The sequence below is a fragment of the Amphiprion ocellaris genome, chromosome 4, assembly GCF_022539595.1.
Source record: "Amphiprion ocellaris isolate individual 3 ecotype Okinawa chromosome 4, ASM2253959v1, whole genome shotgun sequence".
In the NCBI taxonomy this organism is placed as follows: Eukaryota; Metazoa; Chordata; class Actinopteri; family Pomacentridae; genus Amphiprion; species Amphiprion ocellaris.
This window is the reverse complement of record NC_072769.1, coordinates 17,206,302-17,350,480: the sequence shown is the minus strand read 5'-3', so window position 1 is coordinate 17,350,480 and position 144,179 is coordinate 17,206,302. Positions and strand designations below refer to the sequence as shown.

The 144,179-nt window shown below is 38.6% G+C and overlaps 5 protein-coding genes and 1 long non-coding RNA gene across 13 annotated transcripts; 3 read left to right on the top strand and 3 right to left on the bottom strand.

The window, feature by feature from the left end:
- The first annotated feature begins 44,456 nt into the window (after nucleotides 1–44,456).
- On the top strand, nucleotides 44,457–52,842 carry adra1d (adrenoceptor alpha 1D). The gene is made up of 2 exons (XM_023282361.3): nucleotides 44,457–45,414; nucleotides 51,359–52,842. The coding sequence occupies exons 1-2, from the start codon at nucleotides 44,457–44,459 to the stop codon at nucleotides 51,907–51,909; spliced, it is 1,509 nt and encodes a 502-aa protein (XP_023138129.1). The 3' UTR covers nucleotides 51,910–52,842.
- Nucleotides 51,425–58,926, bottom strand: LOC111576609 (5-hydroxytryptamine receptor 4). The gene is made up of 3 exons (XM_035953780.2): nucleotides 55,884–58,926; nucleotides 54,256–54,341; nucleotides 51,425–51,562 (listed from the first exon to the last, which is right to left on the bottom strand). Exon 1 carries the CDS (start codon nucleotides 58,924–58,926, stop codon nucleotides 57,850–57,852), a length of 1,077 nt encoding a protein of 358 aa, XP_035809673.1. The 3' UTR covers nucleotides 51,425–51,562; nucleotides 54,256–54,341; nucleotides 55,884–57,849.
- A 6,160-nt stretch (nucleotides 58,927–65,086) lies between these two features.
- On the bottom strand, nucleotides 65,087–80,277 carry LOC111576607 (mucin-2-like). Of its 7 annotated transcripts, none has more exons than XM_055010166.1 (21): nucleotides 80,119–80,277; nucleotides 77,306–77,352; nucleotides 76,965–77,003; nucleotides 74,491–74,850; nucleotides 73,249–73,395; nucleotides 72,874–73,080; nucleotides 72,619–72,681; nucleotides 72,241–72,534; nucleotides 71,590–71,841; nucleotides 70,999–71,192; nucleotides 70,379–70,443; nucleotides 69,900–70,048; nucleotides 69,736–69,807; nucleotides 68,773–69,528; nucleotides 68,258–68,454; nucleotides 67,769–67,833; nucleotides 67,532–67,677; nucleotides 66,737–67,425; nucleotides 66,585–66,649; nucleotides 66,349–66,491; nucleotides 65,087–66,082 (listed from the first exon to the last, which is right to left on the bottom strand). In XM_055010166.1, exons 2-21 carry the CDS (start codon nucleotides 77,337–77,339, stop codon nucleotides 65,979–65,981), a joined length of 4,041 nt encoding a protein of 1,346 aa, XP_054866141.1. In that variant the 5' UTR covers nucleotides 77,340–77,352; nucleotides 80,119–80,277; the 3' UTR covers nucleotides 65,087–65,978. The 7 variants fall into 7 exon arrangements, with proteins under 7 accessions (XP_054866141.1, XP_054866143.1, XP_054866142.1 ...); XM_055010168.1 differs by having other exon boundaries at nucleotides 68,773–69,507; XM_055010167.1 differs by having other exon boundaries at nucleotides 72,619–72,678.
- Nucleotides 80,278–89,961: 9,684 nt separating this feature from the next.
- mettl14 (methyltransferase 14, N6-adenosine-methyltransferase subun) lies at nucleotides 89,962–98,745 on the bottom strand. Its single transcript, XM_023282363.3, has 11 exons — nucleotides 98,394–98,745; nucleotides 97,780–97,868; nucleotides 96,927–97,014; nucleotides 95,943–96,020; nucleotides 93,505–93,592; nucleotides 93,331–93,421; nucleotides 93,060–93,201; nucleotides 92,344–92,436; nucleotides 91,007–91,123; nucleotides 90,578–90,788; nucleotides 89,962–90,480 (listed from the first exon to the last, which is right to left on the bottom strand). Exons 1-11 carry the CDS (start codon nucleotides 98,457–98,459, stop codon nucleotides 90,173–90,175), a joined length of 1,371 nt encoding a protein of 456 aa, XP_023138131.1. The 5' UTR covers nucleotides 98,460–98,745; the 3' UTR covers nucleotides 89,962–90,172.
- Nucleotides 98,746–100,473: 1,728 nt separating this feature from the next.
- Nucleotides 100,474–127,343, top strand: prss12 (serine protease 12). Its single transcript, XM_023282356.3, has 13 exons — nucleotides 100,474–101,067; nucleotides 102,928–103,066; nucleotides 104,874–105,046; nucleotides 106,039–106,189; nucleotides 106,765–106,943; nucleotides 108,154–108,295; nucleotides 108,413–108,633; nucleotides 112,461–112,602; nucleotides 116,918–117,126; nucleotides 117,713–117,791; nucleotides 119,232–119,354; nucleotides 123,595–123,890; nucleotides 125,966–127,343. Exons 1-13 carry the CDS (start codon nucleotides 100,740–100,742, stop codon nucleotides 126,286–126,288), a joined length of 2,505 nt encoding a protein of 834 aa, XP_023138124.2. The 5' UTR covers nucleotides 100,474–100,739; the 3' UTR covers nucleotides 126,289–127,343.
- A 2,305-nt stretch (nucleotides 127,344–129,648) lies between these two features.
- LOC111576613 (uncharacterized) lies at nucleotides 129,649–133,924 on the top strand. Of its 2 annotated transcripts, none has more exons than XR_004848373.2 (8): nucleotides 129,649–129,803; nucleotides 130,155–130,212; nucleotides 130,311–130,376; nucleotides 131,072–131,140; nucleotides 131,246–131,982; nucleotides 132,063–132,218; nucleotides 132,307–132,399; nucleotides 133,328–133,924. It is a non-coding gene; the product is annotated as an uncharacterized LOC111576613 (long non-coding RNA). The 2 variants fall into 2 exon arrangements; XR_002746843.3 differs by having other exon boundaries at nucleotides 131,057–131,140.
- Nucleotides 133,925–144,179: the final 10,255 nt, after the last annotated feature.

Below are 144,179 nucleotides of genomic sequence, written 5' to 3'. Positions count from 1 at the left end.
ATTAGTTATTATTATTAGGGAGGTTTGCTCTTCAGTAGGAGGAATGTAGTACTAAAGGTTGTAAATCAGCTGAAAGTGGTGTGACTCTGATGGGGTTGATGCTGATCTGTTGGTCCACCGCTTCATTCTAGACTGAAAAAGCTCAAAAACTTTACTAGGTGGACCTCCATGACATTTAGCACACATTCATGGTGCCCAGAGGATGAATCTTTGGTGAGCCCCTGACATTTCCTTTTGTGCCACAATGACATTTATGGCTTTAAGTGAAATTTCTCAACAAATAAAAAGTAGATTGCCAATAAATCTGATACATACAGCCTCGCCCCCCCTAAGAATGAAGTGAAACAGCTGCTGACAACTTATCTTTAACTTGTCCTATTGCGCCTTTAAAGGCAGCCTTGGCTGTACCTTGCATTTCACACTAACTGCTGTATGTTGGTTCTAAGTGAGCAGATGCCATTTACTTCGACTGCAAAGTTACACTGCCTTTAAAGACACATGCTTGCTCTTGCTATACACCACAAAACACTTATTATGTGGTCTTTCAGGACTAAACATTTTTCTTTATTTTGACTCCACTGACTCCACCAGCTGGGCACCTGAGCTGAGATCAACCTAATGCTTTAGACTGACGTTGGCAAGAGTGTAATTGCACTCAGGCAGAGCTTCACGACAGGCACTTAGCAGAGATAGATGATACTCGCAGAGTTGTTATTTACTATTTTGCAAGCAATTTGGTTTGTCTTGATCAAGATACTGTGAGTAAACGTAGAAATGCTATGGGATTGTTCTGTTCTGCCGTTTCCAGTTGTGGTTTAAATAGCCCCAAACTGCAAAATCTGAAAGCACATTTAAAGTAGAAATACAATTTTGGGCTTTTGTTGATAACTAGCTCCTTTTGAAACAAAAAACATTTAAGAGTTTGCAGACCTGGATCAAATAAAAAACTGTGCGAGTGCCCATAAGAGGGAATGTGTGAAATTTTTTTTATCAATTTTATCAGCCATTTCAACTGTCTTGGCTAGTCACATGTTCTGTAGAAAGAACGGGTAATAGCAGCTAAAATTGCACCTATTTTCTGCCAACTATTACACAATTAGACATATTAGGCTGTAATGGTAATTGGTGCTGAGAGCAGTTCAGGGTAACACTAAGAAGAGTGCCAGGAGACATCAGCAAGGGCAGTTTTTAATCTACATGTAGGTCATGTTACAGTCATCTGATCATACAAAACTGCTGACAAGGACATGAACAGTCAGAACGTATGATAGGTGCAGTAATAGCAGAGATGACTTATCTAGAGGGGTGAATCAAAGGGCAAGGTGTTTCTAACATGTTGGTCTTTTAAATTAAAATGATTCTTTTTGTAACAGTAAAGCTTCCTCTGCGTTAATTTGTCTTCTGCTCTTCTGTGAAAAATATCCATTTTTAAAAAAAATTTTTTTTTTATTTTAAGGATCTCAGTTTTAATATTCAAGTAGTGACAAATTGATCCTTAGATGCATGAGTGATTGGACCCAGCACTCTTCCATAAGTGGGTCTAAAATGACCCATATAAGAATCAATGTGTTTTTATGCCATTTTTGTCATTTTGGTTAGGAATCTGATGTATTACTGTTTGTATTATATTTCTGTCCACACAAGAATGATTTCATATTTGAATATGTTTATTTTTCACTTCATAACAGATTTTGAACATTTTGATAATTAAAAAATAAGAATATTACATAGAACAGCAATAGAAGAATGTCAACATCCATTTTGTTGACATTTTTCCACTCTTTTCCTCTAATTGTTGCTACTCTCTGTCCCTCCAAGTTGGTGCATGATATTATCAGCGATGAAGAGCTTGAGGTAGTAATACGAATATTACAATTTCTTTCAAAGCATAAAAGGTAGCTTAAAAATTTAAATGGAATGATGTCAAAAACAGGCTTTTTGAAGAATAGCTGAAAACTTAAATCATAAAAACTTTTCTTTACAAAGATATTACCTGTGAGCGCCATTTTGCAGTCTTATTATGATCTAAGAAATGATCATCTTTGGTGCTGAAATGCAGATTTTTGTAAAGTGAAATGGTTAAATTGTTCGACTTAATTATTATCCTGTTAGGCTTCCGTAGGCTTGTAAATGCAGCCATGAAGAAGAATGTGGCCAGAAGTTGTTGTGTTTTTGTTGCAGTAATGAGCGGGTTATGGAGCAATATGGTAGTTTTACCGTTGTCATTATCATCGTCATCATAATCTTCATTCTTGTGCTGATGTTGCTTAATAAAACGCGTAAAACGATATCTTGTCCCTCGTTCATGAAGTGGTTATGGCCACAAGAAACTGAAGAGAATTAAGGATCGAAGCTACAGAACTTAAGATAACCACTACATTACCAGAAAATGACCTCACTGGGTAATTTTTGACCCACTTATACATCTAAGGGTTAAAGGGTTAATTCAAAAACAGATGTGTTGTGGTGAAAACTGTTTCTGCAGATGTGTTTTTTACCCTTATTGAAATCTAAAACCACATGTCATCTCTAAACTCAACCAATCATCATTTTAGGTGATTAATCTGACTCCAACCCCTAACTATTTATCTCCGCTATACCTACCTATAACCACAGTGCTCTTTTTTTTTGTTTTTCCCATGCATCCACCCTGGCAGGCAAAAAACCTGAAATTGTGGGAGCAAGTTTTCAAAATGTCATTTTCTTCACTTGAAACACAAGTTTGTTTGCATATTGAGTTTGTCCCCAGTTCTTTAATCTTTTGAATGAATAGAGTGGCTGGTTTGAACATTTTACGTGTTCTGCTTGCAAAATCATATTATTTATTTGTTGCTGTGAGATCTGCTTAAAACAAGTTTGGCAAGCTGCATGAAGGTGCTGATAAGGAGTAACCTTGACCGAACCTAAGCTCTAACTGTGCGGGAGCACTACAGGAAACACTTTAATGGTTGGGAAGCACTTTTCAAATGGAGGAGAGAATTCACTGGAGTTTTCAAGTAAGGTGTTTGATTGGAGTCACTCGCTGCTTTTTCCCTCTGCTGTGAAATCAGCGATGAAGTAAGTTTTACCTGAGTTGAGCAGGTTCTTCTGCAGCTGCTGATATTCTGCTTTCTCTGATTTAAATGCTTTTGACTTGAATTGCTGTAAGGTACAAAAAAAAAAAAGATTTTTCACATTGCCCATCCAAAAAAAGTCACACAGTCTAGTATTTTGTTGGACTGCCTTTAGTTTTGAGTATAGCACACATTTACTGTGGCATCATTTTAATAAGCTTCTGCAAAGTCACAGCATTTGCTTCTGTCCAGAGGTGAATTAATTTTCTGTCAAGATCTTACATTGATGATGGGAGAGTCGGAAAGCTGCGCAAAGTCTTCTCCAGCACATTCAAAGATTCTCAGTGGGGCTGAGGTCTGGACTCTGGAGGACAATCCATGCGTGAAAATGATGTCTCATGCTCGCTCATTCACAATGTGAGCCCAATGAATCCTGGCATTGTCATTGTCATTCTTACTCGAGGATGATGGTTCTCCACTATCCTTCAGGTTTTAATAAAGCGTTGGACGGTTCTTAACCTGATTTTAGTAGTTTCAGAAATCTCCTTAGTTATTTTCTTTGCTTGATGCAGGCCAATAATTTGATGCTTCTGAGACAGATTAACATCCTTTCTATGATCACAGGATATGTCTTCTGACATGGTTGTTTAAGAAATGAGAAGCTCCTCACAGCATCATTGAGAGTTAAATAAGTTGTTGCAGCTGAAACATATCAATCACTACAGTAATTATCCAATGGAAGGCTCTTACCTATTTGCTTAGTTAAATCCAAGAGGCGACTTTCTTTTGGACACACAGTATATTTCTAAAAATACCCTAAAGTAAGCCAAAAAATCTAATCGAGTTATGTAAGCGATTAAATAAATGTCATCCAGTACTCCCAGTCCTGCAAACTCACTACAGCACCGTAGCTGAACGTTTGCAGCATTTAATGAATACGGAGCATGCAGTAACCAAATATAGTATTTACAGCATGTGGGCTGTTTTCTGGGTTGGTCACCCAGAGTGCCATCATACTTACCTAATTATGCAACAACAGCCTTTTGTGGGATGAAATGAAAAATGAGAGCGTTCTGTTATAGTTCCTCTCATAAAACAGAATATATCAGCAGCCTGAGAAGGAGGCCACCCATTGCAGCTAAGATGAAAAAGCCACACACCGGCTGTTATTACCTCCCATTCACAGCCTTCACCTCTTCCTCAGCACACATCCAACTCCCTTTCATCCACCTTCTTCTTGCTACCAGCCGGACCCCATCATCAGTCAGGTGTAGGCGCCTTGAATGTCGGCCTCCATCCTGGCATATACAATGATGCATGGTCCTGCTTTTACAGTCAGGTCGCACTCAGCCTTACATAACTCACGTCTGTGAAAATGCTTCTCTCTATCTCCCTCCGTCTGGCTACACATCTTCCGGAGGGCAGAAATAGCCTCAAGAGCCACTGAATACAGCAGAGGAATCTTGATTTACAGTCTCTCCGGTGCAGCAGCTGGACTCCATTCTGTCATATGAATGCTGGCAGTAATGATGGAGATGGCGAGCAAGTGCCTGGTTTGCTGGGAGTACTGCCTGAATTGTACGTTAAGAATTCTTCAAAACCTAAAAAGTTGAGGACGCTTGTAGCAAATCTTGTCATAAAAAAATAAATGGGTAATAGATACAGCAATGTGCATGCGGAAAGAGGTATATGAAGTGAAATAAATAGCACAGATTCAATATATTATGATGCATCAATAAAGTAAAGTTAAATGAGATCAGAAAATGAATACAGGGGGTCCTTGATTTAGGTCGGAATTCTGTTCCTACGGCGCCACCATAAGTCGGAACTCACATACTGTGCATAAGTACCTATGTCACTCACCCACACTAACACAGTGGTAAAATTATAATCTAGGACCTAAAAACACTGAAACACTGTACAGTAAAAATAAAAAAGTGAAATTAGAACAATTCTTTACCTTTACCTTTTCCTTCCTGTTTTCCGAGCGTTTTAATTTCACTTCCATGGAGATGAGTTTCCTTTTCTTTGAAACACTTCCATCAGAAGAGTCTGACTTAAGCTTGGAAGCCATAATTAAGGGCAAAAAGTTTCCAGAAAAACAACACAAAAAAAGAAAGTGAATGTAGCACAATCCAATGTGGCATACAACAGGCAAATGTAAACAATGCCGTCTTCCTCTTATAGCGCATTGTGACGACGTATATGTCCGCTCCGCACGTCAACTAGTTCCCACGCGAAATTTGTTCTAACATCGCAAACACCATATGTTGGAATGATGGAGCAAGACTTTCTTAATAAATTTATGGGAGATGGCAACGTAACCACAAAACGTCGTAGGTCGGGGACGTCGTAAACCGAGGACCTGGTGTCTAAAGAAAACAAAGAGTCCCATAAACATACACCTAAAGCTAAATTCCACTCAATTTCTGGATAAAACACACCAGCTATTGTTATGTGGGACAATGTTTTTCCAGCATTACCACTGTTTCATTTACAATAGCGGCAAAACATCTTTTTGTTTCATTTTAATGAATGTTGATTTATAGCCAGGTGCAATTGCTAAAAGCACACACTTTGTCTTCTGTGTCACACTAATCACTGATTTGATTTCATGCATGGAGAACAGAGCCAGTCATCAAAAGCTCAGCGAGAAATGCTTTGGAATGATCCCATTTGATATGATCCAGATGTTTAAAACTAGCTTTGTATATTTGTGTTAACAAGCATGATATGGACAAAAACATTTCTAACCACACGCTTGTGAAGCTAATTATTGTGAGGCAGTGCTTTGGCTTTCATCTGACCCTCACCAGCCCCGAGTCGAGGTGTCATCCACTTGAACTCGAACTCCAAGAGGATCAAAGCATCACTTTAAACCAATCAACCAGAAAACCAGATGATGATCTTTAGCAGTATAGAAAATGCATCAGTAAATTGATTTTTGAAAGTAGAGTTTTTGTGGTTTTTCATTCGTCCTTCCTTGAGGGAGTTGATCCAGTTCATAATGAAGGTGTACTTTCAGCACTGACTAACTGAAGCTGCTGTTCTCTTCTCACACAAGGCCATAATACAGACTTTAAAAAGAGCACATTGCATCTATCAGTAGCTCCATGGAATACTGTGAAGAACAGAGGAAGAAGAAAAACAGAACATTTAATAATTTACACCTTAACAAAAACTGCCTAACAGCAGTGAGTAGTGAGTAGTCTGATACTGAAGTGAAGCAAGAGGATGAACTTCTGAATCCACCTCACAGTTTGGAGATTTATCACAGAAATCAACATACTGACTCAATCTGAAGTAACCGTTCAGTTCTTTAGGACTCCAAACTCCTGATAGACTTTCAAGGTTTTATTTCCTTGCCCCAAAACGTATTTGCATCGTTCTTTGCTTATCTTATCTACTCATGAATTGTCTTCTGCTGCAAATAAATGAAAGTTGCCATACGCCTCAATTTAAATGACTTACCCTAAAAAGAATTCAGCTGATATAAGTTTAGGCATTCACATACCTTTCTGCTTCACTGTCAGCCAAATCCTAACTTCATTTCTGGAGAAAACCTTAGATTTTTCCCTTTTCTTCTTTGGCAGAAAATCCAATTTACATCCACTCTATGCTGATGTAATTTAGGTGTCCCCCAACAGTCAGATTTGTTATACCAGTATGGAAATCTAAAGCCCAACAAAGCTCCTTTGAATAAGATGTACGATATTACTTATTGACACAGCCTATGCCCATTTCACAAAAGATAGTGCTTTGCAAAAACACTCTGTTATAGAACAAAGCATCACTAGTGATCTGATGATGTTTTCTCTGTAAAAATGTAAGTGATGACCAGACACATTCTTCTTGATGTTCATAATCAGCACATTTTAGAAGAAAAAATAACATGCAAGGCACAGAATATGCTTACATACATTAAAAATAATTCATATGTTCACCATCATTAAATGCACAGTTGCCAGCTAAAAAAAAAAATCTAACTCGATGACTTCGATTAACTAAGTTGGAAACATTATTTTCATGAGTTGGGTTGACTGAATACTGTTAGTATTTGCATCAAATAAATGTGTGTAAATAAAACTCAAATATCTGCATTAGCTGATTTAAAACTAAATTCATGTTAGATTGATCTAATTAAACTGACTAATTGAATTCATTTTTAAATGAGTTAAGAGTTCCAAGTCTCCTGCACTGAATCAGCATCAGACAATTTCAAATAGTTAAGACTGATAATTAAAAATACCTTTGATTTTCGAGTAAAAAGGTGATTTTTCCAACTCAGTACAGATTGTTGGTTGAACATAATTTCATTAGAAGTGGCTGACACAAACCGGTGTGTTGATATTTTTTGTAACGCTCAAACACTAACACGTACACAAATACAGGCTGTATGCAAATACATACGTGTGTACACTTGAAGGTGCACAGATGTCAATCATAGTTATACTAATATTTAACATGCAGTACAGCAAAAAACTCTGGATGCAGTCTGGGAATGTGACCACCCCCTCGAATTCTCATATTGCAGACTATCAAGTGCAAGCCCCAGACGAGGTCCCAGGGGCTTCCACAGCAAATAAAGAATAGTTTAATTTCACGGTTATTGCATTTTCTGAATGTAGGGGGCTGCAAAGGAAGCACATTACTGTGAGTCCTCCAGGACAAATCACAAGTGTCCTGCTCATGGTCAGCATCATGAGCACAATCACCTTCGCAGAAAAATAAGATACAATTTATTTGTTAAATTGTTTTGCAAGCCCTCTACTAGCTTGGGCTGTTGTGTATCCTAGAGCCACTACTTAACTGATCGCCAGTTTTCTGTCGTGATTTTATCCACAGCAAAATGTACCATGAGAACCTCTGGTAATGCTTTTTTTCCCCTTCTTTTTAAAGAAAACTTGTTTTTACTTTGTCTCCTTAATGTGGCTTATGAAACAGTTCAATCCTATTGCAAAATCAGAGTTCAACTGATTGTATCTTATGCTGCTTACATTTAAACATTTTATAGCATGTTTGACAGTCATAAAAACCGTAAACCGTAAATTGTATTGTAAGACAATGTTTTAACAGCAGCTTATTGATGGTGCAGATGCACATTAAGATCATTAAATCAATGAGACATAGGTACAATGCAGATGCTTTGTCTTTTTGTACTCAACAGAAGTAAATGTGTTTCCATTTTCAGCGCCTGATAGCATGACACTTCTCATGTTTTTGCTTTGTGTTTTGTTTTATGTGACACTGCTGCCCTAACACTACCATTTCCAATGAGATGCAACAACTACTGAGAGTACAACAAATGATAATTAATTTCTTAACAGGATACATTTTTAGCAACTGGGGAAGAGGGCAGGAAATTCTCTTGATTTAAGATAAAATTCATTAAAGCTTACCTGAAGTAATGATCTTACTCTCTCTCTCTCTTTTCCCCTGTGGCATGTTTCACTGTAACTTTTCCTTGGCATTGATTTTCATCAGGTGGACTGTTTCCAGGAATAAACTCAAGGTATTTTTTGTAGCAATTAAAAATAAAAAACAAAAAAACCCCTGAGCCGAGGATTTGCCGTCACATTAGAGTTTAGTTTCTCTCTTGTGTATCCTGGCTCGTGTTTGATCATATTTTGCTACTTTTCTCTCATTTTTAGGAAAATTATAGCCATCTGAAACCCCTCGAGCTTGGCCGAGTCAAGTGCTGTGTGTTTGTGCACTTCGGTCCAGAGGCTTTTGGTAGGATCGGAACACAACAGTGCTCGGTTGCTGAGGTGATGTGCTGTAATCTGATAGGACCTAATGGTCTGCTCTACGTGCAACTGCAGTATTTACTGTCATTAATTTATTATTAACTAATTCCAGGACTCGAGATTGCTTCACAAAGTGTAGCCTCATCCAAATATTTGCATAGGATGGAAATCATAATGTATGGAATGTAATGGAAGGCGATGGTTTTTTATGCCTAGACACTTCTGAGATATGTAGCTGAGAAATGAGACAGCGAAAGAAGGCAGAAATAGAGGCCTTATTTGGCATTAAAACATTTTCTGGAATGAAAATGCCTGATCATTTGTTTTAAATCACTTGCTGCTGCCTCTACCTGGTGGGATGATGACTAAGAGCGAAAGAAAAACTCTGGAGAGCAAAGCAAATATGTCTCTTCTATACACACCCACTGAACCACTTGTTTAACTTGCTAACACTCAGCACTTTCCACTTTTAACATCAACATTTCTCCAGCCGTTTTTTCAGTTTCAGAGTAAGAGTGTATTTGGGTAAAACACTGTTGCAACTTTGATGTAACTTTCATCCCCAGTTTCCGTCAAATTTGTATTAATTATCAACTATTTTTTGCTTCAGAAACCACTGACTATAGTAGGGGACTGTAATAACTTTTCTGTGCAGGAAATTTTGTTCACCATCATGGTATGATGGACGATGCATTCCTGTATTTTTCTTTTAATGCAAAAGCTGCGATGAGAATACAGGATGAAACTCACTTACTGGTAAGAGAAATGGTAAGAAAAAACAAAAAACAGGTGAGACTTGAAACATGCTGCAAGAGCAAGCACAACTATCCATCCATCCATTATCTTTACACCACTTAATCCTCATTAGGGTTACAGGGGGCTGGAGTCTATCCCAGCTGACTTAGGGTGAAGACAGGAGACACCTGGACAGGTCACCAGTTTATCACAGGGTTACATGTAGAGACAAACAATCACACTCACATTCAGACCTGCAGACAATTTAGAGTTACCAATTAACCTCAGCATGTTTTTAGACTGTGGGAGGAATCCAGAGAACCTGGAGAAAACCCACACATGCACAGGGAGAACATGCAAACTCCATGCAGAAAGATCCCAGGAAGACGGGAACGCAAACCGGGGATCTTCTGGCTGCAAGGCGAAAGTGCTAACCATCAAGCAGCCCTAAGCTTCATAATTCTCATCATAAAAAATATTTCACGAAGACTTTTTAAAAAAAAATCTTTTCCTTTATCACTATATTTGCACTCAGGCTTTATTTTGATGCTGCTCATGTTCTCAAAGTATAACCTCCAAAGAAAATACCTTCTCTTTTCAATTAGGTGCAAAGTGGTGGGTCTCATCGTTTCACAGGTCAGAGTTCAGCCACGCTTAACTTTATGGGAGGCAAGTGAGGTGGGATCTATTTACGACAACGGGAAACAAATGCATCCCGTCACCTTCATCATTGAAATGAATGGGGTGTGAACTCCAGTGCGACACCACGATAAGGACAATTCAATACTGCATTAAGCACATTTATTTGGACTAAACAGCAAATTCTGCAGAAAAAAGAAGTGCTTGAGCCTGCAGATTTCTTATTGCTCTGCTCCTGATGCAAAACCAGACAAGAACTGATCAGACCTGTTGGGCTTGCGCTGAAAATTTGATTAGAAATTTGTGACTGCAGCCTTTCATGAGACTTATAATTTATCCCAGTGAGAATTTAGCTTAGGTTGTAAGCTATGAATTTTTTTTTTTTTTTTAGCATTTAACTGAATTTGGGATATTGTTTTAATCAACAAACAAAACAAAAAAAAAAAGATTTATAACAAATTGTGGTTTGTATTGAAACTGCACCAGCAAGTAAGTTACAAATGCTCATGGTCTATTCTATTCTATTCTATTCTATTCTAGGTAATCCAGCTAGTGATTATGTTGCACCTACAGAGACAGGGAACCAATTTAGGAAATGGTGTTACAGAGCCAGTCAAGAGGTTAAAGGTCGGTGTAAAGCAAAACTAATTGGAGCTTTTTGTGGAAATTATCAGTCCATGGTTCATGTTTTACATCCTGCGCACGTCGCAGGCAGACAATCACATGTCAAGGTGAGCATCTTTAAAATCTTAGATTAAATTTCCTCATTAGAGTGAGAGTAACATTCCCATAACTAAACAATACGCTAAAGATTCGGCTATTTATGAGTTACATCCATTTACTGAATGTTTTCTATTATGGGTTTTAATAATGTCATATATGAAATGACAAAAAATGTTGCCCTGCTGACAGGGGCACTAGCTCAAAATAAATCATTATATGTGTTGTTTTAGAAGGTAATGACAAACTACCTTATTGTTGAATTCTGAAGATTTGTTGGAAAAAGAAAGGAGTGCACAATCGAAGACAAAAATGAGTGAACTTGAAGCAAGTGCAGTCACATTATCTATGAAACTGACATGTGTTTACACAGTCACAGCCTAAAGTGAGATAAAGTACACAGCAAAAATTAAATTAAGGGGCACCTTGCTGAGCTAAATATGATTGTTTAGCTTCATTTATCTTTTTTAGGAACAATATCAATTCCAATTTAAATTTTAATTAGCTTAGAATTTCAACTAAATTATCCAAGCTCTAGAAAAGCTGCTGGTATGAAGACTGAATGCATCAAGCAATAAATATTTGGACATTAAAGAGGCATGTTTGTGCTTTGCAATATGATTATTTTTAGTTTGTTGCAGACGGACTGACAAACACTTACCAGGATACTGCCTTGATTTGCAACACTTTCCTTAACCTTCTGCTCTGAGGCTCAAACTTTGGGATTTTGCTTAAGTTTCCTTACACTTTTTGTGTATCAGCGGAAGGAGGAAACTTCCCCCAATGACATCTGAGGAATTTTCCCACAGCTGAAGAAGAAGAGAGCAGCCAAGAGATTAATCTCTTTTACATGTTTGGAGTGGAACCGAGTCCCAGTGCTGCTAGCACCTCCCCTGTCCTCGAGGTCACTGCTGCTCTCCCCCTTTTGTTGTGAGTTTTGTTATGACGGCACTGATCTGTATATTGTATATAAAAACAGCATCCACTAACAATTTGTAGCACTTCAGCTACAGGATCGCAACAGGAAAGCATAACGAGTGAACAATATTCTCAAAGTGTAGCCTTAGGGATGCAAAAAGTACCTCTACTCTGCACTCTCTCACCAAACCTGAATACTGTTACTTTTCCTAAATATAATGCAAGTGTAAGTAAGATTTCTTTTGTTTAAAATAGCTGAAATACAATTGTAAAAGGTTTTAAAAACATTCAGATAGAAGGTATAAATGATGCTGTCCAGACTTAATGGTTTTTGTAAATACCATATGAAGTAAATTATCTTTGATCTTATTTTCACTATACCCTATTTAAAATTAATAATCATGATTGATTCTATTTTTTTTTACTGTTGTCTGTGTGTCTGCTTCGGTGGGTGAAAGCCAGACAACTTTATCCAGATAAATGAGGCCGTACTAATAACAGTCCTGTTAAAGCTCCGACTTGGCTCCTGTATGACACGTGAGGGGTTTGGATGGTGAGCTGAACTTCTTGTGTTTTTCTTGGACCTGGCTGCTTGTCTGTTCAGGGCCTGGTGAGAGCTGCAGCTTAGATTGCCTTGGTTGTGAAGGAAAAACTCCATTCATTATGTCTCGCTTGTATACCATGTCTGTACAAAGGAAAAAACAGTGCATAGGGATTTGAAGTAAGCTCCTGCTGGGACTTTATGAAGTACACTGAGAAGGTGTTTCATGCTTCACGCTAACTACGTAGGGATCAGGTGCCTCACTGGTTTACTTTGTATGTTCAGTCCTGTGCCAGATACTGAAACTGAGTAAACACAGCCCCTACACACAAATAATTCATGTCATCATATTCTTTGTTTGTGGTTGTCTACCAATATTGTATAATGTCTAGCTGTGCAATGTATATAATGCATGGGTTCCTCTGTGTTTAATATGTTTCCCATTGCAGAGTAGAGTCTAATAAATGAGGTCTACACATACCTATTAGAGATTAGGGGGCTTCCAGAGCCTCAGCACAGATGGCAATTTATTTAGATGGAAAATGGGAAGTTGTTAAGAAAACAACTGTTTATATATCTGCCTTTTTTTTGTATTTTTTTTAAAAGGTTGGTGCTAATCTCAGACAAAAAACAATGCAGTTCTGTCAGATCCATTGCACCATTTAAAACAGCACAACTGCTGTGAGGACACAAGGACGTGTCTGGCACTAATCATGCACTGGCAGAGACCCTGGAACAGGCACTGAGAGCTGGAAACAGACCCTCCCCCACATGCTGCTGTTTCTCCAGGGAAACATCCAGAGTCACCTGAAGCTGAGGAGCATCGCTCATGTTGGCAAACAAACATCTCTCTTCGGTTAGTCTGAGCTCTCAGACAGCATTTATCTGCGATGATGGAAATCAGGATGAAGCCATTCTGTTTGCTGAGCTGCTGCCTCTCAGGAGAGCCGTCCAAGACTTCAGCTCACTCACTACTGTGGACCTCATCTGAACCCTTTCCTCTTCTGCATTTCACTAATCTCACTTCTGGCAGTGCATCTTAACACTCACATGTGGCTCACACACAAACTGAGGTGAACCTGTATCATAAATCACACACAGTCTGCAAATATGACAAATATACTAATTAGAGCACGATACAGCAGACCAGCAGCGAGGATTAGAAAAGACTTGTGTCACAATCCACCCAAAAGACAGAAAGACTCTAAAAAGCACTGTGGAGTGTATTTGTGTGTGTAAGTGCATAAGAGTGCATAAATACTGCTAATTCTATATTTTTGCAATGCGGTTTGTGTGTCTGTAGGGCAAAATATAAAAAAATACAGCAAGTGAAAGATACTGCAAACTTTACTTATATACTGTGGGATTTTTTTTAAATCAGAAGTTACAACTGGTAAATAACAGGAAAAAGGAAAGATTACAATGGAGGAAGAAAAGATATGTGATAAGGTGCACAAATGACAAAATAGCAGATTATGAACTGAAGATAAAAGAAAAACTAACAAACAAGGAAGAAGCAAATGTGTTTTAACGTACATTCCTGTGTGATGTGAGAGATGAGCTCTAGTTTTGTGGCACGTCTAAGGAGAAGGCACTGAAACAACATCATTTGCTGGTCTTCTCTGTAATAGCGCTGATCTGTCAACACAATTTGAACAAACCTAGCAGTTTTGAGCCGATGACACAGTTTGTTGCTTTGTTTCCTGTGCAGGTGCTCATTCCTGGAAATGAGTACACGCCGGAGGACACCTTGTGCTTCTTTCACAGCTTCTGCATTAATATCCACATAGAAATCATTACATAAGCAGAGACACTGAATATTGCTTATTCCAAGGGTTGATGAAGTAACATTTCATTACTGTTGCTTAAAAGCAATGGACATGAAAACACACAGTCAGATTGTGTTGGCGAGGAAGCAATAAAGGGAGTTTAGTAGACATATTCAAACATAATGAGATGGCCGCAGTTCTGGAAAGAGGAATGCAGGAACTGATAATGCGCAGACACACAGAGAGGATGACAAATTGTGACACCTCAAAACAAGCTGTTCCTGGGCAGCACAAAACACACATCCATCTTATTTTTATTGATTGTCTGTGAAAGTTAGAGCAGAAATCTGTAACGTTGTGAAGCAAATTCAGAGAAAAATGTTGGCTTATGCTGTTTTTAAAAAATAAAACTATAATCACTATGTGAAACATAACTTTAAGGATCATTGTAGCAAAGAATACATTTTCTAATCACACTAATATGGTATAAAGAGCTTCCTCAAACAGGACAAATCAGCCAGCTCAAGTGCTTTGATATGCCAGAGGGATATAGAGAGAAGTTTTAGAGAAGAGAAACAGTTTTACAAGACAGATTAGTATTGTGTTTCTTTTTCTTCATTGTAATGGATGTGAGTCTGAAGCGCACTCTGCTCCTGCAGCAGAGCAAGTTCACAGAATATCAATCAGCACCCTCACATCATTTATTTAAACATCACCTGCAGCAGCAGCAGGCACACTTTGGCAGAAATATTCACTGGATGACTACACAGTGTATTGTGGCATCACAGCAACAATATCAACAGACTTCACAGCATCTACCGAGGGGTTAAAACGGTCACGCACCGTCAGCGAGGAAAATGAAATGACTCCTGCTGAAATTGCTCTTGAATACAAACACATTTTTAATGACATTCACTGTCAAATCATTACAGAGCCTCATTTAACCCCTCAACACTCATCTTGTTTTTCCAAAAAAAAAACAAAACTCAAAGCCTAGAGATATTTTGTTTGTTGAACTCTTCTAGTGACACATCTGGTGACTGATGGAAATGCTGTTGTGACTCTTGTTACTCTGAATGATAAAGCAAACACTTTACTGGGTGATTGGTAAATGTAATACATTATAAAAGAGAGAGAGGAGAATCTATCCAGCAGGTCTTTTTCTCTCCCAGAAGAAGAGGAATGACGATTTAGTTATAGCATGATGCAAAACTTTTCCTATTGGCTCATTGTAGTTAGTTTCTGTAAGTTTAAATCTTCTGGTTTTCCATACCATGTAAGTCTATAAGGGCAAAAAGCTGGAGAACAAACATGAGCAGAATCTTGGCATTTTAACTGACTACACAATGTGTTGCATCGTCTTTTATAGCTATGCAAACTTCTCCTAAACAATCCTCTTCCATTCTGGAAAGCCACAACCCGTCGTCTTCAGACCCAATCAGAATGTGTATGATGTGATCGTATCAAAAGTTTAACCACCTCCTCTTTTTTAATTTCTGTTGGTTAGAATTATTTCTGCTTAGCCCAGTGACTTTGGTTTCAACTCACGAGTGCAGACGGAGAGGGCATGCACTTCCGGCTTTGTTGCCTTATATGGGCTCCATGGGCTTTCGTTGGGCTGCCGCTTTCACAGGATTATTTAGTGTATACATAAATGCAGTTGACACGGTTTTCTAGTCTTACCTGATTTACACATCCTATTCACCTATTTTTAACATTTGTTCAATCTTAAAATGCCACAACACCTAGAACCTAGATTATATTCCATAAATTGCCCAAGATCCTCGAGTTGAAACTGCAGCTGAGGAGGCCCCAAGTTCCTATTTCTGACCCCAGTTGTGTAACGGACACCTCACAAAACTGAAACATTTAAGCATTTAGTTTCTCTGAAAATGACTGAACATAGAAGCAACTGATCACTGAGACGATTACTAGATGACAACATATAAATCAAAGATAACCTGAGAGCTTACGATTGATTTTGTTTTCACATTCATGAAGTATGCGTCCCCACAGACGACAGGGAAGGCAAGAAGCAACCAGTCTGAAAATGATTTACAGCATTTGAATTGATTATTCGAAACGGGCGGATGTCATTGGAAATGCAGCGTCTAGATATTTCTCTGGGCTTGGGAGTGTTAATGGATTAAGTCCCACCAGCATGGTTAAACTATGTAGCAAAGTCATTTAATGCTACTGAGTGCTGGTGGAATACATTCTCACATAGACTGAATCCACAAGACTGTTTTATGTTGCATGTTAGAAAGTACAGGCACTCATTTCCTGACCCGTTTTGTGTAGAAAACACATTAATCACACACCATGTTTTCTTTATTTAATCTTACAATCCCATGGGCTGGAGGCAGACTTGTATTTCATTTCTGTTGTTATTTTGTTCTTTGCTACATGTGACACACATACATATACATATATATATATATATATATATAAATATATATATATATATATATATATATATATATATATATATATATATATATATTAAAAAAACAACACATCGAACAGACCTTATGCTCTAAAATCCTGTCAGTGTGTTGCTTGTTACAGAGAGACACAAAACCACCACAAAGACATAAAACGACACAAAGTTACGACAGATGCAAAAAAATACAAAAGGTGTCTCGTATGCAAGAAGGGATATCAACATCTAGTCCTACATAGCAGACAGATTCCTCTATTACGGAGACTGCAAATAAATTATTTCCTATTTTTCCAGCTCACTTTTATTCTTTCTAGTTCTTTCAGTTCTTCTCAACTAACTTTTTCTCACACACATACACACCAGTAAAACCAGATTTCATTTTGGGTCAATTATTAACCATATTAAAATGAATAATACATGATGATGAAACAACTCTAGAATCCTTAAATTAAACAAAAAGCACAAAATTAAAGAGATTTATCTTGGCCAGACAGCATTGCTAGTGTTTTTTTCATTATGTAACTTTATATCTGCTGAACATTCTTCCTCCTTGTTGCCCTTGCAGTGATTCCTTTGCCTTTTAACGAATCATGACCTTTAGGGGAACCAAACATCCTCATAGAATATTAGTGTTATTTTTCCAAACAGTTTTGTTGTAGGTGGAATGACACATTGCTCTGTTTTGTTGGTTTTTTTAAACCAAGAACCAGTAGATAAATATAAATGGTGAAAATATAGTCTATACATACATACATACATACATACATACATATGTGGGTTTAATATATATATTTTATTTAATTTTTGGGGGGGGTTGCTCATTTTCTTCTATATTTGGGTGTATATATTATAATTATTATTATTTAGATTTTTTTTGTTTTATTTTTTGCATTTTTTTTCTAGATTTGGGTATTATAGGGTTAAATAAAAGCTAAAAAACTTTAACTTTTACAACCTATAGTAGTGTTTGAACAGATGCCATACTTCTTTTCTGTTCTGTTCTGTTCTGTGCTCTGTCCAGGAAACTTGTATTCTTGACTCCAGTAAATCTCTAGTAAATCCCTGTCTCGATGGCATTCTGGGCTTCATGTCGACCCGGGATCAGAAACAAAACAAGAAATGGAGTGATCTGGTTCCAAATGATGAGCTGCTTCCCCGCATTGGTACTGTGTTTTCTGCCAAACGGCACTTATGTCAACATCCAAGTCTCAATTCCCAAAAGGGAAATTCAAAGCTGATGGTGCTGCTTTATATATGACAACCAAACTCATATAGATGCTTAACACCAGGCAATTTTTTTGAGCAACAAACACATATGTCACTGTCAAACAACGTCACCTCCATTCCTCTGTCTCTCCATCTCACACTTATTTTCCACTTTGTCAGACTACTCATCTTCTTTAATCTTGTCAGAGAAACGCTGAATCTGAACCGGCTTCGGTGTTTTTCAAAAAGCACGTGTGTGTTTATTACCTCCACAAATCACCGCTTTGTGCAAACTCTTGTCCCTTTCATTTCATGTAGCTCAGCACAGTCTCCTCACACTCAATTACTGCTCCGTTCTGCAGCAATCACAGTCTGCCAAATGTTTTTTTTTTTTTTTTTGAAGCAGCATCTCATTATTCCATGGGAGTACTGAGGAAATTGAAAGTTTATTGTTTCAGTGTGGCTTTTTTCTGGCTTTTGAGGATACCTGATTATACAAAGTGCTGTTTCATTACTGTTTCCAGTGCAGAAATGAAATGGAGTCTTGGTGGAGATATTTCGCTTCTGCATGTCCATTAGGGCTGGAGCTGTGCCATGTGGAATGTCAATGAATGTCCAGCGCTATTTTTAGTTACACTTTGTCCGATTTGTCTTTACTACCTCGATATAACGCTGATGAATTGTAAAAGCATGCACATAGACACACATGCACAGAACTCTCTGCAGATAAGAGACATAATGCTGCATTGTCATTTACCTGTCAGGACTTATGAAGCGGATGGAGTCGTGGATATGAAAGAATCCAATAGGGAATTCCTCCTGTCCTGACCCTCCTGTCTTGTAGCTTTTCTTCATTACGTCTTTAATCTTATTCCACTGCCAGAGCAAGAGCCGACTCAAGAGGTATATCTTCTCCTACAGTGAGATGCTGACTGAATTTAGCTGAAGCAAGAGAACACTGGTTTCTTAAACCAAAGAGACAAATGCTCCTTTCACCCTCTGTGTAATTCTCCACAGTGGAAGATGTAGGGATATTATAAAGTGGAATTTGCATTAACATGGCGCCGGCCGTTTGTTCTCACAGTGACGGCTGGAAAAAAGACTCCTCGTGTCGACTCTGCTTTGAGATTTTCAAACCAGCTTACATGACAGAACGTTAGAACACATGCAAACATAGATAACCACTGAGATCAGCCACCACACGCGGCTATAAAAGAAAGAAAAACAGCGCTGTTGAGTTCCTCTGCACAAAACTGAGGTTATGTGAACCGACCTGTGTGAACAACCACAAAGGCTTCCTTTCTCCCTCTGTAGGCTGAGGTTGCACTGGCTAATTAGTGTGTTTGTTATTGTATGTGTTACTCAGAAGATAAAAGCAAGCTGCTGGAAGGAACAAAAAGAGAGAAGTGGTGATTTCCCATAAGTGGGAAGTCTTCATTATTAATCGGTTATCTCAGTGCCACAGCTAACCGAGAAGAATTAGTGTGTGATTTTATACGAAATGCCTCCCTGTGGATCAATCTGCACTGTTAATGGAACTACATTGTTCAAATTAACAATTCTAAACTGCTCGAGTCCACAGTTTAACATTTAATAACAAATAAATGATTCATATTATTTGAAAAAAAGTATATTAAAGGATATGGCCCCATGGCATTTTTTGTTGTTTTTGTCAATAAACTGAATGACAAGAAGCAATACTAACAATGAATTCATCATACTAACAAGTATCAACACTCTAGCTAAAACCTTATTTATTTTGGTGTGTTTTGGAGCTCCACTGTATTGCAAAAACACTCCAGTGGGAAATTGCGTCTTACTGGATGTTTTATTTTGTCGCGAAGATGAAAGAACATAATTAGCTTTATAGATATTGGCAGTTTTTCTTTTTGCATATTTGATTTCAAGTGAATATAAAACATGGGCTTCTATGTTTCCTTACAGTTTTTAAAAGAGAAAAGTTTGGGGTCACCCAGACAATTCCATGTTTTCATGTTTGCAAATGGAAATTATTTTACTGATCAAAATTGACCCGTTTTAAAGTTTGAAAATGTGGGGAAAAAATATATATATTTTCACAGCAAAACTTCTGATGTCCACATTTTCAGTATTTTTGGGAAATCTTTGAACATTTTTTGGTGGAATAAAAGAGAAAAAATGTTTCTTAAGAATTGGGTTAGGGTTTTGGCAGATTTTTTTGTGAATATTCTTAAAGAAAACATTAGAAGTTTTACTGATAAATATATATATATAATCACTTTAGATATTTTTAGGATATGTTCCTCTGTACCTCTATGTAGATATTCCATTAAAAATCAGATGTTTCCAGCTAGAATAGTCATTTACCACATTAACAATATCTAGACTGTATTTCTGATTAGTTTAATGTTATTTTCATTTAAAACAAAATGCTTTTCTTTTAAAAATAAGGACATTTCTAAGTGACCCTAAACTATCACTGAGTTTTATTCAGATTGTTACTATGTGGATAAGCGTGGTGAGTTACAATCATGACAATTGTTTTGGATTTTTACAAAGAAAGTGTGTTTTAACATCTGTTTTCAGAGCACAGACCCCAGTTCGAAGAAATGCATGAGCTCTAACTTGACTGCAGATAGCTTAACTGCCATGCCTTCTCGCACCTGTCACTCTTCAGCCATGAGAGTAGCAGAGCGAAAATATTCTTGAGTAATTACCACAAATCACTAGAACCAAACAGGCAATCAGACAGCACCGAGGAGCAATTTAATCATCACATGAAAACATACACCTGCCGACTCACGGGTTTGAGAAGCTACGGTTAGATTCTAGGCTACTCTCAAAGTTCAGATTATTAAAGGAGTGTTTTCAGACCACACAGCATACATACTAGTTTGGAACTAACCAATCCCTCTTTGTGGACTTCGGGAATAATCACACAAATCCATCATCAGCAGAGTTTCTGGAGGAGCAGGAGAGCTGAAGGATGGTTTCCCATCTCCCTTTCCCCTAACTATTAATTATTAAATCATTATAAGCTATTTGTGTCTCATGACTTTGACATCTTCACTAAATTTAGGACAGTTGGTAGATGACTTTTTATGGTTCTGTTGTTTCATAGCCAAGACATAAAGTTTCATGTATCTTCCTCAAATGCATCTCACCCCTCATAAAAAAAAGACCCCAAAACCTACTAAGTATGTTGATGTTGCTGTGTATTGACTCAGTCTGGCCATAGACCTAGTTGTGCCTGTAACACATGTTGGTGTTAGAATCAGCATTACCAAGACAAATCATAAGATTTGGCCAAAAAAAAAAGAACTCCTCTGTACAGATTTTGAACACCTCTAACTACATTCAGGCTTTAAGCACCTGCTCTAACTCTTAATATAGTTACTGCCATCCTTTAACCGTGCAGAGGAATAAATCTGAGAAGGGTTATGTGCCGAGACTCCCCTACATCACACACCAAAGAGCTTCTGTTGTAGACTCAGCTACACACTGGGACTCTGTCAAAAGGGTCAGAGCTCTTCCAGATGTCTTTCCAGCTGAGAAATGAACCCCACACTGGCTGCCCAAGATTTTACTTATTACCTTTAAAGCTCTTTATTGCCTGGACCCTGAATATATATCAGACGTGCTGTCATTTTATCAACTAGTGCACAGCCTGAGCTCCTCAAGTTCCACGCTGTTCCCATCTAATGCTTGAAGACTAAATGGAGATGGATGTTTGCTGTTGCATCACCTTGGATGTGGATCTTGCTGGAAAGTAGCATCTTTAGAGAGTTTGAGGATGTTTCTGTGGAGATCTATGGTAAAGAGAGTTTTGTTGACACATAAGTCAATTTCTTTTTCATACTTGTTTTTTACTTCACCAAGGAGGCGGAGCCTTAGCGAAGTTATGTGACGATCGGCGTATGTTTGTCTGCTTTTCTGTCTGATAGCAACATTACTCAAAAACGGACTAAGTGATTTGGATGAAATTTTCAGGGAAGGTCAGAAATGACACAAGGACCAATTGATTAGATTTTGGCAGTGATGCAGCTTATAGTCTGGATCCACGGATTTGTTAAAGATTTCTGTATTATTGCGAGATAACGGCACAGCGTCACTGTAATGTATGATCGCAATCATGTGATCGTCAGCTGCCTACTGGGTGGTTCATGTTTTGAAAACATGATTTTCATATGTGTGACTAAAATCAAGTTGTTGAAGTCTGACATGCAGTCTTTTGTCAATATTCAAATATATTTGAACTTGAGCATCTACGATAGATTCTATTTACAATAGAATTTATTGTAAATAGACTTCACCTATCTTCATCCATTCATACTTACTGATGACAGATCAAAAGATGATGGACAAACAGATATATGATATGGATACCTTTCCATCTATACATGATAGAGATGGAACAGCAAATACTGTAAATGTCCACACAGATGTGTTCATCGATCATTTATAATGGATGGGAAGAGATAGAAAGATACATCCATATCCATATACAGTATATCTATCCATCTATGTATTGATCTTGTGATACAGCTTAGATGACGAGTGGATAGATGTGTGAATATCTATCAGTCACAGACCAACTCAAGAACAGTATCCATCAATTGTCTATACAGTACATCACTTTATCCTGCGGAGGGTTGCAGAGGGGCTGGAGTCTATCAGCTGACTTAGGGTTAAAGCCACATCCTGAACAGGTCACTAGTCTATCACAGGACCAACACCCAGAGACCCACAGTATATGCTGTATGTAGAATTAAATTGAAATACCTGCAGTTGCATCAGACTTTCCCAGCAAGTTTAACAACTAATCATCCATCTTCCACCTGAACTGTAAACTGTTACTTCCGCTACTTCCAGTGGTACAAGTTGTACAAGAATAGTGGGTTTCCAGAAACAAACAAAAAGATGTGTATCTTGCTTGTATGTAAATACATTCTTCTAATTATTCTGAATATTTTTTAAATGATTTAACTAAAATCAAAATGTGCTCTCCTCTAACATTATTTTGGACTGTTGCGCTTGAACCTCACATTGTTTTAAATTAAGTTTTAAATTCACCCATTCTTTATTATAGATGATATATGATCCTTGGTGTTTCTATTTATGGTCTTTAATCATCCATTGTCTTACATTTAATTCTTCATTTACATTTATGCCTGCCTGTTTATTCATACATGACTGTGTATTTCACTGTGTGTGTGATGTGTTTCTTTTTAGATGCTGTACAAATGAAGTTAAATACCTAATATAATTATAAATGCAGAGTCGGACAGAGGTTGCTGTTTAGTCTCCCCTGTACCTCCCCTGACCTCTCTCATACATACACAACAGAGACATGTCTCCTACAGTTTTAGTTCCTCGAGTCTTGTTTCTTTTTTTCTTTGTTTTTTCTCTTTTTTAAAAATATGCTTGGGAAGTGGGTTCTAGCTAAATTTGAAAGTGTACTCAATCTTCAATACGTTCTTCATTTCTGCCATGTAAAACATCTGTTCTCATTAGTTTACCAGTTGAATTGGCAGAATAGTTTCAGTATGATCAATTAAATCAATATCTTATGAGTTATGTCTGACATTACATAGCATGTGTGTGATTACATAACATTTGTTTTTACAAAGCTGAGATGAATAACACCCCTATACCAGGCAAAGCGCTGACTTTAATGTAATCTTAGCAACATCTTCCACGTACATGACTACATACGTTTGGTTTGCATTCAGACCAAGTGTCATTGTATCTAATTGATTTTTCAATTCTGATTATCCATTCCAGTTTCTAATGACTCTCACTTCCAGTTCTTTGAGGAGCTGTCCATTAGGGTTACCTCAACAGCAAAATCCTGACTTTACATGAATGCATGAGTGATGATAATCTAATAACATAATATACACTATATCAGTATAACAGTCACAAGACACATTATTTCAATACCATAGTACATTTTCCTGATTATACACGTGCTTTTACTTCAAGTACATTTTTCAGTGCAGGACCTTTACAGTATGGTATTAATACTTTCACTAAAGGATCTGAGTGCTTCGTCCATCCCTCATATGAAGTGTGTCATATACTTCATAGTCAATGGTATACTTTTACATACATGAGGCAATGCTTGGACTACTGCCCACTTACATTTGTTCCTTAATTACACAGAAAAGTGCTGATCTTTACTCTTTCCGATCTCAAGATCGTTTGTTGCTTTCAGTTCCATATGCCCATACTGAACTGGGTAAAAAGGCTTTTGTTCTCTCTACGCTGCACCTTTTACATGGAATATGTCACCGAAGGAAACTAAGTTAATCTCACTGACCACTTTTAAATCCAAACTGCGAGTTCTTGAGGTTGAGGTTTAATTGTGTTTTAATTGTAATTTGTAGCTGTGTTTTGGATTTGCTGCTGCCTATCGTGGGCCAGGACTCCCTTGAAAAAGAGGTTGTTAATTTCAATGGGATTTCTCCCAGTTAAATAAAGGTCAATGAATAAATAAATACATAAACATATTTGTTATGTTTTATGAGCAGTAAGGTTTGCACAATGAAAGCCTAAGAGGCACATCCTCTTTAACGAAGGTGGTGACATTGACTAGCAGGTTTGCTGTGGGAGTTGAGTCTCTCGTGGTGTGAGAAAAATATCAATATGTTGCCAGTCACTCATAGAAAAGTGTTGCTACGAGGGCAATAAAGTTGACTTTAGTCAGCTGTAATGTGCCTCGATAAGCTGATAGTTATTGAGAGTCTGTGTGCTGTGTTTGCTGTCACTGAAAAGAAATAAAGAGTCCCTGTGTTGTGTGAAACACTGCTTAGGTAAATCTTACCAGCAGAAGCACAGAGCAGGATAAAGTGATTGTAACCATAGCTACCGTGGTCTCATTTCTGATTTCTTGAACATTATTAAGGTTTACAGTAGTTTGGCTACTTTGCTGTAAAGAGTGTCCATCCCTCAATTTGTGGAATAGCATTTGCTAAATTAAGGTGATGTCATAGTCTGGTGGTGCTTTCCTCTCACTCATTATGTTTCTTCTGTTCTCTCCTTCCTTTCTTGTGGTCTCCTTGTTTTTGTCTCCATACGGGCGGCTCTCTCCTGGCTGCCAATCCGCCTGCACACCTGCTCCTCCTTGAATTATCAAGAACCACCTGGCAGACGTAAACCTCAATTCTTCGCTCTTGGATAGAACATTGCTCCAGTTACTTGTTGCTCCCAGTGTTTGCTTGCATGTTTCTTCTGTTCCTGCCGCCTTGTGAAAACCAGCCTGCTCACCCAGCTGTGCCATTCCTCTGCCAAACTACTGGCCTCTACGCCAGGTTCCACGCTGACATTTCCTCGCCAGCCTCCACCTGCCACCTCATCTAATGGCCTCCAACCTCCCCGAACCCGCTCCACCGTCCTCCACAATGCTGTGTTCAAACGCTGCCAGTGCTCCTCCGGATTACTGCATTTGAATCCACTTAAACTGCTGCACTTATAGGCGACTAAAAGACAATTACATTTTGTACTTTTCACCTGCTAAACAACTCAGCAACTGCTCAGTAAGATAATATTACAAGACAAGTTATTTATTAAGACAAACACACTAATAAACAGGAAGATACACAGGCATTCAGCTCACAGGAGCAATGGCACAGACGTAAAGGCGCTTGCAGTATAATGTTTACTGACCAGCACAAGTGAATTTTTCTCTTTTTTTGGAACAGATATACACGTTTGCAGTTAAAATGACTGCATTGTAATGTGTATTTTGGAACTTTTTCTAACTTGGAGCCACTTCTCAATGCCTAATCTTAACCATCGAGATTCCTATGTAAGGCTTTGCCCCATTGATTGTTTCTTTCAGATCAGCCTGGATAGATGTGCACAAATCATACTCTGTGCTCTTTAAATGAGGCAGAAACAAATTGAGGGATCTCTGCAGTTACACTTTCGTGTCTATAATGAAAGCAGAAAACCTCCCATCATCATGCGTCACCTGTCGTCATTGATACAAACATCTTTTCTGTGTCCAACTTCGGTTGCACTGTCGGAGTCTCAGAAATGACAAGCTGTCGTGTCTGTCCTGTCTTTGCTTAAAGACAAAGGCTTTATTTAGAAATATATACACCATCTTTTTTTTTTTTTATAGTTTTTAAGTTAGCATCATTTTGGACTTAAACTATAAGTATGTGTCTCAAATAGGACATAAATGTAAGCAAGATTAAAAGATCCAGCGAATAACATTGTTCGGCTCGTTACAATGCAATGTTGTGCTTTGGAACACTCCAGAGGTCACTCAAGGGTCATTCCGTTTCAAACCAACAGGGGCTTTTTGCTCAGCCATCTTTGATTTGCTTGAAACTATATTTCATCATAAGCTATGAATATTTAAAATGGCTTCATTGAAATTCTAGATTAATTTACCAAGTACTAGTGGGCTAATTTTTTTATTTTTTTTTTAATTGTCTGTTGACTCACATCATATTTAGGGTGAAGGCAGGGGACACTCTGGACAGGTCACCAGTCTATCACAGGGTTACACAGAGAGACAAACAATCACACTCACATTCACACCTAACGACAATTTAGAGTGACCAATTAACCTCAGCATGTTTTTGGACTGTGGGAGGAAGCTGAAGTACCCACACATGCACAGGAAGAACATGCAAACTCCATGCAGAAAGATACTGGGAAGGCGGGGACGCGAAACAGGGATCTTCTAGCTGCAAGGCCAAAGTGCTAACCACCAAGCCACTGTGCAGCCAGTTATGAGCCAACCAGGTATGAAAAGTTATTCCACAAAAATAAATATATCAGTAAATGTTCTAATTCAAGCAGAATAGAGGTTGGGAGTTTCAAAACTGTTCCACTCCAAGAAGATATATGCACTTTTTTACTCGACCAAGGAACGCCGTGGAGTTGTATGATGATTGGTGTTGGTTTGTCTGTCCGTCTGTTTCTCTGTCTGTCCGTTTGCAACACTGCTCAAAAACTAACGGATTTGGATGAAATTTTCAGGGAAGGTCAGACATAACACAAGGACCAAGTGATTAGATTTTGGCAGTGATGCGGCTTATAGTCTGGATCGACGGATTCGTTCAGGATTTCCGTATCATTGTCAGATAGACAGTACAAGTGAACACTACGTCAGCAGCCTGATGACGATCAACTCATTGAGATCCTACGACAAATCGACCGCTGTGGACCATGAATTGTTTAAAGATTTCATCCGTCGGAAATCGTACAACAACTGAGCAGCCTTGGCAGAGTACTGCGCTTTCCTTGTTCATTTTCCAACCCTTATTTGTAGGTTGGAGAAAGACACTGAACTGTTATCTTACCTATTATACTTACTGAATTCATTTAATGATTAGGTGAGATGGTTAAAGTTACAAAAGAATCTGTTTTGATCCAATCAAACAGTTTCCACTCTGTTGATAAAGATTTAGTTATAATTAAAGGGTGATCAGATGAGAAAGTGGATTATCTTGATGTTGTGTAAAACATCCTGAGAAAAATACCACAGTCCAGACGTCAGTGATTTTTGCGGTGGGGATGGTCAAGTCTGCGAAGTGCTGTCTAAAGGTCTCTCAGCTGATTTGGAGGTTAAGGTTATGCTTTGACTGGGCTACTCAAAGACAGCCAGAGATTTAACTTAACACTGCATTTTGCATAAATATGGGTTGTTAGTTTTGCAGTTCTTCTCACAAGAGTTTGTTACACAAAAGCTACATGACGATGTAGAAGGCTGAGACTTAAGGAGATTTGCTTGGTGTGAATTCTTGAATCTCATCAACATTTCCGTAAGCTACAGAGACACGCTGACACTGTGAGCTTAACATTCATGTAGCTCCACACGACTCCATGGTTACCGTTTCCTTAATTCCACATGCACAGTTTGAACCAGATTGAATACATACATATAATTGCATGCACACATATGCAGATTCTTACTGTTAGCGGCTGCAGCTTACATCTGATTGGCATGCTGTTACACAACACCTGACTACAATGGAAACTGAAAGGGTTAACAAATCCCTCTTTGTGCTTTGTTACTGTAGATCTTCGGCTGAAAAAGTCTTTCCAATTCACCAGTGCTGCAACTTTTATGCTTCTAGACAACAAGACTTTATGCAGACCCTCTTGGGATTTGCTGTCCTGTTAATTGAAGAGCATCAGAGTCTAACTTTCCGTATACTCACTCAACAAAGATAACACTGTCTAACAGAACTATAAAGTCATTAAAATAGTTTAGATCATTACAGTGCTGATTTTTCTAGGTTTTGGGAAACAAACGTTTAGAAAGTGTGTCTCTAGGTGCTCTGCTGAAGCAGTAATAAGCTTTTTTCGTCATGTTCGTTTTTCTTCTTGCTCTCCTGAACATCACTCTCAGTTGGTTGTTGCCAAAATGCCTTGCCTCAATTTTCTGTCAAATTGCAGAAATTGATTTTGACCTCTCTTTCCCCTGCTCTCTGTCCCCTATTTTTCTATAACTGTTTACTGTTTTTGTTACAGTCATTTTTCAGGAAAGGCCTGCCAGTTTTCGTCAGAACAGAATCTAGTTTGTCGGTGAACAGATGTGATAGACACAACAGCAAATGATGCAGAACCTTGAACGTGCTGCTGATAGCGGTATACAAACAGTACGAATGTTATTACAGAAAACTGGTTCACTTACGACGCCAGCACCTTTGTCATTCATAGTTTAAAATTACAGCGCATACACCAGCTGCTGCAGCAACTGTTTCATTAAGTACACATCAGTTGTCTAAGCTGCCTTAATTAGAGGTTAAAGTTGCAGAAAATATAGAATCGCTGTCATGTTGGTTCTTTAACTGCCTGTTGTTGCAGAAAGAAAAAAAATGCTGTAAAGATCAACATCGGACCCATCATTATCCAGAATCATGTGAGAAATGTCAAGTTGCTATTTCAGTCTTGCTGATGACATAACCATGGCGACCGGACAATGGGCAAGTGCAGATTTTAAATGTTACATGTAAATCAGCGCTGACACCTGAGTAAAGCAGGGGTAAAACATTTTCCAATCAGTTTAACATTGTTTCAGCGTAGGTGTGTTTCCAGCGCTTCCAAAAACAGCAGCTTGGCTGGAAGACAAGTGATAAGAAGTGAATAATGACAGTGTGTAAAACTGAAGAATGCTGTACATGGGAACATGTAATGTTCAAAACTAAACAGAGGTGGAGGCTAAACAGCAAATTTGTGCAACCTTAGCTGTTTATTGCATGTCCAATTGCTGTGTACGCAATAGTGAATTAACAAGGAACTGGTGACAAAAACAGTCCTCTAAACTATTGTACAGCTGATATACACCCGCACAAGTGAAAATAAAACACTGTAATAGTACGTACTGCAAACACTTGCAGCAATATGTTGTTTGTATACTCCACTCAAAGTTACAACTGTCAAGTGGGCACAAATATTTTACTTGTTTCTCTCTGCTCTGTGCCCCCTACAGTATCAAACATTCTGTGCAGCTTCCCTCCAGAGGCAAAAAAAGGAGTGGATGTTGTTGAGCGAGTGCAACAAAGTTAGCAGCTCACAGTGCACCTGCTCTGTTGATTTTTGCATAAAGTACAGGAAATGCTTAAGTGCTGAGTGTTATTCTTTTTAAAGATCCTCTGAGCTGGAGCACATTATCATTCTCCAGAAGACAAGGTTTGCTTCTGGACTCTGAACTACATGTACCTTGTAAAAGTCTTGCTTAAGTGATTTTTCACAGTTTGGTTTCACAAAAAATAGCTAAGATAATATAATAGCTTTGTCAGTCCACAGCACAAAATGTATTGTTGTTACAAAAAAGCATGAAAGTCGTTTTTTACAGGCTATTCTTGGGGAGGGACTCGTCACCATAGCAGCTTAGAAAACAAACAGAGGTTTGTCTTAGTTTACTCACGTGTCATTTTGGTAAGTAGTAGTTTTGTCATGTGAAAAAAAGAAAGAAAACAGCGACTGCAAACAACTAAAAACACTGGCATACAACAAAAGTAAACAGCAAGTAAAAACACCACACAATAATGGCCCCAAACAGAACTCAAACTCTCCCGGCTGAAAGTCTTAAGGTTTATGGACCTCCACAAATGTAGCCTTTTATGCCAACTTTGTTGCTTTTCTAATCTTTAACGTGATAAAAACTAGTGAGTCATGACATGGACAAAGAGAATTAAAGACAGACAAAACACAGGCATGTTGCATGTGAAACTGACTTCACATGAAGAGCTTTTGCTCTGTAGATCAACATACAGATGTGAACAAAAGTTTACATACACTTGTAAAGACCATGTATATCATCTTCCCAATGACTCCTATATCTCATTACTTTTTTTATGGACTAATTTAAACACATTCACTTTGCAACAACAAAATTGTGTTTTTTCACGGATTTAATATAGATCTTCTGGAAATATGACAAAATCTACTAAGTCAAAAATATACATACAGCAATGCTAAAATTTTGTTAAAAGTCCTTTGGGTGCTCTGATAGTTGTCTACAAGCTTCTTGTATCTTTGACCACTCCTCTTGACAGAATTGGTGCAATTCAACTAAATATGTCGGCTTTCTGACACAAACTATTACAGACCACAGATTCTTGATGGGGTTTAAGTCAGGACTTTGGGTGTGTTCTTCTTGAATGTGGCAGCCCGAGTGACCTTCCTTACTTGTTCAAGTCATTGGTTTGCTTTTTCCAATCTGTACTGAGCTTCTCAGACTTTCCCATTGTAGTCTTTGTGCCTGAGTCCAATGAGTGTATCCAAATTGGCTCAGAGGAGTCAGCAACTGTAGTCAAATGTAATCACTAACAAGAATGTAAGAGGCCATGCCACTAAGAACATCACCAAACTTGAATTTTCTGTTTTCTGAATCTGAAAATTTAAAATTCAAATTGCTTTATCTATATTTTTGACCCAGCAGATTTTGCTTAGGTTTTTTTTCTTTTTCTAATAAATGTATTATTAAAAAAGTCACAAAAAAAACTGAACGCATGATTGTTTTTTCTGACAAAGACTCATGTTTTTCAAAAATTTTGTAACAGGAATTGATTATATATAGGAGTCATAGAAAACTCAACATGGCCATGATATACATGGTTGCTGCAAAAGTGAATAAACTTTTGTTTAAAACTGAAGCTGTTAAATGTTTGATGTGAGTCTAGATTGTTCAAGGAAACGGTTGGTTTCACCTTCTCTTATTGAGGCATTTGTTGTGTTTGCTTTATATAGTTTAGATCATTATAAACTGAATATCGTCAGACATTTAAATATGCCAAGTTGGGTTCTAAAGGTATTTTATCACTCTTTTTTACATTTAATTGACTAATTAATCATTAGAATAGTTCAATATTTAAAATCAACAAAAATCAGAAGCTTTTCTAATATCTTTTTTCGTTGCAAAGCTCACATTTGAATTGCTGATTATCTTAGCAATGTTGAACAAAATGTTTCTTGGTTTTCTTACTGATGCACTCAGATCTGACAAACAAAGAGCTTTTAATACTGAATAATATAAAGGGAACAAAAAACAACAGTCTTCCCAAAGATGAAGAATATTTGGTTCATATTAGATGAACAGTGCCAACTGCTTAAAGCATTCATAAGCCAAAAAGAAATTCATTCCGGCGACATGAAAAAAAAATTGTAATTATGCACACAGTGATTAATTTATCACACAAAAGAGCAACTGATGTAAAGTAAATAAAAGATGATGTTGGCAAGAATGTGAATTTTTACACTGTTCTTTCTGTCATGCTTACACCAACACAGACACACAAACACTGAAAACTAGCTCCACAGTGAGCAATCAAATACAGTTTACACTACACCAAATACAGGCCAGCAGGATATGAGTGTGTGTTGTGTTCCACGGTATTTTTGGATGGATCTGTGTTGATTTCATCTGTCCACACACACACACACACACACACACACACACACACACACACACTCAACAAAGTGCATGTAGCGTGAGAAAGCTGCTGCAGGGTTCCTGTGTTTTGGAGGAGCAGATCTCAGGAGAGATGTTTCAGTAAACGCAGTCAGTGGCTTGTAATTAAATGAGATGTGTCAAGGAGAAGCAAACAGAACAATCATGAAGATGGAAAGCACTGAGTGTTGTACAGTAAATTTATGTCTGCGTAGATATAACTGCAGTTAAAATACAACTGTTTAAAACTTCTGCTCTTTTTTTTGGTGTGATGAGTCGTGTCTCATCTAATGTATGATTGGTTGGTTGAAAGGGGCAACGGTTGTGAAGCAATAAAATGAACAGCAAAGATATGTAGGAAAGAAACACATCTGTTATGCATCACAAACAAGTGGAGTAGGAGTAAATAGATACATGTGAGACAGAGAGGAGCAGACATTTAATTATGAAAGTTACTGGAAGCCTGATCAGTGAAATAATTTCCATTTGCAGCCACCATTTATATTAGTTTCAGCTTCTCTTGAATTAGTATTTATGCATGCTGAGAGGATAAAAGCAATAATATGAATATTAAACTCTTGAAATTGAGTACAATTCTGCTTTGCCCTCAGAAAAGGTAACTGGGGCTTTTTAAACTAAAAGTGGTCATTCAGTCCTGTCTGAAAATACTCCCAGTTATGTATTGGACTGCTTTTGCAGTCCTCGATTTTATTTCAGTGTTTGGATGTGCAAATTGGCTCACTGTAAAGTGCAATAAAAAAACTTACACAACGAAATGAAAAGCTGCTAAGTACAGATGCAAAAATTATCCTTTTTGAGTCCTTACAGTTGGTGGTGCATAGTTCTCATTCCTGAGTTCCAAAACAGGTTTTAACCTCCGGCCTTCTTTTACGGGACTTCTTTGTCAAAGACCCCCTCCAGCTGAACCTGGCCCAGAACTTGTGAGTAATGTAGCTCTGACTGCTCAGGTTTGAGCACCTCAGATTGTCTGAGAATTTCATATTGCTCTATTTACAATAACAACATCTGACATCACTTGCTCTGACTGGAACAACAATGAATGGTCAGATCAGTCACCTTGTGTGTCTACATCAGGGGTGGGCAATTAACTTTCATACGGGGCCACATGAGAAACTTTGACGGTTGTTAAGGGCCGGACCAGTACACTTACAGCTCTGCTCAATATATATCTCAATAAAAACAGTAAATGAAACATTACAATGATACAATGAAAATGTGGAACACAGAACACAACTATTTAATGAAAGATTTTGTTTTTTCATTTAAACTATGATTGCTGCCTATTGAGTTGTAGATATTTTTGATGGTGTGACTTCCTTCAGTGTGGGCATGTGGATGAGAATGTTGCCCTCCAACTGGCTTGAATGAAACTTCAGCTTTCTCATAAAAGCGGTCACCAGGCTGTACATTTCATGTGCAAAGAGGCCGTTGCCTTGCAGCTTGGTATTTAGTTCATTCATTAGTACAGTCACATCAACAGCAAAAGCAAGGTCTGATATCCAGTCTGCATCTGAGAGCTTGGTGATGTCCCTGCCTTTCTTCTCACAAAACTCTTGAATCTCTGTTCTCAGATCCCAAACTCATTTAAGCATCTTGTCCAGGCTGATCCATCTGACAGCTGTCTGGTAACCAAGGTCACCATGTTTACTATCATCTCCTCCACAAAGACAACAAACTGTCTGTAATTCAATGCTCCTGCCCTGATGAAGTTAACTACTTCAGTACCGCTTGGCACAATCTATAAAATCCACAAGGATATCTTCCACCACTGACTGTTCAATACCTTTTCGACGCACCACCTTTGGACAGTCAGCTTTTTCTGTAAAAGCTACAACTCAGTGGAACGTCCTGCCTGATGACATTAAGAACTGTACTTCTATCAGCAGTTTTAAAAGCAAACTGAAAAACTTGCTTAAGAACACTCAGAACTGCAACCATTAATGTCGTTTTAATTGGTATTTGTGTGTGACTGTGTGTGTGTGTGTACTTTTAAGAGTGTGTGTATAATGTTTTGTTTCACTGTCATGTACTTTTTTGTAACATTTTAATGTTTTGATGTTTTTATTGTGACCTGCCAAGGGACTGCAGATGGAAATTCGCTTAAAGCTATCTCTGGTGCAATACATCAAATGAAAACATTTATCTTTAATATTGTACATGGTACCTTTTTAAATAAACTGATAATAATAATAATTATAATACAACATCAGTCACGTGGTTGATTTTTAGCACTGACTTACACAGAACTTCCTGATGTATAATACAATGCAAAAATATCAGTTTCTGTTCTGGGTTTATTTCAGTCACTTTATCTTGCATCAGTTTCAAAAGTCCAACATTTTTCCCTGTCAAATTTGGACAGCCATCAGTTGTAACACCAACCAAATTCTCTCATTTTAGTCCCAGCTTGTTCATGCGTGTGTTTACCTCAGTGAACAAATCACTCACCGTCGTGGTTCCCTTCATTGGCTGCACAGCTGCCAGCTCCTCCGTCATCTCAAAGGTTTTTGTTAGTCCACGTACAAAGATGAGTAACTGGGCTGTGTCACAGACATCACAGCTCTCGTCCAGAGCCAAGGAGAAAACGTCAAAATTGTCCACTTTGTTGTGCAGCTGAAGCTCCAGATTTTCGGCGATGCTCTCCGCCCGCCTCGTTACGGTTCGCCTCCAAAGGGTCACATTAACGAACGCTCCTTTCTTCTCCGGGCATATAAACGCTACAGAGTCCACCAGACTTTCTTTGACAAACTCTCCATCAGAGAATGGCTTACTGACATCCCTTTATGTGTGAGCTCTGGTAAAAAAAAAAAAAATCCTTGCTGCTTTAGCAGTTTAGCAGCAAACTTTCAGATATCCTCCCCGCTCTGCATCAGTCAAAAGTTTGTACGAAAAAACCGGTACCTTAGTAGATCTTTCAAAGTAAAAGCAGTGCAGGCGTATCGCTTGCATATATATTTGCATTGACTTTTAATATTTTCCATTGACCTCATATGGGCCAGTCAGGGTCATCCGGCGGGCCAGATGTGGCCCGCGGGCCGTACGATGACCAGGTCTGCTCTAGAATATATGTGGACATTGCAGTAGCTCACTAGGTCACTGTCTCTGATGGATCATCTGTGTGCTATATCCTCAGCATTCCAGCCTTTGCCCCAGCCTGCTTATTATGACCCCAGCATTCCAGCTGTTGCCCCCTGCCTGCCTATTATAACCCGCGTTTTCCTCTTTCGGGCCAGTTTGATCCCACAGACAGTTTGCATTTCGTTGCAAGACCTCACCTGCCTGGCTTGCCTCTGTATCCTGCATTTGACGGATTTATTACTCGACTGAGTTGACCTGCTTTAGCCTGGACCATCTGTGAATTACTGTCTAACAGAGAAGCCACATGGGTTATTTTTCACTGTCTATTTGCTGGCTTAATTAATAGAAATAACTTTTTTAAAAAGCAAAACCATGCTGCAAATTGTGAATTTATCATTCTCCTAATTAACATTGTTAATCAACAGATATTCATAATATTTAAGTGAGAGCAAACAACAGTTGTTCAGAAGTCTTTTGGACTGAGTGTCTATTAAAAATTCAGCAATGAACGGATTTCACCAAGGTCGCAGCAAATATTAGCCAGTCTCCTCACCTTTCCTCAGTGCCAGTGTCCTCTGGACACTACAGAGAAACTTTCTAAAAAGTCTCTCAGAGTTCAGCTGTCACGCCTTAAACCAGCCTAATTCGGATTTTAATCTTGTTACTGACTCATTCAGGTTAGATTTTGTCTGCACTTAAGATAGCCTAACATGATTCAGATGTAGAGGACGCATTCAATGACTGTGACTTTTCATTTTGATATGAGGGTGAGCTGCAGCTTCAGGGGACGTACTCGCACTGGAGATGAGCTGCATTAGAAGATGAGCAGGACAGCGAGCGTATTATAGTTTATTATGATTCTGACAACAAAACATAATGAAATGAGCAGTCTGATGTTGATTGCTGATAAGTCACCATAATATTTGCGAACTTTGATCATGACGCATTCACAGTCACCTCCAACATCCGAGATGTTTTCCAATAAACATCTAATGGAAAACACTTGCATTGAATAGTATATGGACTTTCGACTTTGATTGCTGTTAAATTGCTACATGCAAGCATTAATGCTGATATATTCATTCCACAAGAGGTATTCAACTAAAAAAGGTAATTAAACCTAAACCTTTTAATGGTTTAACACATAAAATTATAAAATGTTATTAGACACAGTAGCTGTAAATGAACACTATAAATAAAGATTTAAGGATTGATTTTTATTTATTTTGTCAGGCTTTATTAATGATGTAAATTATATATTAAAAAAATTAGTCAATTCCAGATTGACCAATTTCATTGTAAATCGCAATGACAATAAAGACATTCTATTCTATTCTATTCTGTTCTATTCTATTCTATTCTATTGTTAAAATATCTGTTGTGTTTATTTTCTCTGAACATGACCTTCTATGTAAATATGACTCTGTATTGAGTTATGGTGCTGCTAAAACTAATAATGGTCATTTCAAAATGCATTTCATCTTGGTAATGCATTCACAGTAACATGCCACCAAACAACTATGTATTAACAATGCAATCAAAGTTACAAACACATATCTAGAAATGGTCTTAAAATTAATTTCCTTCAATGGACATCATAAAAGATATTGTTTGTGTGAGATGATCATGACATTATGAGTCCTGTTTGCACCATATGTGTCATAGTGACAGTTGAAGCTATTTATAACTTGTGCTCCCCGTTCTGATGAAAGAGTCAGACTGCACTAACTCACCGACACATTCCCTGACCTGTAATTTACAGATTGTAGTCATTCACTGCATGTTTCCCAATCGCAAATGTCCAAGGACAATTTCAACCGAGCAGGTGCTGTTCTAATCTAGATAGAAAATCTCATAGCGCTGGACATGACAGAACTTCATAGTGCTGTTTCTATGAGAGGAGAAAAAAATACTGAGGTTCATATTGAAAGTCAGGTTGAAATTCATAAAGCAATCTGATGTTCCATCAGAAGAGGTTCTTCCAGCTATCCTGCCACTCTTAAAGGCACATTTCTCCATTGTTTTTGGTGTTTTTCCACTTATTTCAACTCTACCATCACATTATACATGTCGCTTTAAGTTGGTGTTTTGTTTCACTTATGTTCCTTTAGTTGTCTATAAAGTATCAAAAATAAAAACAGGACGAAAGATAAGTTCATATGTCTGTTGATTGGTATAGAATTTGCTGGAATAATATTTGCCATCACCCACATAATGAAACCCGTAGTCGAACTGTTTCTTTTAGTGAAATCATTTCAGTAAGTCCTGTTCACTAAAGGGCATTTTGGAAATTTAGAATTTACAATTCTTGCCAAGATTTCATTCTGTCTGACAGTCATTACTCACCTCATTCTGGGGAAGTTTAAGTGTGAATGAATTTCAAATTGTCCAAACAAACCCTCTGGACCCTGACCTTGAAATACAATTGTTTTGTATTCTCTCAGTTGTTTGTGATATTCAAGGGCGCATTAAAAACGCTTTCTAAGAGGAAAAAAACAGACGAATGTGTCTCGGCCTTGAAAAACATGGCCATGCAACAGTCCAGAAAAGCCTTTTAAGAAAACTGCTTGATTTTCAAGCTGTGGAGCAATTTTAGATTCCTCAGAAAACATTAGGGTGCACAGTGAGCTCAGATAGACGTAGGTGCTTCATGCTGTCAAAAAAATGCCAAAATCGACCTCAAAAAAAAAATCAACATTTCAAATGACTGTCTTCCAAGCAGCACCAGCTTCCCACAGCACTATTCCTTTCACAACAAAGACAGGCGGTCCGTGTTAACTGCAGTTAATTGTTAAGGTGGTGTGATTGTTTCCCGTCGTTACCCTGCCATTTTGCCTCACTACCTCTTTCTGTATTGTTTGGGTTGATAGATTTATGTAACATGGCCGTTTTCCAGAGAACAGATGGTGTCCCACCTGTGTACCTCTGACTGTCAGATCTGTGTCTACTCCCCCAAAAAAAACAAAAAAAAAAAAGGAAAATAGCGCTCTGGTTGCAGCAGTGTGTGAATGTGTGTGTGTCTGTTTGTAAGTGTGTAAATTAGAGCACATGGTAAAGATCTGTGACCTACTCACACATACACACCTGGTGTATCTACAAGTGGTAAAATAGGAAGTATGATGCTCAGGAAACTTTAATTAACTATGCATCCTCCTCCAGAAGGACAAATTTAAACATTTTTTATGCCTTCCTACATTAAGATTGCATTCTTGTAACTCAACACCATTGCTTCCTCTACAGTTATGCAGATCTATAAAGTTCTTAGCTCTCTCTCCAAGCACCCTCCCTTCTAGCTGCAGCTTGAGCACACCAGCTCATCTACGACAATGCTTAAAACTTCTTCACGCTGCAAAATACTGCAGTAATTACTCCGCCAAGGATCGCGGTAGAGTTATGTGACGATCGCAGTACGTACGTCTATCTGTTTGCAACATGACTAAAAAATGGACTAATGGATTTGGATGAAATTTTCAGGGAAGGTGAGAAATAACACAAGGATCACCTGATTACATTTTGGCAGTGATGCAGCTTAAGGTCTGGATCCACGGATTTGTTAAGGATTTTCTTATCATTGCGAGATAACACCAGGTGTCACTGTAACTATGACAACAAGCGAATACTATGTCAACTGCATGCTGACGATCACATGATTGCGATCACTGCTGCAGATTTTTCAGGACTTATCCGTTGGAAATGATACAAGGAACAATTGGTTGAACTGGCCGCTACATATTTAGGCCACGTGATTCAGTATCCGTACATAACGTACACATGCATAGCATGCATTGTGTTTGTGGGTACATCTATAATAAATGGTCGCATTCTATGTTGCCGTGATTTCTGACCATCAATAATTAATTTAAAAAAGTGCTGCATTTCTGCAAAAATATGCCGTATTTCTGACAATGCCATATGGGGAAATGAACAGCCTTGGCGGAGCTCTGCGCTCTTCGAATGTTTTTCTTGTTTAGCATATGTTATAACCTGAAACCAAATTTTAAGAAGAAGAATGATACAGACAAAGCCCCACCCTATCAGATAACAGCACTGGTTACTTACATTTGTTTCTGATGAAGCCCCAGAGTCTGAATCCGCGTTTCTTGTTGAGAATGTCACTGGCGCATTGCAGCATCCCTTATTTACTTGTGCAGACACACACTGGAGGTTGCAGTGGAAAGTGCCGGCCCACTTGTTGGGAACAATTTGAGAATACTTTGATGTTGGAGCAGCAAGAGGTGTGGTTTGAACCGCCGCATATGCGATTAAATGACCTCCTCTCCCACGTGAGCCACGGCTACTCTTGTGTTTATTTACCACCACTACTGTTGTTTTCAAGCAAACCGTGCTCAGAGGAAGAATTCTGGCAAGCTCACAATCCAACCTTTTATGACAGGCACAATCCCAACAGGTACTGACTTAGTGCAATTCCATCTATTCTCTGTCTGAGGAATAAAAGGCAGTGTGGAGGTGTTGCTCAGACAGTGGGGGACTTCAGGAGATATGCTGTGTTTCTGTCGGATGTGTCTCATTAATCTACTGCTCTGTATTGTAATAGTGCTCTGTCTGCAGTCATATGCAATGACCCAGTATGGAGAAGACACTGTTATCAGCTCTGCTCAGGTGTGGCAGTGACAATACAAATGTCCAAACATAAGTTTGCATTGTTTAATATGGATGTTCTTTGTATGTGTGAACATATTTTTTTTTAAAATGTGGCTGCTGTTGTTACCATGCTGCAGTACATTATTACTCATTACTCAGTATTATTCATCAGACTTCTGACTTCTTACTATTAAAATGCATGCAGCTAGTCAGTATATTATGAATAACAATCCTTTATCTAAGGTATGTGTTGGATATTATGTGCAATATTGCAATATAGTAGGAATACCACGAGAGCCTAATCTTTTTATTTGCCAAATTATCAGAAGAAGTCATATAAATGTAAAGAGAAAGAAAAAAGACAGAAAACTGCCTGAATGCTGCTCTTTCTGAAAACATCATTTAACGGCATTTCTTTTCATTTTTGCAGACCGTTTTTCTATAGGTTTCTGGTACCACAACATGCTTATTCCCACAAATCTGGCCTGAAAATTAACACATTCGTCTCGCAACTTTCCAGAGAATATTTTAAACAGTATAGCTCATTTCTGATTGTCAGAGCATATCATTCCCAGTGATTGACATTCCCTCCCCTGTGTGTGTTGGTACTCTGGTCTGTTTCAGGTCCGCTGCCATGGCCTCCAACACTTTAGACAAACACAATAATCTAATAACATGCCAATCCTGCCTGACAGCCATAATATGATTTGCATTCCACAGCTGCAATAACAACAATCAAGAGCTTAGAGTCACATAAACACGCTTATATTTTACCTAGCTTGTCTGTAAGTCAAAACCTTACGCGTTATAAATGGATTGAAGCTAGTGAAAGCCTTCAGAATTGTGCACAGTGGAGGGAATGGCAAACTAATAGGTTTGGTTTAAAATCAGATGGACCCGTTTTAGTGCCTTTATCTTTTATATCAATATACAAGTCCTTGCCTGCAAGGATAAGGATAAAAACGTTGGAAAAAATGTACAAACTTCTGCACTTTTAAAGTCAGAATGGAAAATATTCTTTTGATAAAATGTAAGATTGTGAAGATGCCACTCATCTTTCCACCCTTCTCCACCTGCTCATAGGTGTCCTTTTTGTAATGGCATTAATTAAGCCTTGGAAAAGTGGGATAAATGTTCCCATTTCCATGCTATTAAATCGGAGCAGTGAATGCAACAGCTTCCCTGTCTGACAGGAGAGCTCTCTGAGGCTCAGTCACGAGGTGTAAATCAACACTTGTGAATGCAGAGAGGGTGAGAGGCAGATGACGTTGCTGCTGGTTTACAGTGAAACTTGAGTGAAAAGTGCAGATCCTTGTTTGACATTGAAGAAAAGTGGTTTCAGTCTACAGCTAAAATGGGTTTGCTTATGTCATTTCGGGACAGCGGTGGAATTTTCCCAAATCACACCGAAATGCTTTGCAGCTAATGCTTTAAAATGTGCAAATCTGCAATGTGTTTATGTTTTTGTTTCTTTAAATCAAATGCATTCTGATCAGTTGTCCTCTTGACGACAAAACCGAGAAGTAGTATGAGAAACTTGTGACCATTTGACCTTTCAAACATTTTAGCTTTTTAACAGTCATGTATGAAGTGATATCAAAGCATGACACGACTTGTGGCCAACTGAATCCCAGCGCTCTGCTGAGGACTGATAAGATGGCACACAGTCAAAGTCTAGGGTAGATTACCATATTGAGAGTCAGAGGGGAGAGAAAGAATGTGTTTGTTCGTGTGTGTGTGTGCGTGTGTGTGTGTGTGTGTGTGTGTGTGTGTGTGTGTGTGTGTGTGTGTGTGTGTGTGTGTGTGTGTGAATGCGCAAATATCTGGGTTAACACTGTAACAAAAGGGCCCAAAAATATGAGGCAACAGATTGCTCCCTCTTCTCCTGTTTATCAGCTTGAAATATCATTTCAAACATAAAAAAATAAAACACAGAAACAAATAAATCCTTCAAAATATTGTTTTACTTTCAGCACAGTGATGACAGACTTTAGGACGAATGGTTTTGGATTAAGTATCCTACAAAGATATATTCAAGTAGGCTGAGCATGTTGCTTTATTTTCTCTCACTGTACACATACAGTACAATATTACAGGAAATACCAGGCATTTCAAAACAGGTCAGAAGCCTGTGAGGGTGAGTGGGGTGCTGAGGAAGAGAAGGTTGTGTAGATTTTTCTTTAATGATCACACGGACACATGGAGAAAACAAATATTTTTTCATGTGGCAGAGAGGAGAGAATGCTTTTTGTCGCTAATTGCCACAGGCACAGCAGCATAGCATTGTGGAACACAGATAAAAATGCCACTGCAAATGTTAATTTGAAGACAGCTTATTTAATATGCCACACCATAAGTAATGCTCATAGGCAAGATATACCAAATGACCAAAAGCTGGCATATATGTACATTTTAACAAGTAGTATAAGTCAGTAAAGCACTTTTACGCTGGTAGGTTGCATGAAAAAAAAAAAAAGGAGAAACATTGTCTCTTGGTAGAGTGGACAAGAATCTAAATTGTTACAAGTTTAAGGCGCTGATTTTAATCTTCAATTTATATATGCATATACACTACCAGTCAAAAGTTTGGACACACCTTCTCATTTAATGTTTTTTCTTTATTTTCATGACTACTTACAATGTAGATTCTCACTGAAGGCATCAAAAGGTCCCAAAGAAATTAGCATACAATTGTTGTCTTCCCCCAATGATGCTCTGCTCTCTTTCTTGCTTTAGAGGCTTTTTGCCTTTAGGCTGCTCTTCAGCAAGCCAAACACGTTCTCAGTTTGATTGCCAAGTGCTTTCCACTGGCACCAAAAAAACTCACACATTGCTTTGTTTGCCTGTTAAGGATCAAAGTCCTGCAGAATCTTTCTGAAAGTTAGGTGATGTTACACACTAATGGCTATGGGTCTTGAACACCTTTAAACACCTTTAAAGCATAGACACTGTCAAAAGTCACTGTTTCATTTCACCTACCATTAGTAAAATGAAAAAATAATCAGTCACAAGCAGAGTGGAAATCTTGAACGCACTGGTCAGGACATTACTATGAGTGACCTCTAACCACAGTTCATCCCATTTATCATTATCTGCTGCTACTTTGACAAGCTCATGCTCAGTGCCATCACAGAAAGCCTCTCCTGTATGGTGTGGCCTGAAGCTGGTTCTGCTTGACTGCAGACTCATCCCTCTCGTAGGGAGGAGCAGGTGGGCTGGATGAGGTTGTAGCTTTTTTTGAAATCCAATAATGAGGATGTGCTCTGACAGCTGAGCAGACTCACCGTGACTGGGAAAAGAAGGGCTGCTGCCCACAGCCACAAGACTGGCTCAATATTAAACCCGGGTTGCTAATGTATATATTTTGTGCTTTATAGAAAAAAAAACCTCAGCTGGTTGGTTTGATGGACAGCCAGCATATATAAATATATAGAGACCGCAGAAAGCGAGAGATTTGAAAGCACTGGCACTGCACATTGTCACAGATGTTGCAGAATTGTCGAGCATCAACATTATCTGGCCAAATTTGGCACCACGACAGTAAGAATCCAAGAATAGAACAGTAATCTCTTCATTTTTCATCCAATAATTTTGCTATGTGGTGCGTAATCATCATTAGAGCCGAGTAGGGTGAGGCTCTAATGCTTTTTGAGCTGCACAGACACACATCATCCAGTATGTACTGTGTCTACAGACTTTTAGTATATTTTAAGCACTTAAAGTAATGAGAAGATATAGATAGAAACCCAACAAAGCAGAAGGGTTTCATTCTTTACCTTCTGTGAGACACTGAGCAGTGGGGCCTTTTGGTCTTTGGCTGTTTTGAGGTAAAGTTAATTAAAGCATTATTCAGAGCTGCATGATACTACAGTGACTAGTGTTGTGTGCAAAATATGATGCATTTGCAAAGAGCTGCACTTCTATCAAACCAATTCAAATGAAACGAAAAAAAGAGCAGCAGTGAAGCCAAACTAGAGCAGCACACACTATGCACACAGGGTCTTTGATCATTTTTCACCAACACACGTGTGAAATTTATCGCATATAAATAAGATGTGGGCAGCAGCAGCCTTTGGTCACAACACACGCTGTTGCTACACAGCACAAAGTGCTAGTTTGGGGCTTTTGTTTTCCCATGGAGGCCTTGTTTGTCCTCGCTGTGACTCTCCCTCTTGACCTCTTCCTCTTCTGCAGGCTCCCTGGTGGTTTGCACAGGCCTGTCCTTCTACTTAAGCTATGCACGCTGGGCCTGGAGACGGCAGCTGCAGTGTCACTGGGAAACTTCAGAGCTGTGCCTGGAGGCACTGAGAAAATTCACATCAAGGGTCAGTACTGGCGTGTCGGTGCCCGCTGGCTGTTTAAATGATTTGACTGATGCTCCTCCGTGTCATCTTTCCATCCGGGAAGCAAGGTTTGTTTGGGTAGAGAGTTTTTTTTAATCTCTTTGTTGTGTTTGTTTTCCCATGAAGACATGAAAGTTCATGAGACACAGGGACGCAAAAGCACTGATTTAACACATACTGATGGAAATAAGAAATGTGATGATGTGAGAAGTGGCAGAGTGGTGGTGATATAGAACTGGTGGCTATATTTAAAGCTACACTGCTGCTGTGGGACTGGGAAAGCAGCGTTAATATGTGTGGAGTGGGTGGAGCCGTAGGTTCAGACCTGCTGGAGCAGCTCAGAGTCTGAGATCAGACACTTGTTTCAGAGAATGCCACCAGTGGAAAACCCTTGGATGGAAGAAATGCACTGAAATGGACCTAAATGTGTTGGATTTTTTTGTTTGTTTTGTTTTGTTATCATCTTAATGTACTTTTATCTCCAGGATTTCAACTCAAGCAGCCTTTTAGTGACTTGAACAGCTACTCCTGAAAACATCCGTTTCTGGTGCATTTGTATGTTTTAGTATTTTTTTTTTTTTTTTTTAATATATATATATATATTCTTCGCTTGATTTAAACCAAACAGTGAACGAGAGGACAGAACAGATGCTGCTGGAAAGACGGAATGAAATGAAAAAAATCCCAGCCTCTCTGCTTTCCTCAGAAAACTTCCTCTAAACTTCTTCTTTATGGCGTTTCAAAATGACAGACTCTAACTTGAGGAACGACAGCAACTATGGGATGTATTTCACTGGAGCTTTCAATGGATCCGTTCTAGATCAGATCTTTCCAAATGACAGCATCACAACATGCCGAAACTTCACAATGGACTCGCAGGTCGTCGGAGTGGGAATCTTCCTCTCCGTTTTTATTCTGGTGGCGATTGTTGGGAATATCTTGGTCATCCTGTCTGTGGTCTGCAACAAACATTTACAGACCGTCACAAACTTCTTCATCGTCAACTTGGCCATGGCAGACCTGCTGCTGAGCATCATCGTGCTGCCCTTCTCCGCGTCTCTGGAGGTTCTGGGATGCTGGGTGTTTGGCCGGGTTTTCTGCAACATCTGGGCAGCGGTGGACGTGCTCTGCTGCACCGCATCCATCCTCAGCCTCTGCATCATCTCCGTCGACCGGTACATTGGGGTAAAATACTGCCTTAAATACCCCACCATTATGACAGAGAGGAAGGCTGTGGCTATTTTACTGCTGGTGTGGGTCTCATCCACGGTCATCTCCGTCGGTCCGCTGCTGGGATGGAAGGAGCCGCCGCCGGTGGACGACAGCATCTGCAGCATCACGGAGGAACCGGGCTACGCGCTCTTCTCCTCCCTTTTCTCCTTCTACCTCCCGCTCATGGTCATCCTCATCATGTACTTCAGGGTGTACGTGGTGGCCCGCAGGACTACTAAGAGCCTGGAAGCGGGCGTGAAACGGGAGAGAGATAAGTCTGTGGAGGTGGTGCTGCGGATACACTGTCGCAGCGTGCTGGAGGACGCGCGTCCGAGCAGCTCCAAGAACAACAAGAACAACCCGCTCCGAAGTTCGCTGTCAGTGCGCCTCATGAAGTTCTCCAGGGAGAAAAAGGCTGCGAAAACCCTCGCCATCGTAGTGGGGATGTTCATCCTCTGCTGGCTGCCCTTTTTCTTCTTTTTGCCAATGGGTATGTTTTATGACTTTAGATTTCTTTACGCAGCAGAAAAATGCGCTCCGCTGCGCCTTTTCCAGTCTCCAGCTTCCTCTTTCTTAACAATAAGCGCACACATGAGAGACGTTTTCATTTCATAAAGTGTGCTGCTTGCCAAACTTTCTATTCTCACACATTACTCTCACATTTAATGCCGTCAGGCTGAGTCATACTCAGCACTGATCATTTGATTGAAACTGGTTTGCAGATTTTGTCTCGCAACCTCATTCATGTTCACTGTAAATAATTAATATATTCGCCTCAGTTGGCCTATGCAGCTCTTCTGCATAGACTTCTACTAAGAACTCAACATTTTGGCTGCAGACGCAAACTCAGTATTAAATCAATACTTAAAGAAAACTTACATGACCTACAAAAACAGAAAAATGCCATGGGCTGGATTTCATTCCCTGTTTATTTTAGGAAGTGTGCCAGGGACTGATCGAAATGAAAACTGTTTTAATGCTATAAAAACAAATATTTTGATCAGGAAAAGGCCAGAACTGACCATTCACGTGGCTTGTTTTCATGTCTGTAATTTTTCTGGGAATCTCTTTCTTCAGATGGCTAAAATCCCTTCAAAAAACAAAACAGTCAGAATAGACTGGCATTCTTCTGTAATGAGCACTGAGAAACTAAATACGCTTCCAAGTACAGTCCCATCTCATACAGTAATATAAAGACACCATATTTGTTTGCAAAGGGTTGCTTTTCATGGTCTACATTTGTGACAGAGAAAGCTTGCTGCAGATGTATTGCATTACATACCAGCTGCACATCGTAGGAGCAAATATGTATTTACATTAAATAGTGAGTAAGAGTATGCCTAAAACTGATCACAGTACTGGGATCAGAGATAATCGGTCTCTTATTACTGCAGATGGTTTAAAAAGCCCTTTACAAAGAACAACCAACATTCCTCTGCTCATTTGCATCTATGTTGTCAACGAAAGCGATATCACTCCCTGTACATCTGGAAGCACACATAAACGCGCTAACGGCGGCCTCATGAATTTTCATTCTGCATATATTTCACCTAATTGATTTTAAAAGCCATTCCGAACAAATGGTCAGTATCTTATCAGGTGTCGCACTCGCGCAGCACTCTCATTCTTGCTGCACCTCTAAATTTACAGCATCAAATTAATAGAGCAAAGGCCGCTGGGATAGAGAGGGTGCAAGAAATGAAATTGGTGCAACTAATCACTTTACTCAGTCAGTGGGAGAGAAAAGGCCAAGTTTATTTGTATGCAGACGTCTGCTCTATCCTTTCTGGTGATTAAAAAGGAGTAAAGACAGGTTTTGAAGAAACTCATTTTAACTGTAACTGGGTACACGTTACACAACATGCATTATCATTTCTATTTTGCATAATAACAGGCAGGGCTGCACAGTGGCTTGGTGGTTGGCACTTTGCAGCTAGAAGATCCCTGATTCACGTCCCGGCCTTCCCAGGATCTTTCTCCATGGAGTCTGCATGTTCTCCCTGTACATGTGTGGGTTCTCCCTGGGTACTCCAGGTTCCTCTCACAGTCTAAAAACATGCTTGGGTTAATTGGTAACTCGTGAGTGCGATTGTTTGTCTGTATATGCAGCCCCGCGATAGACTGGTGACCTGACTTTGCCCTAAGTCAGCTGGGATAGATGACCCTAATGAGGATTAAGCGGTGGATAGATAACGGAGGGATGGATAATAACAGGCACATGCTTCAAACCAGGTCTCTAATAGTGAAATTTTTATCAATGTTATTCTAATGATCATATTTATTTGACTTTGTGACATTATACAGCTGCTCTGAAACCTCAGCAAAGGTCCTCAAGGATGTCAAGTCTGAAGCAGTGGCACTAAAAATCAGTACTGGAAAGAAAACAAAAAGCCGCTCAGCCAAGAATGATAATTAACTCAGAGGAGTAGAGCTGATGTTATCTTGGCTTGTTCTTTTAAATCTGTGATTCCCGGAAGATGGTGGAGGCCTCTCCTTTGCATGATAAAGACTGACAGACCATTAAGAACACTGTAATCATCTAAACTAGTAACAACCATCTGACCTGCAGGATCCTTTCAGTCCCTGAACTCTGACTTCCCTGGAGGAGGTATTTTCAAACAAAACATCCTCACAGGGATCAATACGTGCTACGCTGTCCATTCATCCCTGTGGAGGGTTCCTGTTTGTTTACTAAATGACAAACCGATGAGCGTGGAGCAATCACAGCCCACAACTGCCATCCCTCCTTGCTGGTACTTGATCAGTCTGACAGATTGATGTCGGTACACTGCAGAAACAATCATTAATGTGTAACCTTTTGCTGAGAGGCAGCCGTGTACTTTTAGCACCTCTTATGCCGATCAGACCTTTTCTCTGTGATGATGTGGAACTAGATGGAGTAGTCTGACTCATCTGAAACTCCAGTGAGAGTGCCCTAAAACCATTCGCTTACATTCGTGTACTGGAGTCATGTTTATTGCCAGAAACTGATGGAATAAAAAGTACTAGCCTTTCATATTTCCCCTGAACGCTGTCTGTCTCCCTGTGTGTAAAGCCGAGCCCAACCATGCTGCACTGGATGTACAGAATTAGCATTTTAGCACCAATGGGATGCCAGTTTTATAACTGGCTGCTTTTCCTTCATGCTTTCTATTCCTGGCTGACATAAATACAAATAGTAAAAAAAAAAAAAAAAAAGGTGGCACAACTCCTGCAGGTTTCAATTTATTATTTTCTACAGTTGACCGTCTTTGTGTCTCACATTAAGACATCATTAGAGAATGCTGTGTTCAGCATTGAAAACACTTTAATTATGCTTGACCATTACAGTTCAGTAGATGGAAATGGTTGCCTGAGATTTTATGTTTGTGGTCTTTAACTCGCACAAGTTACTTTGTGTATGTATTACATTTATATTTTTTTCTTATTGCTTATCAAGAACTGAAGGTCTTCTCTGTTTAAATGATGAGTTGGGTTATATTCTTTGTTTGTTTTTGGATTTTTTTTAGATTTCCAAACAAATCCCATGAAAAGACCACCAGGAATACCGTCAGTGTAGCTAACTCATTTCTTTGTCCTAGAGACCTCCACTTTTGCTCACAGTCAATTAAAATACATCAGTGGCACCTATTGTTGCACTGCAGGATGTTCTGCCATGAAGGTACTGGTGTTTTGCTTTCCTGCTGCTGTACACATATTATATACTATTCATATATTATTTTAAATTCAACCTTTTTTTGGAATCTATATGTCCACTACCCTTTTTGAAATACATCTTCAGTCGGAACCAGTGGACTTGGAAGTATTGAGAAAATGGGTATTTAATTGGTGGTTTTAGTCTTCTTATGGTCAGATATCTCCTGTAATATCTACAGTTCATCATTTTAATTTGTCTATCATACTATAAATGCATACTAGTGGTTATGTATGCATTGACTGAACTGTGCCATGCCCCTTTGTGGCCATAACTTGAGCGTGAACTTTGAGAAGCTAGATATACTAGCATAACGTTGACCTTCACACACAACATTAAATGTTAAAGGGAGAATTTCCTAAGCTCTTTAATGGAGGACGGATCAGGAGTCTGTCTGCTCACACAAAAGAGCCGTCACAAAATGCTGTCTGAGAAATCTGACAAGTCCCCAGACTCCTTGATGGGTTTCAGGGTGCATTCAAAGAATTCACTGGATGTCTAATGTTATGATTTGTACTAGGATGTTCGCCAACATTAACAAATCAACATCACAGAGGATTCAAAATGGCATTAAGACTCTCAGATAATAGAACAAACAAACTTGTTGTCATGGTGTCGCGGTTGTGCGTCAGCGTGGTGGTGAATCATTTGCTCTCTACCTCTAAAGGTGATGTCATTTTCGAGAGAAGAATCAATGGAGGGCATCACTTCCTTTAATTACTTTATTCATTTTAACCTTTAACTGGCTCGAGATATAGCTGATTTAATCAAGTCTTTTAGCAGAAGTGAAAGCAGGGTAAGAGCAAGGTAACACAAAATATACACCTAACACTGTAATCTTGCTATAGATATTACAAACCCGAGGGTGACTTCCATCATATGATTCAGTTTGTGTCTTTGGATAAATGGCACAAACCTCCTGTTTGCATTTGTTATTGCACAGTTTCATGCTGTTTTCACATCAGCATGAAACCATTACTTTGAAAATTACACGGAGGCCATTTCATACGTTTCCATGAAAATGGACTTCTGGGCTGGAGCGGTGCAGACTTGACATTAGCATTGTGATATGTTGCCTGTGGTCAACGCCGTGTTAAATCCAAAGCCTGGGGAGACGACAACAACTAGAAAGCAATAGGAAAAGGCAACATTCCATGAAAAACAGCATGTCATGGCATGTCATACTAAAAGCACCATTGCAAGTATAAAGATATGAGCAAAGCAACAACAGTCTCTGTTATAAGTGACCTGTAAAGAAAGCAATTTTCATTAAAAACAAATTTAATGTTCTCATTTATTCAAAATTGCCAGTACATAGTGGCAAATGCAAGAAGGCTGTTGTTCATGCCCTAAGAAGGAAAAACTTTATATGCATCACTACCCTAAATAAAGATGATAAATGAAATATTGAAAGGTTGCCCATAGCACACAAAACTAATGGCAAAGATCAGCCTGTGCACAAGCAAAGGCAGCGTACATGCATTATATGGAGACTTTTTTTAAACCTTGATGACTCAGAGACTGCAACACAAAGTCTGACCTGACCCCTTCAAGAATCACAAACATCTTTCATGACAAGATGTATATTACACCTAAGCCCTGAGAGAATACAAACACCTATATGTCGCCCATTTAAAGTACGATGACTTTGCATCACTTACATTCATTCTAGAAATAAATTAGAAACAAGAAAATGTGTCTCCATCACATATTATGCTTGAGCAAAGGTGTCATAAAATAAGGTCTGTGCACTGGGGCTTGTGCTTGAAACGTGTTTTTAAAAATCTGCCCGTTAAATGTCAGAAACCCCTTTGCTCCTATTAATAAACATAACCACATAGCCACTGCTGCACAATAAATCACTGCAAAAATAATATCCTGCTGTCAGAGCTGAAAAATGTATATACATAGCATAGCACTCTAATACAGCTGTGGACACACATAAGCACTCTTTGCTACACAGTCAAATAGCATCATCAGCAATGATGGCAAAATCTGAAAGTAATTGTCAACTTTGGCAAATTCTGATTATTCTTACTGCATATTTTTAACCTGATTAAATCCCAGATTGACAAGACGGTAAATAGCATCCTATTGCCAAAAATCGTGATCTGATATATGTCCAAATTGTCAACACTAATTTAAATAGGATATACACCCTCAAAAGTTTGGGGTCACTTAGAAATGTCCTTACTTTTGAAAGAAAAGCATTTTTCTATATACTGTAATCATTTGTTATTATGATTAATTTTGATGTTATTATATCTAAGCATGTTTTTCCACTGACTATATGTCCCTTGAGGTGTACCTGCCTAAAAGGACCTTGGATGGCAGTTTTCTGCCCAGCTGTTGGAACAATAAACAGAAAGAGACCGAAATTCTCACAGTAAATAAAATGCTGTTCAAAAGTTCAGGGTCACTTAGAAATGTCCTTATTTTTGAAAGAAAAGCATTTTTTTCAAATAAGATAACAGTAAATTTATCAGAAGTACAGTCTAGACATTATTAATGTGGTAAATGACCATTGTGTTAGCTAATGGTGTTGAAAGGCTAATTGATGATGAGAAAACCCCTTGTGCAATTATGTTAGCACATGAATAAAAGTGTGAGTTTTCATGTAAAACATGAACTTGTCTGGGTGACCCCAAACTTTCGAACGGTCGTGTATGTGAAAAAGTTTGTATTGTATGGTGCATATACTGCATGTTTACTCACAAACCATCCCAATTGCTCCTTCCAGGTTCCTTCTTCCCGGCACTGAAACCCTCAGAAACTGTGTTCAAGGTGATCTTTTGGCTGGGATATTTCAACAGCTGCATCAACCCCATCATCTACCCCTGCTCCAGCAAAGAGTTCCAGCGGGCTTTCACTCGGCTCCTCAGGTGCCAGTGTCACAAAAAACGGAGGGTCCTGCGCCGCTTCTATGACCAGAGGTGGCGGTCGGCTGTCAAAGGAATGACAAGGGATCAGAGGGGAGACTATAAGCCCGGCTACATCGTGCACGAATCCTGTGGCAGCTCTTTGTTACAAAAGGGGAAAGGGCGCTCGCTGGGTTTCAAGAGATGGAGTCTGTTTCCACCCCTGCAGAAGTCCTCCTTCCAGCTCAAAGAGAAAGTGAACAATCTGTCTAATAAAATCAAAGGAGGGACAGGAAAGGGTTCCACACCAGCAGTGGGCCGGATAGAGACGGTCGACACAGTCTCTATGGGGATTTACAACTCTTGTGAGCAGAGCAGTTATCAGTTCTATGATCTGGCAGAATGCTATGGCCTGAAAGAGACTGACATTTAAAGAATCTTTTGTTTATTTATAAAAGGGCCATATTGGACCGATATGCAAGAATAACTGTGATAGGGCATAATTTTGTGCCCACAAAATATCTGCAAATCAAAACTTGATTAAAGCTGAGAGCAATGACTTGATCCCAGCACAAAGGACAAAAACTTTATCTCTATTCCTCCCTGCCATCCTGTTTATTTACATGAAACTTCTTATAAACTGCCTAATGCCACATTTTGAACAGTAATCTATTCCTTGGACTTACTGCTGTCACTCGAAGGCACTGCATCGATGTTACACAGTAGACTGTAGCTTATGTAATGTCTTTTGGCAAGACATTCAACATAAGCCAGGATCTTTATTATTATTATTAAGTGCATTCCTTTAAATTTTATATCAGTCTCCATGTCATTAACTATTAGCCACATGACACTGTGTGATGACAACTTCCAGGAATCGGTGATGGCTTTGTTTGGTATTTTGCTGATTTTTTTTAAAAAGACAAAAGAATAAAAAAGTAAAACGCGTGTAACTGTAAGTGAAAAATGTCCTTAAGCTTTTGGAAAAAGGAGTCATAAGTGCAATTGTTATTGTTGCCCTGAATGTCTAGATTTAATGAAAAGTAAAATGTCTGAATAATTTATGATCATTCATTTGCCACTTTTTGTTCTGACAAGGCATTGTAAAGACAAGAGGCCAGAAAAGAGTGAAAATGCTGCACAGTATTTATTCTGTTGAATTTCTAAGTTAACCTGATATGTACACTTGAGTCTACTTTGGTTCACCTAACTGTAATTTGTGAGCGCTAATGTGAAATGAATATGCTCTGTTTTGTATTTTTTCGATGTTCTGTTTGTTCATGTCAGACCACAAGCAAAATAAACAGAAGAGAAAACAATAATTCTGTTTTTTCAGGTAGGTTTAATAAAGCACCCTTGTTATTTATCTGTCCAGAAGATGTCACTTGTGCTTTGGCCATTTTACTTTCTCCACCTTTTCACCTTAAAGCCTACCTTGTGCTTTTAGGAGAATTTGTGTGGAAAGAAATAATTATATGCATGTGTTAATGTGTTAATAAGGAGAGTGACATACAGACACACTCGCATAAGACTGGAGCAGCAGGAAATGTAGAACAGAGAGAGAAAAGAGAGGGCCTCTCTATCAGGACTAATAAATCTCAATTGCTTCCTGTTATTAGACTAATTCCACCATGGGTTTAGCCAAATCTGTTCTTGACGACAGAAGAAAATCTATGTGAAATGGGACCATAAAGGAGTGAAACAAGAAAGAAATTCAAAGGACAAATTATTGTTGTATTGGATGCACTCTCAAAATCCAGACTATAGCATTTATGTTAAAAAAAAAAAAAAAAAAAAGATATGAAATTACAATATAAGTCTTTCAAAGCTATTTTCTAACTCATGTCCTAAAAGCCACCAGCTCCCATTGTATTGTGTTGATTAGGCTTTCACAGTTTGCAGTTTCACAAAACAAAAGAAGCAGCTGCTGCCTTGACACCTAATTGTTGTACTGACAGCGCTGATGCACGTTTAACAAAGATGCGACTTTGACTATGGCTCAGATCTTATATCCAGACTGCAGCTAGACATTCAAGTTCATAAATTTAAAAAGCTGTCTGGTCCTTGACTATCTTGAATAGGACTAATTTGCTATGCGCTCCAGGTGCTGGGTATCTAAGTGCCTTGGAGGATTAGGTTGCAAGCTACAAGAAAAGTGAGGCAATTGCAGAAAATAATATACACCTCCAAGAAGGGCTTCCAAAAACTCTTTCCTCTCTCATTACTCACTTTACAGCAATGTTAAACCTCAGACTGAGTCATGCTTTCTTCCTCTTGTCAGCTGTCAGCAGATGTGATCGCTTGTTCCCATGGAAACGCAGCCGTCAGCTCTGTTGAGATAGCCAAATCGGCTGACTTTTCTGCCTTTGAGCTAAACCTGTTTAGCTTTTCAGTTAAAATTGGTCTGCCTTTATGTTTCTGCATTTCTAATATTACCATCCAAAACTGAGGAGCAAAACTAAGACTGGCGATAAAGGAGGAAACCAATATCCGCAGTGCTGACTCACAGACAGGAAGAAAAACGTCTAGAATAACACTGCAAATGAGATTTTGGGAATAGATTAAAGACAGAAACTGAAGAAAGTGTGTGGGTGACAAAGAAATCTTAACAAAGCGAATAAACCTCAATTACTTCTTTTCATGAACCTCATCTCACCATGAGGAGTTTAGAAGACCTTAAACTGATACTGAAGCAATATTTTAGTGTAAATGAACGCCTCACTGAGCAAGATTATGAAGCTGCAGCACTTGGGGAAAAAAAAAAAAAGATTCTGCAAACCTGGAATACTGAGGGCTGTCTGTTGAAGCTGTGTCAACAAGGCGTAGGACTGGGACTGCAGGAAGGAAAGGACAGTTCCCAAACACCTGAAAGAGATAGCCACACTAACCCTTAGATGCATAAACGGGTCAAAAATGACCTGAAGTCATTTTCTTGCAATATGTTTGTAATGAAAAGTTTTTATCATCTCATTCTCCAGCTATTCCTCAAATTTCAAGTTTTTGATATCATTCCATCTAATTTTTTAAATTACCATTTATATTTTTAAAGAAATTGTACTATTTGTATTATTACCCCAGCACTTCATCACTGATAATATTGATTAAAGAGGTGATGTACAAACTTTGAGGGACAGAGTAGCAACAATTAGAGGGAAAGTGTGGAAAAATGTGAATAAAATGGATGTTGACATTCTTCTACTGATGTTCTGTGTAATATTCTTCTTTTTCCATTATCAAAATGTTCAAAATCTGTTATGAAGTGAAAAATAAACATTTCAAACATGAAATCATTCCTGTGTGGACAAAAATAAAACAATAATACAAATAATACTTTTTAACCAAAATGACGTTAAAACACACTGATTCTTAAACGGGTCATTTTTGACCCACTTATGGAAGAGTGTAGGGTCCAATCACTGGTGCATCTAAGGGTTAAATATACGATCTGAGAGAGCCTCCTCGTTTTTCAGTCTGTACAAGTACTTCAAACACTCCCCCAACTGAACAGTAAATGGTCTTTATACCCACGATTTGTGTGATTAAATTACCTTGAATTCATGCAATATGATGCCAAACACACCAAGAGGCTTAAATAACGAGTACATCAAACTAATGAAGTTAATTTAATCTCTAAAACATTGTGAAATATATTAAAACTGTGTGTTTGCATTTTTTTATGCTTTATATTACATTACAGTAAATGATTAACAAGCATCCCTAATCTTACCCATGAAATCCTCACAATCAAAATCTTCAGGATTCCTGCAAACTCATTCTGCAAACAACTCTATGTTTATTTGTTTGTTTGATTGTTTGTTGTCTTTCTTTTTGGCTTATTGCTTTCAATAAAACATGTGTTTGAACATATTTGTATTATCGTGTTGCTACATTGTGGATTGTAATAGTAAGATCTATATAGTGTTTGTACTTGTCAAGTCCACCTCTCTTTCCCTCCAAAGGACGCGAGGACAACTCAATTCAAATTTCCAACTCAAACTTTTATTTTCCTTTTAGTTGGTCGGTCATGATATTTCAATAGGTTGTAAACCTTTAAAGACAGAAACAAATTTCACACCATCAAACACAGAACCAAAACGTTGACATATTAGTCACTTAACCATTTAAATGAATCAATCACTTCAACCTTTTTAAAGCAGATAAAAATAACCAACATTTTAGTAAAGTTTTGTAAAGTTTTAACATTTAACAGAACATATATATATTTTCTATATTTTTACTTCACTTAAACTCAAAATGAAACATCTTAATTCAAACTCATTTGTCATAAAAATAGAGTAAATGCTGCAGGCTTTCATTAACCAGTCATACAGTGAGCAGTTAACATAAACTTGGCCATATCAAGAAACATTTCAAACCACCAAGAAAGCAGATAAACCTTTCACCAACCATTGGCGTCTTTGGACTGAATCCATGAGTGAACTTAGATCTTCTTTGTTCTTTCCTCGTGTCTCTCTTCTGAAGATTGTTTGGCTGACTGACTGAGCTTCTCCTAATCCTTCCCAGGTGCTCTAAATCAGTGCTCACTGATCAGGTGTCAAGCACCAGGTGTCAGGTACCTCCTTGCTGCTACCAGTGCATTCTGGGAAGTGTAGTTTTTAGGTCCCATGTCCTGAGATTCAGCTCAACAGTACTGGACTGTGTAGAAATGTGTTAATCTCTACTAATTATTATTAATGCCTAAAAAGTTAGAAGAGCAACATGCTGCAAAATTATTTAAGCTTACGTGCAGATCTAGTTTAGAGGAGAACAGAAGTTATGTTAATTTTCTGACAAATTCTGACAATAATTAATCTCATTATCAACTTGGTGTAACACCTATTACGGGGAATAAAAAGCGGTAAGATTTTGATTTTCATGAAGCAGCTACCGTACACTCAGAGAGCCTTATTTTTTTTCTCATTCGTCCTTCTCCAAACTGTAGCTTTTTCAAAAAATGCACCCGTAATGGAGCAATAATTGTTGCTGGCAATCTCAGGCACTAATTGCGTTACCAGTTAAACAAGCAAACCACACAATGCAGGCTGCCAGTGTAAATAGAATTAGGGACACAGTCAAATTTGTGCTGTGCTTTTCATTCTGCCTTTGAACCATTTTACTTACACCTACTTTCAGACGTGCGTGCGTTTCTCCAGTCAGTTCAATCTGCCTTGCAGTTGCATAAACTTCTGGCTCGGCTGCCTAGCTACCCTCCACCTGCATGGATTCTGTTCCCTCTGAAAGAACTCCAAATCATGAGATATTTTTTGTAATTAATGGCAGTGAGACAAATTGTAGTTATCCACAAAACAAAGGGGCTACACCATTATCATTTATTATATACTAGTATTAGAGCTGTTTTCAGTTCAAATCTGTTTTTTCCTCTATTTGAACTTTTGTTATATGATTTCTGGTTAAAATTATACTCATCTGTATTACAGTCAGGTTAGGTGATGATGCCAAAGTCTACATTACTGGAACTTGGAATCCATTTGTCAGGATCAAAAGAAGAATACTGAATTAAAAGCATCAGTATTTTTTACCTGAGCTGTAAATCGTCCAAGTGAAGCTTCATGTAGCGTCTTCAAGTCTTGCCTTGCACATCTTCCAACCTTTCTACCTTCATTTAGGCCTTGGGAATTGTTTTCCATCACATAAAACCTCTTTTCTGTGTTTTAGGTGTAGTTTGGTCCTCTTTATCATTAGTATGTAGACGAGAAAAAAATCACTTGAAACACTTTCAATGCCTCATTTGGTTTCATCTTGGATATTCTGAAGCTTCCCTTTCCATTACTTAAAATTTATCACCACCAATATTGATTTATCATAATGGTCATACAACAGTTTTGATTGTGGGTATATACACACATCAGTTATTTGGATAGTTGTATTTCAACAAAGAAACATGTCTTAGACATAAATATATTATCGTAATACATGCTGACTGTCTGGTAGGTGGACATTGTGCCAAACTGCTACTATCACTGATACATTTCCTACTTTGGACAACAGAATCAGGGAAACACATGGAAATTATCCAGAGGTAATTTACTTTCAAGTGCCAGTACTGGGAAAAGCCGTTGTGGCGGAATCAAACTTGATTCTTTTTCTCTCACACAATGGTTGTGCCACAGAGCACGCACTTGGAAGCAAAATAGGTGATTTCATACATCACGGTTGAAGGCATGGCTGTTGGCAGTCACGCCTCATTAGTGTTATAACTCACAGTTAATCATTTTCTCTGCCTCACACATATTTTGCCTGGCTGGTAACAGAAGTTCTGGTTTTAACAGAGCCATTGATTCACAAAAATCCTGCCCTCACTGTACACTCATCTTTCTAGACCTACACAAAATGTCCACATTTTATCTTAATTTCATGGTTGATCTGCACATTCATTTGCCTCCTTCCGAGTGTGCGATAACTCCATCCCAGGGGATGATCCAGACATGCATACCCTGCAGCCCATGAACATAAGGAATGCCCTACGAAAGGAACGGTTGAAGAAGCCGTACAGGAAGGGATTTAGAGATGAGTTGATATATCCTAACCACAGAAATATGTCCCAGACGACCACCTCTGTGCTGTAGTCAATGAACGGGTCCACAATGTTGACTGTAAAGAAGGGCATCCAGAAGAGAAGGAAAACTCCCATGATGATTCCTAAAGTTTTTGCTGCCTTCCTCTCCCTCCTCATGGTGTTACGGTGTTTCTTTTTCTTGCTTGAGTCTTTGCCCACTCCAGCAGCCATCTGGCTTTCCAAGGCGCTGATCTGCCTGGCCTGTCGTTTGGCAGCTTTGAAGATCTTCCAGTAGGCCACCAGCATGATAGCCATGGGCAGGTAAAAGGCTACCAATGAAGCCATGACAGCGTAAATGCGACTGACCAAGAACACGCACACATCTTGAGGAAGCAATATGTCTACATCAGCAACATGAAGATCGAGCATAATGGGGCCAAATGAAATGAGCATGGGAACAGCCCAACATACGGCAATGAGGAGAGCCACTCGACTGGGGGACATCTTTAGGGAGTAAACTAGGGGGTTGCAGACGGCATAGTAGCGGTCAAAGGCAATGCAGCTGAGATGGAATATGGAAGCAGTGCAGAGCATAACGTCTAGGCTGGAGTGAAGCTGACAGAAAAGGGAACCAAAGTACCAGCATCCCTCCACGGTCCGGATCATACTGTATGGCATAACTACTAGGCCAACGAGGCAGTCGGCCACTGCTAGGGACATGACGAAGGAGTTTGTCGGGGACTGCAGCTGCTTGAAGTAAGCGATGGACAAGACCACCAGGAAGTTGCCCACCACTGTGCAGATGATGCCAACAGACAGGAAGGCATACAGGAAAATGCGTGAAATCTGGTTCCTTGATGTAGTACACGACTGAAGCTCAATCTGAAGGGACGTGTTAGCATCTCCGAGCCATCCCAAGCTTCTGTTATCCATGATTTAATCAGACCTGCCAAAACATACAGATACAGCGATGACTAATGACTTAGTATTTCAAAGCAGTTTGCCTCCACTCCTCTACGGTACATGAAACCTCCCAGAATTCTGTTTGTTTCAGGCTAAATTGCTGCTCCATGGTAACTTATCATTAGTTAATCTCTGAACTGTTAGTTTGACATATGAAACACAGGAGACTGTGAGCCCGAAAAGACTTTTTCCTCCTGCAGTCACCTTATCTAACCTGCCATCTTTGCTTTTTGTGGTGAGCAAAACCGGGTGGTCTTTTCATCAACATAGACCGAAACTGTCAAATAATATACAGAACATCTTAAGAGGGTAGTGAGTCCTCCAGATCAGTCAACTGTCTTCAGGTCTATTGGAGTAGAACTGCATATCATGACAGGCACCAGAGGTATTTAGGAATTTAAAAACGTAATGTTAAATTCAAAATGGTTCTAACCGTTTGTGAGGTTGTCCCTTACTTATTTAATTTAACCTGTGAGTGTTTTCCTGCATATTTGTTCTCATTGCACATTACAGTATATCACACAGCTGAACACTTATGACTGTACGGAATCAGATTAAATTTCCAGTGCCAGTGAAGTGAGGAGGGAGCAGATGTTCCAGCGAAGTTGGAATAGATTTTAATGAACACCGTAGGGAAAATGAAGCGTTGATGAGAAGTGCTAAGAAAAAAACCCATAACTTCAATTTTCGTTTTTATTTTTTATTTTTTTTGTCATAAACAGTTGTGAACTGATCACCACTGGTGACCAGTATCAAAGAAGCGAAGATAAAAATGGATGATAGTATGCATTAATTTAAGCTCACACCCAACCAACACAGTGATAAACTTACATTCTTCTACATATGTAAGCATTCCAAGTCGGTCAGCTTTAGTCAATTTAATTATCAGCAGTTAACATTAAAATTTTAACTGTGCTAACAAATCCAGCTCATCTCATGTTTCATTTAAAATAAGTGATAACTTTGAGTCTTCATCTGTGATTCTTCACAAATCGAGAAGTTCTGATGACTTTATTTATTCTTAGTTGGGGAAAGAGGAAAATTACAAAGTGTGTAATTTATTTTTGTGCTGTAAAATCTCATAATTAAATAAACATTTATTTCATTATTGATTTCTTTCAGCTAGACAAAATAGCATTTAAAAAATTGTTAATCACTTTCAGAACTTAAAATCTTCAAGTCAGTTGACTAAGTGTCGAACAGCTTGCTTACTTAACCTGTCAAACTGTGGTATTTAGACCGATGGTTAGATTCTTTGCGTAAAGTTCCCAGCATGCATTGCACTACAGTCACCGGAAATATTTTTTTCTTTTGATAAGAATATTGTGATGGAAATCATTAATGTCACTTTTTGAACATGTTTCAGACAAGTAGGATGGTTTTGTCTCTGATCACAATTAAAACAATGCAAACTATGATGAAGACTTCTCTGTAATTCAACATAGTCACAATACAAATTGAAACTACAAATGTTAAACAAATAAGGAATGCTCTAGATCTTATGCTGAACATTGTAATTGTACTATGACTTCAGATGGGTTACTTTTGTTTGTTTTTGTTGTTGTTTTTTTGGAGGAAACAAAAAAATTAAAATGGATATTAACTATAAATTTTAATCATTTAACAGAAGTTCGACTAAAAATTCCAGTAAGGTATTGCACCTGTGTTTGTTGCTTTGAAAGTAAAGTGCAGTACAGCTTTAAGGATGTTGTTTATGTATGGATTAGTTTGTCCTCTGACTATCATAAAGTCCGTTTACATGTACTATTAAGCACATGTTTAGCAAAAGCAGGTGAAAATGCCCTTTACTCTGCCCCTCCCTCCCCAGGAAAATAGAGGCACTTTAGCATTCAGCAAAAACAGAAGTATAAGAGCAATGATTTCCACACCCCAGCCCCTGCACACAGCATTGTTCCTTTACATCTATCTATTTTCTTAGTATTACCATCATATCAACATATCTGCAAGAACTGTGGGGTTGCAAAATACCTTTTGTACAAGATCTTCTCACTGCCACCAAATGATCTTCCTAATGTCAGTCTGACTTCACACTGACAGCAGACAATGATTATTGAGGTGTTAGTTCAAAAGCTTTCTGTCTTTTTGTCAAGCTTATCAAACTGCAACTTACTGCCCACAAAATACATTTTTATGTGATGGTTACATCTGTTGTAATGCAGAAATACTACAGAAAAAAGTACAAATATTATGATGATGGCATGCACATTGAAAAAAAATATATAAAACATAAAGGGAAGAACTTTAATTTTTCATTTAAAAGATACACAGTCTGCAAAAAAATATTTTTGAATAATACTTTAACTAGAATTATGCATTTTGCCATGTGATGATTCCACCGTCTTGCTTACTATGCAGTTCAAATGCACATATTTATAAATATAAACATTTCAAACTATGACTTTGACATCCGGTGCCAACAGAAAGTTGCGTAAACACTCACCTGCGTAGATGAGAGATGGTCGTTTGCCCTCATGTCTGTATCATACTGCAGTCCTGTAAATCTGGGTTTTATGCAGACAAGGGAGATGGGAGAGGTGGGAGGTGGGCTGTAATGAACGCATGCAACAATAACCACAGCAACAAAATACAGCTGCCGCCAACTCCCCTGGCAACTCACTTCAAATAATGGTGGCAAGGCTTAAATTTTCTTATTTTCTGATGACACAGCCATTCCTGTTTGCTGAAAGACAAACCGGGACCTGTATGCACCAGCAGTGCAACAAAAATCATGTTTCTGTCCACACTCAAAGGACAGGAAATTACATTTAACACCAAACTTAAATAAGAACATAACCCTGCAATTAAGACTCGCCTTGTTATGTATTGTACTGTATATTGCACGTGATACAACATATGCAGAAATTAAAGGGGGAAAATCGGATTACCTTCACTTAACAACACTGTAGGAGGAAATGACATCGCTCCACTTATAGCGACAATATGTGTTTAAGATACTAGGATGATATAATGAAGGAAGCATGTTTACTTATTATCTGATTGTACACTTTCTACACACCCTTAAAACAGCTCTCACGATCCCTTTCATGTGTCTCAGTGTCCAACAGACCACAGCCAGTCCTGTCGAGCTTGAATACCTTGGGCCTCAGCCAGTGACAGACGTAGCTCAAGTGTGGCGGATGGGTTCTAATTAAACATGAGGGGATTTTTAATGAAGGGTGCAATAAAAGACACATCGGCTCAATAACTAGTGTTTTTTCAGACCAGTCATTCATATGTGTAATAGAAGTGTGCTTTACAGGCAGGGGAGACTGCGGCACATCTGTTCTTTTGTTCGAGAATGAGAAGTGATGCAAGGTTGATTGCAGTGTTTTGTTTCATTCGCTAGAGAGCAAATAAAGTGACCTGTCATATATATATGATTACACATTTCATTATCAGGGTTAGCCCTAATGTAATGCTCGCTAACAGCACCGTATGTGTGTATTCTGTCATCACAATTTCATTTTCTACAAATTAGCAATCCAAAAATTACATCTGTAATTTTCAATACTGAAATTTGTTTGACGATAAATCTCATGCCATCTTAAATCAGCATAATTAGAAAAGCGCACAGCTGCTTACAGTTAGGCGCCAGAATATACCAGGGCCATAGGTTAGAACCCAGAACATGTGATCAATGGGCAAATCTCATTTAAAAGAAAAAAGCAATTGAGAATGTCTGCATGAGAAACTATTTTAGATGCCATTCATCTTGCACTCGTGTCTGTGCAAATCAAATGTTGTCCTAAAGCAATGGTTTTCCTAAAACTGGGTGAAAATGCAGCCTTGTTTGCTGGGTGGCACTCATGTAGTTCACAAACAAAACCAGTTCCAGAACCAGAACTTTTCTGGTGGATGGCAGTGGAAGCTTTAACAGATTTGTTTCCTTCAGGTTAATGTGCCTCTCTAGCCGTTGCTCTCACTCTTTTTTACACATTTTTTTTTTCCCTATATAAAAGTGTTTTCTCTGGCTGTTTCTTTTCATCACAGCTAAATCATGGTCATGGCTGGCGGTGCTGTGTGACTGTGACTCGAAGAGAACACACAACTGGAACATTTCAGGCATGAAAGCGCACAAACTTGAGTTATGCTTGCAGGAGCAATGCAGCCCTCTTCTGGTGTATTATTCTTATTGCATGCACACAACGGAAAAAGGGCAAGCCAAATTTGAGAGAACCCATTAATAATGATTTATTAATTATCAGTAACACAATGTATGCAATATTGTGTCTTTTCTTCAGATTAATTAACCCTTAGATGCATAAGTGGGTCAAAAATGACTCGGTACGGTCGTTTTCTTGCAATATCTTTGTAATGAAAACTTTCTGTTATTTCAAATTCCACCTATTCCTCAAAAAACATGCTTTTGATATCATTCCATTACAATTTTTAAGTTGCCTTGAATACTTTTAAAGAAATTATGGTATTTGCATTACTGTTCAAGCTCTTATCACTGATAATATCATACAAGAGGTGGTGAAGTGCACACACTTGGAGGGACAGAGAGCAGCAACAGCTGGAGGAAAAGAGAGGAAAAATGTCAACAAAATAGATGCCGTCATTCTTCTGTTGCTGTTCTGGGTAGAATAGTTCTTTTTCAATTAGCAAAATGATCAAAATCCATTATAAAGTGAAAAATAAACATATTTAAACATGAAATCTTTCTTGTGTGGACAAAAATATAACACAAACAGTAATACAAATTATTATTCTTAACCAAAATTACAAAAAAAATGGCATAAAAAGATTTTGATTTTTATAAGGGCCAGTTTTGATCCAGTTCAGGAAGAGTGTAATTTCCAATCACTCGTGCATCTAAGGGTTAAATCTCAAGTCCATGGGTGACTTTAATCCATACTCACACAATCAAGCATTTTAAAATAGCATGCAAAAATTATATTTCAGAAAAGCTGTTGTCTCTGAAGCAAATAAAAATAATCTAACGCAAATGTCTAAAAATGCTCTAACTGTGTCATTTTTGCATTCTACATGTTGCTCAAAAATAAATAATTAGAGCTTTTGTTTGTAGCTAGCAGCTCTTTTTAACTGGTCTGACTGCGGGAAGATGCCATAACTAAAGCCTGGTCTCATTAAAGAGTACCAAACTAGTTGAAAATTAAGTACACAGTCACATTTTACTTTACTTCTCGAGGAGAAGTGAATTGTTGTGTTGGTACGCTGGCAACTAGGTGCTCAAGTAAATAAAGACCAGGGTTTGTTTTGACTGAGGTCAGTTAACAGTACAGCCATCAGTATATGAACAAGATGTACTTTAGATTTCAGACAAAAGACAGATGTGGAAGAAATAATTAAAGAGCCATTTTTAATTGTAAATCAGGCCCTCATGCGTTTTCTATTTATTTTGGCATGTCTGTATAGTCTTATCAAGGGTGTAGTCACCATCCCAAAGAATAGACACCTGGAAATACAATCACAGGCCCGGCAGCAGCAAAATGGTCTCATTATTATTATTCAGGTTTGTACAGAGTTTGAGATAGAGAATATAATCAACAGTTTACTGTATATTTAGTGCTTCCACTTGGCTGTGTAGGATTAAAAGATAGTCTTCCTATCTTCACCTCTTTAAAGACAGTCTTTCTTTGAGATACAAGAGTCTAAATACTTGTTTTTTTATGAGAAATGCAGATAAAAGGCTAAAAATGGATATAAGTTCAAGAAGAATTAATAGCGTAGACTGTTAATAACATTAGTCCTAATTAAAGAAGTTTTGAGGATATTTCTATGTTCTTTTTTACCACATACCCATGACAGAAAATTCTAGAGTTCCTCTTCTTCAGTGTGATTATTAGTTTACTGGAATGTTCAGAATCCGATAGAATTGGATGTGGCACCAAGACATGCCCCTGTACAAGGTTCTCAGCTGACCAGAGCATACTAATGCTTTCATTTCCACAGTATGATCTATTTTCTGTAAGTAATAGTGATGATCATGAGCTTTAGTCTTAAAAAATATCTATCATTTAAAATCTCATGATTCACAGTCCATATTCAAATATGTCATCGCTATGAGACCTCAAAGGGAACATGTGCTTTTTAAAATGTATTTTAAAAAGAGAGGTAAAACACAGCAAACATTTAAAAACCACAGTTATTTCAGAGATAACATTTTTAATACTTTGTTGATTAACATAAATACAATTTTGGTATCCCCATTTTCAAAAAAACATATAGGAAGAACCAGAAATAGAAATTGTTAATCAATTAATCAATCAAAAATATGTGTAAATTATGAATATAATGACAGTGTGTCAACATTTTTAGAGAAGTATGAAGCAGTTCATTTGATGGTTATCCACCCTCCACATTACTCACTTGATATTGGAAGACTAAGCTAAAGGCAACATAATTGAAAGCTCAGTGCTAACAGTTTTTCCTACGGTACTCTTACATGCCAGCTGTGCTGGTGTTAAGGGTTAGCTACCTGGAGCTACATGGCTAAAACATGGTTACTTAATTACCACTGGTTGGTCTTAGATACAATATGAATAATTGGCCTCCGGCATCCAAGGCCACTTTGCCTCAGCTCTGTTAGTGTTCAGCATCACACTGGAGTAAGTACACCCTTCGTCCGTTTCATTCTTTCACTGCACATGCTTTGAATAAATGTTATCCTGCTGAAGTGTCTATAATGATGCATAATGCTCTTAATTAGAAATAAATATGCGCTACGTGAATGAAAAAGATGCATTTGCAAAACAAAGGCACTAACAAGTCTACTGAATGGCACAAAGCATCAAATATTTGCCTTCATGATTAGAACTTTAAATAAGCTGTAACGTCAAATATGGAAAATACTATAAAATTGTCTGAATTTTAGACACACAGCACACTTCTTTTTACCTCATGACACTGCATTGGTAAATTTCATAATGCACACCTGTTATGTCTTCTTTTTTTGTTTGTTAGCATATGCTTTTTTCCTCATTTAACAGTACAGTAAAAACTTCTGGTCAGGTCAGTGTATCTGCCTCGGCTTCCGGCTATAAGTCGATCAGCATTTGTGTCACAGCCAGCAGTGCTAGTGAAAAGACTGCCAATGTGCCCACTGTGGGGTGAGGAGGGCTGCTTGATGTTGATGTTGACTCTGAAACATTACAAACAGCAGACACATTAGTCAAAGAAATTCTAAACAAATACAGTTATCTCATGAGGTTGTAATACAGCCTAATAGAAAACTAATTCCCAAGTCTGAGCTGTTGTTTTTTTTTTGTTGTTTTTGTTTTTTGTTTTTATGCTTAACAATGACCATGGACTTACAAAAAAAAGACATGGCATTCATTCATTGAATTATTAATTAAATGCAAAGCAAAAATTCTTAAAGTCTCAGCCTTTCAGTCTCGAGTAACTTACCTGCGGTAACACTGCCTGGTATTACATTCAGGGAAGAGTTGTTGGTAAGTTCAGTGCTCAACTGTGTAGTTGCAGTGCTTGCTGCAGGAACTGAGTTTTGATTTTGGAACACGAGAGTCATATTGGTAACCACTGATCCACTCCTGCAGTGACAGTGAGAGAAAGCAACACTTTTTAAAAGCAAGTCAAAAACAGATATTTAAAAAAAGTTGTCTGAGGCTGAAATTTGGGCTTACGCGAATGAATTAACTATGGAGCGAAGAAATGATGTTCCAAAGAGTCTTCTACACACTCTGTTTACCTGAAAGACAATCAAATGCTTTCAAGCATCAAATAACACCAAATAATTCTCAGTATATTTAATGAGCAGTTTTTGGTGGCATCTTACCTCAGCCACCACTGTTGCAGCTAAAGCCTGGAAAGCTGCCGAGGAAGGGTTGCTGAGATCGCTTGTAAATGTTTGGTCGAGACTAAACCGCAGTCCAAGAGTTCCCTCACTGGATGAAGGAGGGTCTGTTGCTGCAGTCGTGGCTGCTGTTGTACTAGAAGCTGCAGTCGTTGCAGCAGCAGTCGTGGTGGAAGCCGCAGTCGTTGCAGCCGCAGTCATTGCAGCAGCAGTCGTGTTGGAAGCCGCAGTCGTGGCAGCAGCTGTCATGTTAGCAGCTGCAGTTGTTGCAGCTGTTGTGTTAGAGGCTGCAGTTGTTGCAGCTGTTGTGTTAGAGGCTGCAGTCATGGCAGCTGTTGTGTTAGAGGCTGCAGTTGTTGCAGCTGTTGTGTTAGAGGCTGCAGCCGTGGCAGCTGTTGTGTTAGAGGCTGCAGTTGTTGCAGCTGTTGTGTTAGAGGCTGCAGTCATGGCAGCTGTTGTGTTAGAGGCTGCAGTTGTTGCAGCTGTTGTGTTAGAGGCTGCAGTCGTGGCAGCGGTTGTGTTAGAGGCTGCAGCCGTGGCAGCTGTTGTGTTAGAGGCTGCAGTTGTTGCAGCTGTTGTGTTAGAGGCTGCAGTCGTGGCAGCGGTTGTGTTAGCAGCTGCAGTCAGGGCAGTTGTAACAGTAGGTGCCGCAGTGGAAGCAGAAGTGGAAACTGTACAACATCAATGGTTAATCAATAAAAATATGATGCAGTCACATTTATTAAATATTAGGGTGATAACAAACAAATGAATTAAGATTTTGGATTTTATACTTACTTGCAGTAAGACTGCCTGGTATAATGTTCAGGGAGGAAGAGTTGCTGGTAAGTTCAGTACTGAGTTGTGAAGTTGCATTACTTGTTGAAGGCACTGAGCTTTGATTTCTAAATGTGAGAACCATATTGGTAACCACTGATCCATTCCTATTGTGACAGTGAAAAAGAACAACATCATTTAGGCATATCACGGAGAAATATCTTTTAAAAAAAGTTGGTGGCTGAAATTTGGGCTTACGTGAATGAAGTAACATTGGAACGAATGAAAGCTGATCCATAGAGCCTCTGGCACGCTGCGTTCACCTGAAATATATCATTCCTGTCAAATGCTTTCAAACACCAAATAAAAGCAAACAAATCTCACTTTGAAGCACATGGTTAAAATTTTGTTTTTAATGTGTAAAGAAAAGTAATAAAGCCAAATCGAATTTCAAGTAAACATGAATAGGTTATATATGTGCTGCATGTCTGTTATTTCAACAAATTCATATATTGTATGTCGTCAATTTAATTTAAAATTACAATGGCTCTGTTGCTAAAATGAATGTTGGCCACAAGAATTTTCTTATATTCATCATAGATGGTAATCGAATCATTTAAAGTCGCTTTGATTTCCATTTTCTCCATTGTCTTCTGATGCTTACAGAATATAATTTGTACATAGCAAGCTTTCAATTTAGTTAAAGAAGAGACGAGCGTGTCGTTACGTACTACATGGAAATCTTACCGCTGCAGTCACATTTGCAGCTAAGTCTTGAAATGCTTGTGACGATGGGTTGGACAGTTCTGATATGAACATTTGGTTGAGGCTGAACTGAAGACCCAGAGTTCCCTCACTGGATGAAGGTGGATTTGTTGATGCAGTGGTGTTTGGAGGGGCTGTACCATTAGGAGCAGTAGATGATGGAGCAGCAGTAGTGGTAGCTGTAGCATTAGGAGCAGAAGTTGGAGAGGATGTAACATTGGGAGATGCCATTTTGCTGAGTGGTGGTGAGGTCATGTTGACTGGTGGTGAGATTGCATTAAGTGTGGATGAGGTCAGGTTGACTGAGGGTGAGTTTGCAGTAGGTGTTGATAAAGTCATGTTGATTGGTGATGAGGTTGCATTGGGTTGTGGTGAGCTGGCATTAAGTGATTGAGATGTCATACTGATTGGTGGTGAGGTTATGTTAACTGCAAGTGAGGCTGCGTTAGGTGTGAGTGGTGGTGAGGTTGCATTGAGTAGTGATGAGGTCATGTTACCTGGTGGTGAGGTCATGTTGATGGTTTGTGAGGTTGTGTTGACTGGTGGTGAGGTTGCGTTAGCTGGTGGTGAAGTTACATTGACTGGTGGTGAGGTCATGTTGACTGGTGGTGAGGTTACACTGAGTGGTGGTGAGGTCATGTTGATGGTTGGTGAGGTCATGTTGACTGGTGGTGAGGTCATGTTGACTGGTGGTGAGGTTACATTGAGTGGTGGTGAGGTCATGTTGACTGGTGGTGAGGTTACATTGAGTGGTGGTGAGGTTGCATTGACTGGTGGTGAGGTCATGTTGACTGGTGGTGAGGTTGCATTGACTGGTGGTGAGGTTGCATTGACTGGTGGCGAAGTTGCATTGGCTGGTGGTGAGGTCATGTTGACTGGTGGTGAGGTTCCATTGACTGGTGGTGAGGTTGCATTGGCTGGTGGTGAGGTCATGTTGACTGGTGGTGAGGTTACATTGAGTGGTGGTGAAGTTGTGTTAGCTGGTGGTGAAGTTGCACTGACTGGTGGTGAGGTCATGTTGACTGGTGATGAGGTTGCACTGGCTGGTGGTGAGGTTGCATTGACTGGTGGTGAGGTCATGTTGACTGGTGGTGAGGTTGCATTGAGTGGTGGTGAGGTCATGTTGACTGGTGGTGAGGTTGCATTAAGTGGTGGTGAGGTTGCATTGAGTGTTGGTGAAGTCATGTTGACTGATGGTGAGGTTGTGCTGACTGATGGTGAGGTTGTGTTGACTGGTGGTGAAGGTGGGATAACTGGTGTTGGAATTGTTTTAATTATGTTAATGACCAAACATTTTTCACTCATCAATATATATAATCATACATTAACACGTAATGCTGGAGGTGATAAACACTGATATCTTGTTATTCCATTAAATGTGAGTGGTGACAAGAAATTCATTGGTTCTTTTAAAATAAACAGTAACAACCTTTCCTGGACTGTGTGTGTCATGGCATTACCTGATGATGAAGTTGAATTTCCCAAGGTTGTAGGTGCAGCTGTGGTTGGAGCATCGGTTGGCGGTAACACAACTGAAAATATCATTGACCAAATGAGTGATTGTGTTGTGTGTCCAAAAATTATTCACAAATTTAGACATTTGAGAAATGCCATTTATTCACACCTGTCGCAGTAATAGATGATGCGTTAACAGGAAGTGAAAGATTCCCGGAGGAGGCAGCAGCTCTCAAAGTCTCAGCTGCAGTAGTGGCATTTGGTACTGTTGTCGCGCTCTTGAATGTCAGCTTTGACTCAACAACAACGGATCCTTCGCTGTAATAGAATTGGTAAATAATTTTTTGAAAATTTTTTCATTTTATTTGGCTCTGGTGGCCATTGTTTATCTAAGGTTCTGCCACTGGCATTAAACAACTAATTAAGAATCATTAGTGGAAAGATGTATTTGTGGTGAGGTCTGTTCATATAATTCTGAATGATGTCATCAAATGTTTATGATTATGATGTTTATGAACTGTTTACAGTCAAACATAAAAATAGAAGCACATTCTTCTCCAATTCTATGACTGGCAAAAGAAAAATATGTACATTTGCTGAACAATTTAAAGAGACCTTGAAGATGTCATTGCAGAGAGTTTGACATACCTGAATCGTACAACTTCAGCTTTAACAAAGTCTGATCCAAATTGTGTTGAATATGTCGTGTTGAGCTGAGAATGATGTTTGGATGCAGATAGATAGATAGATAGATAGATAGATAGATAGATAGATAGATAGATAGATAGATAGATAGATAGATAGATAGATAGATAGATAGATAGATAGATAGATAGATAGATAGATAGATAGATAGATAGATAGATAGATGGATGGATGGATGGATAGATAGATAGATAGATAGATAGATAGATAGATAGATAGATAGATAGATAGATAGATAGATAGATAGATAGAAAGATAGATAGATAGAAAAAAGAAGGACAATAATTTTATTTAGGAAAAGAAAGGATTTCAAACTATGTCTTGGCCAAGAATATGGCAGTTTCTGGAATTAGCCACATTTTATCTTGAAAAATGGTTTTAAGCTGTCTCTGAAAAAACTCATCACCAAATAATCTAGTATGGTCATGTCTTGCCTCTGTGCCAATTACATGCATCCATGTATTAAGTGAAATCCTAAACAAATGTTCTGCCCTTCTCGTATCTTGTTGCAAGAAGATGAAAAAAAAGCAAAACAGAAAAGAAAAAGAAAATGTCAAACTCACCACTTTGGTGACATTATCTGCTAGTGCTTTGAACTCAGCTGAGGATGTGTCTGCTAGTTGTGGGCTGAAAGTCTGCTGCAACCTAAAACCCAAGTTAACTGTTGGCTCTGACGGTGGGGCCGCAGCTGGAGTGCCACTAGTTGAGATTGTTGGTGTTGCGGATGTTCCACTTACAGGTGCAGAAGTTGCATTACCTATAGATGAAATTAATATTTATGAGTCAAGAAAATACCATTTAAGACTGATAAGCTACATTCACAGACATGCATATTTTTGTGTTCATAAGTTATTGTGATTGAAAGAAAAATTTAGACTGACAGGAAAATACTGACAGTGGCAGAAGTTGCATTACCTGGTGAAGTCATGTTAACTGTTGGTGACAAAGTGTAAATGTCAAACTGACTGGTAATGAGGTTGTGTTTAGTGCTGCTGAGGTCATGTTGACAGTTTGTGATGTTGCACTGGGTAGTGGAGAAGTTGCATTGAACAGTGGTGAGGTTGCATTAGTTAGTGGTGAGATCATGTTGACTAGGGGTGAGGTCATGCTGACTGATGGTGAGTTTGCATTGAGTGGTGGTGAGGTCATGTTACCTGGTGGTAGGGTTGCATTGACTGGTGGTGAGGTTGCATTGACTGGTGGTGAGGTTGTGTTGACTGGTGGTGAGGTTGCATTGACTGGTGGCGAGGTCACATTGACTGGTGGTGAGGTTGCATTGACTGGTGGTGAGGTCACGTTGACTGGTGGTGAGGTCATGTTGACTGGTGGTGAGGTCAGGTTGAATGGTGGTGAGGTTGCATTGACTGGTGGTGAGGTCATGTTTACTGTTGGTGAGGTTGCGTTGACTGGTGGTAAAGGTGGGATAAGTGGTGTTGGAATTGTTTTAATTATGTTAATAGCATAAAACATTTCTCACTCATCAATATATATAATCATACATTAACACATGATACTGAAGGTGATAAACACTTCCTATAATCTTTGTTATTCCATTAATTGTAAGTGGTGACAAGAAATTAATCTGTTTTGTTAAAATGAACAGTGACAACCTTTCCTGGACTGTTTGTGTCATGGCATTACTGAGGTAATACTGATTGATGGTGAGGTTGCATTGAGTGGCAGTGATGTCATATTGACTGGTGGTGTTGCATTTGGTCGTGGTGAGGTCATGTGGACTGGTGGTGAGATTGCATTGGGTGGAGGTGGTGGTGAGGTTGCATTGAGTGGTGGTGAGGTCATGTTACCTGGTGGTGAGGTCATGTTGACTGGTGGTGAGGTCATGTTGACTGGTGATGACGTTGCATTGACTGGTGGTGAGGTCATGCTGACTGGTAGTGAAGTTGCATTGACTGGTGGTGAGGTCATGTTGACTGGTGGTGAGGTCATGTTGACTGGTGGTGAGGTCATGTTGACTGGTGATGAAGTTGCATTGACTGGTGGTGAGGTCATGTTGACTGGTGGTGAAGCTGCATTGCCTGGTGGTGAGGTCACGTTGACTGGTGGTGAGGTTGCACTGATTGGTGGTGAGGTCACATTGACTGGTGGTAAGGGTACATAAGTTGTGATTGGAAGGAAAATTTACAGTGACAGTAAAATACGGACAGTGGCAGAAGTTGCATTACCTGGTGAAGTCGTGTTAGCTGTTGCTGATGTCATGTTGACTGTCGGTGAGGTCACATTGACTGCTGGGGAGGTTACATGAAGGGTAGATGAGGTCATGTTGACAGTTTGTGAGGTTGCATTTAGTGGTAGTGATGTCATATTGACTGGTGGTGTTGCTGCATTTGGTGTTGGTGAGGTCATGTGGACTGGTAGTGAGGTTGTATTGGGTGGGGGTGGTGGTGAGGTTGCATTGAGTGTTGGTGAGGTCATGTTACCTGGTGGTGAGGTCACGACTGGTGGTGAAGTTGCGTTGACTTGTGGTGAGGTCATGTTGACTGGTGGTGAAGTTGCATTGACTGGTGGTGAGGTCATGTTGACTGGTGGTGAGGTTGCATTGACTGGTGGTGAGGTCATGTTGACTGGTGGTGAGGTTGCATTAACTGGTGGTGAAGTCATGTTGACTGGTGGTGAGGTCACATTGACTGTTGGAGAGGTTACATGAAGCATAGATGATGTCAAGTTGACAGTTTGTGAGGTTGCATTTAGTGGTAATGATGTCATATTGGCTGGTGGTGTTGCTGCATTTGGTGTTGGTGAGGTCATGTGGACCGGTGGTGAGGCTGCATTGAGTGTTAGTGAGGTAACATTACCTGATGGTGAGGTCATGTTGACTGGTGATGAGGTTGCATTTCCTGGTGGTGAAGTTGTGTTGACTGGTGATGAGGTTGCATTGACTGCTGGCGAGGTCACATTGACTGGTGGTGAGGTCACATTGATTGGTGGTGAGGTCATATTTACTGGTGATGAGGATGCATTGACTTGTGGTAAGGTCACATTGACTGGTGGTGAGGTTGCATTGACTGGTGATGAGGTTGTGTTGATAGGTAGTGATGTTGTGTTGATTGGTTGGGGGGTTACATTAACTGGTGGTGAAGTTGCATTAGGTAGCGGTGAGGTCATGTTGACTTGGGGTGAGGTCATGTTGAGTGGTGGTGAAGTTGTATTGAGCGGTGGTGAAGAGATGCTGACTGATGTTGAGGTCATGTTGACTGTTGGTGAGGTCATGTTAAGTGGTCTTGAAGTTGCATTGACTGGCGGTGAGGTCATGTTCACTGTTGGTGAGGTCAGGCTGAGTGGAGGTGAGGTTGCATTGAGCGGTGGTGAGGTCATGTTGATTGTTGGTAAGGTCATGATAAGCGTTGCTGAGGCTGAATTGAGTGATGGTGAGGTCATGTTGATTGAAGGGGAGGTCGTGATAAGTGGTGGCAAGGTTGAATTGAGTGATGGTGAGGTCATGTTGACTATTGGCGAGGTCATGTTGACTGAAGGTGAGGTCATGATAAGTGGTGGTGAGGTTGAATTGAGTGATGGTGAGGTCACGTTGACTGTTGGTGAAGTCATGTTGACTGTTGGTGAGGTCAGGCTGAGTGGTGGTGAGGTCATGTTGACTGTTGGTGAGGTCATTATAAGTGGTGCTGAGGTTGAATTGAGTGACGGTGAGGTCAGGCTGAGGGATGGTGAGGTTGCATTGAGCAGTGGTGAGGTGATGTTGGCTGGTGGTGAGGTTGCATTGAATGGTAGAGATGTCATATTGACTGGCAGTGTTGTTGTATTTGGTGGTGGTGAGGTCATGTTGACTGGTAGTGAGGTCATGTTGACTGGTGTTGAGGTTGCAGTGACTGGCAATGAGGATCGGTTAACTGGTGTTGGAATTTCATTGATTATGTTCATGAAATAATATATCTTACACTGGTCTATATCTATAATCACACATTAACACAGATTACTGGTGGGGATGAACTCATTATTCGTGAATGGTGATGAGAAACTAATTTGTGCTGTTGAAATGAACAGATATAAACTTTCATGAACTGTTTGTGTCATGGCAATACCTGTTGATGACGTAGTCATGTTGGCTGCTGACGAGGTTATGTTGGATGGTGATGACGTCGAGTTGGCTGCTGACGAGGTCATGTTGGATGGTGATGACGTTGTGTTGGCTGCTGACGAGGTCATGTTGGATGGTGATGACGTTGTGTTGGAAGCAGATGACGTCATATTGGACGGTGATGAGGTCGAGTTGGCTGCTGGTGACGTCATATTGGATGGTGATGACGTTATGTTGGCTGCTGATGAGGTCATATTGGATGATGCCGTGGTCATGTTGGCTGCTGATGAGGTCATATTGGATGATGCCGTGGTCATGTTGGCTGTTAGTGAAGTCATGTTGGTTGCTAGCATTGTTGCACTGGCTAGTTGAGGGAAAAAACATGAACAAAGTCAGATAAATGTAAGACTTGTATAGATTTGTGTTTTAATTCAGATGCTTCTTGATTGTAGCTAGAGCACCAGGACTATATTATTTCAGTGATATCAATGACACTGATGCCAAACTCATGTAAAAAGTCAGAGTTATGATAAAATCATGACTATCTTTTTGCTCAGTCTACAAATACAATATCAAAGTTGAAGAATATCATGTTATGAAGTTCAATAATGTAGCAAAATCTTTTAATTTTTTGGAAGCTGATAGTGTCCGATTAGGAACCGATGGTCACAAGGACTCTTTGTGAAGTTACTTATTTCAGGGTTACATTGCCTGATAGCGGTTCCATTTACAGGTGTTAAGTGTATGTTGACAAGTACTGAGGTTGTGCTGATTGCTAGTAAGGTTGTGTTGCCTGGTAGTGATTTTACATTTATTGGTGGTGAGTTTGTTGTGACTGGTACTGAACTTTTGGGTGGCATAGTGATAAAGATTCTCAGTTCAAACCTTCTGATTAAAGTTTACATGTTGTCATTATACCTGCATGGATTTTCTCTGGGTGGTCCAGCTTATTAGGTTAATTGAGATTCTTTTGGCTAATTGTGCTTTGACTAAAATTGACATTGTGTTACCAGCTACCAAATTTGCACTGACAACAGATAAGGCTGCTTGGACATGCACCTCATGTGGAAGAGGTTGTGATACTTGGTTGTGAGGTTGCACTGACGGGCAGTGTGGATGTGTTGATCAGAGGTGAGGTTGTAATGGCTGCTAATGATAAGTGACTGATGGAAAGGTTGTATTAGCTGGTGATGTTGTATTGATCAAGAGTGAGTTGATGGTGACAGTGAGTTGACTAGCAGAGATGTGGGATGGTAACAAAACATGAAGTTATAAATTAATTACTTAAATTTTACAGTTTACATTTGGTTGTTGAATGAGCTATGGATTCAATAAGAGTTGATTATCAGTGGCTGATTCAAATATTTCCCTCCAGCTGAACAGCAATGTTTGTCTTCCACATCACAAACTGGCTTTGATCCATCGAAAACAACCCATCTCTTACAGTGGAATATAACTTCATGGTTTTCTCATACAGAAAATGTAGTTACTGACATTAGCATATGATTGCTAAATGCAATTGAGGTATTCCTATATATTATTCCTTTTCCTATTATCCTTTGGCAATGATTATTTACTGCTGATACTACAAATTTTGTAAAAATATGTCAAATAAAATATGCCTTAACTATGTGAAAACAGTTGTCTTTGTTCATCTTTATTGTGAAACAAATCTTGGAAGTGTTAACTATGCCGGCAGGGTTGCATAACCACAGGTAACACAAATTCCATCTGATAAGAGATGCCTAACATTAAATTGTGGTTTAATGTGTGTACAGACTAGGCATGTGTTGTGTGTAAAGTACTACTTATGTAATTTAGTCAGGTGACAGCCTAGTTGTTTACTTATTTTTCCAACAAATCAAACCCACACAGTCCTGATAAAGCAGAATAGTTGAGATTTTAAAAAAAATCTTTTGTCAGCTTTAGATAATAAATAACTTTTGCAACAACTTTTATGTTGCAAATTGTACACACAGCTCCGTCCATTTTTGATGGCTCATTTGTCACTCTGTTCAATTATTTGCCGATATTGTAACTGACCTTTGGTGATATTTGTTGTGTGCTACAAAACATAACATTAATCTTTTCGTCTGTTTAATTAAAATTTCAAAAAAGGAGTACATGTCGGGGACGTTCTTTACATCTCGATGTTACTATAGCAGAGCTCAGCTCAATCATCGTCTGCCGTTTTTATCCCATTGAACTAAACAAATGTATTTCTCCTACTCCTTATCCTGGTAATTAAAAGTGCTATCAATCAATAAACAAAAGAAGGGATTCATCTGGCTTGGCCAAAACTGATGAATCCACCTGCGACCATCAATGACAGGCCAAATAAAACAACCAATAGGTCACCCAGGACACCTGATAAATACACTGCTTTTAGTGTACAATGTTGTGGTTAGAAAGAAGTGTCGCATTGAAAGCATGCATAGCCATATCAAGTTTCTGGATTCTAAATCATGACTATCTTACCTGTTGTCGTGTTAGTGGCTGTACTTGTTGCCACCAGTCCTATAGAGAAAAATGTGATCAATAATCAAATCTGAGTTCAGTTTCATTCATAGTAATGTAATTGTATATATTAGGTCCGTCTTAATCTTTGTCGCGTCTCTGTCACTCTCTCTTTCAGCCACTGTTTCTCTCTCTCTCCCTTTGTCTCTATCACTCACAGTCACACACACACGCACGCGCGCGTGCGCACGCACGCACGCACACACACACACACACACACACACACACACACACACACACACACACACACACACACACACATACAGTCACTAAGAAAGTCAAGTATGTGCTCCAATAAATACCTGCTAACAGGAGAAGGTATATGGCAGGATCCATCGTCCCTGTGTTCCTGTAGAATATAACTCATTATAAATACATTCAAATGAAAAACAAATATGCACATTCAGATTTCACTGTACTGGTAACATGCATTTGGTCATATATTTAACTTTTGGATATCTTATATGCTACTCGGAGAGTGTCGGAGGCTAAGCCAGCAGTTACTTTCAGTGAAGCTTCAGAACAGTACAACTATCTTAAGGAAAAAGTAGCATACTAAGCTACACCACTTTTGTAATTCACTACATTAGAAGCAGTTTTATTTGTGTTTAATTTTATTCACTTGATGCTTACACACAACTGGCGATTGCTATTCCTTGGGCTTATTCTTATTAGAGATTCTTCCAACACCTAAGTAGTCCTGCAGCTTTGAGAAAACCCATATACATTAGATATCAAAGCTCTATCAGGAATGGTGTATTTTGTCTTTTGTTAGTGATTCATCGTACAGTTTTTACAAAATTCACAAAAAACTACGTTAAAAATCCCAACTGAAATGAATGGGAAGTCGGCTGGCAACTGCCAAAAAACAAGTCCTATTTGGAACCCTGTAGCTCTGCCATATTTTATAGTAGAAATTTAATTCAAAGTTGTTTTTTTTATTAAAAAATAAGTCGAAGTCCATAAACGAGTACAAGACCATCTGTTCAAAGGGCTAATGCTCTTCTCACTGCAAGCAACCAGTGACTCACAGGTGATTGGCTAATTGATACTGGACTACACTAAAAGTAAAACTTCAAAGATGTTAAAAGGTACTGATCAGGGTTTGTGAAACATGCTGGCTTTTCAGAATGAAGTGAACATATATACATTACACCCTATGTATAATTAAAGCAGGACATATTAACCAGCAGGAGCTGCAATGCCACACTCAACATTTCCTCAGAAATGTTCAAGTTTGTATTTGGTTCTGAAACTTGTGAAATAATTGCCGTTACGAGCATGGTACAGAGAATTTAAAGTTCAACTAGTGGTGACAATAGTAGCTCAGCAGTTAGTGCGTTTGGACTACTGGCTTTGAAAGTTATGGGTCAAGCCCCAGCACCATCAAGCTGCTCCTGCTGGGCCCTTGGACAAGGCCCTTAACCCAGTCTGTTCATCATCTGTTTGTAAGGATAGGTATTTATACACAGTTTGGATTTTTTTAAATTTTATTTCTTTTTGAAAAAGTGTAAAAATAAAAGCTGGAGTCAGCCTACTTCTGTGTCTTTGCCATGTTTTAAATATTTACTGTAGGAAAAGCATGTATTTAACTCTACTGTTAAGTACCTTTGGAGAGCCCTATGGAATATTTCTAACAAAATCACTGTAGTAAAACAACAGAACAACAGAGCTTTTGACTTAAACACTGCTTAGCGCTGTTTTTTTTTTTCCTTGTCCTCTGTTTGGTACTTGTTTCTTCATAGCAGATTTTTAAGAGAGATTTACCACTCTTTATCAGCCTGAGATGCTCTGAATTGGGCATGACAACATTCCAGAGAGACAGGTTTGTGAAACTTTATGCTTATCTGACAAAGCAGACTTTCACCTACAGTTGCCTTTCAAGAGTCCAACCTGAATATTCAAGAATTTCACTAAATCATTACTTTTACGATCTTAAACTTTCCAGACTCTAAAAGAGCACATAATGGTCCAATAACATTTTTCAAAGGAAGTGTTTTGTGTACTGACCAGTTTAGGAACCATATTTTTCTCCTTTATCTATATGGATTTAATTCAATTTCCTTTAATCTAAATATTTCATTTAGAAATCCTAAAGAAATTACACAATTTTGAGAGAGAAGTCCCACTCAGTGAAGAATGATCATCAAAACAACTCAAGGTTTCTCACTCGGTTTGTGATCGAGACTTTGACTCGCTACTTCAAGACATCAACATAATATTATTATTATTATTACTATTATCTGATAATGGCACAGTTTTTTTTATAAAAATCTTTAACTTATCAAAATCTCCTGATTCAGTATTGTTCTGTCAAAGCCATAAGGGCATAAATGTTTTTGGAGATTCATGAATGTCTCTGATCAAACAGAATCAATTCTATGTATCTATTCTGCACATTTTTTTTCCAAAAGTGACGGCATTTTATATTTTCATGTAATAAATATAAATATATAGGTACTTGTCAAATACAGCTATTATCTTTACATGGGCTACTGTCTTTGAAATTCTTAGCTGCTACAGAAAAATCATTTTTTTCATTATATGCATCACATCCAGCTAACAGCACACTTCGAAGCTGACAGGGGAGCCACACCCTAATGAGCCAAGCAGTGCAAACTATCAGCACAACAACAAAGCAGACATCAATTGTAGAAATTAAGTAAATACTGTTTGGCTGATCTTTTACAGCCTCTGTAATAATATGCATATTGTAATCAATGCTTCATCCTGCATGCATTTTACAACTCTAATTTAGCAATATGATGGAATGGTACGATGGGAATCAATGGTATATTTGAAAAAAAATTACCTGAAAAATGAAAAGCAGACATTGCAGAAATTACAATTAGAATTCCACTGTTTTAATCTGAATTTGATGTGGAGAAAAGTCGTACAGGAAACCATCATTCAAGTCAAATATTTGTACATGCATGATTAAAAATTTGAAAAAGAAGAGCCAAATTTGTGGTTTATTAACAGCCTCTTCAAACATTTAAAAGTAAATTGGCAGATGCAAAGAAAGCTTTGCCTATGCCAGGCACTTTCTCATTATTAATATCTATGTATTTATTTTGTACACAGCAATGTCAATATTAAAAAATTACTTCCTTACCCAAGGGTAGTTCACCTGTCCAGGAATATTCTTATATTCACAGCAGCCTTTCAGTGAGTAGTGGAAGTTGGCGCTGTGAAGGCACCGACACACTTCAGCCCCTTGAGTCCAAAGAAATGGATGTGAAGACCTGCCAGTGGCTTCACGGTTTTTGAGAGAGAGACAAGAAATTCTTGCCTTTTTCAAAGTTTGACATAACTTGCAAGACCTGTTTTGTTGTACATAATTTCCATTGTCAGTACAATAAAGCGAGTACACATGGGGTGGAGGAGGAAGAGGTGGAAGGGGTGGATGACATAGACTTGAGAGATTTAAATGTCAATGTGATTTATTACATTAATACTGAGAAGGATCAGCGCTTAAGAGTTGATTCATTTCTTCAACATTATGTGAAAACGATAACCTTTGGCAAACCTATCTGCAACATTAGGCATAAATGAACAGCTCCATAGGCAGAAGTTCAATCGGCAAGAATATTGCATTTAGTGTTCTCTCTAAAGCATTGTAAATATTGAATTATTTCATTATTATTAGCCTACATATGATATCCTTCTGCTTCCATTAGTCATATGTACAAAAAGGCCAATTATTGCTCTCCCAAACTGAATTATTTGCAGATGTAGCTGGTTGTCTGATGCTTCTTTTGGTGATATGACATTTAATGTCACTTCCTGACATACTTTTCTTTCATAGTTTCATAATGTTTGCATGAAAAATCCTATATTTTTGCCAAAAGTAAATTATCAAAACAATTCTAACTTCACAGTGTCTGCACAGGATTGCTATTTGCTTGACACAGACACACACAGGCGGGGTTTCATAGTATCTAATGTCAACATGTCAACATGTCTAATTTTATCCACAAAGTTTTTATAGCATGCTTGTCAGTTTGGTTTCCACACATTGTCAGTCCTGCTATGACGTAAAAACAACGAGAGGACGACATTCTGTTCATTCTGATTATGCGAGCAGTGACCCTTCTTGACTTTTTCATCCAGCAGGAAGTGTGAACTCGCCACACTGGAATTTACAAATCCTGTAGTCCAGTGAATTCGACTTAGTTCCAATGTCTAACTGGATGACTGAGATATCTCTGCATCCTGCATGTCCAATGTATTAAATTGTTTGTGTGCCCTTCCAGCGCATATTGATTTATTGGACAAAAGACATAGTTAATTGTATTGTCCTTAGTAGACTAAGTAACCTTTGTTCAAATGATAATAGGCAGTTTCTTAAATCAGTATCTCGACCTTTTAATTTTCTAAACAAATATATCTGACATAATGTCAGTATTTAGACATGCATGTGAAAACACTGTTGAATATGACTTGTTTGGCAAGCTATTGAAAGTCATTACAAGGCAGTGAGAACCTGTAGCAGCAAAGAATTTAATTTGCTCTGACAGACCTGTGGAAATAAATCTAGACTCACAGGTTGCTAGCTTGGTGGCCAAGGATACATGTCAGAAAGACCCCGGATTTACAATGGTGGTGGTGTATTCATTGTGTTTTTCCTCCTTGTCTTCTTTTTTTCAGTCTGTAAGGAGGAGAAAGCAGTTCGATCAGCTTCTCCACTCTCAGCACACATCAAGCACTGGCCAGCCAATCAACCACCAGTTACTGTTCAATATTAGACTATATTAATGAGTGCAGTAATTTTAACCCTGCAAAGTTTGCATGCTCATTACAAAAATGAACATTCCTGTTGAATTTTATGAATTTAGCTACAGCTTTTATGCACAAAAGGACATAAAGTTAAAAGACACATTTTTGTAACCACTTGCAGGTGAGCATTTGGGATTTCCTCATGAGGCAGCACTGTGCTGAGGATCTCCAGGATGACCCAACCTTCATGCAAAGAATCATCACTGGTGATGAGGATCGGGTCTGTGGCTGTGAACCAGAGACCAAACAGTAGATTATGCAGCAGAGGAGCCTACAGTCTCCAGCGTTGAAGAAAACATGTTGGGTTAGCAGCTCCTCAGGAGGACGCTTGTTTTTTTTTTTGTCATTCACAAGGTTGTGCGCTTGTCCTCCTTGGTCAGACTGTCAAAGCCAAGTTCTACTGTAACTTCCTAAGGGAGTCAGAGGGGAAACATTTAGCTCAAACAACCCCAATTGTGGTGCAGATGGCAAGTGGGCACTCTTTTATATTTTCATATTCTTGGCCACTCTGACACAACTGTAGCTCCTCCAACTGCTCTACTGACCAGACTTGGTTCCCTTCTTCCACTTTTGCAAAATGAAATTCATGTTGCTGTTATTACATTCAGGGCTGCATAGTGGAGTAGTGGTTAGCACTTTTGCCTTCATGTCCTGGCCTCCCCAGGATCTTTCTGCATGGAGTTTGCATGTTCTCCCTGTGCATGTGTGGGTTTTCTCCGGGTACTCCGGCTTCCTCCCACAATCCAAAAATATGCTGAGGTTAACTGACTAGTTTAAATTGCCCACAGATGTGAATACGAGTGTGATTGTTTGTCTCTATATGTAGCCCTGCGACAAACTGGCGACCTGTCCAGGGTGTCCCCTACCTTCGCCCCAAGGCAGCTGGGACAGACTCCAGCCCCCCCACGACCCTAATGAAGATTAAGCAGTGTATAGATAATGGATGGATGGATGGATGTTATCAAATTAAGGAGGCAATAGAAATAATATTCAAATCAAAACTATGGCAAAAGTTTGGATTGATGGCAGATGATAAATAAACCCCATCTCTGACAAACCACAGTACAGCTATGTTTCTATGGATTTTGAATTATCTATCTACAAGAACACTTTACGACTGGTGTTTATTTAAATAAAGAAGCAACAGTTTAAAAAAATACTATCAGTGAGCAGCAAGGGAAATTAAGTGTGGCAGTAAATTAACGTGTGGAAGAAAAATCGATTTTATTTGTGCAGAAAAATACTAATTATTTAAAGAGAAAAACACCAAGTTTGGCCTTGGTGCAGATATTCCCTTTGTCTTTGTGGTGTAGTACAATATTTCCCTCTTTTTTGCTTTGTTTTATCTTGGTTTTAGAACCAGTTTGTTAATTTGGATTTTGTAATTTGTCTTTTGGTTAGCTCTACAATATAAGTCTGCCACTCACAATCATTGTTACTTTTCTCAAGTTGAAATTTATGTTCTTATTTTTCCTACAGGAATACTATGGACTATAATTTTGTGTCACTGCAGAAAATGACATTTAATTGTACAACATATGTGATTTAAAGATATTCATTGAGTACTGTTGGATAAGAATATCAGCAATGGATTGGATTGCAGTCTACAGTCTCAGTCATCATATATTCTACACAGGAAGTGACGCATGTCACGCTCTGATAATTTATCACAATTTGTCCTGTCTAAACCGTCTATGCAGTACGTACGCGGGCTTATCGCAAACAAAAAAGATAAAGATTTATTTGCCATTGGCTGTCAAAGGTTTTACAGTGCAATGTAGTCAAACCAGCTCTTTGTCAGTGTAGTAACCCTATCTGAGCAGTAACACCACACCCAACATGCTGGAAAGTCCCACAAGTCAAAAGTCTCCATTTAAATGTGGCAATTCAAAATTCCAGAAAAATGTCACCAACATCGTCCTCCAAATGACCAAACCAAATCCAAAATGCATTAAAAGCAGTTTTAATACAATATCATTGATATAATGGCAAAAATAAAGCCTTAAAGTCCCCTACTATTGGTTCTGTTTCCTTTTTATTGAATTAATTTGATGTTTATTGAATTTGTTTCACTTTGTATTTAATTTGCTGTTTATTGAAGTATTTACTATTTATCAAATTATGTTTGTGTTTTTTTCAATTCTACTTGTTTATTGAATTATTTGCTATATATTGAATTTTATCAGTGTTTTATTGAATTCTTTTTGCTATTTATAGAAATTATTATTCCCATTTTTCATTAAGGATATTTAATCTAGAATAATAATATTTAAACTACTATTAATAACATTAATACATGTAATATATTTTCAATTTGCATATATATATATATATATATATATATATATATATATATATTTTTTTTTTAATGCAAACAAAAGAATTTGATCATTAGTGTATGATGTGTAGACCTAACAATGTAGACTGTATTATTTATAGACTACAGCTGTCAATAATACAAAAGTAGCAGAATATGAAACTAAATGAATGTATGAAACGAGAATTGTGGTTTATTTCAACCTGGTGTATTTCCCATTAAACTGGCTCTATGAGTCATGCTAACTTTGCACTCCCCACCTACGTTGTAGGAATTTGGAGGAAAAAAAACACAGCAACAGGACAAGAGAGAGATGGAAGATAGAAGGGTAGATGACACGGAGAGGAGCCAAAGACATCAAAAAGTCTAGTGTAGGAGAATTTCTGTTTAGAAAAGCGACTGTGGAAGAAGTATGAGAGGTCAGTTATCTAGAAATAGTAAACCTACACTACCACTCAAAAGTTTAGACACACCTTCTCATTCAGTGGTTTTTATTTTATTATTTGATACACTGTAGATTAATACTGAAGACATCAAAGTTATAAAAGAATACATATGGAATTATGTTGTAAACAAAAAAGTGTTAATCTTCAGTAATAATCTACAATGTAGAAAATATTACAAACAAGAAAAGCACTCCAAGAGCGCAGTACTCTGCCAAGACTGCTCTGTCTTTGTATCATTTCCGACGGATAAAATCTTTAATAAAAAATGACCTTGCGCTGAGCACAGGCATGTGTAATGCATGTGTACATTATGTACAGATACCGAATCACATGATCTGAAAATGTAGCGGGTGGTGGGAATTGATGGGACTTGGAAACACCCCCACAATTTAATCAACTGTTCCTTGTATCATTTAGGACGGATAAGTCCCGATAAGTCCACAGCGGTTGATTTGTAGCAGGATCACAATCATGTGCTCGTCAGCAGGCAGCTGACATAGTGTTCACTTGTCATAGTTACAGTGCCGCCATGCCACTATCTTGGAATGATACAGAAATCTTTAACAAATCCGTGGATCCAGACTATAAGCAGCATCTTGTGTCATTTCTGACCTTCCCTGAAAATTTCATCCAAATCCGTTATTCTGTTTTTGAGTAATTTTGTGCAAGGACAAATGTACACTGTTCGTCACATACGTCCGCCGGGTCCCTTGGCTGACAAATAAATAAAAAGCTTTGAATGAGAAGGTGTGTCCAGACTTTTGACTGGTAGTGTAAGTAAAGCAACAAATGCTGTAGATTTGTAAATTTCACGGGCACTTTTTTTTCCTTCGGGGAACTAACATGGCTTGTTGTTTATTATTACATGATAATGTCTCACATGTAATATGCACCAATCAGCCACAAAATTCGAACACTGAAAGGTGAAGTAAATGACACTGATCAAATTGTTATGATCCAATGCACCTGCAGCCACCGAAGTCCTGCTGCAACACATCACAGGACACCCCCAGAGAACCCCATGCTCCAGTGATTCAGAGTTGTTGTGGTAGCAATTAGTAAGTCCTACACAACGTCAGTATGATTAACTTAATAAGAATGCAACTGATTTAAAGATCCTGATTGGCCAATTGGGGAATTCATGCTTATAAAGGGGTAACTTCAAAAGGGGTAAGAACTGAAGGTTCTTACCCCTGGCTAACAAGAGGAGCTTCTTGGCATCAGGAGCTTTTATCAATTGCTCCTGTGGCTAAATGTTTAACGTACAGATGTCATTGAGAATTTCACCTTTTTTTCTTTTGGAAACTGCTGAAACTGGCTCAATTATACACACCAGAATGTTGTGCACCTGTCACACATTAATGAAGTTATACACACACACACAGCACCACTTGAATGAAACCAAGCAATCATGTTAAACCTCTCGCATACATCTTGCAGGACTTGTTCTTTATTTCCATGTCTAAATTCAAACATAGATGCTTCTGCTGCAGCATGAATCGTTCTCTACAAAGATGTAGCCCAGAGGCTGTACTTCGTCTCTGAAGAACGGAGGCATACTTCTCCTTGATGAGGTCAGAGGTAATTTGTTGCAGGTCTCTAACTTTACAGTCGAGAAAAACCCTCAAGGCTTGAATATTTCCACCAACATGTTTAGCTGTGACTTTATCACACTGCAGCATCATTCTCTCTCCGGTTCTACTCGTTGTGAATTCACCTGTAAAGAAAGCTGCTATGTCTTTATCCTTGTTTCCCCTCCTGGACAGTGGTTTAGAGACAGTGACTACAATGTGATTTACTTGAACAGGCCTCTGATGACTAGATCAAATATCATCTGAATGCTGCCTCAGTGGAGGGGATAGAACTCAAGGAAATCTGACCTGTTATACAAACAAGTTCGCATGGTCAGTGGCAGACATTTGCCGACATGTGCTTGCTTAATCATGCAAGACCTTAAATGTCTTTATACACTTTTACTTGCGTTTTATATCTGTGTAATAGACTCGTATAAGAACTCTTTTGACCCCTGTGTCTGATAATAATCTGGGGCGTGCAGCAAACAGCACTTAAAACCTACAGTTAACAATATTTTAAAAGCTAAAGGTTGTGTGTGTGCATTATTTTGGTCTAATTAAGCATCAAAGTTCTAAGGATATTTTCTCTTCATACATCAGGAAAAAAACTGAGATTTGTGTCATTTTGTCAAATGTGAAAACAAAAATAAATCAAATTACATGAGATGGAGGGGAGATCACAGTAACCTTTGACTACCAAAATCCAATCAGTTCGTTGTTGAGTTCAAGTGAATGATTAGGACAGGCAACGCGAAAATATAACGCTCAGCAGTCCTGATTGTCAGCAGAGAAGAGGCATAAAAAGTCAACAGTGACATGAGATATTTAAGAAAGATTAAAGATCAGTGGCCTGAAAACCAGGAAGGACATGTTTCAAAACAGTGACTCAGAGAATGAATAATAAACAAGAGGACTTGTGTGGCCAGTTTTATTTGGTATAAAGATCATCTTAATTTTAACAGGGAATATAATTGGGTTTTAATGCAGTTATTAATTTACAGTACTATTGCATTTTAACTTTTTTTGCCCTGAATTATCTGATCAGTCATAGCGTTTCCCCACTGACATCTGAAAAACAAAGTTGGTGACTCCTGTAAAATACAATTAATGTTGTAAGACTGTCTCGATTTAATAATGTGTTGCTTTGATATCATCAAATCATCTGCACTGATTTGAACATGCTTGCAAATCAGTGCATATTGTTAATTAGCCTGAAATTAGTAACATAATAAGCATGAAGCTTTGTCCCTAATCTAGCTAAAAACATTGCAGAGTTTGACTGACAGCTGGTAATTGTATGTCTGCATCTCACACATTCTTGCCTTACTCCCATGATCTCAGCGCTTTACAAAATATCCTCCAGGGTGACATTTATTGTTTTCCATTACATCCGTGTTGCGGCTGCATTCTCACGGTCTCTGAATACACCCCAAAGTTTATTTATATGATGACAATGATGACTGAGTTTAATTTCTCAGGAAGTCACCTGCCTCCTGTGGAATCGAGCCATCATTATGAATACACTTGTGCTCTTCCTGCTTTGACACGTTAAAGTCTCTGCTGGGTAACAGAGGTCTTTACAAGGAAGCAGGATTTGAGGTTATCTAGTTAACTTCAGGTTTAATTCTGACTTTTCACAACTACAACAGTGGTTCACTTCTTCCTAGATTACATCGTCGTGGTAACTCATGCTGAACACTGAGCAGTTTATGTCCAAGATAGCAAATCAATGCATATTTAAACACCTGCTAATGACCATTCATTTTTCTAGGAAAATGGTATCACCATTTCTGAAATATTCCGTGGAGCTGACATAGTGTTGTAAATGGGACTCTTAAGAGCAAAACTGTTTTTAGAGCTGCAACTTCAAACCCACTTCACTGTTCTGTGGGCCTTTGTATATCAACATAATCCTAAAACACAGACTGATAAAACACTAAAGCATTGCACTTCTTGACTTCATAAGCGCTGAATAATTCTGCAGTTTGAATTTAGTTTTGACATGTTTTCTTTAGTGGCCTTTAATACCTTTTAACACAGCCAAGCAGCTGAAAGAATACATCTAGAATTGCTTTACATATGATAAGAATGAGAATTAACTGATCTGTCTGATCAGTGAAAGGAAACAAATTATGTATTCACTTTCAAAAATCCTAATCAAATGTTACAGTTGGCTGTTCATATTATTACGGCAGATTCATTTCACAGTATTGAAATACAATAAAATTAGGACCCACATTGTTCAAACTGAATGACACATTATTTTATGTGTCTGTCTCTACATTAATTGTTGTCCCAGCTTTGTGAGATATGCCATAATCTGAAACGTCACCAGTTACATAATTTCTACATAGACTTCACATTGGAGAAATAAGAGATTTAACAAGTGACTGGTCGGCAGTACAAATCCCTTTTGCACAACACCACGGGTCTTTAGTTTTCTGGTATGAAGGCGACGGAAGCAGTTCTAGAGAATTTCTTCACCAAAGCCATCGTCACTGAGGAAAAATACGAGGGTGTGAAGAGCAAAAGCTAAACAAGACTAACACCAATAGCCCAATGGCACATTACTTATCTCACGTGTCTGTGATGACCAGCGAGGCAGCTGTCACGTAACAGTAGAAAGGCAGCTCGGGCACAAGCTCTTTCAAGCTGTACGTGACACTTTGAGCATGATTCACGAATAATAGATTCTACTGTTGACCTATTCTGAGGCTCTAAAACCAGCACTGTCTGTGATTTTTTTGGTTTTGCTTAAATCAAGTTTTTGAGTAAACAACACACTGTGGCTTTCATACCAGTTTGGCTGGTTACTGGTCCTTTATAGTCATCAAATTGCTGTCAATAGGCCAAGGAGCAGTTAAGAAGCCATTTTTCTTTCTTAAAGTTTGTCCACATTTAGGTTTTTGTTGCTTTTGATAAATGCGAAAATTTTAAAGCAATCAGAAAGACATTCCTTACATCAAAAATCCTGTAGTATGTCAGCTGTCAAACATATTCTCCTTCCATCTGTAGCTTTAATAAATATAACAGCTAAAATGCAAAAAGTTGACATCTGCTTGTGGATAAAAATAGGAATGTTTAACTGAATTATCGACTTTAGGTCATACTTTTCTACTTATATTTTCTGCTCAAATTCTGTACTTATGTTTATATTTATGACTTTGAATGGGAGCAACTGTAACATATAGTTTCTCCTCGAGGATCAATAAAGCATTTCTGATTCTGATTCTTTAGATGTTTTTGTGTGCACCTAATTTAACATCAACCCATTCAAACAATTCATGGCCCAAAATTGTGCATGAAGCATGTCATCGACACGCTCATCAGATGCTTGCAATATTTGAACTGGACTAATAGGTACATAGAGATAACTTTACGTAGTTTCAGCCTTTTGCAGGGGTAGTTCTTATGCAACACCAGACCCATCACTTCACAGAACAATGAACACTGAAGTAGCATCTAAAGAAGCTGTAGTGCATTCCTCATATGGTACCACTCCTTACTTGATAAACATTCTTGGAACATGCTCTACAGCATGCAGGGAGAGCATGAACAGAGAAGAGCCAATCAGCTTCAGCAGAGCTTTTGCAGACATAAATGTGAAATGCATATACTGGAAGTGAACCTGGGTAGAGCCTACAGGCTGCATACCAGCATTCAATTTATAGTAAATGCATAGCAGTTGCAACCAGCCATTGTCTAAAATGATGATAAAAAATTAAGACTGGTATAGCACGTGTGTCCACATGCTGAATTTACATTTTTCGTTCATTTTTGAATGCAACAGCATAAAGAGATGTGCTGCTCTTGTGTCTCTCAACATTAACACAACAGACAAATTGTGAAAATGAAGTTTATTCAGGCAATACCTCTTCAATTTAACGTATTTCCATTAAAAAAATATAAGCAAACCAGAATGACTAAAAAACGATTGGTCACTTTCTAATCTCTCCAGTGCCGTATACTAATCTTACCAACTGTGTTACAAATAGGCTTGTGTTTGCAGGTAATGGGAATTCCTAGCATCAGTCTGGTTGGAGTTCTTTTTCTCTAGCGAGGTGGAAAGCCCCTGTGTGGTCCACCCCTGCCCCTGAACCCTCCTCTGTCCCCACGGAAATTTGGTCGGTTTCTTTCTCGTCCTCTGTCTCCGCCTCTTCCAGCGTTTGGCCCACCTCGTCCCCCTCTGGGTGCTCCGCCACCACGGTCTGACTTCAGTTTAGCAGGGGGAGATTTGGGCCGCAGCCTCTCTATTTCCTCAGTGCAGCCGGACAGATGGGAGTTGGGCAACGCAAAATGCGACGCATAGGTCTCTGGGTTAAAGTTGGTATTTGTCAAAGTAGGACCCACTGTCAACCAGCCTACAAAGTAAAGACGATAAAAAAGTAAACATGCAGTTTTCATCTAAATTCACCTGTTAAATCTAATTTTACCAAGCATAGAGAACGTCCTTCTCACCTGGTCTGATGGTTGAGTCTCGCCCAAACAGATGCAGCCTCCTCCGGCCCAAACAGAAGTGCTCAATGATGTGGAATATCTCCACAGGCTTCTCTACATTCCCCATCTCAGGCTCCTCAGTGATGATCAAATCAATGTCCACATTAGCGTGGATGAAGTCTCCATCAGTACTCCTACGCACTGTTCCTTTGATTCCCATCAGGCAGTGTTCCTGGAAGAAATGCGTTTTACGCCACTATATATTATACTATACAATTAATACGGATTGAATTTTATGTTGTTTGGCTGAGTCTGTAAACTTCCAACTGTGCATCTAACATCCACACATTTTCAAGAAAAAAAAACAAAAAACAGAATGCAGGAAGGTAATATATGAACATAAATTTGACCGTTTTTGCTTTTGTTTGGCTGTATGTATGCAGTATGTACCTTGGTCCTCTGGAATACTGCTTTTGGGTCCAATGCCTTGGTCTTTCCTGGGTTATTCTTGTTTGTCTTGATCCAACAGATATCTTCACACCTCCTAAAGCCCCACTTTCTCAAACACTGAAATGAGTGTAATAAGGTTGAGCACTACAATAGACTGATGCACTGCCAGTGCTGGTTTAGCACTAAATCCAGTGCTAAACCAGCCCTACATTTAGTGCTGTTAATGCTGACAGGTTAATTTATTTGATTAATCTGAGATGATTGCACAATTGAAACATGGACACAGCACATGCACAGTAAGGCCTACCCAGTAAATCTTAGATAACGTAAATTCTACTACAAAATCTACTGTTTCAAAGAAATCACATTTCTGAACATCAGGAAGTATCCATGATCTACTCTGAAGTTCTAAAACCAGTACTGTCTGTGATTTTTTCGGTTTCACTTATGTCAAGTTTTGGAGTAAACATCACACTATGGCTTTCAAACCTGTTTGGCTGGTTACTGGTTCTTTATAGTTGTCAAATTGCTGTTGATAGGACAAGGATTAGTTAGGGAGCCATTTTTCTTTCTCAAAGATTGTCCACATCTAGATTTGTGTTGCTTTTGATAAAAACACTTGAAAAAAATTGAAAAACAATCAGAAAGACATTCCTTACATTGGATCATGTGGATCACACATATTCTGTCAGTTGTCAAACTTATTCCCTTTCCGTCTGTAGCTTAAACAAATATAAAAGCAAAAATGCAAAAGCTGACGTCTGCTTGTGAATAAAAACAGGAATATTTAGTTGAATGTCCCTTCCTCTTGTGTCGTAAACGAATGGACAGACAATAAAGAAAACCTTGTCTGCGTTCTTTACGTGAAACACACAGTTGTTGGACAAAAAATGTAGTGTAAACAACATGCTCTGGTACAATACAACAAAATATTCTCTGACACCAACACAAAGAACTACAGTGACTCAGTGTTACTGACAAGCTCAAAAACATCACACCAGTAGCAGAAAACTATGTAATGAAGACAATAATGCTCTAACTGCCAGGGTGGTGTCTGACCTTTGGGAATTTAAGCCTTGAATAGTATAGGTGTGAAGAAACATACTTTAGCAGTAGCCAAGAACACTTAAACCTACCTTCCCAACATCACTGTTGCCTAACTCAGAAATCTGAGCACACGGAACCAAGCAGTTTCCGGATGACTCAAATGAAAAAATTTAAGATGTGAAACATATTTTCATACCCTTAGACTGCAAACCACAAAGACGTAAATAAAAACTGATCAGTATGGTTTTTAGTCTGTATGTCTATTTTTACTGAATTAGGGATTGTGTTACCATTCTGCCCAAGTCCAGTCCTTCACCTGAGCCACACCAGAGAAACACAAAGGAACGCAGAGCTGATATCTCCTCAATCTCCAGTCTCATGATCTACAGTAACAAAGAACAGAGAATGAAAAGAGGAGTGAGTGCATGACGCCAGAAGGATCCTCCATGAAGACTGAAAACACCAGTTTAGTTCATATTTTCCCTCAGACCAAGTGCTTTGGTTGTCTTGTCACTAAAGACAAAAGAGTTGATTAGACCGTCCCAGAGAGGTTTTAACATCTACACGGTCATTCTTGTTGTGTGTGTGTGTTTGTGTGTGTGTGTGTGTGTGTGTGTGTGTGTGTGTGTGTGTGTGTGTGTGTGTGTGTGTGTGTGTGTGTGTGTGTGTGTGTGTGTGTGTGTGTGTGTGTGTGTGTGTGTGTGTGTGTGTGTGTGTGTGTGCATGCATGTTGCAAGCCATCCTCACCATTCACCAAACTATGCTCATTTTGTACAATTCTTTTGGTTTTGAGTTGCATGAACATCTAACATTTTAACATGCATCATTTACACAGACTTTGACACCTCAATTCATTTCTTGCAATAATTCATTTCTGTGTAGTGTTGAGTTTGCTGTGAATCCCCCCTTCTTTGTTACAGCCTGCAAGAGCACTCATAACATTCAGTATTCATTCCCATACTAACCCAAACTGCTAAATGCAAACCAGCCGAAGACGAATACATACATCATCCCAGGTCCAGAAACGTTCCGTGTGGCTGATGCCTGATTCTCTGTAGTATTCTTCTAAGGGAGGCTCCAGCAGAATCACGTCAAATTTGCACTTCAAATCTTGAAGGTCAAAGTGCTCTGGGTCAGCCTGGAGATACCTAAACACGCATATGATGAAGCTTTACAAAAGTGTTGGTGCCAACTTCAAATGACTGCTGTTGTCAAATAATGCATAATTACACTGACAATCAGGGAAATATTAACGTTTACGTAGTTATTTAGCATACATGGGAGGGATGTTCGTGGTGGAGATGAGTTCATCCTTCAGTCTAATCAGCTCTCGAAGTTTAGGATATTCTTCAAATCGGTCAGCCAAGCCTTAAACCGAGGAGACAGAAGTCAAATCCACACATAAGCACACAAGGGTACATCAGCACTCATGCAGACAAGCATACACTCACCAACATCTCTGATGAAGTTTTGAGGCCTATGCCCCGTGTCCACAAAGTGCTGACAGTAGTCATTGTGAGGGTTCAAACTCTGAGTACCCTGAGAATGAATGAAATAAAAGAGACAGTAAGAGGGACAGAGTAGAAAGAGTAATCAGAAAATACATATCTGCACAAAAACGACACCAAGCAAATGAAATGCTGGATGCTTGTGTGTGTTTTATAATCAAAATTGATGTACAGAACTGGAAAACATGTAAAAAAAAAAAAAAGAATAATTTTTAGAATCATATAAGGGAAAAAGTCATTTGTCATGAAGTTGACATCAACAGTTGACATGACTCAAGATTCCCAAAGCAGATTTTTTGTTGTCACAGTGGGAATGATCCCCAATTTGATCTCTGACTGAAGCAATGCATTCTCGACACCCTATTAATAAAAGCAGATCATGTGCCATGAAATGTTGAGGTGGGGATCTTTGCTACAATATAATTCAATTCTGTTTCATGATTCTGAGTCAAAATGATTCTTGATTCACTAAACAAACAAAGGGAAACCTTCCATTTGGGCTATGTGGTCTGCTGTATTGTTATTGTTTGACCTGATGTCCGCAGCAGTAGTTAAATATATTGTTATACAATCGTCACATAGGTGCAGGCCATTTGCTGCAGTGAACTGGTTCAACAGATAATTGATCCTCAGCTTGCTGAAACTGAATATTGAGACCTAAATCTAAAACCGTCTCAAAGGTTTGCCTTCTGTCTAAATGAACTAAGTATGTGAACACTGCACACCATGTTGGTGCTGCATTGTGTCCATGCGGCTGAGAGCATACACAAAAAACAATTCCAGGTATTTTCGGATTTATTCAGACTTGGAAATGATAAGAACTTTGATTATTATATGAATTACTTATTTCACCCACATGTTAGTGCCCGAAGTCTCCCCTCCAGCAGTTGATACATGATTAGCTTTCACTGCAGTGAAATTTAATACTGTGTAACATTATAGGTTGATGCCAAGCGAATCCCGTCAACATTCTATTAACTACACTTGGGCTTTCTTGTCAGGTTTCGAGTCAACCTGCCAAACAAAACCTGTCTATCCAGTTTCACATCATCAGTTAAAATAAGCTTTGTTTGTCTTGTAGCTGACTGGTCTCAGTTATAATGGGCTGTTTATCACTTGAAATCTGACAGTGACAAAGCAAAATATTTGTCTGACTGCTTGGGCTGTTTTCAGTTTTGTAAGTCAGCCAAAAGTCACATGTTTTTCCATTGCACTACATCATCTGGCCGCCAAGTACATTTGGCGCATTTTGTAAATGCGGGGAAATCTATATTTCACGATAATTTGTATCTTCAAAGTCACCTAAAATTCAGTTATTAGGAATTTAATAAGGGAATTTGCGCATTGAAATTGCTGTGGTTAATATGGGTAATAGTGACAGCATAATCGGGAAATGTTTGCAGCTACCTATACTATTCATATCTGATATGGCCATGTATGATTGTCATGTTTATCTTCCTGCTATGTAGATTGCTGACAAAGCTAACAATTGGTATTACAAAAAAAATAAATAAAAATAACCCTCTTGTCCCATATTATCCACTTTAAAATGTTTGCCTTCAGGTTCTATATTCAGGAAACCAAAGTGACTCAGTGATGCAATAGAAACACATCACATCTGCTTTCTAATTAGTGACATTTCAAAACCAAGAAAAGCACTCAGAAAGCGCAGTACTCCACCAAGGCTGTTCATTCCCCCATATACACATTTGTTCATTAGTTATTGCTGATCAGTGGGGCAGTGGTGGTGTAATGGTTAAGTCTCTGGACTACTGATCAGAAAGTCAGAGGTTCAAGCCCCGATGTGGCCACTGTTGGGCCCTTGAGCAAGGCCCTTAACCCTTCCTGCTCCAGGGGCGCTGTACCGCAGCTGACCCGTCGCTCTGACTCCCCCAATTGGGGAGAGATGCGAAAATCAGAATTTCCCCTCGTGGGATTAATAAGGGATAATAAAATTAAAATTTTTTTTTTAAAAATCAGAAACCACAGTGACATAGAATGTGACCATTTAATATTCAAGGTGTCCCAAAAAAATTTGACATAATTTCGCAGGCCAATAATTTTGGCAATTCTTGTTGAAATACCCTCAAATTTTCACAGAATGTATAAAAACAGGTCAAGATTTTATATTTAATGCTTTATTTTTGTTCTGTTTTGAGGTTGAGCCATGTCGTTCACTCCCAAAGAGAAGTCATTTTGCGTCTTGGAATAATTCTGTGCACAGGCAGGCAGACAGACGGACGTCGATCATCACATAACTTCACCACGTTCCTTGCTAGATTAACAATGCCTTGCAGGCTACAGAAATATTATTGCTGGAAGCGCTGACAGTGAAGTCGTGCGTGTGTGTAAAAAAAACATAACCAACAGAGTGTGCAAACCTTAAGGAAAGTACTTGAGTCCTTGTACACCTCTTCATACGGGTTGCTTTCATCTGGCTGCTGCACTTCCACCTCATCCTAACACACACAAAAGCGCAATAAGATTCATACTTTTGGTCATGGTCAGTAGATGGAATACAGTGTAACGTACTTTGATCATAAAGCAATTTATAAAACATGAGTGAAAATACACTCATGATAAAGTTAAACCGGGGGCATTACCATTACCCCATATAATATTCATGCTAAAGTCACCTGTAAGTGGACCTCACATTTCATGTTATAAACAAATACTTAATTTTACACATCTAAATCAATCCATTTGACAGTATGTTCAAATATTTATTCCAATAAATCATCTCTATGCACAAGAGTAAACAGAAACCTGTTGAGAAAAGACAAACAACTATTTTTGGCTGTGGCTCAATTCACATTGACAAACGGCAACACCACATTGATACTGATATTTCAAAATCCCTGAAATGCTAGTCAAACATCTAATGCAATTAAATAAACATTTCCACCTGATTCTTCAGTCCTTTGCATTTTATAGTGTCTCGCAATTGGCCCAGTGCAGTACTGCTAAAAATAATGACCTGAAGGGCAGTTATTCATTACCCAAACAATGTGCATGTATTTAAACTACCCTGTGTTCAATTATTGGAAGTAATAATTAAGAACAATACATAGTTCTACTCTTAAGAATATTACAGTGCCTGTCCAGAACACACTACTGTCCATTACCATTCCCTGAGGCTGTGGAAGCACCTCCTTAGAAAGCTGCAGGCTGTTCAGTGAGTGTCATCTTTTAAAATGTCCCCAATAAATACTTCATAAATTTCCCTTATTGTGTGTTCTCTTGCTGCAAATCAATCTGTAACGTTTGCCAAAATTCAGATTGATTTTTTTAAATGGAGGAGGTGGAGGCTTTTTTTAAAAACCCATTTACATTTCTAATTCTCACTCATATGTGATTACACTCACCTTTTGTTCTTCCACATCCTCCTCAGTGTCCTCTCCCTCCGTCTGTGCTTTCCTTTTGGACGGTTGGGCTGAACTATCATATGAAGCTCTAAAGTGCAAAAAAACACACATCTTAAATCTTTTTCCAACATTCTCTGTCTCACCAAAGCACAAAATCAGCCACTGGCACTGACAATGAGGAGATAAAACTCCCCAGCAAAAGACAAATGACTGCAAAAGCATCTTCAAGACAAAAGCAGGGGATTTTTAGTAAAATAACAGAAGGTGTCTCCTCAGGTGTCAATGACTTTCTGTGTTCTTAACACATTAGCACCTTATAGCAGCTGATGCGACTTCAATGAACAAGAGTCGCTGAGAAGCTGAGGTTGGGCCTGTTTGTCTGACGCGCTTAACAAAAGAATTCACAGAGATTTTCAAAGAATAAATTTAACCTTTTATTGAAGAAAAAAGATAATCAACTCATGATAACACGCACAAGGTCATAAGCAAAAAACCCAGCTCACCCTCTCTCTCTCCCTCGAACAATGAAAAAAGTCAAGACAGGTGAACAGGTGAATATATCAACTTAATTATCCTTACCCATATTTATGTGACCCACTATCCCTCTATTCAACATGGTAACAAAATAATATCATAATCAAACAAACACAAACAACAATCAACATTCCCCTTAACCTTACAATAAAAAAATCAATTCATTCATGGCTCCTACAGTAGCTGGGCCTATATTCAGGCACGTTTTTCATATCAAGTTTTCTTACTTCCCACTTTTCTCTGCACCCTGCTTTGCCTCTCTCCCTTAATACGAACCTGTCTACCCCTGACGCTTGTTTTAAGGGACTGAATATCTTACCTGCATGTTTCTCTTGTCTCCTCTATCTCCTTTAGTTCATCCTTGCTGTTGAGGACAGCTCCAATACTGTCTGCATTTTCAGCTCCCAACTGAGGGAGACAAGAAAGAGAGAGTGTAAAGTCAGGTGTAAATTAAGCATATAATGTGTTTGTGTGTGTGTGTGTGTGTGTGTGTGTGTGTTTGGGGGGGGCGCACTTGTTTAAAGCCATATAGTGTATCTAAATGCATTTCCATTGCCCCTCTCAGCATTTTGCACTGCTGTTACGTGGTTCCATTATTTACGATAGCTACTTTACTAAGGTCAGCAGCAATGCCTCAAACAGCTCCGTGTTGATTCACAGCATGATGATTCATTTACAGCGAAACTATTTCTACAGAAAGCGACTAGAGGGCGACCACTGTAAATATTTGATGGAGGTCAGCAAGCTAACTGTGCACCCACGGCATGTATCTGTGCGACACGACTACTTATCTCTGAAAAGCACAACATAAACATTTATGTATCTTGCAGCTCCCCAGGTTTTAAATGGGACTGCATGAGCAGACTGGAGTTGATAGCTAGCTACATACTAACAAGTAGCATGTAGCTAGCTATCAACTCACTGTTTACTTGCCTGTTGAGCTAACAGCTGCCGCCTCAGTTTTTGTCTCTCTCGGATCTCTTGAAGACGACTGTTCATTTCTTCTCTTGCTAATTGTTAAACACAAGTTGGTCGCTGACTCAAAAAAGTATTTCATGTAAATCTAACGGCTAGCTTGAACGGTAGCCCAGAACCGGCTAATGCAGGTAGCCGCTAAAAATCACAATGGGTGCACTCGTTATGTACACCGGTACACTCGGGATGCATTCTCTCAATTTACTGCCGTGGAATAGGCGCAGTTGGTCGAAAAGAAAGTATTAAAGACACTCGTGCTTTTGAATTCACGTAAGTCTTGGCCGATTGTCGCCGGTCACGGAAGAATGGAAGCGAAAAGGGTCAACTGGAGAACAGAGGGGTGAGTTACCGCACTCTAACTCCGCCCATCTGGCTGAATTCTGGCGCACGCTGGTATAACAATTGTGGAAACGTCGTTGGCTGAATCGACGCAGCGTGATGATATCATCAGACACGACGCCTTTGTTTGACGTTTCTGTCATTGTAGATATTTGATACGTCTATGCAAAAGAGCACCACACACGCAGAACATCTGTTTTTCACTGATGAGGCTCCCCAAGGCATAAAGTTTTGCAGAAATAGTAATTTAAATTCAGGTGCTTAAAATGATGAATCACTTAAATCGTAAAGTTAGTTATTTATGCAGCATATTTCAAACAACAGCTGTTGCACCAGTGTTTTCCAGTAGGAAAAATAAGACTGACATTACAAATTACCCCAAAGAATTTAAATACTTCGGTTGTGACCCTATACTGTTATTAATGGTGTGAATTAACCTGAGTAGTTTAGATATTAGGGTTTACAGCCCTACAATATATATATATATATATATATATATATATATATATATATATATATATAAAAATAAAACACAACTTTGCGTGACTATAATAAACATAAAGGCTAAGACCCTGCACTATAATTAATTATGGAGATAAAGCTGACTGATTCAGATCTACAGTTATGACCCTACAAAAATATACATGAAATCTCAACAAATCCAAGCATTAACTGGATTACCTGTGAGCAAGCTTTGTTTTCAATTTCACGTGTATTATTTTGTGCTTTGTATTTTTTGTTTGTCTTATAATATTTTTATTTTTTATATTTGCAATTCCAGAGTGGACCCTCCCTTATATCAGGGATAGATCTCCAGCAGAACCAGGCTTGAGGACAGTGACCATCTGCCTCAACCAGTTGGGGTGAGGATAAAGGGGAGAGAGAAAGGGGCAACAGAGAGGAACAGAAAACAAACAGGAGATCTTAAACACGGACCGATCGGCTAGACAAGTAGACTACTGCTCCAGAAATACCTGCAAAGCATAGGCCCTGAACAAAACTGACCCACATTTGGGGCATCCCAGCTACAATTTATTTATTTGTTTTAAAATGTTCTGAGAAAGTTCTGCAAAGTTATAGTGATGTTTAGGGAATAATGTATTTTTTTAAGTAGTTCCTAGAATGTTCTTCATAAAGAATGCCAAACTACAGACATGAATTATTTGGCCGTGACATTGTTAGACAGTTGCATCGCTCTTACAACCAATGTTAAATCCTTTGTAATCATCTAACACTGGAGAACATTCTAGACGATGTTCCCTTAACCATATTCCCAAAACATCCTGCAGGCAAACGTGTCCACCTGAGCTGAAAAATCACATTACAGAAACAAGTCATTAAAAACAAGGCCTCGATTGTATCTTGAAAACATTTTGTGAATGTTGCTTTGAGAATGTTTCTGTTTCATTATCATGGATTGTAATCTGTGACCCTGAGGACATCATCCACCTTATTTTGCCCTGTAAATGTCCCTAAAGCGCTCTTTAAACATTAGTGGGGGTGTTGTCTCAACAATAAGACAAAATCTCCTCCCTATATGTTTGCTCTGTGTCCTTCTAGAGCAAAGGTGGAAGATCCTACAAATAGAAGTCCTACCTTCTAAATATAGCCTACTACAGGTAGTAGAGGTAGGCTCAAAAGTAGCATTAAATGACTACAGCCCGCCTTAAATTAAATATTTATGTCAGATTTCTAGTACACTTGCATGCTACACATCCCACTACTGTTTGATGGCATTTAGAGTCTATAAAACCGCATTTTCAGTCCTATCATATGTGTTATTTGGTTTTCCCTTGGAGGGCTGCCTGCCCCTGAGCCCACGCAGAAAGCAGCCTCATCGATCCGCGTCGTTTTTCTCTCCCCTCACTCTGGTCCCACGGCCACGGGGCGATGAGGCTGCCTGGATGACTGGGAACCGTCAGCTGCTGATCCTCCAGAGTTCGGGACGGCCACAGACGACCTAACATGAATTTTCTCGCTCTAACAGCCGCGCTTTGGGCTGCGATCAGCGGCGGCGGCGACTCCAGCAGCGTCCCCTCATTCATCCTGCCGTTCACCGACTGCGTGCGGAGCCGCGGGAAAGACGGCTTCTACCGGGGAGCGATAGACGTCACCGAGTCCGGCAGCCGGTGCATGAACTGGACCGAGGTGGCCGGTTTCACGGAGCGCTACCCGGGGAAAGGGATAGGAGAGCACAACCACTGCCGCAACCCGGACGGCAGAATCCGACCCTGGTGCTTTTTCAGGAGCCAGAGGGGCAGAGTAGACTGGGGCTATTGCGACTGTAAACAAGGTAAACACGCAGGCCTGTCAACCAGCTGATATACTGTATTTAATTACCCATCCGCCATCTAAAATCTGCAGGGTATGACTCAAATCATGTGCACACCTTGAAGCTGAAACCTGCAAACTGATTCCTTCAAAGTCAACGCACGCTGTAATTTATACTGCAAATCCCTGCACATGGAATATTCGTTTTATTTAGGCTTATGAGGAGCAAAGGAGTCTGCAGCTGTTTTTTTTTTTTTTTTTTTTGGGGGGGGGGGGTTTGCACTGGTGTTAAACTGTTAACAGCTGTCTATCTGCACTTGTGTTCAACTCAGTGCATCCATCCTGAAGTAATTAGAAGGACACACCTTCAGTCTCCCAGGTGTGACTAGTACATGTGATGGCAAGTAGGAATCCTTCATGCTGAAATGAGTGCACAAGTATTTGATGGGCAAGTATGCAAGGTTGTAGTAGTGTAGTATATGAGCTTAGTAAAATAAATAAATAAAAAACTCCACACAAGGTGTAAGTTTTGCATCTCTAGATTGATGAAAGTGGAGAGAGAGCGGTGAAAGGAAGAGTGTCATTTCCATTTGGCACAAGAAGGGCAGTCAGTGGTATTTTTAGTCTTCGTGTGTGTGTGTGTGTGTGTGTGTGTGTGTGTGTGTGTGTGTGTGTGTGTGTGTGTGTGTGTGTGTGTGTGTGTGTGTGTGTGTGTGTGTGTTTACAGCACGGATGAATAATCTTCCAGTGATTGAGCTGATATGCATTAATCCAGTTGTTCAAGGTGTTTGACCAGTCACATGCCTCAGTGGGTGAGGTGTGGAGGTGTGGAGCCTGTGTGCATTAGTCAAACGAAAGGCATTAGCAGACTGGCTGTTCTCTCAAATGCAAGTTCAGATATGCAGATAGCAACATGAGACAGACATCCACCTGTGAGTATTTATGGGTATGTGTGTGTCAGCGAGGAAATGCACCCAGACATTCTCTGTTGGCCAACGTGAGCCTAAATATACACAAAGCAATCAGGTAACTTTAGCAAAAAAAAAATAACTTATGTTTACACTAAGTCACTGCCACTATGTCTTTTATATAAAAATGCATGTTCTTACTGAGGTGTAACTTGAAAATTCTTATCGGTATTAGGCTGAGAGTGAATCAGTCATAGAATATACACTAGCGTTCAAAAGTTTTCCATGAAAACTCACACTTTTATTCATGTGCTAACAGAATTGCACAAGGGTTTTCTAATCATCAATTAGCCTTTCAACACCATTAGCTAACACAATGTAGCATTAGAACACAGGAGTGATGGTTGCTGGAAATGTTCATCTGTACCTCTATGTAGATATTCCATTAAAAATCAGTTGTTTCCAGCTACAATAGTCATTTACCACATTAACAATGTCTAGACTGGATTTCTGATTTATTTAAAGTTATCTTCATTGAAAAAGCTGCTTTTCTTTCCAAAGTAAGGACATTTCTAAGTGAACCGACACTTTTGAACTGTAGTGTTAATGGTTTTTTCTGTGAGATATGGAGCCCTACAGGGAGCAAATATTTTTCATTCTTAGGGGACAAATGTCAAAAGCTACATGTAAAGTGTCATGGCTGTCAAGAAGGAGTGAAATATGTTTTTCCCAGCACTGGTTGTGGTTTTTTTTTTTGTTCTTTTTGTAGAATTATTGTGATGTAGCAAAACACATGTAAAACCATGTTTCTCTGTTTTAATCTACTGACTTTTCAACAAAATCCGCTTCCTTTGTTCACCCTGCTGCCTTTACTCTATTTTTCCTACTTGTTTTAATTTTATCTGACACATCTGTTTTGCATTGTCTTTTGAAGTGTATTGTTTTACTGCTCTCCAACCCTCTCGCCGTCCCAGGCTCAGTGCGTTTGCAAGGAGGCCGCTCCAAGCTTGACGGCAGGGTGGAAGTGTACCTGGGAGGAGTGTGGGGGTCTGTGTGCAGCGACGGCTGGGGGGACGAAGATGCTGCAGTGGTTTGCCGGCAGCTGGGCAAAGGGTGAGACAGCACACATGCCCTCAAATTTTTTTTTTTAATATATATATATATATATATATATGTGTGTGTGTGTGTGTGTGTGTGTGTGTGTTTTCTTATTTAACCAGATAAAACTCTCTGAGATCAGGATCTCTTTCACAAGGGTGACCTGGCCAAGAGGTCATCAGCACACGTCATAAAACAATTACAAGGAGGTGACAGTATAAGTTAAAACATACAATTTTGAAGGTGTAAAAGTGTTCTACTATAAAAAGTGCGGGAGCAGTAACGCAGACAGCAAACAGCAATTTAAAATTTAAAAGCACAAGCACTATTCAGTGGTCTCATATTGTCAGTCGCTCAGGATAGAACAGAAGGCTATAAGTGGAGTAAATTCAGACAGTTTCACTTCAGTCTGTAAAGTATTCCATGCCGAGGGGGCAGCAAAGCTGAAAGCTCTTTTTCCAAATTCAGTCTTTACATGAGGAACAGATAAAACAAGAGCAGTGCAGGAATGTAAGCCATAGCAGCTGTCTGTTCTTTGTAATAAAGTGCACATATAAGGAGGAATTAAGTCTAAAAGAGCCTTATAAATTAGAGTTAGCCAATGTGTGTATCTGTGTGCACTCAAGGAAAACATGTCCGATTTAAAATGCAATTCACAAATGGTGGGTGAGACGACTACAGTCAGTAACATATCTCAGTGCCGAGTGAAAAACAGTGTCCAAGGACTGGAGACATTTGGAGAAAGCACTTGAAAAAAGCACATCTCCATAATCAATTATTGGCAAGAAGGTTGCTGTCACTAATTTCTTTCTGACCCTGAGAGAGAAGCAGGTTTTATTTCTGAAAAAGAATGCTGCATTAGTCCTCTTACAAACATATTCAGACGCAGGTGCAAGTGCATTTACCATCTGTCGTTTAGATTCACTATCTCAAGCAGCTTTTGGAGGTCTGACAGATGCTTGGGTGTGATGGAAAATTGGTGGGAGTGTCAGGGAAGTTCACAACACTTACACATGCAGGCATTGTCTTCCTTTTCTCTTCATAGTCTTTACTTTTCTTGCGTGACTCTTGCATTCCAACCCTCCGTTCCCCGGAGGTACTTAAATACCTTTACTGCTCAGCTATTTACATTGTTACCAGCTCACTCCTTCTCTCAGTGTGTGTCTGCCTGCGTTGCACATACAAGGCTTGTGACTGTGTCTTGTGGTGTGAACTATCAGACGCTGACATGCTAGATGAGCTCTCAAGGGAGCCTGTGGGCAGATTATACACATCAACAGTGTTCGTAGGACGGGATGTAGTCAGTTGAGTCGTGCTTTCCCTGGAGAACAGGGACATTTTGTGCACTTGCTGCACAAGCTGTCACTAATCCCAGTGCTTGGCACACATGCTGACATGAACGCACGCCTGTGTGCATTCATGTCAGCATGTGCATATTCACACAGGAGTCAATGGAAGTCCACAGCGGAAAGGAAAGGGGGCAAATGTCAGCCATATGTCAGCTGGAATCGCTGGTGATGAATTTCACACGGCCAGTTATTGAAAGCTGTTGGGTATAAAACTGCTGACTGCATTGACCCTGAAAGTGCAGATGGAGAACATGTAGACATCTCAAGGTTGCTGCTACCAGGTTGAAACAGCTGCTTTACTCTTTCCTCTTAGTGGCCTACCTTTGCCTGTCTACAGGATCAATGAAAAATGATTACCAAGCAACTGTAATTAGACCTCTGATTAGATAAGATTAGGTTTGATGTCAGTTGTAGGTTAAAAAAGCATTTCAGATTAGTGTAAATGACTCGTTTGCTTATTGATCCCTTTGCAGGATCTCAGGCCGTGCTCGTGCAGTTCCCCTGTTTAATCCAAGCATGGCCAGGCTTCACTGGATGGCGGTTCACTGCCAGGGAGATGAGCAAGACCTGCTCCAGTGTCCCAAGACTACCTGGAATGGAGGAGAGTGTTCTCTGGCTGCAGCCGTCACCTGCACCCAACAGCAAGGTAGGCTGCCTGCTGGGGAATTAGAGGCCTGTGATGGATGGATAGAGGATCAGATCACTAACAAACCCTCCATAGCTCTATAGCACCCACTCAATATGTTTATTGCATCTCAACTCTTCAGCGGCCTTCTGCACGACCCTCTCTGATTTGCTTGAAAGGTTTTTCTCATCACAAACTCTGATATTTATGAAAGTATTTGCAAAATGTTATATTAATATATCAAATACACACTGAGCTTGTTGAAAAAATGTGCTGCTTGGTCTATTTTCAATTCATTTTTTTCACAATTTTAGGCCATGTTTGAATGACAATGGAAGCCTGAGACAAGACAAGGCTCCTCTGAATGAGGAGGTTTATGTCTGCAAAGTGGGGTTAAAAAAAATGAAAAATATACCCATATTAACTATTCTTATCATTGTTATATTTGGAGAACCATGTTAAAACTCTAGTTGCTTTATCATTTGGGAAAATTCAACAAAAATCACTATTTTCATTCTTCTGATCAAGCATTTTCATATTAAAAAGCATTCTATATGTTTATTTTCTGTATTATTGTGACATGCAACTACGTGTGGTTCAAAAAATAACACTAGCTGACTTCTGCACTATCAATTTTGGTTCATTTTTGTTTAAAGACTGGACTTTTTTTGATTTCATCATTTAGCTTTAATGGTTCTGGAGGTATCATTATTCAAACATTGTGTCAAGCTTTGATGTGGTAAAAAAAAAAATGTGCTGAAAGAAGGCCAATGGGAGCTTTAAAAATTTGTGTTTGCTTAATCAAGCTCAAATTTCATAAATATTTATATTTTTTTCTTCAAAAATTTCAGCCAAATCATAGATGGTCAAGCAGAAATTATTCTAAAAATTTTCTGATTTGAGACTGAATGACCCAATATAGGTTTTATAAGGTCCTTGCGATGTGTGTTCCCCTGCACAGATTCTCTTATTAGCCTCTGCAAATGTGCATAATGTGCTTGTGTGCATTTCAGCGGCTGTGCAGCTCCCAGTCCGGCTGGTGGGAGGTCGATCAGGATCAGAGGGCACAGTTGAGGTCTTCCATGCAGGGCAGTGGGGTTCCATATGTGATGACCAGTGGGACGACAGTGATGCAGAGGTGGTGTGTCGACAGCTGGGACTGAGGTGAAGGGGCACCCCCCATAATGCACACAAAGACATATTAATATTCATATTAATTCCAACCAATAATTAGCATAAAGGAAATACATTGTGAGTGTGAGAAAGTGAGGAAAAAGTGTGACAAAAAGAGAGGGAAGCTGAGATGAGTTACTGTGGGTGTCCAGCCATCTTTCTCTCCCTCTGTCTCCAAAAGTATGACAAGTATTCTTTCCATTCGGACACACAGAGAGAGGAGTGAGCAGTAAAGAACATCTGGGGGTCAAATAGTAAATCAGGCTCATTGTTCCTGCATGAATTCTAGCACCACTGAGATATGCATATTTAGCAACACTATACTCTCAGAAAATGTGTTGCAAAGTTTATTTTTGCACAAAAATGTGTGACAGTTTCTCAATAACAAATATAAAATACAATAAGTTTGTTCCATATGATCTATATAATTTTCAAAGTAAACAAACACAGTGTGCTGTGCAGTGTATTTTGTAAGTTTTGGCTAGTCAGAACATCTGTTTTCCATTGCATTAATATTACTGAAGAGCAAACTTTCTGTTCTTCTGTACCCTCTCTTTTCTTTGTAGCGGCTTTGCAAGGGCCTGGGGCCAGGCGCATTTTGGCAAAGGTTCAGGCCGTGTGTGGTTGGACGAGGTGCGTTGCACAGGCAATGAGCTCACTCTGGACCAGTGTCCAAAAGGTGCTTGGGGAGAACACAACTGTCTGCACTCTGAAGATGCAGGAGTGTCCTGCAACCCTCTTACAGGTAGGTCAACTCGTGTCCCAACCACCTGAACTACTGACAAAGACATGCAGGTGGAATGCAGAAATATGTGGCAAATCAAGATAGGTAATCTCCTTCAGGAATTCACATCTTATCATGGTCCAGACACTAGCATGTACCCGTGAGCTTCAAAAAATTGTTTGGAACATACATCGTTCTTACCACAGCCATTTTGACCTTTCAAACACAGACATAACTGATAACATTAACAATAGTTGTTCTATTTATACTTTCTGATGCACATACCCTCCTAAGTTTGTACGGACAAATGCGAGATCCTTGTTAGAAGGGTGGAAGGTGAAAGCACTGTCTTTCTTACATTAACTTTCAGGATAGTGCATAGTGGCCTGGCCTGAAAGTATGCACCAGTGATCAATGGTCAGCCCGAGCAAACAATGTAGAATGAATGGAGTAAGATTCTGGTGTGTTGCCAGGCAATCAGTGTGTGAAAGCAGAAGTCTTAAGCACTGACCCCTCTCTACATAAACTGACAATTCAGTTTGAACAGGATTCCCCCAATCTTCACTGTCATTACTGCTGTTGGTCGTTGCTACATTAGCAGTGTTTTTTCTGAGTAACTGAAATGTAATTTGCAGCTATGTTTTGCTATATTTTTGTGCTATGTTGTGATCAGTTCTAATAATTTAGAAACAGAAAAACTCTCAGAAGTATCAAACATGATTACAAATGTTTCTTCATGAGAAAGGACATGTTTCAGGTTATTTTGGACATTATTTGAGCCATAGTGATCATATTGACCATTTTTGAGTAATTTTAGATGCATTTCAAGTTATTTTGCATAATCTTTAGTCATATTGGACACGTTTCAAATCATTTGGGACACATTTTAGTAATTTAGGACATGTTTTAATTTATTTTGAATATTATTTAGTCATTTCAGACACGTTTTTGAGTAATTTTGGACAAGTTTCAAGTTGTTTGGGACATTTTCTACATCATCTTGACAATTTTTAGGTAATTTAGGGCATATTTCCTGTTATTTTGGAGGAGTTTCCAATCATTTGGGACAAGTCTTGACTCATTTTGAACATTTGTTGAGTCAGTTTTACAATTTATTGATTTTGGACAGTTGCTGAGTCCTGCAGTCTTTTTGGATCCATCCTCACATTAATATTCAGACACATTTAGACACATACATTCAGACATTGCTTTCTCTTCTCTTTGTCTCCAGACGGTACCACTAGGTTGGTTGGGGGAGCAGGGAGCCATGAGGGACGTTTAGAAATCTTCTACCGTGGTCAGTGGGGGACAGTGTGTGATGACGGCTGGACAGACTCCAACACACAAGTGGTGTGTCGACAACTTGGTTACCGGTAACGCGAAGCATTCCTGTACATTCCAGCACATTCACATGAATTCCCATTTCTTCCTCATTTCTAAGTGAAAGATGGTTTTGATAGTAGATGTGCATCTACATGTCTGCCTTACAGGTTAGGTGAGACTCTCCTTTCTGAAGGGCTAGACATCACCCCAGTCCCACGCTTTGGGGTGGGGTCAGGTCCAATTCTTTTGGATGATGTGAGCTGCACAGGGAAAGAACCTAGCCTATTGCTGTGCAACAGGAGGGAGTGGCTCCGCCATGACTGCACACATCATGAAGATGTTAACATCGCATGCAGCCCTGAGTGCAGTGGAGAGAGTCTACCAACCAGTAAGACACTTATCTTCCTGTGAAATGTGCTCATGACAATGCCATGAATGGAGAAAGCTCCGCACATTGCTGTGTGTGTGGGCAGAAATGTATTGTATGTGCAGATATGCAGATGTTTACGTATTATCTTAGTCAACGGAAGTCAACAGGAATCAGTGATTTACTCCTGTTTCCTGCATTGTGAAAGTAGAATCCACAGTGAGCTCTTACGTTATAATTTATTATCTGTTAGTTAATTTAGTGTAAATGTATCTTTGTTGTTCTTAAACTATTCAGTGTGAGTAGAGTTTTTTTGCTATGGCTTAATTATAGAAGAGTCACCCAGGGGTCAAAAAGGTCAAAATTTGAGGTCAACCAGAGAAGATGTTTACACCCCTAAAAGGTTTTTGTCCTTTCAATGATGACCTCAGGTTTCTAACATGGTATGAGCACTATACCATAAGGTTTAAACTTACAACCTATTTATGACAAGCCAATAGGAAAAGAGTTTGTGTTTCCTATAAATGCAAATACATTGTACTTGAACCTTGGGGGAGAGAGGAGTGAGGTCTCTCCACCTGTGTTGAGTAAGGTCTTCCCTGTTGCAATGATGTACTTTAATTTTCCATATTGTTGAAAATAATAAATTTAAGGACATCCCAGCCGTATCCTATTCAAGGGTAGAACCCAGGGTGAGTAAAATATCCCTGACAACAGTGACCCAAAATGACAAGATATGATCTATTTAATCTAGATTATTGCAATGTTCAACTGGATTTCAGAAATTATTTATAATTCCTGTTTAAAGCAATGCAATTGTCATTGGTTTTAATTATGTGAGAATGGCACAACTCCATTTCTTTCATGATCTAGTAGGAGTGTGTCTAACACCATGATTTATTTTTAAGATTTATTTTCAGGGCTTTTTGCCTTTATTTGATCTGACATTTTAGAAAGACAGGAAATGAGGGAGAGAGATCAGCAGAGTGATCTGCAGAAAATGGCCTGACTGCCAGTGAATCAAACCAGGTATCCACTGCTCATAGCATTTGCACCGGTGTGCACGCTAACCTTTCAGCTATCAGGTCACTACAACATTGCTATTTTACCATCTATCTCTGGAATTCGGGGTTGGCATTAATGTGGATTTTAATCACTGTTGTAGCTCATATGGGGTTAGTTCCAGACTGCTATTGACCTTCTAACCCCTATTAGCGGAAGTCTGCCAGAGACCTTCTGGTAGTTCCTTTAAGGCTTAGTTGGGGAGTAGAAACTCTCAGGGTTTGCCATCTGGGCCCCTTAACTCTCAAATGACAAGCAGATGAGATCAGGCAAAGTAATTATTCATTTTAAACAGAATCTCTTTTAATAAGAAATACTTCAGCCTTTTACTTATAAAAATAACTCATAAAAACTCTGTAAAAAATTTAAAAAATAAGTATTACAACTTACTATTATTATTGGAAACATGCATAGCCTAGAAGTTTTAAGGCTGTAGGATCCCAACTTTCTTACTTTATGGAATACAAGGAACAGGAAACTAAATGATGAAGGAGTAATTTGCTATTACCTAATAAAAACAGGTAATGGAGGAGCAAGCTGATCTGATATCTGTTTCTGAGATCTCTGCCCAACTCAGCCTGCAATCAATTAGATCTCATCTTACTCAGAACAGGAAAGCCAACATTTTCCGAGAGACAGACAGACAGACAGACAGACGATGATATCAGGCACGCTAACTCCAGTAAGCACAGCTGTCAGTTGGCTTGTCCAGTCTTATTAACTATGCTGCTTGCAAAGCCATCATGATTAAATTAAACTACTACAAACCTTTACCTAAAGTAAGTCCAGGCAGCAAAAGCATCCCTACTATGCATCATTGGTTACAGATTGCCATGCAACAGCATAGGTTCAGTGTTGCAGTAAAACTATACTCCTTACCTCTGTATATGAAAAGAGACACAGGTTCAGTAGTGTTAGGACTTGCTGAAAGATTGAGGAAGCACTGAGTGGTAGCACCATTTATCAAGTCTATGTCTGGAGCCTCCAGACACCAATAAAGATGTATACGGGCAGAGATGGATGAAGCCGACAAGTGGCTCAGATTTCACATCATTCAGTATATAAGTGTTCATTTCTCTGCTATCTGTCTTGATGTTTAATATCACATATATGACCCTGATAACTCTGGTCAATGTCACAGAAAAGATACAGAGTGTTTCTTTTATATCTTAAGAGATTATAAGTTGGAAGAGAGTGTTCTGTGCAAAGAGCACATACAGACTGAAATGGCTGTTGGATTTGAAGGGTTTAGGAGGCTTACGTTGTTTGGAAAGAGCCAGAGGGACATTCTCATCTCGCAAACATCCCACCTAAGTATTATGTCATTACTACAAAGCATTTTGTATGTGTGTTTTTTTGTGTTTGAGTGTTTATGTGTGTCCAAATCCCTCATTCCCCCTTCAGCATACCACAGGCAGATCAGTCTGTGTAGTTTTTTGGAAAAGTTAAAAAAAAAAGCAGATAAAGCAGGCAGTGCTTTGAACTCTCTCTCTTTCGCTCTCTGTTGTGAGAGATCATCACATTAGGACAGTGTCAGAGCAGTAATATAACGTGTGTGTGTGTGTGTGTGTGTGTGTCCTTGTATTACTTGTGGGGACTTAAAACTGTTTACACAGTCACATAGTGGGGATGCATCTCCTATCTGGTGACAAAAAGCAAGTCCACATAAGGACCCCAAATTTTGAGGCAGAGATTTGGTTTAATAAGGTTGACATTAGCAAAAGGCCTAGAATTAAGTAGGTATTAATTGTGGTTTACGACTGGGGAGAAATGAATGTAAATCAATGTGGCGTCCTCTGATGTGATAGCAACATGTCTGTGTGTGTTGAGAAAGGGGAAAAACTGTGTTTTTAAACAAATGAACAAACATGAGCATTTCCTCAAGAGCCAACTCAAACTAAGAAGTAAACATTCCCACAGTTAACTCCACCTACCTTAATTTTTACGTCCCACTCACACAAGCACTCACAAAATGTTTGGATCTTGCACATTATTTACCTCAGTACCAGCTACAACAAGCCATAATGAATGATTTCACACTAATGTTATTCAAGAATTCCTGCCTATAACATGATTGTGAAATGTCTGAATAACAAATAATTAACACAGGTTATATAACAGCTTTTAAGTAATATATTAGAAATAGACCTCATGACCTTTCTGTCTTTAGTAGCTTAGTGGCAAACAAAAATCCTGATTGACCTGACCCTTGGCAGGAGTGTAAACTGATCCTGAAACTGTGCACACATGGAAAAGACATTAGTATTCACTTAAATGAGACTGTTAGTGCATGTGTGTGTTTGTATGTACATGTCTGGGCATCTGTGTTCAGACAAATGATGGATAGTTTCAGTGTAAAGCTCAGACTGATTTGATTAACAGCGTGAGTGAACAGTATTTGAAAGAGCGCATGAACAAGAGAGAGAGTGTGTGAAAAGCAGAGAGCCAAGAAAAATAAATACTCTTTTCAAAGATCGACTGGAATTAAAGAGCTTCCCCGTCTGGACGCACACACACACAGTGAGTGAGGTGGTTTTGTGGAAGAAAACAGACAGGTGTTCCAGCTTTATCCTTTGTAGAGATCATGCGTATACGTGCCCCCGTTAACGAGATATGTTAACCTGGAGGATCAGGTTTATTAGGGAATGTGTGTGTAATGTCTTAGAAGCATTTCTAGACTCCGGGTATTGGGAAACGTTAATCAAAAGAAAGACATCTGTGCCAAAAAGGTAAGTCTGTGCAATGTCAGTCTAAAATGTGAGTGTGTGTGTGTGTGTGTTCTTCAGGTGTGCCGGTAAGGCTTATGGGAGGAGAAAGCCCACGGGAAGGCCGTGTTGAGCTTTATCTGTCCGGTCAGTGGGGCACCGTGTGCGACGATGGGTGGACCGATCATGACGCTGAGGTGGTGTGTCGACAGTTGGGCTTCAGGTATGTTTGTGTGTACATGCGTGTGTGCAGGAATAGTGTTGTAGTTTGGGGTAAAAAAGGTAAAGCAAGTAATTATGGGAGCCCATGGAATACACATGATATAGACATGCTATGCTGTAGGAAATGGCTAATTTCACTCAGATACACAGCGTTGATTAATCTGATGATTATGTCTCAATTAACTTTTGGTTAACAAAATTTCAGAAAATAATAAAAATGCAAATCAATTTTAAAAAATATCAAAAGCTTGCTTGTCTGGCACTTGCTTGTTTTTTTTACTTGGACATCTCCACAAGTGGCTGAAAATGCATGAGGTGACTAAGCGTACAGTACACGTGAATGTGCATCAGGACTCTATTGTTTTTCATACTTGACATGTATGTTTGAAGGTTATACCTTCCCTTTTCAACATGTTTTCATTCTCAGTCTTGCTCAGGCTCAGGATAGTGGGTTACAGGTAAAACGTTGGACAAAAGCTCAGTTGATGCTCGTGGCACTGCAAAGCAATCACTTCACGCATACAGTCACTTAAGTAAATCCAGACTGCCGAGAATGTTTGCAAAATCCATCACCACCCCTTAGACTTGGCATCTGTGTTATGCTCAGCCCGTGTTTTTGTGTCTGTCTTTCATCTCTCCATTTCTCAGTCTTTCTGTTTCTACTTCACACTTCATCACACATGTCTCAGATTTTTTGGGCTAATATACAATGGAAAAACTACAGTGTCTTTTGAATAATTGAAAATTACTACATTTAATCCATTAATCTTTTAAAACTGCAGCCAAGTTTTTAAACACTTGTTTTGAGCTCTGGCATGCTTCCCGCTGCTGTCATTTGTGACTTTATCCCTGCCCTCTTGTAGAGCCAAGAAAAACATCCAATTAAAGGGCATGTCAACTCTGCTAAAGGTACATTTGTAGGGACAGAAATGTCGAGGCACAGCAAACAACCTGTGTCCCATTATCTCTCCCTCTGGAGACGCTCCCTCATTTTCCAGAATAATGACAATGGGATGGCAAGGGAAAACTGTACCATAACAAACTGTCTTCATTTTCTCTCTCGTCACTCCTCAGCAAAGGATACTCTTCCTATAGCCACCTAATTTTCTGGGACACATCTGGGTGTAGATGAAAGCCACATCTGGAGTGCATAAGTGTGAGAGATTTAGAGGAAGCGTGTTAGAGGCGTGTAAAAGCCGTGTTAGGATCATCATTCTATCTCACAAAGGGTGTGGTGAAAGGTCATTACATGTGCATCAGGTCCCCATGGGTCAGAGGTTGCTATGATGGTGGTAAAACATCATGTATGCAGACACACATGAGACACTTTAATAGAAATTATGTTCGAAGTCAACAGTTTGACCCAGAATCACCCTGAAGATGGCCCTGTATAAAACTGGACTAACACACAAACACACTCACATATACCAGAGGTTTTGACTAGCTAGCATTGCAAATAAAACAGAACTGGGCAAAAAACAAATATGCTAGTGTTCTAAATGAAGCCAAACATGTGAATTGAGTTATTATAAATGCTACTACTGCTCTGTACTGCAATGTCAGCGAACTTCTGAAGCCTTAACTAAGGTCCTCGTACTATTTACGATATCTTGAACACAGTAATGCACTTGAAGAGAACTTTTCTTCAATTTATTTATTTGTCGAATGAGCAAATGCAGTCAGAACCTCTGCTGCTCATGCACCTGTATCTCTATGTTAAAGAAATAACGCAGTAATAGATTTTTCTCTGCTTGAAAACTCATTGAAAGTTTTTCGTAAAAGCACCTACACTACCGTTCAAAAGTTTGGGGTCGCCCAGGCAATTTCGTGTTTTCCATGAAAACTCACACTTTTATTCATGTGCTAACATAACTGCACAAGGGTTTTCTAATCATCAATGAGCCTTTCAACACCATTAGCTAACACAATGTAGCATTAGAACACAGGAGTGATGGGTGCTGGAAATGTTCCTCTGTACCCCTATGGAGATATTCCATTAAAAATCAGCCGTTTCCAGTGACAATAGTTATTTACCACATTATCAATGTCTAGACTGTATTTCTGATTAATTTAATGTTTTCTTCATTGAAAAAAATGCTTTTCTTTCAAAGATGAGGACATTTCTAAGTGATTCCAAACTTTTGAATGGTAGTGTGTGTCTGAACACCTTCATCTAACCTGTTAACCTTGATTGTATCCTCCATTTCTCTCCACAGTATTTAAAATGGATGCAGTGACAACAAAGTCCTGTGGAAAATGCGTATCCAAAGTAGAAAGGGAAATATGTCTGAGAAAACACTTACGACCCCTCAGTTTTTAACTGTTGTTTGACTGTAGCTGCGTGTTGCCACAGAAACACACCAAGCAGGCCTGATGTCAGTCTCTAGGCATAGCTCCAAGTGACATGGAGGTTCACCCTCTGCATGCTAAGGACTGCTTGGGGAGCTATTGGAGACACAGATACAACACTAGATGTCTCAGTTAGAGACGTGAGATTCCCAGTGGATAACTGGCGATGCGAGACCTGTCACCTACGACACTCCAGGGATGAAACATAAGATCCTCTCTAGCAGTTATCTATCAACCTTAATGAAAGTCATAGTTACAGCCAATACATACATAAGTACAAGCTATAGGCTCATGTGTGTCAACTATTGGTTAATTAAGGTCAGAGGTGAGCTAATGATACAAATGCTGTTGTTATCAGATTGTAAAGGTTTTCTGACCCCGTTTGCATCACAGCCTGAGAATGTCAAACGATAACATCGAAACCAACACGTCATCACCAGTTACACTTATACAGAAAAATGTGGCTGCTAAGCATTTCAGCTCTTGTTTTTTTGGGGGGGTTTGTGACATATTTAAAGGTAATTCGGCCAAAAATTAATAAGAATGTACAATATTAAAAAATACCTAGCTGAGCTTTAACCTTTTCACCAAAGAAGTTACTCATGGCACAACCACTGCTACGTTTCAAATGCTAAAAGAAGCTGTAGCTTATTGGCAAAGGGTTAAGAATGCTGCAGCTTGTCTTCTAACAAAAACAAAGTTGCAGGAAACTCATTTTTTTCACCATTGGCCTCTTCACTTGCTGCCAGTGGAGTTCAGAATTCAATATAAAATTTTTATTACCTATCAGACTCTGAGTAAAGCCCCTGAGTACATTTTTGAACTGCTGTGTGCGTGATATAACTTAATGTGTGTCAGGTCGGCCAAAACAGCTTCTACTGAGTCTTCTCAGAGCTTGGCTTAAAAGGAGGGGAGAGGCTTTATCGCTCGCTAATAAATCAGCCAATTCAATGTTACAATGTCAGATTCATATTTAAAGTGGCTACAGTTTCAAATACTGAGGTAAACATAAGTAGAAGGAATCTCTGTTAACTCTGAACAAATTTTTTTTAAAATCGCAGATATCTTTATAAAGTCATCTGCTCCAGACACAGCCTGTTAAGTCAAACTACAGCACTCTTGGTAGATGTATGTCCATGCTCTCGCATAAAACAGTCTACTTGAGTTGTGTTCAGCATACAGATAACCAATGGTGCCAACTCAGCCACTATACAAATATTTGGAAACAGTGGAGTAGCATTTTTCCAGTTACATTACTTTGGTATTTCCGTTTTCCATTTTGTTTGGCATTTTAGTGTATTTCCCACACGTGCACCTATTAACAATGCCATATACAGGAAAAAAAAGTATATATGGCTTGTGAACAGAAACATAAAATCCACTATTATGTCACACATTAAGCAGGTAATGAGCGTTTTGAAACAAAGATGTTCTGCTTTAATCTTTGTTGCAGCAGATTTTTACGTTCATATGTCGTCAAGATTCAGGTCAAGAATGCCAAATTATGTTACTTAGCGGGTTTACAGTTTGTTTTTGGAACCTCCACACCATTAAAACAATGAGGCCCATTGCCAGGCTTCTGGCAGTTGTCCAATCAGATCAAAGTGGGCTTTTTTGAGGCTCCCAAAGTGCTGAACTCAGGGTCTGCCTAACAGGCATCATGAGATGAATAAACATTTTCATTGACTGTAAATTATGCATAGCTACTCTAAGGGAGTCCCAGAATGAAAATATAGAGCACAATATGTTCCCTTTATGTGTTTCTGTTTTGAAAAGTTGTGTACAAATAATCCTCACTTAACTTTGTTGATTCAGAATATTTGATTTTGAACTTCCGTGTGAACTTTGTTTTATTATCATAATTTATTTGTTTTTTTTTGTTGTTGTTTTTTTACAGTTCTTGCAGTTTTTATGTTTCATACAAATGATAAAGCAATGCCGATGAAATGTCTGTCTGTCCTCCCCAGTGGCGTTGCTAAAGCCCGTGTGATGGCGTACTTTGGGGAAGGAACAGGGCCGATCCACGTGGACAACGTGAGGTGCAGTGGCGAAGAGCGTTCACTGGCAGACTGTATTAAACAGGTGCCTGGGACACACAACTGTCGCCACAGTGAGGACGCTGGGGTCATTTGTGACTACGGTGAATCCCAGCCTTACTACACTAAAGAGGTCAAAGGTGAGTTAATGAATCAGGTGTTTTTGACTTATTGTTGTTCTGAAAATAAATAGAGCTGCAGTGATTTATATGGAGCTCTAGGGAGACTATAACGTGTTTAGCAAACACTTCCAGTATGACGTAAACACTAAAAAACTAAAGAGAAACGAATGACTATGTAAAGAGGTAAGATTTTTAACAGGAAGTGCTGGACATCTGTGAATGTATATGTCCAGATGGTAAAATAGAGGGAGCTGTATTATTGCTTCATTCTGTCTTTCACACATCTGGGCAGACTCACACAACGATATCTATTACCTTTGCATGTACTATCATTGCCATTTCTGTTTCAGGAGGGTGTTTTATCCTTTCATTTAAACATCACATGCAGACGGACTATGAAAATGATCTTTCATTTATTTAATTTTTGATTTATTTCAGGTTCATATGTAGTCCTAAAAGATGGATTGCAAACATTATTGTTTTGAACCAGTCTAAATATGTAATAAGAGCAACATCTGATCTGAAATGTATGGTTTAGTAATCATCATACCCCCACACACTCTCACATTTACACAAGCAATGCTTCCTCTTTTGTCTCTGTCAGATCCTGTCAACTCAGTTTGTGGTCTGCGGCTCATACACACTCGCCAGCGCAGAATCATAGGAGGAGAAAACTCTCTGCGGTAAGCTGGAAGGGACAGCAGGGATTAATAACAGCCCAGACGAAGCCTACCAGACTCTTATTGAATAAAGAACAATGGCCACATTTTCAAGCCAACAAGTCTTAGATGGAAAACAGCTGATTTGAAGCTACGGGCAACAACATTGCAAATTGAGTGTACAGATAGATATGAAAATATGCTACGTGTGGCTAAGTGAAAGCAGCATGCAGGTAAATATGTGTGAATGGGATGTGGGAATGTGAGACTGAAATGTGGGCTTGTCATCTAGATTGATATACACTATTTTACTAGAAACAGGTGTCTTTGGCCAACACAGAAAAGTCAAATGAATTCAATGAGAGAATCCTGCAGTCGTAGCTTAGGTTCTCTCTGGTGTACGTTCTGTCCATCTGCATGTGTGTAATGAAGAGAGGAAGGAAGAGAAAGACAGCTGGATGTGTAATGTCTAGATTTGCGTCTCACTAATATATTTCCTTGTGAATGTTGAATTGTGTGTGTGTGCGTGTGTGTGTGTGTGTGTGTGTGTGTGTGTGTGTGTACACACGTTTAGAGGACATGCTGCATGTTTGTACTTGAAACAGACTCATATAAACTCATTCTGCCAGGTGAGCTAAGGTTTGCTGTCATCCTATAAATCCAGCACATAAACCACATTTGGATGTTGCTGTTTTGGCTGTTTATGGCTTTGTTTTTATGAATCAAGGTGCAGTAACCCCATGTACGGATTTTATAGCACAGTAAAATGCCATTCAGTGTCATTCTTAGCATTGTCTGACCCAGTTTTCTCCTGTTACAATGCAGTAGTGTTTACTACACTCAGAAGTGAAAGAGTTTCAAGGAACCTTTTGGGGTTCATCACAGTTGCTGCTGTTTCCTTTTGAGTTCAAAATGCAGAAGACCATTTTGTGGTGTTTAGGGTTCCATTTAGAAGTGAATTTCTAATATTATAGGATTTGGTCTTTTTTTCATTCCCAAACATAAAAAAACAATAATGTAGATGTTCCGAAATAAAACAGAGAGACTATTTTTCATTACATTATGTGGGTAATTAGACACCTCAGCATTAGTGATGGAAGTCACCCAAGATTCCAATTTGCCCAAATATGCAATCTCTAAAACTTGCATTTAGTAGGTAACTTCCTCAATATCACTGAATGGAATTCTATTTTTAATGCCAATAAATATAGCTTAAATAATTCCTCTATATTTTTTAAATTGTGAGGAAAGTCAGATTTTTGAAAAATGTTTCATATTATATTTGACTCCAATTAATAGTTATTAATTGTTAGTTCCACAACCCCTAAGCAATCGAGGTGGCATGATTATCTCCAGAGTTCCTGGAGGCTCTTGTAATTCTAAGACAATATGTTTGCATCTTTTTAAACATTGCTTGGGTATTTATGTGTGTGTACATTCTTGGCTACATGTCTATGTCTGTAGGGGCGGCTGGCCATGGCAGGCTGCGATTCGTTTGCGTGGATCTCGAGGAGACGGGAGGTTAGTGTGTGGAGCAACTCTCATTGACACCTGCTGGGTCCTCACCTCAGCACACTGCTTCAAAAGGTAACAAACCAACGCACATCAGCCCATACACAAACATAACTACCTTTTTATATTACATACGTTAGAATTTAGAAGTTTGTTTTTATATGGAAATGTGACTGTATCTGTACATACTACATATATTAGTCTCTTACTAAATTTGACTTAAAGATGTTTAGCATTAAGTTGAGGTTTTATGTTGAAATTTGAACTCCCCTTGAACTCATCTACATGACTGTGTTCATGTGCAGTATTTTCATGTCTGACAGAAGCCTGAGAACCTGAACAATGTGAGCATTAATCACAGGCGGTTTGGCTGTGGTTGTGGTGCAGGGGGTAGGGAGGCAGGCAATTAGCTCATCTCAACTTCCCCTCGTCTAGGGGCCGATCAGCTAATGCACACAGTGGGGAAGGAAGCAGAAAGAAGGAAAGTCAAGAGGTGTAAAGGCATCAGTGATTTAATCTGCATTTAATGTATATACAGCACATGTTAGATTGTCAGACTGTCATTGAAGGATACTATCTTTTAGCTGTGTTACCAGGTTTTCATTCCAATGTTTGGTAGGAGAACCTTTCCTCTTCACAGGCCTCAGCAGCATAACCACTATAAATCCTCATGTTTCCACATTAAAGAGAGGAAGAAGTCATTCACTAAATCTTTTCCAGTGTCATTACTTGAGCCATTCCCAGGCTACTTTCTCAGTCAGGAGTGTACTTTTTTTTTACAGGACCCTCTACACTCTGATTTAAAACTGCAATCTACTTTCTTGAAATGACACAGACAGGAACTGGGTGTTGCAAACAAAGTCCATTTGGGACACAGCAATCAAGGTTTCTAGGAGTCCTCATGAAGTGATTGGTTAATCAGCAGTGTAATCAGAATCAGAATCAGAATTAGAATGAGTTTTATTGCCATTGTTCATGAGGTTCACAAACGAGGAATTTGACTCGGTGCAATGCTGCTACATTAAACATTTAACAAATAGTAGAGATAAAAATAAAGTAAATACTATAATAAAAGCTAACATCTATATTAAAGATAAAAATAAAGTAAATACTATAATAAAAGCTAACATCTATATTAAAGATAAAAATAAAGTAAATACTATAATAAAAGCTAACATCTATATTGAAGATAAAATAAAGTAAATACTATAATAAAAACTAACATCTATATATATATATATCTACGTACACTGTACAACAACAGGTTGACATGAAGCATTTAACTCTGACTCCATGGTTATGTAATTTAAAACCGCACAGTTGGCCTGATAGTAGCTATATCATGTAGGTTCAAATATAATCCTGTCTGTTATAGATGTCAACTGATAGGTTTTATCCAAACAAAATAATTTAACGTCAGCGTGCGCCTATGAATCATCCACTTGGCTTCTTGTATTGAATCGGTTTCAATTATTAGCAGTGCTCGTGGAATGAACTTGTCAGCATCGTTGTAGATCTAAGAACATTGTTATGACTGGAATATTCTGACGACAGCACTGTCTGATGCCATGTAGTTTGCATTCATTCAAACTGCTTCTTATTGCATACCTAAATGTCAGACATATTAGTTGACAGACTATTCGGCAGATTGTATTCTTTATTATTCATTTTATCTAATCCTAAATGTTTTTGAATCTCAAACCTGAATGTTTATTAAAGAGAAATTAAGTTTTGACTTTCTCTTAAGAATAAGTAAATGTGTAGAATTGTTAGGCATATTACAAAACTCACAAAAAGTAACACCAAGTGATAGTTGGATAACATTTCTAAATACTTAGTTACCAAAATAGCCATTCTTCTTTCCAATAACTGCCATGAGCGTTACAGCGCTGGAGTCTGTCGGTTTTTTGATCAGTTCATGGTCAAATCTAACTGAAACAACAACCACATACAGTTTCCTTTACAGTAAAACTCACATTAGATAAATTCTTCATAGAATTTAAGTCAAGCGAGGACAGGGACAGGCCATTGTGATGGAGCATTGTCCTGCACAGAGATCACAGCCTTCTTGAATGTAGTAAATGTCTTCCTTCACTGTAGCACTGCTTAAAGAAAATGTCTTTTAGAAACTGGCAGTAGGTTTTGGAGTTGATTTTCAGTCCATCTTCTGCCCACTACAGCCCATACAAGTGCTCCTCCTGCACCTTGCCAGCATCTGCCTCAACATGGTGCCTCGTGTCCATTAGTGATTCATCCACAACCACAGGCATCTCATCCCATCAAGAATCACTTTCACTCCTTCTATCTATAAAACCTTTATAAAGTCTGTCTTCTGATATTTCTTTGCTCAATCTCGACACTTCGCCTTGTGAACCTTTTTTAGTGTTGTTTGTACTTCAGCCTTCTTTACTGTCTCTTGACACCTCCTACTTTTGGACATTTAAAGTCGGTTGCAGTTCTGGACTATGTTAGCACTGGAGGATAATGGTTTCCTGATATCTTTACTTTTAATTGATCTCACGCCTTTAGCAGTTAATTTACACCTTTTCTTGTCTCTATACATCTTTTTTTTTTTTAAGCCTGTTGACGTTTGACCGTGCGACAGTCTTGCGTCAATAGTTTAGCTGCAATAGTTCAGCTTTCTCTGGACCATTGCATCTGTCTGAAGACATTTCACAAATTTTGAGTTTTCAGTGTCAGTTAAATCTCTTTTGAGGTCCATTTTACCTGAGTTCATGAAGTTGTATAACAATTACGCACACCTTAATATAAAGTGTTAATCACTTTACTCCACACCCTCCCTCGTTATAGAAACACATACAAAATGGTGATAATGATCAAATAATCTAATTAAATAAGGCTTTGGAGTTGGGAAATGTACTTGCCTGCTAATTGAGCACAAACTGTACAAACTACTTCTCCCCCCTGCTTGATCACATGTCAGTCGTCACTGCTGCAAACCTGCTGTGACAGCTTAGAAAAGAAATTTGCTGCACGCAAGCCAGAGCACGCAGGCCAAGAGAGAGACTTCCGACTTTATAGTGTCACCTTTCGTGTACGCAACCCGAAATAGGGTGATGCATACACAAGTACACAGATACACACAACAAACAGCAAAAGTGCACCTATGCATCCACACAATACAGAAAAAATAGATGAACAAGTTGGTAAAACTTTGGCATTTGCACACAAGTAACGATGATTTAATAGTGATATGTTCAGGTACAGCTATCCAACATTACTAGCATGATCATATTACGTGATTCCTTACACTAGCATTAGTAGGTTCATAAAAATTGACCTCGGGTCAGTGGTCACATGCAGTCAACGTATTAAACCTATTTATACCTTGTAACTATACAGCTGGAGGCTTACGGACATTAGCTCTAACTCTAACAGTTTTTGAACTGTTTTTAGCAACAACAAGAAGATGCGAAAGGTCCATACTAATCCTGAGAAATTGCCTTTAGCACAGGATCAAGCTTGGTATCTTGTACTCCATTACTGCCATCAGCTATGTATAGTCAGAGTGATTTAGTGTAGATCAAAATGTGTGTGCCTGTGTGAGTGTGTGTGGATGTCTATGTACTTGAAAGGCTGGTTAGTAATGTCTTTGCCCTGCCAGAAACACAGTGGCATTTACAAGTCAGGAGATCTTTCCGGAAACACTCTACCACATGTAACTAGACACAGAGAGCTGGCTCAGTCGAAAGGCCTCCTCCTTTCCTCCTCTCCTTTGAGTTCTCTTCCGTCCATCTTTGTGTCTGGCTCAGCCTACTCTTCTCTTTCTTCCCCACTTTTCATAAAAGGCCAAACATCTCTGACGTGAATCAGAAAGCGAACCAAACTATCAATTATGTGAGCTTATGAGTCAGATAAAAACAAAAACTCACAGACTGAGTGACAGGTCTATAGTTATTATTCTGAATGCATTCTCGGTCCAAGGTTGAACTTGTTTAGCCTTTGAAGTATTGCAAGAATTGTGCGATCCTTTCTTACAGAAGGTGACTCACCCTTTACAATTACATAAACTGCCATGAGACCAGTGCACTCAGATCTCAGGCTGCACTGTTTCACATGAGAGGCAGAATTTACAAAATATTACCGAGAGTACAAAACTTTAAAACCTTAAAATGCCTTCTAAGATTTAGAGGCATTCTGTGTAGAGGATGTCACAGCTCAGTGTTACATGCTTGCCTGTTCGCCACCTCTTCCTGAGGTATCAGCAGCATGAGTTTTATGTCTCCCCAGAGGGACTGTAAATACAAACACACCCTTTATTCCTAATGGCCTCTCGCCATCCTTCCCACTGCAGGTACGGAAACAGCACCAAGCAGTATAAAGTTAGAGTGGGCGACTACCACTCCCTCGTCCCTGAGGAGTATGAAGAGGAGTACGGTGTCGATCAAATTGTCCTTCATCCAAGCTACCACTCCCATAGCAACGATTACGACCTGGCCTTGGTTCGTCTGTCACCGGGGGCATTGGGCCAGATGCCCGGAGAGTGTGTGTCATTCAGCCGACACGTCCTTCCCGCATGTCTGCCCATGAGGAAGGAGAGAGTGGTCAAGCAAGCCAGCAACTGTCACATTACCGGCTGGGGTGACACGGGTGAGGATAAGTGTGTGTATTTGAGGGGTGACTGGAGAGCAGTGAGGGGATAATTTCCCAAACATAACAAATGCAAAATGAAAATAGTGGAAAGAGTTGTACATGTGTTTTAATTCATGAATATTTAACATCCCAACGTCCCACTATAGGGAAAAATGTCAGGCCTTTGCACTTTTAAATCCTCTCAAATAATGATCCGTACAGAAAAAAAGACAGATTCAGAAGGATTTGTGTATAACACTTATACAGTTTCCATAAGTTTCATCTTAAATTTTAATTGGACATATTTCATAATAAATACACATGATGTCATAAAAAATAATTTATTGAAAAAACTACAATAACAGCTGGAAATAATCAGATGTCTTACAGTCTGAGGAGACAGTCATGAATCATTTAGCAATGTAATAGTGTGAAACTGTGAGGCAATGAAGGGAAAAAAGCATTCTAGTTCTGGCTATGCATTGTGTTAAAGTTGACTGCACATTTTTCAAAGGAAAACACGGAAGGTGATTTTGAAGGTCAACTGCAAAGCTAGAAGAAATTGATCCGTCACCAGTACGTAGTTTTGTTCAACTTGTTTGACTTAATCCTTTGTGTCTGACCAGACACCTGACTGTGTACACAGACACACATCTGTTAGCGATCTTTAAATTACACACTGATGTGATTAATTACAGCAACTTAGTCACAAAGGGCTACAAAAGGTCGATGGACACGCTTATGCAGAACCGTTTCCCTCCCACTGAGAGGTGTGACTTGTTTCTCTTAAAGCCGCTACAATGAACGTGTGATAAAATGAGTATGTTTGCATGGGAGAAAGTGTTTTTATTAGTTTTGTTAAGTGACACGTGAGTCAACACAGGCTATTCAGTGTATGTGTGACGTTTGGCAATGGCTATTTGACTTAAGGCCACATGTCTGCTTTGTACGGCTGTTTGTGTTTGGCTATCTGCTGCTCTGATGTCGCACACACAAGCAAATTTTACACATGCATACCACCCTAAGCTGCTTAGGTAATAATGCTGTGTGGTCATGGAGAGAGTCAGGGAAAAAAAAAAAAACAACCACCCACCGCTGCAGAGGCCCAGGATCAGTTTTCAGTAGTGGTTCCCTGCAGCTTGATTGCGTGTTCCAGCTACGCAATCGTGGAAAGCCTGGACTGATAATGTCCGTGCCGCTGCTGGTTCTTTGAGGTGCAAGCAGACATCTGCATGCAAGGAAATTGGATTATTCTTTTTTTTTTTTTTAAAGAGAAGGCTGGGAACCACTGTGGAATGGAGGAAAGCTGCTCTTATACTTTGCCAGAAACCTTGAAATTGATTCATCTGTAAGCTAAAGCCCCCCTAATGACTTTAATAAGAATGTGATAAATGAGATTCTGTCAAGTGGAGTCTTGTGCACACTGCTCAGGCAAGTAAAATTAAAAATATATTTAGCACTAGTTGTGCGCATGTGGAACACTGTTTGCTTCACATGCACAAATGTCAAAAGCACAGCAGTGCTGTGAGCTAAATAATAAAGTCAGAGTACCAACAAGCTCACAGTAATAATGTTGACAAGCTGATATTTAACAAGTTTAATGTTTAACATCTTAGTGTAGTGTGTTAGCGTACTAACATTTGCTATTCAGCTCTAAACCCAGATAGTCTGACAGGTTTTACATAAATCAAAGTGTTTACGTAAACAGAAATTGCTGATTTGAGGATGGCACCAGATGAAAAGTTGTAATCATCTGGATGTGTGTGCCAAATTTCGTGGCAATCAATTTAATAGTTTTCCACATATTTCACTCTGAGCTAAAAATATCAGCGTGCTGGTTGCAATATAGCAAAAGTCAAAGTATCACCATTTGTCATTAGAAGACAATGTCTGGGAACATATAGAAATACATGCCAGATGATGAAATGTTCAGATTGTTGCAGATGCAGACATTAACACACAAATATCAGAAGAAAACCTACATTTTTAGGCTGCTGCAACTTGAATCAGTGCTTTTCCCCTCTGACACATAAACTCAGATATCCAAACAGACCTTTCCAAGCCTCTTATTGTGAGTTCTCTTCTTTTTTCAGGCCGCTCATACTCCAAGACCCTGCAACAAGCCCCTCTCTCACTACTTCCCCGCCGCCATTGCCAGCAGCATTTCCATGGTGCCTTCACAAGCCGCATGCTCTGCGCCGGCAGCATCCAGTCAGAGAGGCGTGTGGACAGTTGCCGTGGTGACAGTGGCGGTCCGCTGGTGTGTGAGCGTCCAGGCGGGGGCTGGGTGGTTTATGGGGTCACATCCTGGGGTCATGCCTGTAGGACACAACAGTCCCCTGGTGTCTACACTAAAGTCTCCGCTTTCAGCTCCTGGATACGCAAAGTAATTGAACGTGAGGAGAAACAGCGATGAAAGGTGAACAAACTGATGGACTTCTCAGCCAGAATGACTCTCAAGACTCGATCGGCCAGCTGAGAGCCGATGCAACGCAATTTTTTTTAGTCATGAATATCAGATGCCACAATATTGTTACCTACGTTTTCTTGTGTTGTAAGTTACAACCTGACTTTCAGATCAAAGAGACAAAAAGGCAATGCTGGACCTTTTTCTCCTGGGAGTGTTTTATATTTTTTGGAGAGAGGAAGTCTTTTCTGTCATCTGAATCATTAGCACTTATTTTAATGATTAAATAATCTTACGAGCTGAGAGATTTTTGATGGTATTAAATCACGATTTTGTTGTTGTGACATTGCCTACTGCACAATTTTTTACTCATATAATGTTTTCTGTGCTTGCTTTTGTTATGAAGGTAAATTGTAAGTTATGATATGAAACGTGATTAAAAATGTTGGAAAGGGACCACAGTGTTAAAAAAAAACAACAACAGTATACATGCATGCGCTCATGCATTCACAGTAAGTGGTAGAATGACAATAATTTGTATACTTGCACTAAGATCCCCTCTTTGGTACTTAATGCATGATATTCAGTGCTTCTGTGTTAAGCACTCTAGTCACATTGACATTTGCCAAAAGTGAAATATGTCTTAGAACCTCATTTCATTTGTGTTTTTAGAAAGTGTCTTCTTTATGCTCTTTGTTGTACTTTGTGTGGAAGACAGATTTCAGGTCTTAGTAATTCTCAGGCTTTTGTAATTCAGTGTTTGTCCTTGACTCAGTGCTGCTTGACATTTGCAGAGAGAGGAAGGGAATAAGGCCTTTCTGAATCAAAGCACAAAACAGTATTTCCAAGTGTTGATATGTCATAGCAACACTTTGTTAATTCAAGTTCTTTTGTCCTTATAGGGCAATTCACTCTGGTCATGCTTGTTAAAACACAGAAGGGAGACAATCTGGTACACTTGAAAAAACAGACACTACACTGCCTTCTTCCTTTTGGTACTTACTTTGTGTTATGTTGTAATGTACTGTAACATCTCTTCACAAACTAAACTTTGGTGAAAAGTCTGAGTTTCTTGCGTGTTTAATTTGTATTATGAATCACGATGGCCATTAGCTGTGCATGTGCAAATATTTTTGTGTTACTGTTTGTGCTTTCTAAGTGGTTGCTGCACTCTGTAGCACATGTTCTTCCATTCCCATATAGGTGGCAACAGCTGGAACAAAAGAGCTCTTTCAGGTTTGTTCCTGACCACAAACTGTCAAAGTGAGCACCCCCCTGTCACGCAACATGTACCCACGCACAGTCGCACACTGTGTCTACAAGAACAGCAGCCAGATTCTGAGTTGTCCTCCTTTGCAAGGCAAACAAGAACTGGGGCCAACTGTGATAGAGAGAACCTGCACGGAAACTTGGCAACACAAATAAAAATAATCCTTCCAGAATTTCTTGTTTCTTTGGTTTCAATCTTCACGTGTTTTAAAACATGCTGAACAATAGAGATTATCTTACGGTGGATCACATCAGTCGCGACACTAATGAAGTCTCCGATCACACACCCATTTTTTTTTTTTTTTTACCTCAGCCGTACTTCTGTCAAGTCATCTTGTTGTGATGCTGTTGTGTTGATAAAATCTGACCACAAGCAGAAATACTACAGCTGCCAAAGTATTCAAACCCAACCCCTGTGGTAACTCCTGTTCTTGTTCAGGACTACAATGGGCCATGAGGACACTCACGCAGCCTCGGAAGGTGAAAAACGCATTGTGGGGGCTGGTAGATGTGTTCTTTGTTGCATACAGTATTTACAGTATAGCTTTGCTCCCCATAGGTCAGATACTCCCTAATCAGTGCACAGTCAACCATATATTGGTATGGTGCGTGTATTTTTGTATGTAATAAATGAGCCCCATCTTCTGGTCAGGCCGTGCAGTTGCATCCAATCTGAATTCACATCTCCACATTATGCCTTTGTACAATAGTTATGGCTCATATTTGTTTTTCTTCAGGGTAAAACAGCTAAAACACAAATAAAATTTAAATATCTGAGAATTTTTAAAGAAACAGCATTGGGATAAATGGCACACAGTCTGAAATGCATTTAAAAAGACAAAAGTCAATTCCGGTGTGGAAGGATTCTGTCAGATTTCATTAGCATAATTAAATAGACTAGCTTAGAACCATTTCTGCCACTTTTAGATGAACCTTTCGATAAAATGAAATGTTAAATTTATGAAAAATATCTGACAATAAAGTGTCCCAGTCTTTGTATCTCCAAATTTTCCCTTTAAGACAATGCAGTATAAACTGTTCTCGAAATGCACATGTTGCAAGTGAATCTTTTACTTCTGCTAATATGATCACCTGAACTCCTAGAACAAAGTCTCAGCCAGAACACAGTTGTGCTGTCAGTCTGAGAGCACCCTCCTGTGGTACACTGAAAAAAATTACTTTTGGGTGTACTAAGTTTTATTGTACAAAACCACATAATTCCTACTCTGTAAAATTAGGTCTCAATGTTTACTAACGTTTGTCATTTAAAATTGTGTGCTAATATGTAATTTAATTATGTAAAATAATGAACTGCATAACAACTGTAACAATTACTGTAAATATAGCATTAATCTGTTTGTTCCTTCTTGTAACCACAAGTACAATTTACTTCAAAAAATCAAGTATCAAGTTTGAACTGGCACATGCGCAGTGGGACCAATTCAACCCTGGATCCAAGCTAATAGACCGTTAAGGCTTTTGACCAGACAAAAGCGAATTCAGTCAAAGCGGTTGTGGCTGTGTCAAGGTGCAATTTACAAACCAAGGCAAGTAACTACTTTTAATTTATGTTTATCATATGACAGTAATGAGTTGTATATTATTGCAGACTTGAATTTGGTCAGCGGGATTGTACACAAGTGACGCTAGGCCTAACGCTAGCTATTGCAAAAGGTTATATGTAATATGTATGTGTTTTTCTTCTATTATTCTTCTTTTGTGGAGATCTGCGAACATACATGAACCACAAATATGCACTCTTTGACGAATTACACGGCTAGTGAAGTGCACGCCTTGAATATTGTGTGGTATTGTTTAAAATTATCCACATTGGCCTGTTTTGTGTGTTACGTGTTTGCTAGCGTTAGCTAAACTGCTAAAACTAACTCTTATGCCATATTCACAAGCCTCTCTAGCAAAGCACAAAACACTCAGGTGCTTTAACTTTGCAACGTTACTCTCTTTTGTGCTATTAGCAACAGGCCAGAACCGAATGCAAACAATTGAAAACAATTAACGCGAAGTCCAAATCCATACACTTTTAGCAAGTGTCACAACTGTTGCGGTAAATACTACAGTTCCCATCATGCTTTGCCGTGTCACGTGTCCTTAACCATAACAACGATGGCGGGTGTGTTGAGACTGCACGAGAATGACTTTATTTTGGTCTGTAACGAGCTTGCTCTCTTTTCTAAAACTTATCTCTGGGCGGTGAACAGAAGACTGCGCGCTTCCGTTAAGCTCTTCGTGCACCGGTTTGTTTGACTTTCTGCATTAACACAACGCTCGTTTTTTATGCCTTTCAATACGACTGTCTCACTTTCTCGTAACTATTCTAGACAAAAAAAAAGCTCTTCCGTAGTTGCAACTGATGCATATGACTATTGCTTAATAACAATAACACATTAATGCTACGTCTGTCTTATGTTTTTTGTAAACTCTAAATTTGGCTTTTTGAAGCAGTGAATCCTGTCTCTGTTCATCAGCACTAATAAATTCCAAAACCTTTATGTCGACTCATATTAATTATTGTTTATCAGTTATTTCGTACAATCACAATAATGTAATTTCAGTAATTTTGAAATGGTCTAAAACCTGTCTTTCAGGAAAGGGGAGAGCAGAAAAGTCGTGGGACTGACATCACTAAAATACTTCTGATACTTTGTCAGTCAAGCATTTAATTCTAAACATTATTTATTGTTTGCCAACTAAATACATTGCTAAATTTTGTTTTTTTTCTTTCTGTAATTTTTTTTGTACAGGGGAAGCCATACTTGAAGTCTGAATGAGATGTCACAAAAGAGAAACAGCAGGCAGTATAAACCCAGGTACATAATCATGAAGGTGCTGAAATAGGGCGGATCGATGTTTGCAAACAAAGCCGCACCATTTCTGCACATGCGCACTGCATGTGGTGGGCAAAAGTCTGTATTCGTCCCATTCACGCGCGCTTGTTTCCACCATAACATTGTATGAAAACGTCTAAGGAAGGGTCTAAACCACTTCATTGTATCAACAAAGTGTCACACGCTAAGGTGAGCATACGCTCGCTTACTCTCCAGTGCAGAGTTTCAATTTATATTACGATGCAAATACACACTTACTGGACACAAGCTGCTTGTGACAGGTTCGCGATAGTAACACAAAACCAAACTGTTGTTGTTTAATGAGAAATAAACTTGCGTTATCAAGAAATTAATAATTATGTTGTTTTTTGCCCACGACTTCCGGTGCCTGTGATCACGTGCCGATCCACCCTATAGATTGATTTTGGTAGTTCCACGATTAATAATAATATTTGAATAATTAACTGCATAGGTTATGGTGATCATTGGTATCATAGCATTTGAGGCTTGCGTAGGGGGCGTTTTGCCAATATGCGTAGACCTTGCTGTCGTCAGCGTGGACCTTGTTTTTATATACACACCTGGTACCTATACAGTTTGAACAGTTTGGTCACACAATCACAACAAAGATACTGTCATTAGTTATTTTGAAATTGTCTAAGGCTTGTGTCTTTCAGTAATGGGGAGAGCAAAAAAATCCTGACTGACTGAGACCACTAAAAGACTAAGTGCACTTTTTAAGTCAGGTAAGCATTAAACTGTATTAAACTGTAAACATTATTTTTTTGTTTACTTACTAAATTGATTGATTAATTCAATTTTTTTTCTTCTTTTTGTAATTTTGTCTTTAGGGGGAGCCATGCATTGATGTCTAGTGAGAACATAGATGTCACAAAGGAGAAACAGTAGGCTTTTAAGATGACATGGATATGCAAACTTTGCAATTTCAGAGTAGCAACACGTTTAGCACTCCTAAAACATTATTTCTCATAATGTGGAGATGCTCCTTCAAGCCGGAAATGACACTTACAAACGTGATGGAACCGTCCTGAACAATCCAGCAGTGACCTCTGACATTCTTGAGACAATTGCAGATTCCATTTTTTCCTATACTGCTTACCCCACAGGCCTCCAAATACTGGCCGTTGTTGAAGCCCTAGTTAAAAAATATCCATGCTTAAAGGAGCCTGCAACATCTTTTTCAGGGTTATATGGCTGGCAACAGTGTCTCAAATGTAAGAGTAATTATCGTTCTAAACTCAGAAAGCGTGACGTGCCTTGTCCTGAGCTAGAAATCAACTCCATAAAAAGAAAGAAACCTAGGGACAAAAATCCAGCTAAAAACTGTATGAAACCAAAAAGAGCGGAAGTGAACTACCTTCCTCCACACCCACAAGGAGAGACAACTGAAAGTTTAGAGAAGATACGGCTGGAGCTACTTGAAGATTTTAAAAAGAAAAACAATGACAGGGTGATATTTCCAAAAATGGCCCAAACATTCTCCTATCGAAGACTGGAGGTGGTGACTGGCAGTCCAGCTGCTGATGACTTCAAAGAAAGGTGGCCAGCACACTTTACGGAAGCTGGGGTAGGTTAATTACAATTGTTAAAATAATTTTAACATTTGTGTATAATATTTAATTTCTTCTGCTGTTTTTGTCTTGACAGATAAAAGAAGAGTTTCGGAGAATAACCACCATTCCCCTTGAGCAGACCTTCATGTTCAATCTGGACAGTTGCACTCCAAAACTGCTTTCTGTACTTGAGAAGAAGGATGGTGCTATCGGGGCAAAACTGAGACCTATTTTGGACAAGCAGAGACAGGTGTGTTTACCTGGTCACAACTGAACATGTTTTAAATTTACATTAAGTATTTTTTCTTCACTATTTAATAATCCCTGTCTATTTACAGGACCAACCAGTTGAGATGAAACGTGGAGAAGTGATTGGTGGATTAATGCTCTAACTTGGTGAAAATGAGGAAGAACTCTTTCTAGATTGCCAGGTAAAATACTTGAAATTTCTACGACTGTCTTTATGGTTATTAAAAAGACATTGTGTCACGGACAAATTTACTTACGTTTGTTATTTTTAATTTATTGTATTATAGGGAGAGCATATAATGTCTTAATTTGAGCTTGTAAACTGATGAGTAGAGGTGCTGGTCATAAAACATTGTGGAAAAAGTGCATTTTCTCTCAAAATGTGAATTCCAAACTTGAAACAATAGTAAATGTAAAAAAGACACACAGTAGTAAAACATCCCAAGCAATGTTTTGGTCATAAAACATTAAACGTGTTTTGGTCACAATAATAAATAATAGTTTAGGTACAAGCCTAGGTCTATTTTGAGTACTTTTTCAATAATGAGGGAAAAGTGAATATTGTGAGCTGTATGTGCTCAGGTGAACTCTAAATGAAGAAAACGTTTGATTTCTCCGGTGTTTGTCGTTCCTTTGTGGTTTGGACAAAGTCATTCCATTTGAACAAATGAAAGTGCTCAAATGGACTTTTACACAATTTCTCCTCTTCTGAGTTTCAGCTCTACAGCACCACCACAGGGCAGCAACATAAATACAGGAGAAACTCCAAAAAGTAGGATATTGTGTCCATTTGAGCACTTTCAACTGTTCAAACTGAATTACCTTGTCCTAACCACAAAGAAACAACAAACATTGGAGAAATCAAATGTTTTCTTTATTTAGAGTTGCCTTGGACACAAACAGCTCTCAATATTTACTTTTTTCTTATTATTGGAAAAATGCTCAGAATTGACCTTGGCTTGTACCTAAACTATTGTCGTCATTATGACAAATTCAGTTTTGGAATTCAAAATTTTTACAGAATATGCACTTTTTCACGATAGTCTAATTTTATGACCAGCACTTGGTATGTGTGAAAGTAATTCTTCCCCTCTATTGTTTTTTTTCTAGGCGGACAGCTTTGAGGACGTTTGGCAGCACAATATGAAGATTGCTGTTGTTGGTGCTTCCTACGCTGAAGATCCTGTAGATGTCTCTCTTATTCTTGACGGCAAGGAGGTTGTGACTGGATGTGGAAATACTGCAAAGGCATGTACACTGCTAATGGGTCTGATATATTTCCTCAGTCTTGCTTATCCTCCAACACTGCGTTACACTTTTGAAGTGTTCCAGAAGCTTTTCTTAGATTTAGACGCAATAAAGCTATCCCCCAAAGTACAAACTCTGAAAATGAAGTTGCTGTCCAAAACTTAAAAGATGACATTTTATTCAGCTTTGTTCAGCTTGGTATGCCATTGCCATTATAGCAGTTTATGCTATAAAGTTGTATTGTTATTGTGTAACTCTTGCACATGCTTCAAAGTCGTTAATTGTTCATGAATGTTAATACAGTTGCAAAACCTATGCAGCCATTTCTCACAGCTGTGCCTTCAGAAAGGACTTTAAGTTTATAATAGTATGACAACAAGAATTGCTGATTTGTTTTGGTTTTTTTTTCAAGTGTAAAACTTGGACAAAAAAGGCTGTCAATAAAACAAAGTTGTTAAATATTGTCATTTTTATATTATTGATTTTTCATATTTTCTGTATACACTTTAACAAAACTAGTAGTTATTACTCAAATGTAGTGCTTAAAAGTTATTTTTTAATAAGAATAAATATAGTGATACAACGAATAAAATATAAATAACATTTATTAAATTAATTCATTATTGTAAGTGATCAGCACACATAAAATTTACTCAGTATTTTTATGACACACACATAGTAATACAAAAAAAAATCACATAAACCTTACTTCATTATTTCAGATAACCAAATATATAAAAATCCATTATGTTAAGATTTACTGACAAATCGCTTTTAGATTTTACTTGATAAAGGCAAGAGAGTTTTACTTGATTTAGAGTAGTAAAATTTAATAAGAATCTGTTCGTGCAAAAACTTACAAGGATTTTTCTAAGTAAATGTTATTATTTTTTTCAGTGTATTGTCACACATTGCAAAAACAGATATTGTCTCTATTTTCATATGGCAGACATCACAGAAAATCTAAAACTTTTCTCATATTTAGTGTTGAAAGAGTGATGAAAACCTTTTGACATTACTGGACATGATTACTACGACTAACTGAAAAAGATGATAAATGAAAAAGAAACATGCAAATAAAAATGTTAACTGAATGTAAGGTTTAGCTGGTTTTCATATTGCTCGGCCTCATTGCATCAGTGGCTTTATAGACTGTAGGTTTTATATGAGGGGGTTAGAAGCAGAGTGGTCTAACTCACAAAAAAATCTGACTTTTATATCATTTCTGTAATATTTTATGGTCTAGATTTTAGTGGCAAAGTGGTCCAGCCCACAGCTCAAAGAAAGCATTACAGTGGCATTCGAATGCTTTGAACTTTGAACACATTTTCTTTAAAAACTAGATAAAGTGGGTTAGACCTCTCTGTTTCTAAACCCTTAATATAAAAAGCATTTTGATGACTGATCTGATTGTTGTGTGTTGGTTTTGGTGACTTGAAAAGTGCTACAATTATCCCCCCATCCCATCCCATTATCTATACACCACTTAATCCTCACTAGGGTCGCGGGGGGGGCTGGAGTCTATCCCAGCTGACTCGGGCGAAGGCAGGGGACACCCTGGACAGGTCACCAGTCTGTCGCAGGGCTACATATATAGACAAACAATCACTCTCACATTCACACCTACGGGCAATTTAGAGTAATCAATTAACCTCAGCATATTTTTGGACTGTGGGAGGAAGCCGGAGTACCCGGAGAAAACCCACGCATGCACAGGGAGAACATGCAAACTCCATGCAGAAAGATCCCGGGAAAGCCGGGACGCGAACCAGGGATCTTCTCGCTGCAAGGCGAAAGTGCTAACCACTATGCCACTGTGCAGCCCCTGCTACAATTATTATATGCCTAATTCCAAATAATCAAAACAACTTTAATGCCTGCTTGTTTTGTTTTACAAACTGTTTTGCGCATGACCATTCAAGAAAAATGATCGGAAAAAGACAAAAATTTATTTTTTAGTTTTTGCTCTTCCTTTTTAGCTCTCACTGAACATAAATATAGCACAGGTATGAGCCCTTAAACTGTGGCAATGCTTGGTGGAAACCAATGGGAAATGATCAAAGGGTACTGTAATTATTTCCCCTGATAAAAAATAATCGGTTGTACATCACTTTGCTGCAGAACACGTTTAAACAGATTTTGAGTTTTATGCTGTTATGGAGATCTTCAACAATTGGGGCATATGTTCTTAAACAGAGAAACTCTATTCCTAATTTTTTTTTTTAAATGGGACAGTGGATATGGATGTACACCGTGTAATATCATCTCTAAAATTACAAAATTAAAGAACTGATTCCAATACATGTAGAACAAAAGAAACACTGTTTTGTTTTGTTTTTTTTAAACAATTATCCATCCCTCTCTGCAGTAAAGATCAAAAACTGCTGCTGAATCAAAACTCTTAACACCTGAAATTGTTTATTTCCTTAACACAGTCAGTTTTGGCTCCCTACAATCACACAATGTCCTGCTGGAGAGCCGGAGTAACTCTAGATAAAGGTAATGATTTATAGGAAGCCATATCTGCAAAAACAGATGGTTTTCTGAGTGTAAAATATTATTAAAAGGTCATTTAAAAAGTCAAAAATGTCTTACTGGCACGTGTAGTTTGCGGTGGTTTTTAGATTCCTAGTGCAACGATTTGCCTTTTTCTTTGACTTCCAGACGATAAAAGGCCTCTGTCACATTCAGGGTTAATTGCAAGTGTTCAATGTTTTATTAAGTGAGAAAAACACCAGCAAATAAGATCCTTTACTGCACTTTATCAAAACGGTGTGCAGATAACGTCTCACACCTTCTGACTTTATCTGAATGTGATGATCATCCCATGACGTTAAAAGATTTGAGAAAATAGATTTTATTTATTTATTATTTTATTTATTATTTTATTGTATTATACCTCTGTATCGCCTGTACACGCAATGTGTGAATCAAGAACTAACACTGTGCGGTTCCCCAAAGGTGCAGCTTTGAGGTTCGTGTACGGATCTGGTAATTGGATTTTCCGTTCTGAAACGGGTATTCAAAAACAAAAAATGAGTGGTTATTTGATTTTCGTTTTAAAATACAAAAATTAAAATTGAAATACAATACGTTTTTCCTTTTCATGATCAATAAGGGATATACGATTTTTTTTAAATGCTTTGATTTTCGTTTTATATTTAGAATAACAAGAAAGTAAAATCAGTAAGAGACAGAAACGAAAAAAGGTCATTTTTTTCATTTTCTAAGACCGGAAGTGGTCATCAGCAAGTGTGGAGCCAAACAGAGTACGGTGCATAGACTGTATATACATTTTTTTTCGTTAGTTTTCATGGTCAAAATGAGAGATCAGGTGGCCGATCTTAAAATAAATCAATATTGATTTTTTTTATAGAGCGTTAAAGTTTTGCGAAGCCAGGGGGCGGGACTACTTGATTGACAGTCCGGTCTGGAATGATTGACAGGTCCTATGGAGGAGGCAGCAGAGACTCTGTTCTCCTCGTTTGGATTAATTCTGATATAATAACTGTTGGTTTATTTATCGGTGGAGCAGCAGAACATTTTCCAGGCAGTTTTCCTTCCCGTTGGCTTGTTTTAACCAGTTTTCTACCTTCGGCTGATTCTACCAGCAGACACTGAAAGGACTCTGATAGTTCGGTAAGTAAATGTTTATTTTCGTATCGGTGCCGCTTTTAATGCACTTTATATGCAGCTTTACTGTCAGATGTAATGTGTGCCATGCACTCCAGATGTTGGTGGAGTTTGTTTCAGTGTGTGTTGACCAGAGAAGAAAGTTAGCATAGTAAATATTAGCTTTAATGTTAGCGATGCTAACCGAGCTAGCTGCTCAGTCTTAGCCTGATTAAAGCTAATGTAGCATCAAGCTAATGTGTTGAGTTTCATGTAAACAGCTGAAGTGTGTTGTGTTCCTGTAATGTGGTTCATTAAGTTCATAAAACTGTGGCTGGTTGACATTAATGTAACGTTCAGGAAACTTAAATGTGATTAAAACAGTAACGTTAATGTTCTAGTTGTCAGTAATCAGCTTTAATTTGACACTAAAACAGACTGATAGTTTTAAATGACATCAGTTTCATTAATTTGTTGAAAATTGTCTCATTTGTTGTTGTGATGTTGCTGCTGATTCATTAAAAGCATATGATCCATGTTGAACATACGTTTAGTTCTAGTATCAGAAGTACAAGAAGGAAAATGGAAGTTTAGTTCTGCTACATCAAAGATTTCAGGATTAAAATAACTAAATGAGTCTTTATGCCTCAAACTTTATTTTTATAATAAAGAAATAATGAAATAATCACAGATAATAAAAATATAAATAGCAGAGAAAACCTGAGAGAATAATTTCCTGAAAAGTCTGTGAAGGAAAAGCAGCTTTTTATCCTGAAAGATCAGAATCAGCTCCAACATCTGCATCTGACAGCATCAAGTCAACCAGAAAGAAAAGAAAAAAGAAAATGACTTCTTTCTGATCACATCTGTTCCGCTGCTCACAGTCTGCTGCTGCTCACATTCTTCACATTTATAGTCCACTTTTAAAAGTTCAGCAGACAGGTGCTCTGCTTTGGAGTGTGACGATGTCGTCGGTGATATGGAGATTGGTTTCCATTTCACCCACAGCGTGCTTTAGGGCAGCCGGGTCAGACTTGATGTTTGAAATACTGACCGACAGCTCAGATTTAACTGTCTGCAGTTCCGTTTTGATGGGTATTAAACTTTCTTTCAAAGCCGACAGGAGCTGGGTCTTTAAAATAACAGCAGTCTCGTTACAGAGTGAAAGCAGCAGTTCCTCCTTAAGGTCAGAGATTGCAGCATCCGAGGGCCTCTTCAAAAGAAGATGTAGTTGATGAAGGCGTTCTGGAGCAGGACCAGAAAGACCACGACCAAGCAGCCTTGAGATCTTAGGCAGCATCTCCCTGAGGTGGGTGTCAACGGTGTTCACGGTCAGGTCTGTGGTAATCCCGTCAAAAAACAAAACAGAAAAATATCTAGATTATAAATCAACATGTAACCAAAGCACTCTGTGTATAACGCCATAGTATAGGATGTAGTTCAGAAAATGTCAAAGTATAGTATACTTTTCAAGAATAACATAGTGTGGCCTGTAGTTCATATTATAGCATGTCGGCAAAAAAACCCAACTGATTGTTATGTGGTTCAAAAAGTGCAAAATGATAGGATGTTGCCTAAAATTGTCATGTATGATATGTGGTTCAAAAAATGTCATAGTGCAGTATATTGTCAAAATAGTATGTTTTTCAAGAAAACATCAGAGTATATGTCGTCTAAAAAATGCCATAGAATAATATTTCATTGCACAAGTAAAAGTATGGTCATTTAAAAAACTGTTCAAATTCTTGTATGTTGCTAAAAAACAAAAAAAACTAAAACAAAAAAAAACCGTCAAAGTAATATTTCAATTTAAAAAGCATATAGTATAGAGTGTCGCCCAACAAACGTCATAGTAAAGCATGTCGCCCAAAAAACGTCATAGTATAGCATGTCGTCCAAAAAACGTCATAGTATAGCATGTCGCTCTAAAAACGTCATAGTATAGCATGTTGCCCAAAAAACGTCAACGTATAGCATTTCACTCTTGAAACGTCACAGTATAGCATGTCGCTCTAAAAATGTCATACTATAGCATGTCGCGCTTAAAAACGTCATAGTATAGCCTTTGGTCCAATAAACGTCATAGTATAGCATGTTATCCAAAGAACATCATAGCATAGCGTGTCGCTCTTAAAACGTCATTGTATAGCATTTCTCTCTTAAAACGTCATAGTATAGCATGTCGCCCAAAAAACGTCATAGTATAGCATGTCGCTCTAAAAACGTCATAGTATAGCATGTCGCTCTAAAAATGTCATAGTATAGCATGTCGCTCTAAAAACCTCATAGTATAGCATGTCGCTCTAAAAACGTCATAGTATAGCATGTCGCTCTAAAAACGTCATAGTATTGCCTTTGGTCCACAAAACGTTGTTTTGTCCGGGCTGTCTGAAGTAGGTGAGGAGCAACACAAAAACAGTCCAAACGCCGGTTTCCAGAGGGTTAGACGAGTATTTATTTGAAAGAGTAAGTTTACAACAACGCAACATGTGAGGGGGTTAAAAGCAAATGGGTGTTTGTAAAATAAAAGTAAATAAACAGAACTAAAAGTGAACTTCATGTTGACATTGATGTGCATTCCAACCAGGAACAAAGTAAAAGATAATCAATACAAAAAAAACCTCTTCCTGTTCACCTCTTCAAGCCTAAAAACACACCGCAGTAGCACCCTAAACTAAAACTACCAATGGGTTCCCTATTTTCCTTTCTGAACAATTCAAAGGTCCCTCTCTATCTCCCTACACATCCACCAACCACTGGAACACATCTCCAAAGTTCTGCCAGGCCAGTTCAGCTTCCCCTCAGAAGAAGTTCCGCCAGATGAAGGAGCCTTTTGAGAGGCAGCTGGCATCGTGATTGGACTGTATTTTGGTCTGTTCCAGTCCAGCTTCAGCTCCAGAGACATTTTTACAACATGTTGAAAAATCTCTTTTTTCGACATAGTATACTATGGCGTTTTTTTGCGCCAAAATTCATAATGATTTTTTTTTTCAAAGAAAACTTTTCTGGAGTTATTTTGCATTTCCTCCTTTAAATTATTTCATCATATGGCACGTTTTTACAAACATGTTGAAAAATCGCGTTTTTTTATCAACAGTATACTATGGCCTTTTTTTGCGCCAAAATTCATGATGATTTTTTTTTTAATAGAAAACCTTTCTGGGGTGTTTTTCACGGCCTCCTTTACATTATTTCATCATATGGCACGTTTTTACAACATGTTGAAAAATGGCTTTTTTTTTTCTACATAGTATACGTCGATTTTTTGCACCAAAATTCATAATTTTTTTTCCAAGAATACCTTACCAGTGTTTTTCACGACCTCCTTTACATTATTTCATCATATGGCACGTTTTTACATGTTGAAAAATCTCATATTTTTTTTGACATAGTATACTATGGCGTTTTTTTGCGCCAAACTTCATGATGATTTTTTTCAAAGAGAACTTTACCATAGTGTTTTTCACGGCCTCCTTTACATTATTTCATCATATGGCACGTTTTTACAGCATGTTGAAAAATCGCATTTTTTTTTCGACATAGTATACTATGGCGTTTTTTTTGCGCCAAAATTCATGATGATTTTTTTTTCAAAGAAAACCTTTCTGGGGTGTTTTTCACGGCCTCCTTTACATTATTTCATCATATGGCACGTTTTTACAACATATTGAAAAATCGCATTTTTTTTTCGACATAGTATATTATGGTGTTTTTTTTGCGCCAAAATTCATGATGATTTTTTTTTTCAAAGAAAACCTTACTGGAGTGATTTTCACGGCCTCCTTTACATTATTTTATCATATGGCACGTTTTTACAACATGTTGAAAAATCGCATTTTTTTTTCGACATAGTATACTATGGCTTTTTTTTTGCACCAAAATTCATGATGATTTTTTTTTCAAAGAAAACCTTACTGGAGTGTTTTTCACGGCCTCCTTTACATTATTTTATCATATGGCACGTTTTTACGACATGTTGAAAAATCGCATTTTTTTTTCGACATAGTATACTAAGGCGTTTTTTTTTGCGCCAAAATTCATGATGATTTTTTTTCAAAGAAAACCTTTCTGGGGTGTTTTTCACGGCCTCCTTTACATTATTTCATCATATGGCACGTTTTTACAATATGTTGAAAAATCACATTTTTTTTTCGACATAGTATACTATGGCGTTTTTTTTTTGTGCCAAAATTCATGATGATTTTTTTTTCAAAGAAAACCTTACTGGAGTGTTTTTCACGGCCTCCTGTACATTATTTCATCATATGGCACGTTTTTACAACATGCTGAAAAATCGCATTTTTTTCAACATGTCGTTTTTTTGCGCCAAAATTCATGATGATTTTTTTTTCAAAGAAAACCTTTCTGGGGTGTTTTTCACGGCCTCCTTTACATTATTTCATCATATGGCACGTTTTTACAACATATTGAAAAATCGCATTTTTTTTTCGACATAGTATATTATGGTGTTTTTTTTGCGCCAAAATTCATGATGATTTTTTTTTTCAAAGAAAACCTTACTGGAGTGATTTTCACGGCCTCCTTTACATTATTTTATCATATGGCACGTTTTTACAACATGTTGAAAAATCGCATTTTTTTTTCGACATAGTATACTATGGCTTTTTTTTTGCACCAAAATTCATGATGATTTTTTTTTCAAAGAAAACCTTACTGGAGTGTTTTTCACGGCCTCCTTTACATTATTTTATCATATGGCACGTTTTTACGACATGTTGAAAAATCGCATTTTTTTTTCGACATAGTATACTAAGGCGTTTTTTTTTTGCGCCAAAATTCATGATGATTTTTTTTCAAAGAAAACCTTTCTGGGGTGTTTTTCACGGCCTCCTTTACATTATTTCATCATATGGCACGTTTTTACAATATGTTGAAAAATCACATTTTTTTTTCGACATAGTATACTATGGCGTTTTTTTTTTGTGCCAAAATTCATGATGATTTTTTTTTCAAAGAAAACCTTACTGGAGTGTTTTTCACGGCCTCCTGTACATTATTTCATCATATGGCACGTTTTTACAACATGCTGAAAAATCGCATTTTTTTCAACATGTCGTTTTTTTGCACCAAAATTCATGATGATTTTTTTTCAAAGAAAACCTTACTGGAGTGTTTTTCACGGCCTCCTGTACATTATTTCATCATATGGCACGTTTTTACAACATGCTGAAAAATCGCATTTTTTTTTCGACATAGTATACTAAGGCGTTTTTTTTTTGCGCCAAAATTCATGATGATTTTTTTTCAAAGAAAACCTTTCTGGGGTGTTTTTCACGGCCTCCTTTACATTATTTCATCATATGGCACGTTTTTACAATATGTTGAAAAATCTCATTTTTTTCGACGTCGTTTTTTTGTACCAAAATTCATGATTTTTTTTCAAAGAAAACCTTACCATAGTGTTTTCACGGCCTCTTTTACATTATTTCATCATATGGCATGTTTTCACAACATGTTGAAAAATCGCTTTTTTTTTTCGACATAGTATACTATGGCGTTTTTTTTGCGCCAAAATTCATGATGATTTTTTTTTTCAAAGAAAACCTTTCTGGAGTGTTTTTCACAGCCTCCTTTACATTATTTCATCATATGGCATGTTTTCACAACATGTTGAAAAATGGCTTTTTTTTGCGCCAAAATTCATGATGATTTTTTTTTCAAAGAAAACCTTTCTGGGGTGGTTTTCACGGCCTCCTTTACATTATTTCATCATATGGCACGTTTTTACAACATGCTGAAAAATCGCATTTTTTTCGACGTCGTTTTTTTGTACCAAAATTCATGATTTTTTTTCAAAGAAAACCTTACCATAGTGTTTTCACGGCCTCTTTTACATTATTTCATCATATGGCACGTTTTTACAGCATGTTGAAAAATCGCATTTTTTTTTCAACATAGTATACTACGGCGTTTTTTTTGCGCCAACATTCATGATGATTTTTTTTCAAAGAAAACCTTTCTGGGGTGTTTTTCACGGCCTCCTTTACATTATTTCATCATATGGCACGTTTTTACAATATGTTGAAAAATCACATTTTTTTTTCGACATAGTATACTATGGCGTTTTTTTTTTGCGCCAAAATTCATGATGATTTTTTTTTCAAAGAAAACCTTACTGGAGTGTTTTTCACGGCCTCCTGTACATTATTTCATCATATGGCACGTTTTTACAACATGCTGAAAAATCGCATTTTTTTCGACGTCGTTTTTTTGCACCAAAATTCATGATTTTATTTCAAAGAAAACCTTACCATAGTGTTTTTCACGGCTTCCTTTACATTATTTCATCATATGGCACGTTTTTACAATATGTTGAAAAATCGCATTTTTTTTTCGACATAGTATAGTAAGGCGTTTTTTTGGCGCCAAAATTCATGATGATTTTTTTTTCAAAGAAAACCATTCTGGAGTGTTTTTCACGGCCTCCTTTACATTATTTCATCATATGGCACGTTTTTGCAAGATGCTGAAAAATCTATTTTTTTTTCGACATGTAGCTTTTTTGGACCAAAATTCATGATTTTTTTTCAAAGAAAACCTTACCATAGTGTTTTTCACGGCCTCCTTTACATTATTTCATCATATGGCACGTTTTTACAACATGTTGAAAAATCTCATATTTTTTTCGACATAGTATACTATGGCGTTTTTTTTGCGCCAAAATTCATGATGATTTTTTTTTCCAAAGAAAACCTTTCTGGAGTGTTTTTCACGGCCTCCTTTACATTATTTCATCATATGGCACGTTTTTACAACATGTTGAAAAATCGCATTTTTTTTTCGACATAGTATACTATGGCTTTTTTTTTGCACCAAAATTCATGATGATTTTTTTTTCAAAGAAAACCTTACTGGAGTGTTTTTCACGGCCTCCTTTACATTATTTCATCATATGGCACGTTTTTACAACATGTTGAAAAATCGCATTTTTTTTTCGACATAGTATACTAAGGCGTTTTTTTTTGCGCCAAAATTCATGATGATTTTTTTTCAAAGAAAACCTTTCTGGGGTGTTTTTCACGGCCTCCTTTACATTATTTCATCATATGGCACGTTTTTACAATATGTTGAAAAATCTCAT

Excerpts from the sequence above, each read along its gene's own strand:
- adra1d (XM_023282361.3), top strand. The coding sequence starts at position 44,457 with ATGACAGACTCTAACTTGAGGAACGACAGCAACTATGGGATGTATTTC. Across the intron at positions 45,415-51,358 it reads TTTCTTCTTTTTGCCAATGG|GTTCCTTCTTCCCGGCACTG; the intron begins GTATGTTTTATG and ends TGCTCCTTCCAG.
- LOC111576609 (XM_035953780.2), bottom strand. The coding sequence starts at position 58,926 with ATGGATAACAGAAGCTTGGGATGGCTCGGAGATGCTAACACGTCCCTT.
- LOC111576607 (XM_055010166.1), bottom strand. The coding sequence starts at position 77,339 with ATGGATCCTGCCATATACCTTCTCCTGTTAGCAG. Across the intron at positions 68,455-68,772 it reads CAACATGACCTCACCACCAG|CTACCACTACTGCTGCTCCA; the intron begins GTAACATGACCT and ends CTAATGCTACAG. Across the intron at positions 67,834-68,257 it reads CTGCAAATGTGACTGCAGCG|GTGAACGCAGCGTGCCAGAG; the intron begins GTAAGATTTCCA and ends GATATATTTCAG.
- mettl14 (XM_023282363.3), bottom strand. The coding sequence starts at position 98,459 with ATGAACAGTCGTCTTCAAGAGATCCGAGAGAGACAAAAACTGAGGCGG. Across the intron at positions 97,015-97,779 it reads GAGACAAGAGAAACATGCAG|AGCTTCATATGATAGTTCAG; the intron begins GTAAGATATTCA and ends TTTGCACTTTAG. Across the intron at positions 96,021-96,926 it reads AGGATGTGGAAGAACAAAAG|GATGAGGTGGAAGTGCAGCA; the intron begins GTGAGTGTAATC and ends TGTGTGTGTTAG.
- prss12 (XM_023282356.3), top strand. The coding sequence starts at position 100,740 with ATGAATTTTCTCGCTCTAACAGCCGCGCTTTGGGCTGCGATCAGCGGC. Across the intron at positions 101,068-102,927 it reads CTATTGCGACTGTAAACAAG|GCTCAGTGCGTTTGCAAGGA; the intron begins GTAAACACGCAG and ends TCGCCGTCCCAG. Across the intron at positions 112,603-116,917 it reads TGTCGACAGTTGGGCTTCAG|TGGCGTTGCTAAAGCCCGTG; the intron begins GTATGTTTGTGT and ends TGTCCTCCCCAG.